The following is a 144,179-nucleotide window of genomic DNA, read 5'->3' on the forward strand; positions in this document are numbered from 1 at the left end:
CGTCCCCTTCTCCTCCTGCCCCCAATCCCTCCCAGCATCAGAGTCTTTTCCAATGAGTCAGCTCTTTGCATGAGGTGGCCAAAGTACTGGAGTTTCAGCTTCAGCATCATTCCCTCCAAAGAAATCCCAGGGCTAATCTCCTTCAGAATGGACGGGTTGGATCTCCTTGCAGTCCAAGGGACTCTCAAGAGTCTTCTCCAACACTACAGTTCAAAAACATCAATTCTTCAGCGCTCAGCCTTCTTCACAGTCCAACTCTCACATCCATACATGACCACAGGAAAAACCATAGCCTTGACTAGACGGACCTTTGTTGACAAAGTAATGTCTCTGCTTTTCAATATGCTATCTAGGTTGGTCATAACAGGGACAGCTATTTAGTACTTGGCATTGGAGAAGGAAATGGCAACCCACTCCAGTGTTCTTGCCTGGAGAATTCCAGGGACAGGGGAGCCTGGTGGGCTTCCCTCTATGGGGTCGCACAGAGTCGGACACAACGAAGCAACTTAGTAACAGCAGCGTTGCAATTCCATGGCTGCCTTGTCTGCTCTTTTTGTAGGGCACACCCATAAGGTTTTGCATCTTAACCAGTGGTCACATTTTGTGTGTGACATAATATTCCAGAGTCCATAAAATCTTCAGAAATTTATTCTTTAAATCACAGCATTCTTGGACAATTGCTACCAGTCCATCTTTTAAGAAGATACTAAAACTGTTGCCATTTTTCATAGGGGAAAACTGAGGCTTTGAAATCAAATGATTTTCAGGCGATACACAACTCGCAAGCTGTTGATCTAGAATTGAATCAAATTTATAAACTCCATCTTTGTTCATTATATTCAAATATTGTTCTGTTACATCATATCTCATTAAGACTGTTTTGTTAGTTAGAAAATTAGAGAATTAAATGAGGAAAACCTAATAGAAAATAGAGTTTTTACTTGAGAAAGTGATGACAAGATATTTGATATGATAATATGCTTTTTGAGCTGAGGAGTATTTTGAGATAATAAGACCCAATTTCTCTGATTAAGTGGAGAAGGCAATGGCACCCACTCCAGTACTCTTGCCTGGAAAATCCCATGGACAGTGGAGCCTGGTAGACTGCAGACCATGGGGTCACAAAGAGTTGGACATGACTGAACGACTTCACTTTTACTTTTCCCTTTTACTTTTCCCTTTCATGCATTAGAGAAGGAAATGGCAACCCACTCCAGTGTTCTTGCCTGGAGAGAAAGAGAAACATAGAATGAGAGCATGACTTTCTCACAGTCACACAATACACATATATTAGAACTGGTAAATAATTAGAACTGATATCAGCTGACCTCTACAGCCATGGAATAAAGAGATACTATTCTCTTCTTAGATGTATAGTCACTCAGTATTTTACCTTCTCTATTAGAGTGTTGGCAACTTTTGTGGTGAAAAGGCCATAAGCAGTGCTTTGAATCTGGCTTCTAATACAATTTGTGAAGATATTTAATAAAAGTTAAAGGGTACAAGAGGATAAGAATCAAGAGTGAAGCAATATGTGTAGATAATCAAAGGGCTTCCCTGGTGGCTCAGAGGTAAAAAAATGTGCCTGCAGTGCTGGGACACAGGAGACAGGGTTCGATTCCTGGATCAGGAAGATGCCCTGGAGGAGGGCATGGCAACCCACTCCAGTATTCTTGCCTGGATATTCCCATGGACCAAGGAGCCTGGTGGGCGATAGTCCATGGGATCGCAAAGAATCAGACATGACTTAAGTGACTGAGGATACACGTAGGCAGAGAATCAAAGACCAACTTCTTCCATGTAATTTTATGGAAGCTTGACCTGTTTGTTGACTAAAGCAGTGTGTATTATAGAATATGGTCACACTGCTTAATGGTCCACAGATTTATTTATAAGTACTTTTCATTGTGACTGGTTTCTTTGTTGGAAACTGATAGTAGAGCTGACTTTTGTTTCCTAATGAAGCCCTTTCTGTATCTTTCATATGCAGAGGAGTACGTTAAAATGTATTCCCCATATTTTCCATAGTAAGAATTTGACATGACACATGATTAAATGAAAAATAAAGTCTTTCGAATGTGAGAAAAGAATTTAGGACAGACACTAATAAATTTTATCAGCAGAAATGCATTATTTAATAACATAGACAAAAGGATAAATCAGATGAAAAAGAAAATAATACACGAGAGGACATGCTTAGGTAGTGCATTGATTCTAGACTAAGCTTACACATTCTGTGTTTTCACTCAGAAGAAATAAAGAACCTTCTCAGAATGATATGGGTGTGTGCTCAGTTATTGAGTTGTGTTCAACTGTTTGAGACTCTTTGGGCTGTGGCCCACCAGGCTCCTCTGTCCATGGGATTATCCAGGTAAAGAATACTGGAGTGGGTTGCCATTTCCTCCTCCAGGGAATCTTCCCAACCCAGGGATTGAACCTGTGTCTCTTATGTCTTCCACATCGCAGGCAGATTCTTTACCATTGAGTCATTAGGGAAGTCCAAGAACAGTGAAGGGCAGTGTAAGTCTCCTACATCATTCTTCAGGTTCTCTCTTCCTCTTGCATAACAAACTGGAGTAGTAACAAGGTGTAAAAACCAGGAGGCTGCATGTTGGCATGTTGAAGCTTTCTGGAGTCATTGATTTACTTCATGAATCAGAATAGCTCTTAAATATTGCAACATCCTTGAATAGATCTATAGAAGCTGGAAACAGAATTCTGTGGTGTTAAATGGATAAGAACAGGGTTCTTTGTTTATCAGATGCTAACATGGTGAACTTAGCCAAACCTTTTAACTGCCTAACAAAAGTTTATGAAAATCAATAAGAAGCTCTTCTAGACATGGACAAATAGTGTCTTTCAGAGGGAGTTTGCCTCATGGTTGAATGTAGAAGGAAACTCAACACTGCATAGGTTTATGGGTGCCCTATCTGGTACTAGATTATACCTCCTGGGTAGGACAAAGCAGAAACTGAGTTTTGTTGAAATAACTCCGTTCTGAAAAGAGTAATAAAATTCTGAATCCAATTCCCAATACCCTGAAGGAGCTGATCTGAAACTGATCCCTGTATCTTCCAAAGAAAATTAAAACCACTGCCTAGATTAAGAAGGATACCCAGAAGATCTAGAGTTAATTATTTAAGTCAGGATTCTACATAAACATTCCAAGGAAAAAAATATTTTGTAAAATGCCTCAAATAAGACTTTTATGGGCAAATATGTATGGGAGACCCTTCATTGTATCATAGAAATTTGGAAAGCACATTAGCACATTAAAGACTCTTAGAAGTTCTGAATTTAAGAAAGTTGTTTAACTTTGCTGAATATAACAGGGTTTCTTTTTTTTCCCCTAAATTTATTAGTTCATTAAATGTTTTGTCCCTTTAATCTTACTTAGCTAGTTTCTGGCATTTTCAGAACTTTCAGGAAGAAAATAATGTAGAGAAATCCCAAAGTGATGCAGTTGTAATCATAGCTGGAGCACTGCATTGTGGAAAAGGAAGTGTATCAAAAAGAACAGGGGAGTCCCTGGTGGGCCAGTGGTTAGAATCTGACACTGTCACTGCCTTGGGACCAGGTTTGATCCCTGTCAGGGAATTGAGATCCAAGCTGTGTGACATGGCCAAAAAAAAAAAAAAAAAAAAGCAGCAAAACAAAAGCAGAATCTAGAACAGTAGAGTCATGTCTAACAATCACCAAATTGTGTGAGCCCAGCACAGAGAGCTGACCTAACTCTGACAGCAGTGACAACCTCAGTAGTCAATGTTTGATCTCATTGTGGCCTACATACCAGTAATCTCCTTCAGACACAGCAAATGACGTGAAATCTCTGGTCATTGCGAGACTTTGGTGGCTTTTAGAATTTAACTTTTATTTTGTTTTGTATAATGAGTATCTCATTTTGATGTTTTTGCCTTTTGTTCAAACTTTCATTTGAAATATTGAAGTCAACTCACTTTTTAATTAGGAAATAGGAATGAACCATTTTGAAAATTCACAGGTTAACTTTAATGGGGTTGCAAGAAAATAGCAAGATAAATTTCCTGAATATGGATGTTTACCAGCATGTGGATCCTTCAATCAAAGATTAAAATGTATATGCCAAAAAGGGAGAGAAACAGCGCAGTGAAATATAATCATACATCCCTCTAGGTTTAATTGCTGATTGTATTTCCAAAAATATGATTCTTTGTAAGAAGACAAGCTACACCTGTCTAAGAAGACAATGCTACAGAGAGTTTTCTGAGTTATTTATAGACAATGAAATGCTTTCTCAAAAAGGAGAGGCATACAACACAGACAAGATACTTGGGAAAGCTCAGAGAGAAATGATGAGATAGTCTTTCTGCCAATAATAATGGTAAAGCAGTTGTCATCATTAAAGATAATGGCTAAAATAGAAAAAGTTTACTTTCCCAGATGGCTCAGTGGTAAAGAATCTGCCTGCCAAGCAGGAGATGCAGGTTAATCCTGGATTGGGAAGATCCCCTGGAGAAGGAAATAGCAGCAGTCTCCAGTATTCTTGCCTGGGAAATCTCATGGACAGAGAAGCCTAGTGGCCTACAGCCCATGGGGCTGCAAAAGAGTCGGACACAACTTAGCAAATAAATAGCAACAGCAGCAGCATATTCCATTTAATCACCCAAATAGATAGCAAATAAAGTTTGGAATAAAATCCTAAAATATCAATAATGATTATCAGAAAGAAGACTTTGAGTAGTTTATCTTCTGAATTTTTGCACTCTCTTTTATCCCTCTTTTTAAGTGTGTATTTATTACTTTATCAATCATATAAAGTAGAATAAAATTTTTTTATAAAATTAATTTAAAGAAAAAAGACAACAGGACTGAAAAAATACAAAGTGCTTAAACAAGTTTAGACACCAATAAAGTCAGAACAGATGAATCTAGACAATTAATGTCATCATATTTTTTGTTTGTTTTATGGTATTTATCACTTGAGAATAAATGGTGAGATATCCAGCTATGCCTATTATCTTGACTATCTGCCTTCATTTACCTTCTCCTGCATAAGTCTGTATTTTCAGGTTACCATACAAAGTGTTTTAAACTTAGTCCCTACTGATGACCGGGCCACCTGCTATGTTCTTGACTAGTTTGTAATGTTTTCAGTTCTTTTTAAACCTCCTTCAGCTGCCTATGTTGTTGCCAAATTCCTAAGACATTTCCTCAAGGATCACCGAGCAGTAATGGGCATTAGTAAATGCACAGCTTTAGGGATGCTTTAGGTTAGCATTCTGCCTTGAAGATATTCTAGGTCATATAATATCCTCCATCACAGCAGTCCCCAACTATTTTGGCACCAGAGACTGATTTCATGGAAGACAATTTCCCCATGGCCTGAGGATAGGGGAATGGTTACAGGATGATGTAAGGGCATTGCATTTATTGTGCCTTTTATTTCTAATCTAATGCCACTGCAGAGTTGGGGAAGTATCAGTTCAAGGTCTTGGAGGCTGGAGACCCCAGCTCTTATGAGGAAGATCCAATACCAATTAAGATGGGGAACTGAAAACTCTCAGCTAAAATTGATCATGGAAGTGTATTAGTTGAGCAAAATGCCAATCAAGTGATGTGCTCCAAGATGAAGTCTGAGAGGCTAATGAGGCAAGCGAGCTCATCTTTGGCACGCTAACAGACAGCATATTGTCCCATGGCTTCCAGTTCATATTTTCTACTTAAAATTAAATACTCAAACAATTCTTCGGTTGTGATCCACTGAGAGACCAGTGGCAAGGGAGCCACTCTGATTACAATCCAGCTTTATGGGGCTAGTCTGCAAGACAGGGTGACTGACAGGAAGCCAAACCACATACCAACTGATGAGCTAAAGCAGGGTGATCCAAACAAGTCAGGCAGAGAAAACATCACAAGACCCCATTATTTGGCAAGCTGAAGCACTGTGAAACATTGCTGATGGCTGAGAAGTGACAGCAGGGAAGGAGAAACAAACTAAAAAAAAAAAAAAAACAAAAAACCCTAGAGAAGCACGAATGCTATTGAATAGGCAGAGCTCGATTTGTGCAAAAATGTCATGTAGTCCTTGAGGCAGAGGCAAAACTGCACAGTGACAGGTCTTGTAGGCAGCGGCCATAGCTGGAGACTAACAAACAGTTCGTAAATATTCTCCACGGCTTGCAGTGCAAGTAAGAAGTTTGTGTTCAACCAAGCTTACAGGAAAACATTGACATCGAGTCTTTTGAAAGGTAGCTCTCCAATGGTATTATTATCTTTTTGCTGAGTCTCAAAGCTTAGCAATGAATTACGGAGTAATCACTTAAATTGTAAATTATAGTTTGCTTAGTATAATCACTAAATTGTAATTATGCACAATTAGTGAGATTTAGCGCTGTTAATTGTTGAAATATGTAAATAGCATTCATTCTTTCTTTTGTCCAGGTGTACTGCCATGAGATTTCCAAACGTAAAATGTCATCGTTGTATAATTGTTGACAGTAAAATGAAAATAAGGAGAAGAGAACCTTTCACATACCTGTGGTGACATCACTTCTCTGTTTTGCCCTTGCTGAGATCCACCCACAGATTCAGACAACACATCTCTGTCCCTGAAAACATTTTAATTGCTTTCCCCAAGTAGCCACAATGACCAGGAGGACACCCTTGATTCACTGACACATTTAGGAAGCAGAAAGGGCAGGGCTAACCATATAGCCAGAGCTCGAGCAAGGGAAAAGGAGGATGTTAGAAAAATTTTAAGATTTGGTGCTTGGGCAAATGTTTAGATGGTGAATCCACACATAGATACAGGGCAACTGTAATCTACTATTTCAAACCGACAGTAACAATAGCTTCTACCTTCCCAATGCCAGCCTGCTGCTGCTTTGAATTGCATTTCAAAACAATCTTTGGTAGAATGCTGTAAGAAGTATAACAGCTACAGGATGCTACAATGTGTTACATAAAAATCTCTTTCAACAGTCTGAAATTATTATGAAAACACAAGTTATACACATTTAAGCACTTTATATAGGGTATCTCAAAGACTTCATGTGTTAATGTGTATTATATATTGCCAAGGAATGAATATATGGGATGCAACATCTTGACATGTCCAAAACTTATTTGGTTGCATATCTCCTCTATGGCATTTTTTACAAACTAAAATTTCAGTGAAATAGGCTTCAATCAATCACTTTCTGTTTTATAATTTAGAATTTGCATTAATCTGAATGGGCTTCCCTGATAGCTCAGTTGGTAAAGAATCTACCTGCAATGCAGCAGACCCCAGTTCAATTCTTGGGTCAGGAAGATCCATTAGAGAAGGGACAGGCTACCCACTCCAGTAATGTTGGGCTTCCCTTGTGGCTCACATGGTAAAGAACCCATCCCCTGGAGAAGGGAATGGCTATCCACTCCAGTATTCTGGCCTGGAGAATTGCATGGACTGTATAGTTCATGGGGTCATAAAAAATCGCACACTACTGAGCGACTTTCACTTTCACTTTGATCTGAATATGTATGTGTCTCTTTTTCTAGACTATATTTTCTTTTAGGAGATGAGTGGGATATTGCCTCTCTCTCTATTGCTGGGATATAACACAATTCTTCCCCATAGTGGGAACTCAATAAATGTTTATTAAATGATGATAATTGCATTAGGGTAATTATAAAGCTATGCCAGGTGGCCCAATGGTAAAGAATCCATCTGCCAAGGCAGGAGATGCAGGAGATGTGAGTTCCTTCCCTGGGTTGGGAAGATCCCCCGGAGTAGAAAATGTCAACCCACTCCAGTATTCTTGCCTGGAAAGTTCCATGGACAAAAGAGTGGGGCAGGCATGACTGAGCATGCACACATAATTCTAAAGCTACTAGCAAATACGGAATAGATCCAATGCTGATTTTTGCGAATCTCTGTTAATTGGGCATAATATGATAAACCTTGAGAACAACAGCAACATAGAGACAATTAGTAGAAAGTTATATATCTCCTAAAATCCTTGACTATTGTGCTTTCCTCTACATACGCCACTTAAGGAAAGGTATCTAGATTTGCTGTCTCTAAATACGGTTGTCCATACATTGTCAAAAGACACATGCTGTCCTCTATAAGATTGCTAAATAAACCACATACTATTCTGGTGTGGTAGATGTCCATGGGGTCACAAAGAGCTGGACACGACTATGCGGCTGAACTGAACTAAACTGAGATACCCATAGAATGACCTCAAAGGAGACAAATCCCTGTGTATTCCCCTCCTTTTGAATTTGGGACAAACCTGTGAGCTGTTTCTCCCCAGTAGAATATAGTGATGATGATGAGCTTTCATTATGTAACACAGTAGGAACTTTGACCTAAAGAAGTTACAGGATGATAAATAACTATTCTGTAAGATTCTAAATGTGTGATAATTTACTACATACCATGGACAATTGATACACCTATTTAAATTTAATTTTCAGAAAAAGTGAATTAAAAATGCAAGTATGCACACATTATATTGGGTGGATACTTATATTAAAATAAGCATCTGTTTCTTCTCTGAAATTTGAATTTACTATGTTTGCTCTATGTTTTTATATATTTATTGCTAATTCTGACAACCATACTCCTGGAAAATTCTTCTCACAAATTTTACCTGTTCCCTCAACCTCTCCATGAGTCACTATTACTTTCCATAAAAAAAAAGTTTAGTCTGAAAAGCATAAGTCTCACAAAAATGATTCTAAGAGGAAAATTGCAGCCCCCAGATAAGGAATGCTTAAATTTTATAGTGTAGAAAGCCTATTTTTGCTTAATAACTTCTGTCATAGCCTCACCGACACATATAAATAATTCAGAGAATGTTGTCACCTTTAAACACATACATATAGGCACATGCATTGACGACCCATAAAATATGTTCCTGAAGCCACATGCTATTTAATTGCTTAATTTTATCTGTTTATAAAATATTTTATTGAACTTTCATAGTAATCAATACCAAAACAATAAAAGTTTTTTTTTTAATGTTCACAAGAATCTAGTTGTAATCAATACCAGATTTTTTTGTATAATCATAACTTCTCTAAACATGGTATCTGCTATTTTAAATCTTTAGAAGTTGTGAGAATTTTCCCATAATGAGGCTATTGTGTTTGAATTTAGATGGCCTTTAAATAATATAGTGTTTTAAAAAAATATATCGTGTTTTAAATGAAAAGAGTGTAGGTTTTGATGTAAGCAGAATTCTGGTTTTAATCTCGTTCAACCACCCATTAACTCTGCCTCTGGGAAAGATATTTCTGAGATCTCAAATTTCTCATCTGATGTGTACTTGGTAGAGTTAAAGTTACACTTAATGAAAATTAAAATTTAATAATAAGCATCTTAAATATATTGATGTATTTGTTACCTCAACCACATTTTACAAATGAGGAAAATGAGTCTCCATGTTATTAATTAATTTGCTCCAAATCATACAATAAATGTGTCCACATCAGTGTTCAAACCCAGGTTTACAATTCAATCTCATATTCTACAACTTTTGCTAAATAAGTTTACATATATTCACTTCAAGAATGTATATTAATTTTCTTTCTGTAGAACTTATTATTAGAAAGAAAAAAAACACAATACAAAAATCAAATAGAGCAAAGAATAGTAGCCATGAAAAATATCCATGATCACATACTCTATGTCAGAAGCTTTCACCTATATCACCTATTCTTACTTTCACAAAGTGCTGTGAGTCAAATAGGAGAGAGATTAATAGCCCTACTTTAAGAAGAAATTGAAACTTGGAAAGCTTACAGCACTTGTGAGTTCAACTGGTTCTTGAACCTACAGCTTCGTACAAGTTCTTTTATCTGCTTTATTTCATCTCAGCTGTATATGCTTAAAGCATCTCAACTGAGGGACCCTTATCATTTTAATTTTCCTTTCTTTGTGTGAGGCAACCTGAGAGGAAGAAAGTGAAAAGCAATAATTACATACACGCCAATTCTGGTCCGTAAATTTTACTGATGAATAAGAATTCAAGGGCAGAGTAGAAAGGGCTGGTTTTCCTTCTCTACAGCCTTACCCCAAATAACACAGCAACTATCGTTTTTCCTCTTCTGCATTCAAGTGTTGAGAGGGGAAGGAACTTCAAGAAACAAAGTAGCTTATCTCCTGTACTTCACCAGGGAATGGGTTCTGATCTGGGTTTGTTTTGTTCATTCCTTCTTGATAGCATGAGTAAGAGATCTTAGATATCCACTGTTACAGAGGAAGTGAAAAGGGAGCCAGGGAAGGATTTTCATTTTATGAACATCAAGTCATTGGCTCAATGTGAAGGTGTGTGTCTAGAGAAGCAGTATCTATTTTGTTTTCAGGTATGTGAGAGTATTATACATATTCTCACTCATAAGGATCCCTATTTATATCCCACTTTTACTGTTTTCAAAAAGTATGATAAAATTAGTTTATTCTTTCAGGCAGAGTTCGATTATTTTCCAGATCAGACTAGAGTTCACATCTGTTTTGAGGATTGGATCACTTCTTCCTTAATAAAGGTTTATTGAAAAGCTCTAATCTATTTGGGTAGCTGACTCTTTGATGTGTAAATTGTTCCTCAGTTACTCAGACTGCAAAGAGGTTTGCTTTAAGGAGTGTAACCTTTCCATTCACACACAGTAATGAATGCGAATGGACTCCCATTTAAATGTCATTGTCACCTGGATATTCTCATGAGATAGACAGAGGTAGCTCACAATAAGTGAAACCACTGCAGCCAATAAATAACACTAATTCCATGTTACTCTGGACGGTGAGTTTTTGCTTTGTTTTGTTTTATTTTTATGCTTTGAGTTTTTTTTAATGTATTATATCCCTAGTCATACACATTTGAAAAAAGTGAAGTTATATATTTCAAACGTCATAAAATTCATTTAAAATGCACAACAAAACTTCTCCCCAGATTATTATTATGATTAATTTAAATGGAGAGATGCTTCAATTAAATCCTGATTAATTAAATACAAAGATGTGTCTTGATTTTGGACCTGCCCAGAAATAATTAGAAAGATATTTTAAAATGTTTGTGTGCGCGCATGCTCAGTTGCTTCAGTCGTGTCCAACTCTTTGCAACCCTATAAACTGTAGCCCACCAGCCTCCTCTGTCCATGGGATTCTCCAGGCAAGAATACGAAAGTACTTTGCAGTCCCCTCCTCCAGGGGATCTTTCCCACTCTGGATGGAACCCACCCATGTCTCATGTCTCCTGCATTGCCAAGCAGGTGTTTTATCACTAGCACCGCCACCTGTGAAGGCTTTTAAAATGTTTATCCCAGCTGAATATAAGAATATGAACGAATTTTTTTTTATCATAAGGCATTGCATTTCAGCATTCAACTTTTTAAGACATTATTAATAATCTTTAGTTTCTGGAGAGATGACCTAATTTGGCAACATAAAATTTACTTTCAGTTCAGTTCAGTTCAGTTGCTCAGTCGTGTCCGACTCTTTGCGACTCCATGGACTGGAGCACGCCAGGCCTCCCTGTCCATCACCAACTCCTGGAGTTTACTCAAACTCATGTCCATTGAATCGGTAAAGCCATCCAACTATTTCATCGTCTGTGGTCCCCTTGTCCTCCTGCCTTCAATCTTTCCCGGCATAAGAGTCTTTTCCAATGAGTCAGTTCTTCACATCAGGTGGCCAAAGTATTAGAGTTTCAGCTTCAGCATCAGTCCTTCCAATGTATATTCAGGACTAATTTCCTTTAGGATGGATTGGTTGTATCTCCGTGCAGTCCAAGGGACTTTCAAGAGTCTTGCTGACTTTAATTCATATGAATTTCAGTGCCGTTTTTATTTTTGACATCCATCTTCACAGAGATTTAATTTATATTTCTTTTAGTACTTAAGACTTCCTTCAAACTTTTATATAATTCAATTACCTCCTAGAAAGGAGTTCAGTTCAGTTCAGTTCAGTCGCTCAGTCATGTCCGACTCTTTGCGACCCCATGAATAGCAGCACGCCGGGCCTCCCTGTCCATCTCCAACTCCTGGAGTTCACTCAAACTCATGTCCATCGAGTCGGTGATGCCATCCAGCCATCTCATCCTCTGTTGTCCCCTTTTCCTCCTGCCCTCAATCCCTCCCAGCATCAGGGTCTTTTCCAATGAGTCAACTCTTCGCATGAGGTGGCCAAAGTACTGGAGATTTTCAGCTTTAACATCATTCCTTCCAAAGAACACCCAGAACTAATCTCCTTTAGAATAGAAAAGAGTGATGATATTATATTCCATAGGGGGACAAACAACCATTTTAATTGTTATTTATAAGGGACAAGGATACTATAGAATAGTTTATTATTAATGTAACTTATTAAATAAATTATTCCTGAAATCATGTTAGTCTATTTTACAAATAGAATGTAAACTGCATGATAATCATGTATTTTGCCAGTGCAGGAGTTAGTCATCTAATCAATGGCTATGAGAATTTCAACTTTTTCTTTAATTTTGAGGATTTGTCTAATATAAGTAATTTAACTCTTTTATTTCTGACATGATTAAGAATACAGTTAGAAAATTCTACCAAAACTTTAAAGCAAGCAAAAATCAGGTCACTTGCTTCTCTAGGAAATAAGCAAATTTCCTAAATCTTCTGAAAATAGCTTTGTATTTCCCTTTATTTTAGTCCTTTTTAAAAAAGAGCATGTAAATGACTTCTCTGGCAGTCCAGTGGTTAGTACTCTGTGCTTCCACTGCAGAGAGTATTGGTTGGCGAACTAGGATCCAGCATGCCATGTGGTGTGGCAAAAATAAATAAATAAATAAAATAAAAAATAAAAGGATGTGTTATATTATTATATGCTGCATATTATGCAGCATTTAGACATTTTAGAAATATTAACGTTTCATTTTACAAATAAAATGATTTTAGAAATATTAACATGTTTTAGAAATATTAATATGTTTAATACTAGAAATATTAACATGTTTCAGTCATTTTTGAAATAACATGTTTCGTCCAAATAACAGTGCTGAGTAAGTATCATGAGTAACCTATTTTGCAACTAAGATAAATTGCATCACAGAAATATTAGGTAACTTGCTGTCAAGAGGTGCATATACAACTTTAAATAGAACCCAGTGGGATGTTAATTGGAAAAGAAGATTATTCTCTTTTCTAGAATACTCCAGTATTTCTGAAATTTTCTTGTAGATTACTAAGAGGTTTGAAGATGCATGTGTGAGCACATGCACAAACACATATACACACACTTAAAAGCTGCTGCTAAGTCACCTCAGTCATGTCCGACTCTGTGTGACCCCATAGACGGCAGCCCACTAGGCTCCTCTGTCCCTGGGATTCTCCAGGCAAGAATACTGGAGTGGGTTGCCATTTCCTTCTCCAATGCATGAAAATGAAAAGTGAAAGTGAAGTCACTCAGTCGTGTCCGCCTCTTAGCGACCCCATGGACTGCAGCCCACCAGGCTCCTACTTCCATGGGATTTTCCAGGGAAGAGTACTGGAATGGGTTGCCATTGCAGCAATGCTTAATGTGACACTGATATTCACTTCAGTGGAGTGTGGCTGAAGCAATGTTACTAAGCACCATCGTCCTGGAATCCACATACCATACAATGGTCTTGATTCACAAATGACCATCCAGTTTGTAAATGGAATCCCAAAACTGTACTTGTGGATAGCAAGTTTATACTAGGTGGGATTAAAACTCTTCTATCCCTGCCTCTGAAACAACCTTGCTTAGGCACACTTCTAGGGGGAATTAAGCTGATACCATTCTAGATATCCTATCATCTATTGTCTGCAGCTATACCACCAGGTTTTCACTGTTTGTCCAAATAAAATCAGAAGATAACTTTTTGAAATTTTATTTATTCTTCAATCAGCAAATATACAAAAATGTCAAAAGAGATCATTTAAATATAAAAAAGCCTGTTTACTCTGGAGCATATCTCTAAAACACAACCCTATACCATTAGAGATGAAGGGTATTCCCAGTACAGGGGCAGTGGCCTTATTTAATAAAGAAATGAGTGTCTGCCTGAATTCTACAATTGGACTGTATTTCATAGTATTTTGATTACATGCCCCAAACTTTCTTTGTTTATGCTGCATATGTTTTTTCCACAGAGTATAAAATATTGTTCACCAATCAAGAGTAAATGAAGTTTGAATATTTTTTTTTTGTAATGGAGGAGTTTGCTTCAGAATTTATCATGTGATATTTACATATAAGAAATGACTTTGCAGGACAAACAGAATTTGTACCAAAACCATCACAACCACCAAAATGGCAATATTACAGAATTGCATTTTGTATACTAGTTTGAATGTGGGTAGCTCACTGCATTTTATTAGTGATGACACTCCTTAACAGTCATTTTGTTTAATGAGACCATCTGCCAATTCCTTGCTAAGCATTCACTACTGTGCTAAGTTTAAAAAAAAAAAAAAAGTACTTAAAATGCCATTTCCTTTCTGCTGTGCACAGCTTGTTCCATTAAAGCTAGGGAATTTCAGAGGTTTGACCTATTTCAGAAAATTATTCTCTATCCTAAGCTCTTTGATTGTATCGCCCTTCAGATTCACATCAGGCTAATTCTGGGTAGTGATCTTTGACATCAACTAAATAATCTTTGGTGTGATGAAATAAAGTTCTGTTGACTAAATTACAGCCAGTTATATCCAGACCTTTGACCTAGTTAATGACCTTGAGATCAAGCAAGGCAATCAAGTCAGTAGAACTTCCTCCTGATCTTATCAAACATTTCTCTATGAACTGAAAATTTTACAGTGGACTAATTGGTGGTATCTTAACTTATTCCCAAAAGTGAGAAGTAAAAGTATGTGGAAGTATTTTACAAATATGTTATCATTAAAAAGTGGAGAATAAAAATGTATAACATATAAGCTATATATATGAATTTTATGGAAAGACATTAAAATAACCATGTACTTTATATTATTTAGTTGGCTGTTTTTATATTTGTTGAGTTTCAAATTCCTTTTATCTCCTGAGTAATTTATGTCCTATAACTAGACAAGAGATTTAAATATGTATTATAAAAATCATACTTATTATAAAGTTCTTATTATTTTTATAGTAAATAAGTCATTTGCAGAAGGCTTGTAGCAAAACTAGTTTTTTCCTCAGTGCTGTTCTCCTTTTTTACCAACTTGAGAAGAGAGGACAAAATTAGAGTTTAGATCAAAGTAATAGATTATTACCAAACAAAAAGTATTTTCTTATTTACCATAGGAGAAAATACAATCTAAGACAAAACAAATCAATAATTTGAAATGGAGCTATCATTGTGAATATGAAGATATTAGTACCAAATTAATGTACATTTTAAAAATGTTTATCTCCTTTTAGGTATGGTGAAAAGTCTTTTCTATACCAGAATAAAATTTCTGTCCAACTCTTTATTTGTTCCATTCATGGTAATTACTACTGAAAAGTATTTCATTCACTCAAGCAACTATATCTGTAAGCTGTGAGCAATAAAGGTTGCCAAGGATTTTAGGCTAAGATCCAATATATATTTAACTGGAATTTTTAGAAACTCCTGGAAACTAGGCCATTCTCATGTTATGTGTATTAACAATTGTTTCCCATAGAGGATCCTAGAATAAGATTTTTCCCATGAGTTACACTTAGAAATGTTTCCCACATAGCTTAGCAAACAGCAGCAACAACTAAAAAAGAGAAGAAACACAGATAGCATCATTCTGAAAGGAACTTTGGTAAATGTTCTTACTTTGGTAAATGTTTGGTAAATGTGGATGTATCTGTTTTATTGTATTCATTTCTGATATAGGCAACTTAGATAAAATTGTTAGAAATATTAGCAATAAGATTGGAATCATATTCTCTTAGTAATCTACTTTACAAAGAAGAGCTTGCAAGTAACCACAATTATGAAATGTTTAATATATGAACTCTATAGATATTTAGGAACAGTCTTTGCTAGTTTAGCTTCTCTGTGCTGGTGCTAAGTCGCTTCAGTTGTGTCTGACTCTGTGTGATCCCATAGACGGCAGCCCACCAGGCTCCCCCGTCCCTGGGACTCTCCAGGCAAGAACACTGGAGTGAGTTGCCATTTCCTTCTCCAATGCATGAAAGTGAAAAGTGAAAGTGAAGTCGATTAGTGGTGTCTGACTCTTAGCCATCCCATGGTCTGCAGCCTACCAGGCTCCCTCGTCCATGGGATTTTCCAGGCAAGAGTACTGGAGTGGGGTGCCATTGCCTTCTCTGAGCTTCTCTATAGATTTATCTAATAGTTTGTTACTGAGATCCAACATAAAATTGGTTAGTATAATTTCTATTGTTATTTATTTATCTATATATTTAGTTTATATTTACATATACAGTTATTGTATTAGTCTTATAATTTTGTTTTTATAATGTCTATCCTTTTGTGCCATTTAGATCTCATTTTTCAGTGTTTTTTTGTGAGTGTGTGTGTGTTTATGTTTCCACTTTTTAAGCTAGAGTGCTCACTTAACTCCTCCAATATCTGTATTATGTACACCTATATCAATACCTCTGTTATTTGGAGACTATCATGCAATTTATTTAATAAAAACATTCTATTTTTATCTAAGTCTTTCTTACCTAGTGGTACTTTTAAATACAAAGAATTAACTCAAGTACAAGGTCAATTACCAAAACAAAACAAACAAAAAAATTAAGCCTTCAGACTTGTGAGAAGAGGACTTTTTGGAAACATTAATATTTGTAAATAATTATGTGCCGGTCACTATATAATCATTGTTATTTATTGTTAATTTATTTTTCAAAAATAATTATTGAGTTCCTTTATTTTTCAAATAGTAAATGTATTTAACAGTGCACAAATATACAAAGCCTAGGGGCTCACAGGATTCTTATTCAAATGAGGAATCCAGAAAAACCATTTAATCTCACTAGGCCTGTGTTTCCAAACTTTGTGATAACGATGTATATCAATTCACTGGATTGTTCTATTATGATTAAATTAAATATGTACCCACTATCTTTATTAATGTTTATTTTCATTAAGCAGATTTTATTGAACAAATATAATATTCCTAGCACTCTTAGAGGTACTAGCAACATAACAGAAAGAGAAATGCAGTGATGGTGCGATAATTGAAGGAAAGATCTGTTACTAGGAGGGTGAAGAGCAGGAACAACTATTAATTTCATCTGAAGAAGGATAGGATGCTGGTAATGCCATGGAAGCGCTTCCACAAGAGCTGATATCTGAACTGACAGCTGAATTATGACTAATAGGAGTCAGCCAGAGAAGTGAGGTGAGGTAAAGGAGGCAGGTTCCAGGTAGTTACCTCATTTACTGTGAAAAATAGCCCAATGAGTCTTAGGTTAATTTCTGTCTTTGTTATCAGACCACCTTTTATCATATGATAAATCTAAAGCTCAAAGGATATACAATATATAGTAGTTTAGGTTCAGTTAGCTATTGAGAGAGCCTAAATTGAACCTGTTCTGACTCTAGAATGGAAAATATTCTTTGAATATGCCACAGTGATGGAATATATAATATAGACTAAATACAGATTGGATATTTGAAAACTTAGAATAGTGAACCAACTGTAGAACATTAAAATATCTTATACATATTTACAGTAAGTTAAAATGCTATATATTCCAATCATATTTATACTTCTGGAAGTGAAATGACAGACATGACTGTTTCAAGGTTTGTGTGTTTTACAGCTTCACTCAGAAACATCCCATCACTTACTCCTATCTGATCAATGTAATTCCATAAATATAAAGTCCATGTCAACAGGTAACTGGCCAGCTAACTAAGCAATTTCATACAAATTGCCCTTAGAAGAAATCACTTTTGTTACTATTTTTTCCACCCTGGAAGGAATCTCTAAGTTTCTTACCTTCAAAAAGTTAAGACCCACAGAAGAATTTTAATATGACCAAAGATCATAAACACCTCCAAAATTCACAAAAATATATCAATACAAATAACTTGTATTGATGCAATTTTCAAAGAAGAATGTTTCTGTTTTGCCTTAAGCTGCTATTCTATGATAGCAGAGAAAGTAATTAAAAGCATTGATAAATTATCAGGTAGTAAAACCTTATTTTGAATACAGAAATGCTAAATGTTCTTATTGTACATTCAGCTTTAGTCTTTAAAAATATCATAGGACACTCATTTATTTTATTAAACATTTTTATTTAAAATGAATGACTGTAGTTCATAATACATAAAGCTTCAAGATTACATGGAACAATTTTCATACCAATAACTTAATTTCTGTATTAAACTTTGCCTTAGGCCTTAAATAAACTTTTCATCAAACCACATATAAAAAAAGAGAGAAAGGAAAACAACAGTCATTTTTTTCCCAAGAGCATTTGTTTTTGCTCTTTTTGATTATTTTGCTGTTGAAAAAGGGGCAAAATCTAATTATTATTAATAAGACAGATCTTCTGAAAGGACTTTAATTTTTTTCTGTAAGGGTACTAGTTTTCCTATCAGTATGATAAATTTTGGTGTTTCTCTATGATATCTAATTCACTTATTTCTCTAAAATTCTATGATTATAATTTCTAGCCAGAATGTCTATGTTAGATTATAATATATGGCTATGTAGAATCAGAACAAAAAACACTATAGAACTCCAATTGTAATTACTATTAAAAATCATATATGTATATTTAATGAAATAATTTTATGCATGTGGGTTAGAGTACTTGAACATATTATTATGCATGGAAAATTGATTTAAGTAGTCATTGAATAACATGAATCTGGGGAATGAGGATAACAAATAATTATCAGCAACTGTGTTAATAAAATATCACATTTTCAGATCACCTAAACTCCACTGTGATGGGGAGAATTCTAAGGTGAACCCCAGGATTCCTGACTTTTAGTGTTCTATTCATCTTGTATAATACCCGCTCCTTGAGTTTGAGTAGGACATGTAAATATAATGAGATGCCACTCTGATGTTAACATTAGAAAGCAAAAGTGAAGGCAGATACAATTCATGTCCCTAATTGCTGCTAAGTCGCTTCAGTTGTGTTCGACTCTGTGCAACCCCAGAGACGGCAGCCCACCCGTCCCTGGGATTCTCCAGGCAAGAACACTGGAGTGGGTTGCCATTTCCTTCTCTAAAGCATGAAAGTGAAAAGTGAAAGTGAAGTCGCGCAGTCGTGTCCGACTCATAGCGACCCGATGGACTGCAGCCTACCAGGCTCCTCCATCCATGGGATTTTCCAGGCAGGAGTACTGGAGTAGGGTGCCATTGCCTTCTCCAAGTCCCTAATTAACTCTGGATTAACAAAGAAATATTAGAATGAGTGAACCCAGCCTAACGAGGTAAACAGTTTAAATAAGTCAGAGAGGCTTCATGTGACAGAGATTCTCCTGTTGGCCTTGTGAGCTGAAGTAGCTACATGACAAGAAGATCGAGGCAGTCTCTATGATATGAGAGTGATATCCTGCTCACAGCCAGCAAGGAAACAGTGACCTGAGTCCTACAACTACAAAAGCATAGAATCAAAGTCTACAGTCTCCAAATCCATAATGTCTTTATCCATCCTCCTTTTTATAAATGGCATTATTTCATTTTTTGTTATGACTGATATCCCTCTGTGTATGTATATACCACATCTTCTTTATCCATTCATCCGTCATGGACCTTTAGGTTGCTTTCACATCTTGGCCGTTGCAAATAGTGCTGGTGTGAACGTTGGGGTGCAAGTATCTTTTTGAATTATGGCTTTCTCTGTATATATGTCCAGGAGTGGAGTTGCAGAATCATATGACAACTCTACTTTTAGAATATTTTTGAGGAAACTCCATACTATTTTTCATAATGGCTATACCAATTTACATTCCCACCAACAGTGTAGGAGGGCTCCCTTTTATCCACACCCTCTCTAGCATTTATTATTTGTAGACTTTTTAATGATGGCCAATCTAAATGGTGTGAGGTAATAAGTCATTGTAAGTTTTTATCTCCATTTCTCTAATAATTAGCAATGTTGAGTATCTTTTCATGTGTTTTTTTTAGCCATCTGGATGTCTGTTTTGGAGAAATGTCTATTTATATATTCTGCCCAAATTCTGATTTGATTGTTTGTTTGATACTGAGCTGTATAAGCTATTTTTATATTTTGGAGATTAATCTCTTGTCAGTTGTATTATTTGCAAACATTTCCTCCTATTCTGTAGGTTGCATTTTGTGTTATAAGCAGTCACATCTGTGGTACTTTATTATACAGCAATAGGAAACTGATACATCATTAAGGAATATCAGCTACATTATATATACATTGTGGTTCCCATCAAAAGAGTGAATGTTAAAAGAATTGCTTGAAATGTAATTATCAAGATTAACTTCTCAGGCTAAATCTGAAATTTTATAAGAAAAATTTTATTTCCAATCACATGAGAACATAATTAAATATATATATGTATATATCAATATATATTAATATCAATATATCTCTCTCTATATATACACATTTACTTTTCTTTTCCACCTTGGTACATTTATTTACTCTACGAAGTTTTCTGTATCAGTCAGTTATCCAAGTGATAAAAAAATCACAAAAACCTCTCTAGGATTTTTAAGCACAGAAGCATTAATTTCAGGGAATTAGGTGCTTATAAAATCATCAGGTGGCCTCACCATGCTTTAAAATTGGCCTCCCAGATTAGGTTGTAATAAGATCTATTTATATGAATTTTGGATCACAAGAGGAAGTGTAGAAGAAGAAAATTAGCCAGATTAGTTTTCCTGGTTTTCTCAAGGCTTGGTTTGCATTTACTTCCATGATATGTATCTCTAGGTATCTCTAGGTTTCTGTGTTTTCCCTAGCATAACACTCATCATCCTCTATTGTAACAATTTACTACTTTCTAGAATTCTGTTTGTTTATATTTTTGTGTCAGCATTTCTTTGTATTTCTCATTAAAGTGAAAGTGAACATGAAGTCACTAAGTCCTGTCTGACTCTGTGACCCTGTGGACTGTACCCTACCAGTCTCCTCTGTCCATGGGATTTTTCAGGCAAGAATACTGGAGTGGGTTGCCATTTCTCATTAATATAATTGCTAAATATACATACAATTTATTTTAGTAATAACCAAACCAAAAGCTTCTGGTTCTTCTATAATGGCTATCAGGTGTGTTATAAAGTTTGATTATCCTTCCTAGATTTCCTTAATTTCCTTAATTAAGGAATTAAGAAGTTCAAGCATATTTCCATATTAAATGATTTAATACATTTAATCAAATGTACTCAAATTCAGGTACTGAATAGCAGTATGGCTCATGTTTTAATTGTGTATGTATGTGTATAGTCTCATAGAACTTAAATTATAACTTTTATTTCTCTTACTTCCTAAGTGCATGTGTGAGGGTTTAAATACAAAACAATACAATTTCAAAGCGTTTTTCCTGCTATAATGCACTGTTTCTTATCTCTGAAAAAAACACCAATTGAAAACAAAAACATGTATTACTCTTCTTAATGACTTTATCTGAACACTAAAGGGTTGTTTAGAGATAGCAAACATGCCAATATTGGTTTTATGATATATATTTAGAGCCTGTTAAATCTTCAAATTGTAACATTTGGAGAATATGGAGCTAACATCTATCTTTGAGAATTTATATTAATATATGTACACTATCTAAAACACAATTCATATTCACTGATTTCAGACTCATAAAAGAGATCAAATTTAGCCAGTATGCTTCAATGTTACTCACAACTAATGATAAATTCTTTAGATAGTTTTTATGTTGACACCTTTCTCCTTCTACACTGGTCATATAAGCCTCTTCCAGGAAATGCCCTCTTTCTCTTTGTCTTCTAGCAAATAAGAGCTGGCCTAGGAGGAAGCCCACAGGACCCTGTAAAAAATGGCCCAAATACTACCTGACTGACCTGATTGTTCCTCTAATTATGCTCATTTTACAGTGTGGAAACTGAGGTACTGAGAGATTATGCAATTTGGCCAAGAATAACTGGAATTTACAGCCAAGCAGGTTGACTGAGAACTAAACTCTGTAAAGCAATACTATATAGTCCTAGGTATTGTCGCTCAGTTGCTAAGTCATCTCTGACTCTTTGTGAACCCATGAACTGCAGCACACCAGACTTCACTGTCCTTCACCATCTTCTGGAGTTTGCTCAAACTCATGTCCATTGAGTTGGTGATGCCATCCAACCATTTTGTAATCCTAGGTATTACAATAAGTTAAAAAGGAAGGTGTTACTTTTACACTCATATTTTGATGAACAAAATTATAGGGAACCATAGTGGACTGATACAGACATTATATTTGTATTACATTCTACACTTATGCAAATATACCTGTACATGTTTTAAAATTATATATATTGTTCATGTGTCATTTAAAAATAACATCTTTCATTCAGGCATATATATATATTTCCGGTGCTTTGAATTTGTTTTCCAGAGGAAAAAAACCTATAGTGGGGTTGAGGCCCCAGCCCTCTACCCCAGCTGGCCTGGTCACTTGTGAGTTTAGGGCCTGAGCTTCTTTGTGGAGAGGCAGGTTAGTGGTCACTGAGCTGATATAAGTAGGACTGTTACAGAGGTGACCTTTTCAGTCTCCTACAATTTATATCATTTGCTGGCAATTGGGAAAGTGGCTACAATAACATCAGCTGCCTGAGAGGCTAGTCATTCTGCCGGACCTCCTGGCCAGACAACAGACATCTCTGGAGATCCTGTGCCAAGAAAAAGCATGCAAGTAGACATGGAAAAGCATAAAAACAAAATGTCCTGACAAAGCTCTTACCTGTGTAATCAAAAGTAAAAGGACTCTTCAAATCTGTTGGTATAAAGCATTGCATAAGGTTAATACATTTATATGAGGTTCAGCCAAAAGTAGGGAACTAGAAAAAAAAAATAAAGGAACAGGGATTCCTTTATCTTTTTTATTTCAAAACTCGTGTAAACAATACTAACAATCTTTTATTCCTGAGCCAGAAGAACAAGGGCATGAATGAATCAGTTGGTCAATATCTCCTTGTACAAAATAAGGTACCTTTCTCTGAAACTCTAAGTAGGTATTGCCTTTGTGATTGAACACCTCCTTCTGAGAGTAAAATTGATAAGCTTATTTTATTTTAACATGACATCTATCAGGAAATATACAAAGCAATCCTGGATATAAGAAAATCCCCCATGTCCTTTACAGGAGAAACTTGAAGTATATGGTCAAATTTCTATTTGCTTTTAATTTAGTATTCAGTAATTCAGCTTTAACTATTCTATGAAAAAATGTATTTTATGTTTAGAAATAGAGCTATTTTCTATTGTTACATTTTAAGGAAAAAAAAAAAGTCATCCAAGGTAGTGACATAAATATTTTGTTTCACCATCTTCATCATGAATGAGGCCACTTTACAAATGACTTAACAACTTTTCTGGAGGGCATCAGTTCAATTTCATCTATGTTGTCTTAAGTAAAATGCCTGCTTAAAATCCATGTGTGTGATTTCCGTCACTGCCAACTTCTTCCCATGCAACAGATGCCCATTTTCATGGCTACAGCTATCTGCTGTGTATCTGTAAACAGCACTTTCCAAGGTACTTTACAGAGTGAGTTTTGTTCACCATGACAGCCAACACAACTATGAAGACTTACCCTCAGGAAGTATTAACCTTGGGTCAAATACCTTTGCCTTCTGTTTACTCACTTTATTCTGTGAGCTCTTTTATTCTCCAAAACTAACACTGACTGAGATTACTTTCTGTACTACAGTACTATGTGGGACAGTACTGTGTGGCTCAATATAAAGCAATGGAATGGGTTCAGTTCAGCTCAGCTCACTCAGTCATGTCTGATTCTTTGTGAACCCATGGAGTGCAGCACGCCAGGCTTCCCTGTCCATCACCAACTCCTGGAGCTTACTCAGACTCCTGTTCATCGAGTCAGTGATGCCATCTAACCATCTCATCCACTGTCATCCCCTTCTCCTCCCACCTTCAATCATTTCCAGCATCAAGGTCTTTTCCAGTGAGTCAGTTCCTTGCATCAGCTGGCCAAAGTATTGGAGTATTACTCTGTTAGACTTTGATCTGCTTCGTTTTGTACACCAAGACCACATTTGCCTGTTACTCCATGTCTCTCTTGACTTTCTACTTTTGCATTCCAGTTCCCTGTAATGAAAAGGACATCTTTTGGGGTGTTAGTTCTAGAAGGTCTTGTAGGTCTTCATAGAACTGTTCAATTTCAGCTTCTTCAGCATTACTGGTCGGGGCATTGGCTTGAATTACTGTGATATTGATTGGTTTGCCTTAGAAATGAACAGAGATCATTCTGTCGTTTTTGAGATTGCATCCAAGTACTGCATTTTGGCATGCTGTGATTCAAGGGGTTGCAAAGAGTCAGACAAGACTGAGCAACTGAACTGAACTGAACTGCATTTTGGACTCTTGATTCCTACGGTGGCTATGCTATTTCTTCTATGGAATTCTTGCCCACAGTAGTAGATATAATGGTCATCTGAGTTAAATTCACCCATTCCAGTCCATTTTAGTTCACTGATTCCTAAAATGTCAATGTTCACTCTTGCCATCTCCTGTTTGACCACTTCCAATTTGCCTTGGTTCATGGACCTGACATTCCAGGTTCCTATGCAATATTGCTCTTTACAGCATCAGACTTTACTTCCACCACCAGTTACATCCACAATTGAATATTGTTTTTGCTTTGGCTCTGTCTCTTCATTCTTTCTGGGGTTATTTCTCCACTAATCTCCAGTAGCATATTGGGCACCTACTGACCTGGAGAGTTCATCTTTCAGTGTCCTATCTTTTTGCCTTTTTATGCTGTTCATGGGGTTGCAGCCATGAAATTAAAAGATGCTTAATCCTTGGAAAGAAAGTTATGACCTACCTAGATAGCATACTGAAAAGCAAAGATATTACTTTGTCAACAAAGGTACATCTAGTCAAGGCTATGGTCATGTATGGATGTGAGAGTTGGACTATGAAGAAGGCTGAGCGCCAAAGAATTGATGCTTTTCAACAGTGGTGTTGGAGAAGACTCTTGAGGGTCCCTTGGACTGCAAGGAGATCCAACCAGTCCATTCTAAAGGAGATCACTCTTGGGTGTTCATTGGAAGGACTGATGTTGAGGATGAAATGCCAATACTTTGGCCACCCCATGTGAAGAGTTGACTCATTGGAAAAGACCCTGATGCTGGGAGGGATTGGGGGCAGGAGGAGAAGGGGACAACAGAGGATGAGATGGCTGGATGGCATCACTGACTTGATGGACATCAGTCTGAGTGAACTCCGGGAGTTGGTGATGGACAGGGAGGCCTGGCGTGCTGTATTCATGGGGTTGCACAGAGTCGGACACGACTGAGTGACTGAACTGTACTGAACTGAACTGAATTAGGGCTAATAATGGTTCTGACATGCTTGGACTGATATAGATTTGTAAGAACTTGACAGTATGCTTCTTAGTGATATGACTCTTAGTGTCAGAAAAAATATTTGGCAACCAATTTTCAAAGCAAATGGACATAATATTTTGTTTTTAATATTCTATCCATAAAAAGCAGAATTGGAATTTTACAAGTAAAAAATGAACAGAATAAGCCAGTAAAAATTTATGTAAAATTTTCAATTTTGGATCTGCATATATATGTATGAAATGAAGTGAAGTGTAGTCGCTCAGTTGTGTCCGACTCTTTGCGACACCATGGACTGTAGCCTACCAGGCTCCTCCATCCATGGGATTTTCCAGGCAAAAATACTGGAGTGGGTTGCCATTTCCTTCTCCAGGGGAATTTCCCGACCCAGGGATTGAACCTGGGTCTCCTGCATTGTAGGCATCTTATTTACATGCAAATATCTGTTCATGAAATGCACATCATATATAAATATATTTATATGATATTCCATTCTTCTCCCTTCTTTTCTTATATATTTATGAAATATAGATAAATAAGAAAGATTTTGATTTTAAATACTTCCTATGTAAAGATTTCCTATTTATATAAATGAAAGAAAAGGGAAACACTATATGGAGTCATATAGGATGAATTTACTTTTGCTATCATTGAGCTTTAAATATGACTGTAGTTTTCCACACAAAGTGAAAATGCCAAGATTATTTGGCATCCTATGTTCTTATGTACTTCCATGGTACACATAAATAACATGGTTCATCTTTTTAAAGACCTTATAGTTTAACTTGTATATTTTAGAAATACTTAAGCAAATTTCAATTGCCCACAACTTATTTATGGTAGTATGTTTTTCCACACAGAAAACTGCTAAGATGCTCAAGAGATTCTTTTCCTTTTCCTATGGTACAAAATTATTGGTCACATGTGAATAATAACAAACTTCAGTTTTTCAGGGTTAGTGAACATTAGCAATACTTCTTACCCACTCCATAGAGATATCTTAAGAACATGAGTTACTCTATAAGTCTTTATTACCTTTCAACCACAAAGAACATTGGTGAGGAGTCTGACTCCAGGCCAAATTCTAGGTTGATCTTTCAGGCCAGACCATAAGCAACTACACAGGCTCTACCTGGCAGGTTCCACACCATTCCTGGTTCACAGGCAGTGCACTGGACCCCTGGCTGTCTATGCTCTCATGCATATGTTAATTGCAACTGAGACACCCCTGTCTGGGGGCCTCTCTTAAGCACCTCTTCCAAGACCCATGTTTAAGGGTTGGCCTTCGAGACACTGACTCATTCTCAGTATTTTTGCCCTCCTAAGCCTTACCCCCACCCCCTACCCCCTCCCTTTCCTGGGCCCCAGAGTCAATGAAATGGCAAGAACCTTTTGTCTGGAGCTCCTTCAGCAGTAAGAAAACACCCACATCTGTAACTGATCCACCAGACCCTCACCCAGTGCTGTTCCCTATGGAAAAGTGGAACACTGGGGGAGCCAGTGCTTCCTCCTGTTTATTGTGCTGATGTTTCACAATAAGCGGCTAAAGACTTGACTGTTACTTTCATATTGACTTGTCATAATTGACCACTTGACATCTGGCAGTTTAGCAGCTCTTCAGCTCAGCTGAACTGCTGACAATTGGTGAGGAATGAGGAGGAGAAAGAGATGCTATTCAAAGACGACAGATCAAAGAATAAGAAAAATTGAATGTAATTTCTTAAAATAAAAAAGTCAAAAGAAATATGGTATTTCTGATACCCAACAGTATTTTCTTAATTTAACTGTATACATACAAGAAAGAAACCTGGGTTTGGAAATTCAGAGGTATTTCCTACCATTTGGTTACCATGAAATTATGCAAACTGATGGTTTGATTCTGATATGCTTGTATTTCAATTAAACACAGTAAAGTGCAAAGCAAAGACTTCTTACATAATCTGTGTCATTTTAGGACTCATCAGATAGGAAAATATTAACAGGAAAAATAATAGAAAAAAGACTCAAGCAATAGTATGGTTAATGCTTATTTTTCTATCACTCATTCTGTTATTTAAACACAGTGTATTCTACATATACAGTGCTGTGTTCTATCACTTCAGTCATGCCTGATACTTTGCAACCCTATGGACTGTAGCCCGCCAGGCTCCTCTGTCCATGAGATTCTCCAGGCAAGAATACTTGAATGGGTTGCATGCCCTCCCCCAGGGGATCTTCCTGACCAAGGGATTGAACCCTCGTCTCTTGCATTGCAGGTGGATTCTTTACTGCTGAGCCACTAGGGAAGCCCACTCTACATATGACACCACCAAAATTTGCAGCACTTAAATAATAAGATATCTCCAGTGAGTGAAGACATAATTTTGGCACAACTCTACAGAATATGTGAAGTAGATGATAGAAAACAGAAGACAGGCTTTGTTAGCCTTTTAATTCCTTGGTTATGTTCACCAAAATTGATGGTATTAGACATAGTAAATAGGGAGTAAGAGCTTTGACCCCTCAAGGTTCTTTTAAATCCAGAAGGCATTCCACAACTTTGATGGGCTTGGATTCACAGCAATTTGACAACATGTTCCTTCTCTGATTAAAATTGCTGTAGTTAGCTTGAGAGCAGCAGAGAAAGCTGTCAAATTAATAAGCAAGAAAATGCTGCTTAAAGCAAGATTTTAGAAGCTGCTTCTCACCTCATTTGCCAGCACTACCTCAGAGACCACTTATTTGAACAGTTCTTACATTGAAACACTGTACTGTGTTAATTTTAATTATGAACAGCCCTTACACTAGGCTGAATTCCTAGTATTTATCATGATACCTATCACACCTTTAAGTTGTTTCTGTTATCTCAAATATAGGACAAACCTACTTCTTATTTGAAAGGCTAAGATATTTTAAAACCAAATCTCCCCTGCACCCCACTCCAAAAAAGAATTCATTAACCTTTGCGGGACTGGAAGGTTTTTTTTTGGAAATAAGTATACCGTGATTCTACTTTGAAGTATGAAACTAAATAATTGAATAAGTATTTAACAGTTCTTAAATGTTAGCCTGGAGAAGGCAATGGCACCCCACTCCAGTACTTTTGCCTGGAAAATCCCATGGACGGAGGAGCCTGGCTGCAGTCCATTGGGTCGCTAGAGTCGGACACGACTGAGCGACTTCACTTTCACTTTTCACTTTCATGCATTGGAGAAGGAAATGGCAACCCACTCCAGTGTTCTTGCCTGGAGAATCCCAGGGAGGGGGGAGCCTGGTGGGCTGCCATCTCTGGGTTCGCACAGAGTCGGACTAAGCGACTAAGTAGTAGCGACTACTATTAAGCGACTTAGTAGTAGCAGCAGTAAATGCTAGCCGCCACCATCAACAATATTTAATGGTACCTGAAATCCAACAAAGATAATTTAATGAATGCAGAAGCATGGCAAAAGTCCTGAGATGCTGAACAGCCTCAACCAATTCACACACACCGCCAGGTACCTTCTGTTCTACCTGAACCTGGCTGACTTCCGCAGCCCATATGTTCTGTTGACCACAGGCACGGTCCCTGGATGTTTGCTGAGCATGCGCAGTTACACTTGGTACCGGAAGTCAGAAAGAGTTTCCTTATTTGTGAAAAATACGGAATTCAGTTAAAATAAAACTGCAAGACACATTAAAAAGGAAGTGAGGTAGGAGGAAGGAAATAGCAAGATATAAAGATTTTTTGTGGGGCAGTGAACTTGCTGTTACTTAAACTTTCTTTCAGTTTACTAATCTGAAAATGGCATTATGAATAAAAATCACTTTATCAGCTATTGCAACATTTGAGAAAAAGCTCCTTATAGCAGGTAGCACAGAAATTTACACAGTATAAGCTTAATGTATGCTAACTATTACCACTATTAGGTAAAGAAACATAAATCTTGCAAGCTGAGAAGCAAAGTAACAGCCACAGTAACTATGGTAATAACAGTAAAACAAATCAGGTTACATAAATAAACTTAATCACCTCAAGTATCTTAGCATATTAGTAATATTATCCATATTTAGTGGTAGAGAAAATTATTCGTTTAATAACTCTCCACCACTAAGTGACAGAGGGCCAAAGGGCTGGTCCTTCTGGGTCATTTGACCTGTGCATATACTGTGCGCATACTAACTGTGCTCACGCGACTGTAATGCAAGTGCATGTGCGCTGCCTAGTCACTATGCATTTTCTGTAGAGAGTAAGAGAAGATGCTTCTTTGTGACATTAAAAACTAAGCGGAACCCAGATGTTAGGTCCAGGTGAAATGGCTTGCTGAAAACATAGGTTTTTTGTGTTTTTTTTGAAAAGATACTTTTTACATTCATAGAGAGTAATTATGTTGGAATTTTGCAGTGCTGGGCTGGCAGTTCTCAGGGGTATGCTCAGAACTCCCTGCAGCTTGGCAGGGACTCCCCTGAACATGACTAAAACCATTAGCACCCAATACCTGTGCTTCCAGCATGAGTGAGTCCTGAGGTTTGCTGACTGTTCACTCACAGCCTGGCACATTCTGCCCTGACATTACTTCCTTTAAGCTTATTGCAAAAAAAAAAACCAAAAAACAAAAAAAAATTCCCCACCAAAAATGGAGAGGGCTCATTTTTCATCCGCCTCAATCCCTGTGTTCTACTTTATTAGGCACAGAACATATGTATTAGTAAAAATGACCTCCTGCCTTACGTCTTAAAAGGCTAATGGGGAATAAGCCTTCTCTATACACAATGGCTGGCAATCTATTACTCCTGTCTGCAGCCAAGCATGGAGTCCTGTGAGAGTCCCCACTTCTGCAGTCTGATGAAGAGCTGGTCTAGGGCATAGCTTGCACCAGCCAAGAAGTACAAGACACAAGAAAGAAGGAGATTTCTTGGAAGAAATATGCCACCTTTTATTTCAATTCACTGGACAGGTGGGGGCAGAGATAACTTAATTGAAAGCAGAAGGAGAGAAGCTGCCTGAGGCAGCTTGCACATTCTGAAAGCACTTGGAATCATAGCAGAAGAAGACTTGATTGATTTAATTACTACTCAAGTGTACAGAGGTTGGAGCCCACAGGCATACTCCAAGCATGCACAAGTTCTTCTGTTAGATGAAATGTATGCTATTGAGAAAGAACAAAGCTGGAAGGGTGAGAGAGAATCTGGCAAGCAGTGTCCCTTAGGGAGGAAATCCCTATTTTTCTGTGAAAATACTGAATGCTATGATGGTACCAGAGCCTGCTTTACTTACTCCCTTTTAACTGCCAGCAGGTGGGGCAAGGAGTTACATCAATAGGAGATGCCTGGTGACTGTGTTTTCCCAGATAAGCATAAGTAACTGTTCACATTGTATGGTACTTACTCTGTCCCAGACACTATTCTAAATGCATGCTAACACTAGAACCCCATGTTTAAGGTGGATACTGTTTTCATCCATATTTTTGAGAATTACATACACCTGGAGAGAGTAGTAGATGCAGGATTTGAACCCAGGCAGACTGGCTATAAAGTCCATGTTCCTTGGTACTTGGATGATATACTACTGTTCCTAATTGAAGCATGACTTGTAGTGAAGAAAAAAGATGTGTGTTGAATACTAATGACCACGAGGTAGCACATCTTCAAAAACCTCTATTCACTGGAGGTATATCTATGGTGGTTCGCAACCCTTTTGGCATCACAGACTGGTTTTGTGGAAGACAATTTTTCCATGGATGAGGACGGGGGAGGGTGGTTTGGGGTTGATTCAAGCACATTACATATATTGTGCACTTTTTATTTGTGCACATTTATTTGTGCATTTATTGTGCACATTTCTAAACTAATGCCACCACTGATCTGACTGTAGGTACCAGTCTGTGGTCTGGGGTTTGGGGACCCCTGCTTTAGAATGACAGCAATTAAGGAGAATATTATCAAAACTAAGGAATGGTGGGTCACAACTGATTTGATTAAGTGAAGTCAAATTCCACCAGATTGTATCTCTGGCAGGATTCACCCTCAGCATATGGGGATGGCACCTGGGGGCTTACAAAATATGGCTAAATAAGGAAATACCCTCTCCCCTTGCTGTGAAGCACAAGAATCCCAAGCAAGCAGTAATCATCATTAAGTAAAGATGCCTGAGAAAATATGTAATCCAAATGGATTTGCTGCTAGACAGGGTGCATCTCTTGGGGGGGAGAGTTACATTTTCTGGCCCTAGATATTTTTAGAAGTGATCAGTTAACTTAATGAGGATTTATTATTGGTATTGGTAGAGGAAATTATTCCAATTTCTCATTGGAAATTCTGGGTATACATAGTATGGAAATTCCAGCCATTGTGACAGAATGAGTTAGCATCATATTAAACATTGCTGCCTGGGGCAGTGAGGCAGTTTGGTTGCAAGGAGAGAAATTTCACTATAGCTCAAAAGATGTCAATAATGCCTAAATTGACATATAGCCAATGATGGCTATAGACATGCTTAGAAAGTATAGGGAAGAAATAGCTGATGTCATATGTTGGTGATACTGTTTCATTACAAAATGAAAAGGTGAACAAAACTTAGAGGTTTACTAGATACTAGGAAAAATTGACAATATTATTTAGTATTAACTAATTTTCTGGTGAAAAAATCCCAAATGGATAAAGCAAAAAATATTCCTAGAAACATCTGTGACAAACTGTGTTCCCTAGAAAGAAGACTCCAACTGGAGATTAGAGTGTAGGGATTTTATTGGGAAGAAAGCAGATTTGGGAAGAGGGAAATACTGGGCTGTGTCAAGGTCACAATAAGGATTCGACTGATCATATGGACAGCTGTGAAGCTGGCATGGCCCTTCAGAGTTGTCCTAAGTCGAAGAGAGGCAAATGGGGCTTGGGAACCTTATAATAATGATCTAGTAATAGTGGTCCATTACTGGATGTGAGCTCTCCTAGGAAGGGGACATGCCACTGGTGAAATAACTCTCTTAAGCTGAGGCAGTTCCCTTCAGTTCTCAGCAGACGTCTGAACAACATACACAGCATCCATGGCAACATCATAATTCTGAATGAGTCATGACAGGAGTGCAAGTCAAGGCTCAAATATATATAGCTGGAGTCCTTCATTGGTTTCCAGACAGTGTTGGCTGATCAGTCTCTGCATGTGTGTTTGTGGATGTGTGTTAAGAATAAATGTTTCTCCACAAAAGGGAAGACAGTTACCAGGGAAACATGTCCCAACCTTTGAGAAAGACCCAGTGGAGTCTCCTGGAGCTGCCAAGTTCTGACAAATAGTTTCAAGCAGTATCATATACTAGATGTGTGTTAAACAGACTTCAGGTTTTACCTAAATAAATGTATGCAATGCCCTACAATAAATCTTCATATAATAATCCCTTGATGACACATGATGAATTATTACCATTAAAGTATTTGCTGCCATCATCAATTCAGCTCTAGATCTGACTAACAATGGCAGTAAAAAGTTCCCAACCTCTTGTGAACTGTAAGGAGTAACTAAGCTAGAGAATCAGCATTCTCTTGGTAAATGCATATTGCCAGGAACAATTTGCACAGACAGAGGAAAGATCACAATGTGCCTCGCTATATGTCTCCACAAGTGCCTCAAATTGCATAAGTATTTGTTAAACTGTGTGGTGTGTGTTGGATGAGAAAGGTATTGAGAGAATGCCACAGTGCCTTATGACCTATCATATTTTTTGCAATGATGACATTCTACTGTGGGTGTCACTAAAGGCGAGGAAGTAAAGCAAATTTTAGTCTATAACATGGGGTTCTCTGAAGAAGGAATAGTGCTGAATATCGAAGGACCCATTTCTGCAACATTGTGATAGAAAAATTAAATCCAAGAAGCAAGCTCTGGGAAATCAATATGGAGAAAATTCAGAGTCTACTCAAAAATGGTAAAATATATTTATTAAACTTACTAAAAGTTGTTGAAATCACCTCATTGGCATGAAATAAAGGAATCAAACATTCCAGCAGTCCATAATAGAGATCATATTCTTCATATTGGGATATTCCTGTTGAACCTCTATAAAGTTATTGTAAATGCCACTAAGGAAACAGTCGAAATCCTGGAATGCACTAGAGAAGGCTGGGCAATAGAATAGTGGGTTGGCCAAATGTTGTTTAGATTTTTCCCTAACATCTTACCAAAAAACCTGAAAGAACTTTCTGACCAACCTGATACTGAACTGAAAATATTATTGTGCTAGCTCGTCCCATGATTGCAGCCATGAAATTAAAAGACGCTTACTCCTTGAAAGGAAAGTTATGACCAACCTAGATAGCATATTCAAAAGCAGAGACATTACTTTGCCAAAAAAGGTCCGTCTAATCAAGGCTATGGTTTTTCCAGTGGTCATGTATGGATGTGAGAGTTGGACTGTGAAGAAGGCTGAGCGCCGAAGAATCGATGCTTTTGAACTGTGGTGTTGGAGAAGACTCTTGAGAGTCCCTTGGACTGTAAGGAGATCCAACAGTCCATTCTAAAGGAGATCAGCCCAGGGATTTCTTTGGAAGGACTGATGCTAAAGCTGAAACTCCTCATGCAAAGAGTTGATGCGAAAAGACCCTGATGCTAGGAGAGATTGGGGGCAGGAGGAGAAGGGGACGACAGAGGATGAGATGGCTGGATGGCATCACTGACTCGATGGACGTGAGTCTGGGTGAACTCCGGGAATTGGTGATGGACAGGGAGGCCTGGCGTGCTGCGATTCACGGGGTCGAGAAGAGTTGGACACAACTGAGCAACTGAACTGAGCTGAACTGAACTGAGTCCCATCCAAATTGAAGAGAGCTTGTGCAGACTTTAATTAAGGGAGCCAACAGCAGCCTCTTTTGATTCTAATCCATATTCTCTTAAATTCACCAGTGATATAGAATATTTGAAGAAAAACAGCACAACTATTTACATCCTATTGTATCCTAGAGGCCACTGAAATACACATGAGGGAACATGATCTCATATAGAAGCCAGAACTACACACAAAGGATACCTTAGAGGTATTGCAAGTTTAGTGCCAGACTGCTGCAAACAAAACAAAGAGTGCAATAAAGTGAGTCACACATAGTTTTTGGTTTCCCAGTGCACATAAAAGTTAGGTTTACATTATGCTGGAATTCCAAAATGAAGGTAGAAAACTGCCCCTTGATAACTGTGTCATTTTACAGGTTAGGAGACTTATTCTATTTCTGTCTAAAGCCCCTGGCTTCACAGTACACATTCATAAATGAGTCACTTTTTGATGGAACATTCTGCCAAGCCCATTACAATTCCCATAAGTAAAATTTGTATAAATAATATATAAAGTGACCAGTAACCCAAATGACTACCAGTGACCAAAGACATAATTTTACAGCAAAAGTCATGAGGGGTTAGGCAAAGGAAGGAATCTTAATCCAAAATTTGGATTGAAGTTGGTAAGACTTGCTCATGGTAGATGCACCATGATATAAGTGGGGTGGAGGAGATTTTGTAATACCCTTCATAGGGTTTGGGCTTGCTGGAGGATGTCCTAAAAGAATATGAAAATGAAAGTGAAGTAGCTCAGTCCTGTCTGACTCTTGGGGACCCCATGTGCTTTAGACTGCCAGGCTCCTCCGTCCATGGGATTTTCCAGGCAAGAATACTGGAGTGGTTTGCCATTTCCTTCTCCAGGGGATCTTCCTGACCCAGGAATGGAAGCCAAGTCTCCCACGCTGCAGGCAGACTCTTTACCAAATGAGCCACCAGGGAAGCTTTAGAGAATGTGGGGAAATTCAAAGTGATTCTCTCAGTAAATAAACCTGGCAAGGTGTATAGTGGATTCCTTTGTAATAAGTTATCTTTTTAGCTATTGAAGCAAAGTTTTATTTTTATAAGATTTATGTGTCCAAAAAGCTCATTTTCTCCAAGCTTGCAGACAAAGATTTGCATGTAAACTTTAAGAAGTTAAAAACCTTGTCACATTTCTATTATAGACTCCAGTGCATTTCATTGCATATATTTGTTTCCTCAAAGTCTTTGAAGAAAGATTTTGAACTTTCAACTATTTTAGTTTACTGCTTCAGATACCTCAAGTTAAATATTTCATAATTATATTACTTAAGCAGTCACAAAACATGTTTCTTCCAATATGTTTTTTCCAAGTTTAAATGATGCCACTTTTTACCAAAGCTATTAGTAACCTGAATACATTTCAGCGTTGATTGTGTCCTGTCTCTTCACCAAATTAATTGAGGATTATATCCCATTAATTATACCTCATAATAATACTTGAATCTGTTTTTCTTCTAGAGGCCACTTCTACTAATAATTTACTCACACCCTACTTTGACTGGGAGCCTTATATAAATAATTTGCCTGCGTATAGTATTGCCCTTCAAAATTAATCCTTGGCATTGTGATCATAAAGTCTTTCTGGAACAATACTGTGGTCACTTTACTTTCCCTTACCGTGGTTTACCACAGCTGAAATGGTAATCGACAAATCCTCTAGTTAGTACACAAGATCATTTATGAATTCTTCTCTACTTTTCAAGGTTATGTCCAGACTATCCATATCACACTCCTACCCAGGTAGTACAAACTATTTACAATTGCTAACATTAGCCACACTATTTTATTCTGTCATGCCTTTGTTATTATTCTGTCAGTCCATACTAGTTTCCTGCTTATTAACAGACACCCATCTTTCAAAATATTCTATATTTCCCCCCTACATTGACTTCCAGTTATCATTCTTTTTGATTAAGCTCTGAAATCTCAGGAACAAATGAACATAATTACTTTTTGTTTTTAGAAGAAACTCAATACATATTTATAAATATTTATAGAGTAAACAAATAGAAGGATGGATGATGAAACGTATCCATATTTAACTCAGGTGTCATATATAGCTGTATGTTGGGGGCACCCTCTAATTTGGCTCCAATGAGATCCCCACTTTGTGATGTTCATGGATAGAATATGGCAGAAATGACAATATCACTTCTAAGATTAGGTTTGAGAATGACTTGGATTACTGCCTTAGGTGCTGTCATTTGCTCTCTTTGGGATCACTTGATCTTAGGGAAACCAGTTGCCATGTTTCGAAGTAGCCTACGGACATGCAGCCTGCATGGCAAGCCAGGTCAGTGACCACACAAACTGAGCCTTTAGGTGAGAACAAGGGTCTGGCTGAAGTTATAATGCAACTTTATGAAAAAACTTGAACTAGAAATATTCAGTTAAGCTGCAACTGGGTTCCTAATTCACAGAAACTGGGAAATAATAAAAGTTTGCTATTTTAAGATGCTACAATTCAGGATAATTCAGTATATAGCAAACAGTAAATACCATCTTATAGTTCAGATATTTGTGTTAAATATAATTTAGATGTTAAACGGAGAAAAACCTCATGTAAGAATATTAGTGAACTAACATTTTGTTGTTAAGTTTTTAAATTTGAAATATTCATGAAGTGAAACCACATAGATTTGTAGCTTTATTTTTTACATTAAGGGAGTCTTAATGTTAGAAAATAATAGGGGAATATGATATATGAACAACCTAAGTAAGTATAGAACTGTGAAGAAGTTGATGATCCATGTAAAATAATGTTGCTTCTTAATTTTTTCAAAAATATTTTCACCATCTAAAGAAGTAATTGTGAACTTAAAGCCTATCATCTAAATCTTAATCTCAAATTTATATTGCTTAACTGGCTCAACCTTTTTTTAAAAAAAGAGAACAGCTGAATTTGTATGTCTCTTAGTTCTGCATATACCATCAAAGGGAACAGCTGAATTTGTATGTCTCTTAGTTCTGCATATACCATCTGGTGTCAGACAGATCTGCTATTTGTTTAACCACATGCCTTTGTCTCTAAAACAAACATTTTGTTACATTATAACAATTCTGAAATGTGATGGGTCTTAAGATTAAAGGCATTTTTCCAGTGCTACTGGGCAACAGCCATTTTGACATGGCTGTACAGACTGGTAGAATCCCAAGTGGCCTAATGGGACAGATGCAACTCCTCAATGTTTCACTCAACAAAATTGCGTATGGATGCTTGAGGAAATAATAGGAGCCTGGCTGTCCTGTGAAAACCTGCTTAAACTTTCTAGAAATGTCAATGATATAATGGCATCAAAATTTGCAGAACTGGAGGCAGTGGCTTGGGTGAAATCTGAGACTATTTTAAGAAATTCTCCATTAACAGTATTCTTAATTTATAGGAGGTGTTGTGCTAAAAATTGTAGATATGGACAACTCCAAGCTGAGAAAAAATTGAAAGACCCTAAGTGGGAAGATATTTAAGAAATTCTTATCTACTATCTATTATTTAATATTTTCTTGCATACTTTGGACATATTGTTGGTTTGGTTATATACCACCACAATAAAGTGAATATTATAAGAATGTGAGTCACACAAATGTTTTGGTTCCTAGTACATGTAAAAGTCATGTTTACACTGTAAGTGTGCCACAGAATCATATATAAAAAAGTAATGCACACTACCTTAATTAAAAATGTTTTATTGTTAAAAAAAATAACAATTATCTGAAGCCTTTAATGAATTGTAATATATTTAATGGTGGAGTGTCTGGCCTTGACGCTGATGGCTGCTGACTGATCAGGGGGGTGTTGCTGAAGGTTGGGGTGGCTGTAGCTATTCCTTAAACTAAGAAAACTGTGTTTGCTGTATCAATTGAATGTTCCTTTCATGAAAGACTTCTCTATAGCATGCCATACTGTTTGACAGCATTTTACCCACAGTATAACTTCCTTCAAAAGTGAAGTCAGTCCTCTCAAACCCTGCTGATGCTTTAACAACTAAGTGTATGGAATATTATAATTCATTTGTTTTAATTTTGACAATCTTCACAGCATCTTCACCAGGAATAGTTCTGTTTCAAGAAACCATTTTTATTGCTCATCCACAAGAAACAACACCTCATCTGTGAAAGTTTTATCGTGAGATTGTAGCAACACACGCACATCTTTAGGCTCCACTTCTAGTTCTTTTGCTATTTTTATCACACTACAGTTACTTTCTCTACTGAACGCTTGAACCCTTCAAAGTCACCCATGAGAATCGCAATAAATGTCTTCCAATCTCCTGTTAATGTTGACATTTTGACCTCTTCTTATGAATTAGGAATGTGCTTAGTGGCATCTAGAGTCATGAATACTTTTCAGAAGGTTTTCAATCGACTTTGCTCAGATTCATCAAAGGAATCTTTATTTATGGCAGTGTTAGCTATACAAATGTATTTCCTAGATAAGACTTGATATTACCCTGATCCATGGGCTACAGAATTGATGCTGTGTTAGCAGGCATGAAAACATTAATCTCGTTGTACATTTCTGTCAGAGGTCTTAGGTTACCAGGTGTATTGTCAATGAACAATAAACTTATGAAAGGGATTTTTTTTTTCTGAGAAGTAAATTTCAACAGTGGGCTTAAAATATTCAGTAAAGGTTTTAAAAATTCTTTGTAAACAAAATGTACTGTCATTAAGGCTATGTTGTCTCATTTATAGAGCAAGGACAGAATAATAGATTTAGCATGTTTGTTAATGGATTTTCTAAATCAGCACTAGTTTCAACTTCAAGTCTCCAACTGCATTAGCCCCAAACAATAGAGCTAGCCTGTCCTTTGAAGACAGGTATTGACTTCTCCTCTCTAAGTATGAAAGTCCTAGATGACATCTTCTTTCAATAAAACATATCCTTTTGCTTACATTGAAAATCTGTTAATTTGTGGAACCACCTTCTTTAATTATCTTTACTAGACCTTCTGGATAATTTGCTGTACCTTCTACATCAGCATTTGCTGCTTCAATTTGTATTTTTATGTTACAGCAATGACTTCACTCCATAAACCTCATGACCTATTCTCTGCTAGCTTCAAAATTTTCTTCTGCAGCTTCCGTACCTCTCTCAACTTTCATAGAACTGAAGAGAGTTAGGGCCTTGCTCTGAATTAGGCTTTGGCTTAAGGGAAGGTTGTGGCTGGTTTGATCTTCTATCCAGACTGCTAACACTTTCTCCGTATCAGCAATAAAGATGTTTGCTTTCTTAGCATTTGTGAGCTCACTGAAGTAACACTTTAAATTTCAAAACCTTTAGTTTACATTCACAGCTTGGCTAACAGTTTTGTGCAAGAAGCCTGACTTTTGTTCTACCTTGGTTTTTGACATGCCTTCCTCACTAAGAATTATCCTTTCTAACTTTTGATTTAAAGTAAGAGATGAGCTCTTTCTTTCACTTGAACATATATATATATGTGTGTGTGTGTAAACACACACATATGTATTTTTAAAAGCAATATAGCAAATTATCTAAGAGCTATATATGTATTTACAAATTACTTAGTAAAAATTATGTATGCATCTTTAACAGTGATGTGGAACAAAAATAAATATTACACATTTCCTTGTAAGATTATCTTCTGAATCTTTCTATAGCATTTGTGATAATGAGCAGTCTCTCATGGAGAGGAGAGAGGCTACATTTAAAGGTTCTATTCTTTCATGCTTCAGTATTACCTAGGGAGCTAATTTAGGTCTATTTAACGTAGGTAGGATGGATGGAGTCTCCTTGATTGGCAAAGAAAACATTTTGAGTACTCCTGAGTTTAACCAAGGGAAAATAATCTATTTCATGTTTACTCATGAACAAACCACTCTGTTAATAGCTTTGAGAAGAATGAATTTAAACTAGGATATAAATAAACACCTGCTGAACAAAATGAAATTAAGATAAATAAAAATAAGCTGAGGTCACATAACTGCAGTGAGGGTGGTAGATGGAAGAAACTGAATACCGGCATTTGGCGTTTGTATTGCGATAAAAAGCTGTGGTTGTATTTCAGGGTTGTGGTCTTTTTTGAACTCCTGACTTTTAAAGTTCCCAGAAGACACATGATATTAGTCAATAACAAGGGAACACAAATAAGTTAGAACTACTGTTTAGAAACATTCATTATCTGAGGTTTCCCACATTGAGACAGATTTAAAAAAAAATAGTTGTTTTAAATTACTTTTGTGTGTATATGCTCCCCAGTACATCTGTTTTTGTATAAAAATCCTAAGTTCTGCTGGATACTATTGGAAAATGTAAAATATAGTTTTGGAATTTGCTTGGGAAAAATATGGAACCCAGCACAAATAAATAGATTAAATATTACCATAACTTTCCTCAAAACAGTAGGGATTTTGTAATCATTATAGTTTCTGCTACTGCTTTGGCCTCCAAGGATTGAAGATCCAAATACTAACTGTCAGTGAACTCTGTTAGTTCTGGAAAGAACTTTGGAAAGAGAGTTTCACGACCACGAAGGGGGTGGAAGTGGTGAGTGAAGAGTGACAGGGGAGGATTGTATGTGATTTAGTGACTTCTATGAAGGTTTGACTGCTAATTGTAGGGATTAGCTGGTATTCTAGGCTCTTAGTTGGAGAAGGCAATGGCAACCCACTCCAGTACTCTTGCCTGGAGAATCCCAGGGACGGCAGAGCCTGGTGGGCTTCAGTCCATGGGGTCACTAAGAGTCGGACACGACTGAGCGACTTCCCCTTTCCCTTTAGGCTTTTAGTAATGACTAGACACCCTAGAATATTAAAAAAAAAAAATCAAGCAGAATTATAAAAGCACCATGGCTGGTTAGGATATAAATACAACAATGAAATGTTTACCTATCATTGGTTGAAATTTAAAAATAGAATGTCTATCATTAATTGATTTTTAAACCTTGTTAAGGAATGAACACAGTAACAAATCAAAACCTTAGAACTCCTTATATTGAACCTCTTATGTTGTGTCCTGTTTCTTTCTTCTCCATCCTTAATCCCTCTCAGATTTTTTTTTCAAGATTTTTATTTCTAGATTTTTTAAATATATTTAGATTTAATATTCTGAACATTATGTTTATGGTTCTATTTTTGGGTTAACAAATATAGATTATGTTTCGTTACCCCTAAGAAATGTGAAAATTTAACTAGATTTTACCACCTTCTCTTCCAAGTCTCCTTTCCCAGCATCTGGGATATATATTGTTTTTAGGTCTTTCATTGACTACTTTTCTAAACTGATCTACTATATGTAAACCTGTTAAGTTTTCCATCTCTTTACTCCCCAGAATGTAAGATGAGGATAGTAACCTATCAATATTTTTCATTCTTCCCCTATTCCATGCCCTTCCTCCTCTAAGCTCTATCTTTGATTTCACAATTACTAACATCTAGTTACATTATTAAGAGTTATATTCTATAACACAACAAAATATTTTGTACTTTGCTTATAGTTTGATTTAAAAGTTAAAAAATATTAAACTGTCTTTGGGTTATCATTACCATATAAATATTTTTTTTAATACTTAGCTAAATTTTGTGACATATTAATTCCCTTCTTTGTAAGTCAAACATAAGATCTCTTGGTTTATAGTAAGCACTAAAGTTTAATTATCTCTCCTACATCCACTCACTTTAAATATTGACATATTTTCATTCATTTCATAGTGTAATCATACCTTTCTTATTCTTTTTTTCCTCTGCATTTTCTGATGTCATTCTTTCTATTATATCCTGCTTGCATGCTAAATCATTTCAGTCCTGTCCAACTCTTTGCCCTCTTTGCAACTGCATGGACTATAGCCCACCAGGCTCCTCTGTCCATGGGGTTCTCCAGGCAAGAATACCGGAGTGGGCTGCATGACCTCCTCAAGGAGATCTTCTCAACCCAGGGATCAAACCCATGTCTCCTGCTGCTCCTGCATTGCAGGTGGATTCTTTATTGCTCCGCCACTGGGGAAGTCTTATTATAACCTACTTTCTTCTTTTCCCATACTTCCATTCATACTCTCTTTTCTACCAAGTCTCTTTCCTTCATGGAAAGATCCTTTCCTCAAAGGCTGGATCTCCATTTGTTACTCCTCTGGATTTGTTAACAACTATCCTAGATCTCCTGGCTTCTCTTCCTTACTTTCCCGATGTGTACAGAAAATTCTTAAGATAATTCTATAGGAGGTAAACATTCTGAACCATGCCTATCTGAACAGTCTTTATTCTGCATGCACAGAGTAAAATTTACTACAATCTACTTTGCTCTAAATCATCCTCTTCAGAAGATCCAAGGAGGTGCTGAATTGTCTCTTTCATCTGATTGCTGACATCAAGTCCAATGTTGGTCTAATTCTTATTTTTTTGCATTTGTTTCTATCTCTAGAAGTGTTCAAGTAGTGGGTAGGTCATTTTTCATCAGTTCTTGTCACCGAGCCATTTTAAGAAGATTTCATTTTTCTCCCATTCTAGAAAAATTACCAACCTTATTTCTTTAATTATTTTCTCTATCCCACATTTTTACCTCCCTTTTGGACTTGTATTACATAAATCTTAGACTTCTTCAATTATTGTTTACATCTTTTCTCTCATTTTTTTCTATTTATCTTTTTTGTTCTGTAATCTTAGAAATGTTTTTTCATTGTATGATTTTCATTTTGTTTCGCTGTTATTATATCTCAATATATTTAGTGCTTTACCATCTAAGACTTTAGTCTGATTATTTAATTTCTGTAGCACTTCCTTTGTTTCCTAGATAAAGTTCTTCATAAATTCCTTTTGATATATTAATTATAATTTTTTAAAATCTTGTTTTGTTAAACATATTACAATTAGCTTGCTATCCTCCTGGTTCTTAATTTTTTTTTTCCCATTTTGTTTTTTTTTTTTTTTCCTCCATGTTGCTTGCTTCCTGTAAATGCGTGGTGGTCCTTTATTGACTTGGGACACATAATAGGTAGTGCAAGTCACATAACATCTGTAGCTTGGATTGGTTTCATCTGCTAAAAGGGAGGGTTATTTTATCAGTGGGAAATTTGACTACGGGCTTTGGGGAAGAAGAGAGAGAAAAATCTGGCAGTGAGGTCTTCTGTTTTAATCTGTAACAGAATCATCTGGAGGAAAATAAGTTTTCTGAATACTGTGAATGTATTCCCCAAAGAGAAAAATATGAAGTCTGTCTTGGGAGTAGGTTATAGCTGATAGCTTTTCTGGCATCGACAGACTGGAATTGACCAAACAAAGTTTTATTTCACTTTTGCTTTTCACTTTGTTTTCTTTTTAAAAGTTTCAATGAGGTATTATTGATATGTCATATATGGTAAATGGCTTCCCAGATGGTGCTAGTGGTAAAGAACTTGCCTGCCAATGTAGGAGACTTGAGAAATGCAGATTCGATCCTTGGGTTGGGAAGGAGCACATGGCAATGACTCCAGTATTCTTGCCTGGAGAATCCCATGTACAGGGCAGCTTCAATGGCTACAGTCTATAGGGTTGCAAAGAATTGGACACAGCTGAAGCGACCGAGCACAGTACATAGCACATGAGGCACATATTTAAAGTTAATATATGCTTTTTGGTAAGTTTTTACACATGTAAACACACCACAATCAAGGTACTGAATCTATTCCTCACTTCTAAAAGTTTTCTGCAAAAATTACCCTGTGACAGCTTATGTAATCATTCCTGCTCCTCCTTACCAAGCAACCAAGGACTTGATTCTATCACTAGATATTAATTTGGGTTTTCTACAATTTTACATATATTGGAATCACACTTTTTTATTTTATTTTATTGGATTGGGCTTCTTTCACTCAAATTAATTAATTTGAGAGTTCTGCATAGGATATAATCTTTTATCAGGTATATGCTTTGACAAAATATTCTCCTGATTGGTGGCTTAATGTGCTTGAAACAATTATCATGTTTTAAAATTTATGACTATGCTTTTGCAAACCAAAGCTTGTAAACAACCCCATCTTTTGAACTTCAGGTTTTAGCTCTGTCCGTGGCAATGCCTTTCGTCAAAGAGGTAGGCCATCTCCTATACCAATTAATAAATAGATCAGTTTCTATCTTTTGTTCAGATTTCTCCAAATATATTAAGAGGGTTGTGGCTTCTTCACAGTGATGCTACATCCATAGTTTTCAAATTTCTGAAACTTACTGAAGCATTCTATTTACTGGTATAAGCTCTGTTTTGTTTATTTCCCATCCTCACCCCATATAGTTGATTTTAAGAAGGTGTACAGTTTTGTTCTCCCATTTCATACATTCGATTTGTATTCCTTTGCATTTGTAGTCTGTTTTCTACTCCTGTGTTAGTAATATCTCAGAGGTATAAAAATAATGCCTTTAATACTACTTTGAACTTTTATATAACACTGAAAATATGTGTGGGCTTCCCTCAGGGCTCAGTAGTAAAGAAATCAGCCTGCCGATGCAGGAGATATAGTGTCAATCCCTGGGTCATGAAGAACCTTGGAGAAGGAAATGACAATCTACTTGAGTGTTACTACCTGGGAAATCCCAAAGACAGAGGATCCTGGTGGACTACAGTCCATGGTGTCTCAGAGTCTGATACAACTTAGCACATACACATACACACAAATATGTGTATGTGTCTATATTTGGTGTAAACTTATTCCCCAGGCCCTGACTAACAAATTCTCTGTGAACCATTCACAATAAGAGCTCTTTTGAGAATGTTAATGTTTTATACCATAAGTTTTCAGCAAAATTATTACTCCTAATATCATTTATTAAAAAGAGATACCTATCACAAATATTACTTAAAACTCATCCAAAACAGAAGAACTGTGAGTACTTAAATAAACAAATGAACAGATAATAGTATCTACATACAGCACGCCACCATTACTTCCCTATATAATATTTCTGCTGTGCCTTAATTATTTATAACTGATATTAAATGTGACGTTCTATAATATAACATTATAGAACATTTATAACAACTGTTTGATATGAATTCAAAACATATTCAGTGAAAGCTTCCTAGATGCCAGGGACTAGTCTCCATCTTTGAGTATGAAAATTGGAAAGTGAAAGTTGCTCAGTCATATCTAACTCTTTACAAATCCATGAACTGGTTCCCACCAGGCTCCTCTGTCCATGGAATTATCTAGGCAAGAATACTGGAGTGGGTTACCTTGCTCTTCTCCAGGGGATCTTCCCAACCCAGGGATTGAATCCAGATCTCCTGCATTGCAGGTAGGTTCTTTACCATTTGAGCTATCCAGGAGTATAGTAGAGGGCAAATAATTCACTGCTCTCGTGGAATTTGCATTCTATTGACTATGGAAAGAAAAGGGAATTTTAATATAGATAATGGGTGTCATTTAAAATAGCTCTGAGTTAGGAAAACATAAAGAATATAGAAAGTGAGAAGATCTGAAGTTATCAGACTTTACAAAGTGTGTAGAATCTAGGCCCCAGGGAGGTGTTGAGTTCATTATTTGGGGAGTTAAAGTAAAATAATACCAAAAAGAGTGTAAGAGGTAAGGAGGAGTTGGTATCACATGATGTTGGAAATAGGCAAAGGCCAGATTATGTAAAAGCTTGTAAACTGTTTAACAATTTAGTTTATAAATGGAAAGTAAATGTAGAATATCAAGCAGCAAGTAATGATTCACATTTTAAAAATTCTTTCCAGAGAATTGATTTTATAGAGGCAAATGTAGAAGCTGGGATACCAATGGAGGATACTATTGAAATAATTTAGAAGGAAAAAACAGCTGGAAATAAGTTGGTAGAGGTGAAAATAGGGAGAGATGTTGTAAAGTTAGAATTGAGAAGATTTGATGATGGTTAGAAGTGGGTGGTAAATAAAGAGAGGAATAAGAGATGACTCCTAGTTTTTTGGCTTGAAGAACTTGGTGCATGTGATTTTCTTATGTGAGGGAGATTAGGACTTGGGAGAAAGTTTGGGGGTTTTATTGGTGGGAAATCATGAGTTCTGTTTTTCATATGTCAGTGATGAAATCTATAACTCAAAGGAGAATTGGGGCAACTTCAGTTTGGTTTTAGTCTAAATGACAAGAAATAGAGATAGTGTTAAACTATCCCTGATTGCTAAGTTTCATATCTACACATATACAGATGTAGACCCACAAGAGATACAGACAGTTGCACAGAAACATAAAAGCATTCATGTATTCTTCTTTATTGTTTATTCATGGTCACATGCCAGTAAATCTTGAATCAATTAGAAAAATACAATTTGGCATCTGCAATTGCAGTTTCAATGGGATTTAATTTGGTTGGTTATTGACTAATTTTAATTTAGAAAGACATATGAAATATTTCCTTTTTCATATTTCCATATGGTCCTCAGATGCATGGGTGGTATTTCCTAAGTGCTTGGCTAGTTATATTCTACAGTGTAATTTTTCTTATTTGTAAAATGATGCAAACATAAAGTATTTTAATTCCTTTTAAAATAAATATTTCTATTTCTGTATTTCTCTCCTGGATCCCACAACTTTTATTAATGTACCAAAATTAAAAACAACGGGGCAGCTTGAAATGTTTCTCTGCTAAAGTAATGGAATCCAGCTCCTTCCATCCTTCATGAACATTTTATATGGTCTAGAACAGCAAGGCAAATGTCTTTTTGTATATTGATTGTATCATTTGCATTTTAAGATTTTACTGTTTTTTAATTTATTTTAATGAAGTCAGTCATGGAACAATGTTATTGGGAAGTGATGATGGGGATTCAGGGAAAGATTTTAAAGAGTGCAAAAAATACCAGTATCATAAATGATAGTTTAAGTCAAGAGAAGTTTTACAATACTAACATATTTTCCTAAAGTTTTTAATACATGAATTACATCTAACTTTATCTTTTGTAAAGAATTTCACATTTGTGTGTGTGTGTGTGTGTGTGTGTGTGTGTGTGTGTTAGTCGCTCAGCTATGTCCGACTTTCTCTAGAGGATATTCTTGACCCAGAGATTGAACTAGGATCTTCTGTACTGCAGGCAGATTCTTTACCATCTGAGCCACTGGGGAACCTGTGTGTGTGTGTGTGTGTGTGTGTGTGTGTGTGTGCGTGTGTGTGTATATAAAGAGAGAGAGAGTAGTCATATTGCCACTTTTCATTTATTCTATATTTGCACATTACAGAGAATATATTTGTATATCGGCATCATCAGGTATAGAGCTGTTGACTATAAGTTCATTGTTAATGAGTCAGTAATATATGAAAAGCTTTCCCTGATCTGATTCCTGCCTACCTCCCCATCTCTTTAATTCACACTATTTAATTCATATTTGTATTCCTCAATGTTAACTGCTTACATTTCTCTGTACCTTATGGACTTTCTCACCTCATTGCTTTTGCTTATGGTGTCCCTTGGTTTACAATATTTTTCTCCCAATACTGTTAACTGGTTTGAAAAGGCCATCCCCGTCGTACTGTTTCTTTTTAAATAATACATATCTCTCCTTTTTCTAGAACTCTTTGCCACTTCCCACCAAGTTCACCTAGGAGCTCCCCTATGTATTTTTATCTGCTTGTAAAATTATCATCCATTGCAGCTGTCACAGCACCATATAAATTTCCGTCACAAGTCTCAGCAATTAAATTACGAGCTTTGTAAAAATAAGGACCATAAACGTCTTGTGGTAGCACAACAGAAGCTCAATGCGTGAGGGAACAAATACATGACTATTTTGGGGGGATATATTCCATCTGTTTGAAGCAATGCATTTGATATGCCCTATGTATTTTATTAGAGATTTTATTTGTATTTTCTGGCTGCTTTATGCTCTACCTAAAAATAATAAAATCAGTAAAAAAAATGGGGATGCATTTAATTAAATAATACATTCCTTTAATGGACATTCATTATAATGACTTTCACCCATGCAAATTCCTGTATGAAAATACACATGGGCATATGAAGCTTTACGTCTGGATCCCTATTACTATCATGAGGATTGAGTTATCTGTAGTCCAGACTTGGTCATCAAGCAATTTCTCAGAAGCGTGACTATAAAAAATGCTGGCTAAAAGTCTCAGGAAAATAGGTCATTGTAAACATGTGTTTTAGTTAAAAACAATATTCAGGAAAACTAATCGGGTTAATAAAAATGTTATAAAATTTCTCACAGAAATGAGAAAGAATTCACATTTGAGACAGAGACCAGTATTATTACCCAAATCTATATATTCCAGTTCATTCCATATCAACAAAATATATTAGCTTTTAACATATAAACATAGTCGGTCACACTTTAAAAATTAAAATACATGTGGATAAGCTTTTCACTTGCCAATTACAAATTTTCATGAGTTTTTTCACTCATTTTATACATATCATTTATGTTGTCATTATTAAATCTAGAAAAATGAGGTTATATATTGTTTATATAGGGAAATAATATTTTTCTGATGTTTCTATGTTTATAAGATGTCCCGAGTTTTTGCATGCTATGTTTGGTCACTTTCTTTTTCTAAAATAGGCAATGAAAATTTTTGAAAATCAAAATTTAATTGTTGACTTTGTAGTCACATACCTTCACAGAGCCAATAAAACCATTTCTGATGAGCTTTATCAGTACATGCTTGTTTTCTTTTCCCTAAGAAAAAAAAAAGTCCCCACTAGTTACCATTTCTATAGTATGCTGAATTTTCTTAATATTTGTGAATAATTGTCTATTATTATAGACCTATGCATCTGAATGAATTGTATTTATATTTAATATATTGAAAGGCAGCTTTCCTGTTAATAATTTCAAATGTAAATAAAAACATGTATTTTAATATTTTAACAAAAGTGTGTATTTATTTTATTAATAAATTATTTAATATGCAAATATTGTAAAGAAATGTATTTTCTAAAATCAATCTTACATTAACTTTTTAAAAACTTTAGTTACACTGTGAATATTGAAGAAAATTTTCAGAGAAACTTTAGAATGTCTATGTGTTTGTACAAGTGCTATCACACTTATGTTTCAGCAGGTTTTTTCTTATTCTGTTAAAATATAAAGTCATTTAATTTAATAAAAATGTCTTTAAAGAGATACTAATCACTAGATTCACAAGACACTTTTTGGAGAGAAACAAGTTCTTCAACTTGGGTAAATATTATTAAGAATGTTTACACAGTGAAATTAATGAGCTTTAAATAACTTTCTAAAAGGAATGGGAAAGAAATAATAGGTGAGCGTGACAATGCAAAGAAAAACAGTACATGAAAACAAAGAAAACAGAGGATGAAAACTAATTAGATACTGAAATAGTTCAAATAAAACTGAATTTTATAATCTACAACATTTGGAGGATTAGTAATTGAAATAGAATTAGAAGGAGAAAAATGTTAATATGTTAATAGGTTCTATGTTTGGTTTTACTTATATTCGTTTTCATGTACAAATGTCAGTATTAACCTGGAGATGCTTAGCTCCATTTTACTAATGCAGAATATAACCCTCCCCTCCCCAGTGGTTAGGTCACTTTCCCAAAGTTACAAAAATATTAAGCCTAAAAGTTTATAATTAAAACCAAATCTGTCTCCAGCATTTATTATTTGTAGAGTACTTGATGATGACCATTCTGGCCAGTGTGAGGTAATATCTCATTTTGATTTGCTTATAATGAGTGATTTTGAGCATTTTTTCTTGTGATTGTTGGCCATCAGTAGGAAATGGCAACCCACTCCAGTACTCTTGCCTGAAAACATCCTATGGACAGAGGAGCCTGGCAGTCATGGGATGACAGACAGAGCTGGACATGACTGAGCAACCAAGCAAGAATATCTTCTTTGGAGAAATGTCTGTTTAGGTCTTCTGCCCATTTTTTGACTGGATTGTTTGTTCAATATTGAGCTTCATGAATCACTTGTATATTTTGGAGATTAATCCTTTGTCAATTGTTTCCTTGGCAAATATTTTTCTCTCATTCTGAGGGTTGTCTTGTTGATGGTTTCCTTTAATTAGGTCCCATTTGTTTGCTTTGGTTTTCATTACTCTAGGAGATAGGTCAAAAAGGATCTTGCTGCAATTTATGTCAAAGAGTGTTCTGCCTATGTTTTCCTCTGAGAGTTTTAGAGTGTCTAGTCTTACTTTTAGGTCTTTAATCCATTTTGTGTTTATTTTTGTGTGTGGTGTTATAAGGTATTCTGACTTCATTCTTTCACATGTAGCTGTCCAGTTTTTCCAGCACCACTTACTGAAAAGGCTGTCTTTTCTCCATTGTATATTCTTATCTCCTTTGTCAAAGATAAGGTTCCATAGGTGTATGGGTTTATCACTGGGCTTTCTATACTGTTCCATTGATCAAGCCACTGAATAGCACAGGAAGCTCAGCCCAGTGCTCTGTAATGACCTAGAGAGGTGAGACATGGGATGAGAGGAAAGCTCAAAAAAGAGGGGGTATATGTATACATATAGCTGATTCATGATGTTGTAGAGCAGAAGCTAACACAACACTGCAGAGCAATTATTGTGGTGATGGTTTAGTCGCCAAGTCATGTCCGACTCTTGCAACCCCAGACTGTAGTCTGCCAGGCTCCTCTGTCCATGGGAATTCTCCAGACAAGAATACTGGAGTGGGTTGTTATTACCTTCTCCAAAGCAATTATACTCCAATTTAAAAAACAAACAACAAACAAACAAAAACATGTCTATCTTACTCCAAAGGTTATGCTTTCGACCACTCTGCAAATGTAGTGAATAGTGTTACAGTTAAAAGTTAAGGAAAGAGACAGCAGGAATAAGGAATAGAGCTTGGGAATTCCCACCCAAACTGCAGAAAAGGAAAAGAAATTCGTGGGACTCACTGGAAAGAGATTCTGGAATGTGAGAAGAAATCAGAAGAGAACAATGTGCCAAAAAAAAGAATTGTTAGAATGAGACAATGATCAGCAGTATGAAGTGCAGCAATGTTCAGTTGAAAACAAACTAAGTCAAGGAAACTGAAGAGAGGATTTGAACTTCATGGGAAATAGGTGGGGAAACAGTGGAAACAGTGTCAGACTTTATTTTTCTGGGCTCCAAACTCACTGCAGATGGTGACTGCAGCCATGAAATTAAAAGAGGCTTACTCCTTGGAAGGAAATTTATGACCAACCTAGATAGCATATTCAAAAGCAGAGACATTACTTTGCCAACAAAGGTTCGTCTAGTCAAGGCTATGATTTTTCCTGTGGTCATGTATGGATGTGAGAGTTGGACTGTGAAGAAGGCTGAATGCTGAAGAATTGATGCTTTTGAACTGTGGTGTTAGAGAAGACTCTTGAGAGTCCCTTGGACTGCAAGGAGATCCAACCAGTCCATTCTGAAGGAGATCAGCCCTGGGATTTCTTTAGAAGGAATGATGCTAAAGCTGAAACTCCAGTACTTTGGCCACCTCATGCAAAGAGTTGACTCATTGGAAAAGACTCTGATGCTGGGAGGGATTGGGGGCAGGAGGAGAAGGGGACGACAGAGGATGAGATGGCTGGATGGCATCACTGACTCGATGGACGTGAGTCTCAGTGAACTCCGGGAGTTGGTGATGGACAGGGAGGCCTGGCGTGCTGAGATTCTTGGGGTCGCAAAGAGTCAGACACAACTGAGCGACTGATCTGATCTGATCTGATATGATTAATTTGGAGTCATTAATTACAATAGACTACTATACTGTAGGTAAAACAAAGAACCAAGAGGCTAGTGGTGAGGAAATATGGTAGATAACCATGGACCTCACCATACCCTTTTCTGTGCCCTTGATCCCATAATAGCCACTTTAGTTAAATTTTGCTGTATTAAGAAAATTTTCTCTGACTAGATTAATTTTTCTTTTTCCTTTCTTTCTTCTTTTATTTTTAAAAATACTTTATCTCTTCTATTTACATGCATCTTCATGGCAACAAAAATTGAATGAAAAAAATATATCCCTTTCTTTTTAGATTATTGCCATCATTCAAATTCTAAGGCAATTCTTTGTTCATTGGCTGTGTATAAAACAGAGGGGAAATAAATAAATCATTTATTTAAAGAGTTATATTTAAAAACTCAAATCTGCAGGAGAATGTAGGAGGGGGAGAAGATATCATCCAAGCAAAGATTCTCTGCCTTACTAAAAGGAAAATCAAACAAAATACTTCCAGAAATGAAGAAGAAGAGTGGCCATTGTAAACAGTCCTTCAATGAACATTGGGGTACATTTATGCTTTTGGATCATGTTTTTCTCCAAATATATGCCCAGGAGTGGGATTGCAGCATCATATGCTAACTCTAGTTTTCAGTTTTTCATGGAACCTCCATACACTCCTACTAGTGTTTGAACCAGTTTATAGCCCACTAACAGTGAAGGCAAATACCCTGCATTTACTGTCTGTGGATTTTTTTATGATAGCCATTCTGGCTGGTGCTCAGATGGTGAAGGATCTGCCTGCAGTGCAGGAGAGCCGGGTTCAATCCCCGGGTGGGGAAGAACCCCTGGAGAAGTTGTAAATTTTGGAGACTAATCTCTTGTCGGTCATATCATTTGCAAATATTTTCTCCCAATCTGTGGGTTGTCTTTTCACTTTTTTAATTGTTTCCTTTGCTGTGCAAAAGGCTTTCAGGTTACATAGGTCCCATTTGTTTGTTTTTGTTTCCATTATTCTGGGAGATGGATAAAAAAGATATTGCTGCAATTTATGTCAGAGAGTGTTCCGCCTGTTTTCCTCTAGGAGTTTTACAGTGTCTGGTCTCACATTTAGGTCTTTAATCCATCTTGACCTTATTTTTCTGAATGATGTTTGATAATGAATAGTCAAGACATGGAAGCAACCTAAATGTCCATCAACAGACAAACGAATAAGGAAGATGTGGAATATATATATACAGTGGAATATTAGCCATCAAAAAGAATGAAATAGTACCATTTGCAGCAACATGAATGGACCTAGAGATTGTCATACTGAGTGAAGGAAGTCAGACAGAGAAGGAGAAATATTGTATGACATCCCTTGTATGTGGAATCTAAAAAGAAATTATACAAATGAACTTAGAAACAGACTCACAGATTTAGAGTATGAACTTATGGTTGCCAGGCAGAAGGATGGAGAGAAGGATAGTTAGGGAGTTTGGGATGGACAGGCATTTTGTTGTTGTTAGTCTCTAAGTCATATCTACAGGCCACAACACCATAGATTGTAGCCTGCCAGTCTCCTCTGTCCATGGGATTTCTCAGGCAAGAATACTCGAATGGATGCCCATTTCCTTCTCCAGTGGATCTTTCTGACGTAGGGACCAAATTCAGGTCTCCTACATTGTAGGCAGGTTCTTTAGCACTCAGCTACCAAGAAAGACAGACATGTATAGACTGCTGTATTTAAAGTGAATTAGCCACAAGAACCTACTATATATAGTACATGGAATTCTGCTCAATATTATGTGGCAACCTGGATGGGAGGGGAGTTTGGCGGAGAACAAACACATGTATATTTATGGCTGAGTCCCTTCATTGTTCACCTGAAAGTATCACACCATTGTTTGTTAATTGGCTATACCCCAAAATAAAAGAAAAAGTTAAAAAAAATTCTAAAGAATAGTTTAAGATGACAAAATATTCTATCAATTCTCATACTTAAAAAAAGTGGCACAAAAGGAGAAATGTATGTTTTTGAGCTGGGGATTATAGTTGCTGGGGAAATTATAGTTGCTGGGGAAATTACTGGGGGCATCAGTATTCAGTAAACAGAACTGAGGTTCTATCTCCTAATCTATAGGTATATTGGGAAGAGATTGGCTTCAGTAAGCCCAGTTGCTGAAATAGGGAATTGTGCCTGAACAGGTTGTGTTTAGTACAGAATGGAAATTCTGAAGCGTGTGGTGGAAAGGTTTAGAGAGAGAAGGATGGTGAGAGAAGTGCTGAAGCACTTCTGTGAAGTCATGCCTGTGCTCAGTGATCAAGAGTATAGATTTGAGAAGTATGACAGATGAAGCTTATCCCAAGATTTCTGGAGAAGCATTAAGCCTATGCTGTACTTGACAACCTTGGATTGGCACCACAGGGCCCAAATACATTACAAGTCCCTGGCAAATGGAAGGAAATACAGCTATCTGGAACTATTTAGCTAGGGTCCCATTCAAGAATGAATGCCCAAGAAAGCAACTCAGGGAGGATTTGCAAGGAATGCACCCTTCAGGAAGGATAGAGCAAAGTAACACATTCTTCACTGAGATTCAGAAACAAGTTGTGCTTGTTAACCAACCTCTGGAGCAATCTGGGATTCAAGAAGCCCTGGTAGGATGGTGGTAGAAGAGGCAAGCATTTTCTCTTGACTCTGGACTCATGCCAACTTGTGTGGCTTCAGAAAATAACAGTTGTGAGCTGTTAGGCTATTTTATATCTAAATTCCGGAATGTGTTAGAGAAAAGGAACATTATGTCTATATCTGAGTTGAAAGTCAGTGTCAAACTCTTTATAAGGGAAATATCTCTAAGAGGTATGTGTATTTTCTCTGATGAGCATCTGGAATTTGTACAGAATAGAGGGGATGTTTCTGATCATATTTCAACTGGGAATCATGAAGTTCTGAATTTTGTTTTCTGTATCAGTATTTTAAGCTTTCTAGTACAGAAATAACTATGCTTTTTAATAAAATAAACTCAGGAAAACAGCTAATGTCAGTTTATTTAGTTTAAACTAATCTAAAAACATTTTCTGAATTTAGGTAACATTTAACTTTTAAACAGTTGTCACAATCCTAAACTAAAACCCAAGATAAATACTGACTGTTTAGGCTATATCTATATATCTCTCTATGTATTTACAGATATATTTACATCTATATATGTATAGTATAGTATACCTATTGAATCTCCCCTACACTACACTCACGTATTTTGTATGAAAGAAGGGGGGCCATGAAGATATTTATGAATTAATCAGAAAAGCAAATTATACTTCAGGCTAGTGGTTGTTTACCTTTGTTTGAAGGCTAGTTATTTGATCCAAATATAGATTATTAGTTATGCAAATACCTTCCCTGGTTCTACTCAACTGAACTCTTGTAAAAATAACAAGAACATTGGGCTGGTTCCAGATTTTAAGTTGTAAGATTCAATGTTATGAAATTTAAGAATATAAACAAAAAAATGTGGTGTTTGTACATCAAAGTTTACATGTATGATGTCAAACTAATCAAGATGTGCCCAAAAGGAGGATAAAAATTTGAATCCATTTTAAGTTTAGCTGTCTAAAATGAGTCTTATTCTGGAAATCAAGAGCTTTTGTCAGGAGACAGAGGAACTATTGGATTTTAGTGGTTTTAATATTGTCTGTTTCTTTTGTTGTCTTCTTTTCCTGGTGGTGTTTCATTTCCATATGTGGTGTTACCTAACTCTCTTTGCATACCATCTGGTGGGTCTGATAATCAAAGTACTCTTTCCTCCATGGTACTTGAACAATAAACCTAATGATAAACAGACAAGAGTAGAAGTATGTGTGTGTATACACACACACACACACACACACACACACACATATTCAGCAAATGGCAACAATGGAATGAAACTCTTGAGAATTTGTCTCCAAAAAGGAATTGTGAAACTGTGGTTTATATGTTTTCTGAACCAATTTTCTCTTCTTCACTATAGATCCTGTATTTCCCATATATTCCCCTTTTCTTTAAGTTAGTTAAAGGAAATCTAGGACTTGTAAAGAACAAAACTTCTACAATAATTGGTTTCAAAACTTGTTTTTAGATAGCAGATCTTAAAGAAATTTAATAAGAAATGTTGTGTATTTGTGATATCTAGAGAAGAAGAACCAGAAGGCAATACAATTCATTGCTCATTACTGGAACTAGAACCTAGAAACCTTGTTACCTATTGATAAAGGAATGAATTGAGTATTGCTTGTGGTCCTCGGAAAAAGGTACTGCTTGTGGGCATGGCTGTATACAGCTACATAGCTCTGTCATAAAAACTCAGGCCACAGGGAAGAACGGCTTGTTCTGAAGGCATTATTTAAATAAAGCCAGACAAAATATAGACTAATTGCTTAAATCTCAACTCAAAGTAAATATTTAAAACTCGAGGCTTTTCAGTGACTTTGATGAAACTCCCTCATTTAATTGTAAGACTAATAGTTCCAGAAACCAATTCTGATGTGAGAAACATTGAATTAAAATGTAGTGAATTTTTTTTATGCCTTACGAGGTCTTGAAATCTTTGTCATTGATAGAAAATAGCTAGTTCTTGACCATGAAATGCGGCAGCACTCAAGACTGAGGTCTTAGAAGCTTGATGTATTTTGAAGTGCTTTCCATTTCAAATGGAAAGCTGTCTGCCCTTGTAATAACAATACAGAATTTTCCTCATGACACACCTCTCACTTGGTTTCACTGCCCTTCTTTGGAATGCAAATCTAGAACTAGAGAAGTAAATTTTAATAATCAAATTTCAGAGGACATTTGTGAAAACACATTCTAAGTATGTTTAACCAAGGAATGCAAACATAATTGTGATGTTTTCTAAATTTTTGGATGTGGCTTATATTTTCTCTAAAATCAGTCATATATGCTCTGTCCTCTTGAAATTTCAGATTAGATGTATCATGGTCATCTCAAACTTATCATGTCCAAACCTTCTGATTTCTTGAACACAGTATATTGTATTTCTCAAATGTGCCTTGAGATTTGAGAATACATGTACATAACCCATTTCATACTGATATATAGGATCATTTCACACACTCTTAAAGTAATACCTACTTCCCATCATCAAGAGTTGGAGACTAGGTGTATTTATTGTTCCTCTCGAATCTCTGTAGAGCTTTGTGACAGCCAAAGTGGTAAAATGTGGCAAAAGTGACAAAGCTGGATTATAATCTAAATCAAGACTAGATTATAAAAGGTAACATGCCCCTGCATGTCTTTTCTTGGCACAACAAACTTTGAGACCTCACCAGCACATTGAAAGGAAACAGAAGCCATATGGAGTCTCTGACTAAAGGTAAATAATCTGGCAATTCCAGCTAAAGTCTTATCCAATAGTTAGCAATAATTACTAGGTATGAGTGAGTCTTCAAATCATTCCAGCCCCTACTCGGTTGACACCCAGTCTAACAGATAAAAGCAATTGCTACTGTATCCTGCTGGAATTGCAGTTTTGTGAGCATTTTTTGTTTGTTTTGTTTGAAACTACTAATTTTAGGGTAATTTGTTATGCAGCCATAATATTTTAAGGCTGCTGCTGCTAAGTCGCTTCAGTCGTGTCCGACTCTGTGCAACCCCATAGATGGCGGCCCACCAGGCTCCGCCATCCCTGGGATTCTCCAGGCAAGAACACTGGAGTGCGTTGCCATTTCCTTCTCCAATGCATGAAAGTGAAAAGTGAAAGTGAAGTCACTCAGTCGTGTCGGACCCCCAGGGACACCATGGACTGCAGCCTTCAGGGCTCCTCCGTCCATGGGATTTTCCAGGCACGTTTTAAGGCTACTCTCTCCTCAAAAGCAGTTTCTTTTTCATTGTTTCCAGTATCAGTTAATAGCTCCTATTCTGTCAGTTTCAGTTGCTGGGTTTGTCTGACTTTTTGTGATCCCATAGACTGTAGCTGCCAGTCTCCTCTGTCCAGGGGATTCTCGAGGCAAGAACGCTGGAGTGGGTTGTCATATTCCTCTCAGGGGATCTTCCCAACCCAGGGATTGAACCCTAGTCTCCTGCTCTGCAGGCAGATTCTTTACCATCTGAGCCACCAGAGAAGCCCCATTCTGTCATTTGTTGAAGCTAAAACTAAGGATTCATATCTTAATTCTTGTTTGTTGCTTGTTGTTTTTTTTTTTTTTCCCCGCATGACATAATTAGTAAATCCTTTTGGCTCAAATTTAAAAATAAATCTAAAATGCTTTCAATTCTTTTGAAACCTTCCTTCCTCTATTGCCAGCACCACTTTCCATTGTTATACTATTTCCTACTGTATCATGGAAAACCCCTCTAACTGTTCATTTGCTTAGTTATGCTTTTTCCTTTCACCTTTCTTACATAAAACTTCATAGAACCAGAGGCTGAAACATTAATTCTTTTGCCAGATATATATCAGCAGAATGCATTCAGGAGAAAGTGGTAAGGAAACGCAACAGTGTAGAGAAGAAAATCAGGCAAAAATGTAGTGTTGGAAAAGTCTAGCCACAGTTGGACCCCACAGGGGCCCTGGAATGTTATTGATACTTCAGAGGTTGTCCTAAGGCAAAGTCCATTATCTCATCATTTATCAGTGATTGAGGAAAAGGATGCTATGAAAGTGCTTCACTCAATATGTCAGCAAATTTGGAAAACTCAGCAGTGGCCAAAGGACTGGAAAAGTCAGTTTTCATTCCAATCCCAAAGAAAGGCAATGCCAAAGAATGCTCAAACTACCGCACATTTGCACTCATCTCACACACTAGTAAAGTACTGCTCAAAATTCTCCAAGCCAGGCTTCAGCAATACACGAACCATGAACTTCCAGATGTTCAAGCTAGTTCTAGAAAAGGCGTAGGAACCAGAGATCAAATTGCCAAAATCCGCTGGATCATGGAAAAAGCAAGAGAGTTCCAGAAAAACATCTATTTCTGCTTTATTGTCTATGCCAAAGCCTTTGAGTGTGTGGATAACAATAAACTGTGGAAAATTCTGAAAGAGATGGAAATACCAGAGTACCTGACCTGCCGCTTGAGAAACCTGTATGCAGGTCAGGAAGCAACAGTTAGAACTGGACATAGAACAACAGACTGGTTTCAAATAGGAAAAGGAGTACATCAAGGCTGTATATTGTCACCCTGCTTATTTAACTTATATACAGAATACATCATGAGAAATGCTGGGCTGGAGGAAGCACAAGCTGGAGTTAAGATTGCTTGGAAAAATATTTATAACCTCAGATATGCAGATGACACCACCCTTATGGCAAAATATGAAGAAGAACTAAAGAGCCTCTTGATCAAAGTGAAAGTGGAGAGTGAAAAAGTTGCCTTAAAACTCAACATTCAGAAAACTAAGATCATGGCATCCGGTCCCATCACTTCATGGCAAATAGATGGGGAAGCAGTGGAAACTGTGGCTGACTTTATTTTTCTGGCCTCCAAAATCACTGCAGATGGTGATTGCAGCCATGAAATTAAACGACACTTACTCCTTTGAATGAAAGTTATGACCAACCTAGACAGCATATTAAAAAGCAAAGACATTACTTTGTCAACAAAGATCCGTCTAGTCAAGGCTATGGTTTTTCCAGTGGTCATGTATGGATGTGAGAGTTGAACTATAGAGAAAGCTGAGCGCTGAAGAATTGATGCTTTTTGAACTACGGTGTTGGAGAAGACTCTTGAGAGTCCCTTGTACTGCAAGGAGATCCAACCAGTCCATCCTAAAGGAGATCAGTCCTGGGTGTTCATTGGAAGGACTGACATTGAAGCTGAAACTCCAATACTTTGGCCACTTCATGGGAAGAGTTGATTCATTTGACAAAACCCTGATGCTTGAAAAGAGTGATGGAAGGAAGAGAAGGGAACGGCAGAGGTTAGATGGTTGGATGGCATCACCAACTCAATGGACATGAGTTTGGGTGGACTCCAGGAGTTGGCGATGGACAGGGAGGCCTGGCTTGCTGTGGTTCATGAGGTTACAAAGAGTTGGACATGCCGAGTGACTGAACTGAACTGAACTGAGGAAGAGGAGTTCATGACCCCAGGCCTATGAGGTTGGAGTGCTCCTGTTAGCCAAGGGCAGTCTTATGGCAAGGATATAAATTGCCACCACTGATCATTAACTCCTGTTGTAGCTGGAGGAAAATGCTGTTGGGAGATAACTTTTCATGTCAACAGGATGTGAGCAGCCATCTGCAGTACTGTCATGAGTGTTAGTCGCTCAGTCATGTCAGACGTTTTGTGACCCCATGGGCTGTAGCCTGTCAGGTTCCTCTTTCCATGGAATTTTCCAGGCAAGAATACTGGAGTGGGTTGCCATTTCCTTCTTCAAATACTGTCATAGTAAACCTTCAATCACTTTTCATATTTCACATCCTCTTTGATAACTTTAGTTATGTTTCCTCTGTAAAGATTATTTCTAACTCAACATTGTAGATAGGTTACTGATATTTTATGATTATGTATTTATTCATTATTTTCCTTCTATTTCCTTTTGAATGAAGCTCTACTATGCAAAGTGTTTTAATTGTGTATATATGTGTGCGTGTTTTCCATTATGCAGTCCTAGAATAATGCTTTGAATTCAAGAACTCTTTGTTGAATGAACCAAAGATTGAATTACTTAACATATAGTGACTAAAAAAGGGTCTACACTCAGTAAATGTTAGTTCTTAGTGCTGGGGCAAACCAAGCTGTTGATTAGAACTGAAATCATCAATACCAGGGGTCACAAGCTTTTTGTGTAAAAGGCCAGTTTCTAAATACTTTATAATTTGGGGGACAAAGACTCTCTGTTATAACTATCCAATTCTATTTTGGTAGCAGAAAAAATAGCCAATGATATAAATAAACCCATATGGGTGTGGCTCTGTTTTAATAAAATTTTATTTACAAAAATAAGGGAAGGCCCATTGTGGTGGGGGGTCCAGGAACTTGCAAAAGACCCCTGAACTCTCAAATAGGAAATATTAAAGACATATTGCCTCCTAAGAGTCAATGAACCTCTTGCATAAGCAGAAATTTTGATTATTATGAGGAGCAAGTATTTGATGTTTCTTTTGCCTTCTACTAACTTATCCCTTACTTAGGTTATGCTTGCTTTCTTCTAGAATGCATGCTTTCCTTATCTCTTTGTGATACCATACATCCTTCAAGATGTCATTCAAATGCTCTTTCATCATGATTGTGTTCCTTCCACTTTTTGATGAAAAGTCATTTCTCCATGACTTGGGATACCATGATAGATAAATAAATAGATGATAGATAGATAGATAAACAGATGGATCTAACAAATAACTAGATGTATCAGATAAATTCCATGTGTGAAAATATAAGTGGAATTTTAAGTCAGGAAGATCTGGGTTTGAATGTTGAATGCTTCTTCTTATCTTCTTTCATCCACCTTCCCTCTTTTATAAAATTACATCATTACAAACCACTTTAAATGATTGTTTTAAGAACTAAATGATTTAGTGACGTTAACTAAATTTGGCCTTTTACATATAATGTTTCAACTGTTGTGAGAGAAAATTTCAAGACAATTTGTTTACATCTCTAAAGTTTACCTTTTTGCAGGTGCTAAACGCATATGAAGAGAAGGCAATGGCACCCCACTCCAGTACTCTTGCCTGGAAAATCCCATGGATGGAGGAGCCTGGTAGGCTGCAGTCCATGGGGTCGGTAAGAGTTGGGTACGACTGAGCAACTTCACTTTCACTTTTCACTTTCATGCATTGGAGAAGGAAATGGCAACCCACTCCAGTGTTCTTGCCTGGAGAATCCCAGGGACGGGGGAACCTGATGGGCTGTGGTCTATGGGGTCGTACAGAGTCGGACATGACTGAAGTGACTTAGCAGCAGCAGCAGCAGCAAACGCATATGAGGTATTTCTCCAAAAAAATTATTATATTTAATCCTAATTTACTGTATTATTATATTTAATTTTGGATCCTCTATTTCCCATTATACTTCATACCCTAGTGTTATTGAATCCAAGAGAGTAGTCACTGATCATACTCAGTAAATATATTTAAATAGCTAATGTATGGAAGGATGGAGAAAGAACTTCTAATTTCATCAACTCTAGTTTTTATTTTTGAAGAGAATGTCTCTAAAATCAATATATTCAACAACTTTAAACTATTTTAAATGGACCTATTCCATGAACCAGCTTTGTATTATGCACATCCTCTATTCAGTGTAATAACACTTACAAACAGGAAAATATCTTAATTACTTAACAAAATAAGTTTTATAAGCCTAGAGGGTAACTGATGACAAAAATGCAAGCATGTACAAAGTATAAAGATTCACCATTTAAAACTGTTCTCTGTCTCATACATTTGCAAACTTAAGCCCAAGTCTTTCAAAGGGACATAAACAAGATATTTTCTGAACCATAGTAAGAAAGGATATCCAGGAAAAAATCTATCGACAAGCGTATTTAGATTTATCATGTTCTTTTGCTATAGACTTTAATGTTAACAAAATCAAGTAAAAGTTTGGGGTGGGACATAGCAACTTTTCAAATCTTTTAGCTTGCAATTTATTTGTGTCACCATTGAATTCATTCACTTTATCCATTTGCAGTGCTTGAATCAAATATTATCATGGCTCAAGCACATAAACAGTGATAGTGTTTAGCTGATATTGTTTAGTCCATCTACAGTTCTGGAGGTTAATAGATGGATCCTCAAGAGACAAGAAGAAAAATAAAACAGATTACAAAGTATAAGGGCCAAAACTTGTGTGTACACTCTTATGGGAACTTAATTTCTCTGAGTGCAGATTGGGAATTTCTTTCCAAATTACCTTTTCTGTAACAAATATCATTTTTACCAGGAAAAGAAATGTTTAGTTCTGATGACCTGAAAACAACACATGTGTCTAATTATAAGTTCAGAAAGCAGAGAAAAAGATGAGATTCAAGTGTAGAAGTCAAGTCTATTTCTGTGCTTAAGTCCTAATAGTACTCAGGAGTAGAGCTCTTTCTTTTATGATACAATAAAGAGACTTGTTTTGTTTTAATAATTTATACTTTCTATTTAGCATTTCAGAGTATCTATTTTTTCTGTGCAATTGTCTCCCCAGCTCTGCATCTTCTCAAGGTTAATGATGTTGTTACAGAGCACCGTACTCCAGGATCATCTTACTTCTTATCATTCACCTTTCAAGTGTTTATATCCTTCATAATAAATGTGATTCTTCTCTTTCCATTATCAAGAAAACCATTGAATCTGAAGTTAAATCTAAAAGATAAACTTATCATATAAATTTCATGTGTTTATATCCTTTTTGGTATATCTCCCTCCTTTCTATTAGGGAAGAAGGGTACAGAATAATGCAGTTGAAGAATTACAGACTTAAGAAACTTGATGTTAAAAATTACAGTGGGTACTGACCAAGGGATACTTAATGTTCTCTCATTATGGAGAGGGAAAAAAGAAGGGAGGGGCTTGGAGTGAGGGGGAGAGACAAAGAGAGAGAACTGCTATGTCAAATGAATTAAGTGAAAACACACTATAAATTACATACATTTTAAATTTGCTTTTTCTCCCTATGGTGAATGCATTGAATCTCCCAATGTTTAATACACTGTCTTGATTTGGATATATCTTTTTTAGTGAATAGAGAGAGAAGCACAAATTATTGAACCAGGAAAACTGATTGGAGAGACAAGATTGGCAGAGATAAATGGGGAAGATAGATTGTGATTTCAACTTGGAATTTATTTTCCTCTGTAACATTTATAAGTAAAAAAAAAAAAAGTTGTTATAAGTAAAATCCCAACATTTTATTGAGTACTTTCACAAGTGGTCCTATGTATTTTAGCTGTGTCTTAAATACCATGGGTAAAAATCAGGAGCAGCAGCATCGCTATCATCAGATATTCCTTTTAGTATAGCCTAAGGAAAAACTGATTTGCACAATTGTAGGTTAAAAGTTTAAATAAGGAAATAGCAACCCACTCCAGTATTCTTGCCTAGAAAATCCCATGGACTGTCCATGGGGTCGCAAAGACTCAGACACGACTGAGCGACTTCACTTCACTTCAGAGTTAAACTAATTGTTTTGAAATGTACACTTTTACTATAACATTTTGAGACATAAGATTTGATATTTATTCTCTTCTGGTGAGTCAGAATATTATAAAACAGAAAGCTAGGCTAATCAAACTTCAAACACAAAATGAGACATCAAGACAAGAATGGACAAGAGAGATGGTTTCTTGCTCAATAGCCAACCAAAACAAGCAGAAGCCTGCAATTTAACTAAGACAACAATGGGAAAACAGCTTCCCTAAGGGTAGGATCTAAAACAATGCAGGTGAGAAATAAGTATTGAGTTACCCAAAAAGTTCATTCGAATTTTTTCCCTAACCTGCTGCTGCTGCTGCTAAGTCGCTTCAGTCATGTCCAACTCTGTGCAACCCCATAGACGGCAGTCCACCAGGCTCCCCTGTCCCTGGGATTCTCCAGGCAAGAACACTGGAGTGGGTTGCCATTTCCTTCTCCAATGCATGAAAGTGAAAAGTGAAAGTGAAGTCACTCAGTTGTATCTGACTCTTACCAACCCCATGGACTGCAGCCTACCAGGTTCCTCGTCCCTGGGATTCTCCAGGCAAGAGTATTGGAGTGGGTTGTCATTGCCTTCTCCGTTTCCTTAACCTAACATCTTACAAAAAAAAAAAAAAAAATCCAAATGAACTCTTTGGCCAACCCAATACTAAAAGTTTGAAAACTGGAAGCCTCTTATTTACATATTTTATGTTAGTTGGAATTCAAAGACTTTACAGAAATCTGCCTATATCATGGAATCAGGGATTTTGATCTAAGTTTCCATCATTATTTATATACTGAAAGATGTTTTTCACTTATTATAAAATTACATACAAATTTTATATATGTAAATTAAGCACTATATGTCCCTCCATATTAAATAAATGTTGGAAAAACAACCTTTCTAGAAATGGAATGGTGGCTATTGAATACTTAACAATTAAGAACTTTGTTCTTTCATTTAATCCATTTAATTACTGGATACCTTTCCCTTTAGCAACAAGGAAGGAGTAGAATAGAACCTTATATTTTAAAATTTAAACTTTTAAAAATGCTGTTCCCATAGATCTAGCTAAACAAAACTTGTGAACTGCTACTTAAAAATAAAGTTCTAATAGAAAGAAATTATGAGAATTTTTTTAAAAAGATATGAAACAAAATAGCTTTAACTTTATTGACAAATGACATAAAAAGGAAAGTTTAGGAGAAACTTTGATACTCTAAAATATATTTAATCTTAATGATTTTTCATAGTAAGATTTATTTAATTTTTCAAGAAAAAAACCACATAATATGTTACTGTATGGAAAATGTTGCATTTTTATCCCTACAACACAGTTTTTCATATAATGAACTTAATAATATTATGCCTAAGCCTAATAAGAAACTGAAAAAAATAGTTGAGTCTAGGAATTCTATTTTGCTTTGTTGATTTCTTGTTAGACTATATTTGCTCATGTGTTAAATTGACTAAATTCACAATTACTAAGACTGGGATATCAAAACTCTGCTTAATATCTTCAGGAGTACAGTACTGTTGAGAATATCACATAAGTAAACAGATACTTCTATTCTGAGAGCTTTAAGTAGCAAATTACCTGTTTGGTCAATCTTACCTTAATATCTGATACTAATCTTTTATTTTTCTATAAAATTGTACTGAAGCATATTTGTTAAAACTTAAAATGTATAAAAAAATTTCAATAGTTCTGATGTTTTTTCCAGTACAATATGAGCTCAGCTCTGATTTTCCTATCTCTGTGAGCATCAGCTTACATAACTTTTAAAGACATTTAAGAATTTCTTATAATGAAAAAAAGTGGTAACAGGTTTTGCACATTGAGAATTTTTTTTTTTTTAATTTGACTCAATTCCTCGGTTTATTTAAAGGGTTTCCTAAGAGTTTGGAAATCAAGAAACTTATTAAGACAGTACCAAAATAGTGAATGATATAAGACAGTTTATTCATGCCTGAGTGGATGCTAAGTTGGGTCTCACTCTTTGCGACCTCATGTACTATAGACAGACAGGCTCCTCTGTCCATGAAATTTCCCAGGCAAGAATGCTGCAGTGGGTTGCCATTGCCTTCTCTAGGAGATCTTCCAGACCTAGGGATTGAACCTGAGTCTGTTGCATCTCCTGCATTGGCAGGCAGGTTCTTTGCCAGCTGAGCCACCATTTATACTTGTATTCATTTATGTTATTATGGACCAGTCCTTTGGAGACTTTAATGTGCATGTAAATCACCTGTGAATCTTGTTTAGATACAGGTTTTGATTCAGAAGTTCTAGGATAAGGCCTGAGGTTGTATGTTTCTAGCAATCTCCCAAATAGCACATATAGAAGTAGATTTCTGGGTATTCTGTTTAGCTTAATCATCTGCATTATGTGACTCCATAGGGTATATTATATTAACTGTCTTTGAGATCCTTTACAACACTACAAGTCATAGATAATTGCCAACAATGCAAAATACCTTCTGATGAAGAATATTGACTTTGTATTGTTCCCTGTGGCTCAGATGGTAAGGAATCTACCTGTAATACAGGAGTTCAGTTCAGTCACTCAGTCGTGTCCGACTCTTTGAGACTCCATGAATTGCAGGATGCCAGGCCTCCCTGTCCAACACCAACTCCCGGAGTTTACCCAAACTCATGTCCATTGAGTCGGTGATGTCATCCAGCCATCTCATCCTTTGTCGTCCCCTTTTCCTCCTGCCCCCAATCCCTCCCAGCATCAGAGTCTTTTCCAATGAGTCAACTCATCGCATGAAGTGGCGAAAGTATTGGAGTTTTAGCTTTAGCATCAGTCCTTCCAAAGAACACCCAGGACTGATCTCCTTTAGAATGGACTAGTTGGATCTTCTTGTAGTCCAAGGGACTCTCAAGAGTCTTCTCCAACACCACAGTTCAAAAACATCAATTCTTCAGCCCTCAGCTTTCTTCACAGTCCAACTCTTGCATCCATACATGACCACTGGAAAAACCATAGCCTTGACTAGACGGACCTTTGTTGGCAAAGTAATGTCTCTGCTTTTGAATATGCTATCTAGGTTGGTCATAACTTTCCTTCCAAGGAGTAAGCGTCTTTTAATTTCATGGCTGCAATCACCATTCAGGTTCAATTCCTGAGTCAAGAAGATCTCCTGAAGAAGGAAATGGCTACCCACTCCAGTATTCTTGCCTTTAGAATTCCATGAATAGAGGAGCCTGGCAGGCTACAGTCCATGGGGTTGCAGAGAATCGGACATGACTGAGCAACTAACACTTTCAATTTCACTTTGTGAATTTGTATTAACAAATTCATTTTAGCATATCCATCGTGTTTATATATTTGCTCTTTAAATTCTACTTTAAATAGTTGTGTATCTCACTGGTTCAAACATGACATAATAAATATATGAAGTCTTTTGTTCTGTAGTCACTGTACCTTTGAATGAGAGTCATAATCTTTCCTCTTAAAAATTATCTTTGAATTTAATGACAGGCTTCACTGAAGTGTTAGAATTCAAGCTAAGCTTGATTGTATAGGTAAGGAACATTTAGGTCAAAAGGATGTTAGGAAGAACGTATTGTAGGAGAAGGGAAAATTTGAGAGAAATGAAGGGAAATGATATAATGCATTTATGAGCAGGAAGTTAAATGTGGTTGGCAGTGGGGGCTAGTGCATGTGAAGACCTAGAGATTCAAATTGGCATCTCAACCTGGATGCAGTGTTGAAAGAGAATTCCTCTGACATGTAGAAGTAAAAAGAAGAGATTAAAATGAGGTAAAACATCAGAAATTCCTAGTAATTGGAATAATTTGTGGAATAATGATGGACATGTTAGTCCCAAATTGACAGTATCTAATGACTGACTATAGAAAAGAACTAGAGGAAAACTAGCCAAAATGACCACACAGTTATTTTTACAATTTTTTTATGCTAAAAACAGTTGAAATTTATGGAAAAGCAGCATGATTAGTAGAGACAGCTCTCATGTGACCCCATTCACCACTTTTTTGTTGTATATTTTGCCACATTTGGGTGTTTTTCTGTCTCCCCCTCTTTTGTGTCTTTGTACCTATGTGTGTGTAGATGTTTATGTGTGTCTGGATATTTATCATGTCTCTGTCTCTTTCTTTATCACTCTTTCTCTTGTCTATTTTCTTAACCTCTTGAGAATTAGTTTTCTTGTCATAATTCTTATAGTTTTGAAGTAGACTTTTAAAATAATACAATGTCATTATAAGATAATGTTATTCTCTAAGAAGAAGTAAAAAATATTTTAAAAATTAAATTGAAAAGACTAAACACTTGCAAGAGAGGCTGTTTCCATAATCATGGTCTTAGTTAGCAAATGCAACATAGCACTTAACTTAAAATTAACCCTTGACACCATGTGTACCTGAATTTTTGGACAAAACACTGGTGAGACATCTCTTTTCTTTCCTGGGTATTCTAACAGGTAGATATTTTTGTAAGCATATTAATTTAGGAGAAGGCAATGGCACCCCACTCCAGTACTCTTGCCTGGAAAATCCCATGGATGGAGGAGCCTGGTAGGCTGCTGTCTATGGGGTCGCACAGAGTCGGACACGACTGAAGTGACAGCAGCAGCAGCACTCTGCTTTTCTGTTTAATGGAAATACGTGATATATAGAGAGAACCACAACAATTTTTCATTGATCGACTCACACAGAGTAACATTCTTATTTATCCATCAAACTAGACATTAAGATATTTTTTCCCTTGCTTGTCTAATCAGAGAAATGACAATGAATAATTCTTAATATCCAAATGGTTAAGATGAGGGGACACCCTTTTCACTTATGGTCTAATTTTAATTGGAGAATGATGTATTTTTCAGTAATTGTTACAAATATTTTATCCCAGGGATGGGCGAGCCTGGTGGGCTGCCGTCTATGGGGTCACACAGAATCGGACATGACTGAAGTGATTTAGCAGCAGCAGCAGCATCAAAACACAGATTGTTTTGCCCACAAAGTTTAAAATCTCATTTTTTATTGAAGGTAAGATATCACCAAAATGACTCAAGGAACATACCTGGCTGATTGTCTATTTTTGTAAAACTATGTCAGAGATTAAAGAATGTTATCTCTCCTTTTAAAATCATTTAAAAATTTAAGAATAATATTCTGTGACATGTTAAAAATATCTAAAATTCAAGTATAAATGTCCATAAATAAATTTTTACTGGAAACCAACCATATGATCACTTATATACCACCCATAGCTGCTTTGCTTTACAATGACAGAGTTGAATAATTGTCAAAGGAAAGGTTTATCCCCACAAAGACTAAGATACTTAGCATCTAATATTTTAAAGAAAAAAAAATTCAACACTTACTCATGGTCATAGGAGGTGATCTGCCTTTTTCTTTAGCTGTGAAGCAGTCAACAGTGGTGGGGTGTGTTTGCTCAGTCGTGTCCGACACTCTGTGGCCCCATGGACTACAGTCCACCAGGTTCCTCTGTCCATGGAATTGAACAGGCAAGAATACTGGAGTGTGTTGTCATTTCTTTCTCCAGGGGATCTTCCCATGCCAGGGATTGAACACATGTCTCCTGCATCTCCCATGTTGGCAGGCGATTCTTTAACACAGATCTACCTGGGAAGCCCCTGATGGTGGTGGTGGTGATTCCCAAATACAATTGTCTGTTCTAGTTCCAGGTATGGCGAGGCTGCTTCCCTATGGTCTCCAGTGAGGTACTACGTGTTGTATGACAAGTTATAAAGTGTGGCAAAGAGCTGCTCCTCGTAACATTTCTTCCTCTTTCTTTGGGAATTGAATGGCCTATGACTTCTGTTCAATTCTCTCAATTATATTTTTTTCAAGCCCAAATTTTCCAAGATGAACAAAAAATATTCAGATAGAAAAATGGCCAAAACATGTTAACTATGAGACTGAGTTCTCTGAGTCTGGGTTCTCAGGGTCACATGGCTCATTTCACTCCACAAATTTTTCACTCATTGGAAACAGATGGGCACAAGCCTTGGTAAAGAAAGTCTCAGTCCTCCTGGGGGCATTTGGAACTGTTTGAAGGCATTTTTTTTTTCCTTAAAAACTGAAAACCAGCTACCAATTAATGGGTAGATAACAGGAGTGTGAAACATCACACAATGCACATGTGATGATACAAAAATTATCCTTTCAAAGACTTTAAGACACACTCACTGAGAAATACTGCTTTGAAACATTAAAAAGCAAAACCACAAAAACTTTCATTGTCTGTCTTTCAAAATACAATTGAAAAGGATTTGGTGCCCATCTGGCTTGGCAACAACATACCACTAGTAAACTAGGAACACTCAACCAGATGATGACAAGGGACCAAGTCTTCCAAGCATGTGCACGTTTATGGCTACCATTTGGAGACAAGTGTTAGCTGGCTTACTACTTTTTTCATGAGTAAGTTTAATTTCACCTAAAATGTATATACTCTCTCTCATGTAATATTGTAGAAAAGATTTCCAGACAAAATTGTTTTATTTTAATTTAATGCAGATTAAAATGGTTTCCATATATGTCATAGTTGAAAACCAGGACCATTTAGGTTTTACTCTTATTTCTATATGCTCTTTCTGGGATGAACCAGTTTTTCTTTAGCCAGTGGTTGGAAGGTTCATAACTTCAGAGATTTTAGCCCTCACAAGGTACTGAAAATACTGTTAGTGGACTTAATTAAATTGATAGATGTAATCACTTTTATTCAACATTAGAATTGACTAATCACTTTTTATTCCCAGCACAGAAGTCTAATGTTAGATCTATTGATCCACTAAAGTCAAGTCAGATATTTTAATAGAATTTGTAGTGAAAAAATGTCAGTATTCTTAAGCTGAATTGCTAAAATAAACCCATAATAGATTAAGGGTAGTCATGATTTTAGTACAGTTGATAATCTTCTGGTTTTGCACTACAAAATATTACCATAGCAGTGGAGACACAATTTTGTCTTGAATCTCTAATTCATCATACCTATTACTAATTTTTCCTCCATATTTATGTGACATATGTCATGACTTATTTTGAAATATAACCTTACAAAACCTGTAATAGTAAGTTTCATTATTCTTCTTATAATTTTTTTTAACCCAAAAGAGGATTGCAAGTTTTGGGGTCGCAGATTGTGGGGAAGCCTGACCAAGTAGAAAAGCAAAATTCTGATTGGTTTAGGCATCTTGAGTCAGAGTGGAAGGGTAGCAGGTGGATCTCTGGGTGCCTGATTTACCAATGGGGCACAGCTGACTGTTTCCATAGGAACTGACCAGATTTGAGCCATCCAACCCTTCTCAATGTATATCTATATGATGTAACATTATTTTTTGGATGGTTTCCAAGAAATGTGTTCATTCTTCATACAAAAACCAAATTCTGTTAAAAGTGTAAACTTAGTCCTGATGATTAATTAGAGTGTGGCCTAGGGTCTTTTAATCACCTAGAAAAAATGAATTATAAAGACTTGGCTCTGTGGCCTTCCTGGCACTGGGATTGTGGGGAACGGCACCCCACTCCAATACTCTTGTCTGGGAAATCCCACAGACAGAGGAGCCTGGTGGGCTACAGTCCATGGAGTCTCAAAGAGTCAGACACGACTCAGTGACTAACACTTTGACACTCTGACATACAAATTCACATGCATTTTAGTTATCTAGTGAAAACACTGTAACATAATACTCAGTGCATGATAACCGATCTTTAGAAAGAAGCCGTGCTCAAGTTTTTTATATACCTCTGAAGAATAATTCTACGCCCAAGGAGTATTTTGTGAGAGAACTTCTGATATTTCTAACTTGTTGAATGACTCATTCTTTTTCAAGAATTAAATAAATAAGAGATATTGGAGCTTCAATTATAATTTGTTTTAATCTCTCTGTTCATCATGCCTTCTAGACAATAGATTACATCAGTTTTACATTACGTTAGGCCATATTACATTGAGTCCTGATATTAAGATTTTGATAAAATACCTAATGATTTAAATATCCTTGTAGCAGGACAAACACATAAATGACTGTCTCGAATAAGTGAGTTAAACTCTACTGATGGTTAAAAATATTGTCATAAATGGAATGATTTGTAAAGTACTATCAATATTAAAGAAACAAGCAAACAAACAAACAACAAAAAACCCACTGAATTCATAGAACTAGTACCATCTCATTTTATTTTCTATAATAATCAGGTTGGCCAGAACTATTCTTCTTTTTCAAAGTCTATGATGTGGAGGTAAAAATAGAAACTATTAGGACATGGTATTCCAAGTTCCTCTGCTCTAAAATCATAGTTGTAACTTGACTTGGGCTTCTTTCAAAGTAAATAGGTTCAAATAAAGGATTTTTTGGAGCAGGCACTCCTGATATTCCTTCTACTTGTGTGGCCTTGTCATTTCACTTATGTTCTTACCACTGAAGGAAGATCTTTCCTCAAGATTAACAAAAATTCATACTTGAAAGACATACTTAGGGTAAATTAAAATTACCTCTGGACATTTTTATATTATCTGAGTTCAAGTTGTCATATTAGTATAAGTTATCTGCTTCCTGAATTCTCCATGTGCTACAAGCATAGTGCTTACATGATGACTTACAAACCCATGGCCTTACTGTCCCTGCTATCAGCTAGCATATAAGGACAGAGAGAAAGGAGGGCACATGTAATCTGTGTTCACTCCATTAGTGACTGTCTCCAGCCAAGGAAAATGTGAGGAGAAGGAGGAGGTGTATCTCCTGAGCCTGCACCCTCATAACTGCAGTACGCCTTGGGGGAATAAATGAATGCGTTCTCTACAAGGAAATGGAGTAGAGACAAAGACACAGAAAGAGAAAGAAAAAAAAAAATCCAAAGCTTTCCACCCTGCTACTTTTCTAAACTCTACAGTTTCTCTGGGAATTTAAGATATAGTAACTTAGAAATAAGCTAGGGAAGAAAGTTTGGGAATTCTTCCAATCATTCATTAGAGTATTATGGAGTCATAATACAATGATTGAATTTCTTAATATGTTCTGTTTAAACTATATTCTTATCACTGTATTATATTACACATTTGTTAAAAGTGTTCTGGATATCAAGCTCAGAGTTTTATCTCCTGATCCTTTATTATATTACAGAGTTTTCAGATATAAACCATAGGAATTTTAGTCCTCTGCCTGAGAGAAGAATTACTTTTCTATATGTGTATATAAATCTAATGATTTGAGAGAAGCAAATGCAGTTGGTTTTGTACCAAACTAGACTTTTAAAAAAGTCTGATGCTGTAAAGAACAATATTGCATAGGAACCTGAAATGTTAGGTCTATGAATCAAGGCAAATTGGAAGTGGTCAAACAGGAGATGACAAGAGTGAATATCAAAATTTTAGAAATCAGTGAACTAAAATGGAAGGGAATGGGTGAATTTAACTCAGATGACCATTACATCTACTACTGTGGGCAAGAATCCCTTAGAAGAAATGGAGTAGCCATCATAGGCAATAAGAGAGTCCAAAATGAAGTTCTTGGATGCAATCTCAAAAATGACAGAATGATCTCTGTTCGTTTCCAAGGCAAACCATTCAAGATCACAGCAATCCTAGTCTATTCCCCAAGTAGTAATCCTGAAGAAGTTGAAGTTGAACAGTTCTATGAAGACCTACAAGACCTTCTAGAACTAACACCCAAAAGGTGTCCTTTTCATTATAGGGGACTGGAATGCAAAAGTAGGAAGTCAAGAAACACCTGGAGTAACAGGCACATTTGGCCTTGGAGTACAGAATGAAGCAGGGCAAAGGCTAATAGAGTTTTTCCAAGAGAAGCACTGGTCATAGCAAACACCCTCTTCCAACAACACAAGAGAAGACTCTACACATGGACATCACCAGATGGTCAATACCGAAATCAGATTGATTATATTCTTTGCAGGCCAAGATGGAGAAGCTCTATACAGTCAACAAAACAGACCAGGAGCTGACTGTGGCTCCGACCATGAACTCCTTATTGCCAGATTCAGACTGAAATTGAAGAAAGCATGGAAAACCACCAGATCCTTCAGGTATGACCTATGTCAAATCCCCTATGATTATACAGTGGAAGTGACAAATAGATTTAGGGAATAGAATAGATCTGATAGACAGAGTACCTGAAGAACTATGGATGGAGGTTCATGACATTGTACAGGAGGCAGTGATCAAGACCATCCTAAGAAAAAGAAATGCAAAAAGACAAAACGGTTGTCTGAGGAGGCCTTTCAAATAGCTGAGAAAGGAAGAGAAGCTAAAGGCCAAGGAAAAAAGGAAAGATATACCAATTTGAATGCAGAGTTCCAAAGAACAGAAAGGAGAGATAAGAAAGCCAAAACCTTTGACTGTGTGGATCACAAAAACTGGAAAATCCTTCAAGAGATGGGAATACCAACCACCTGACCAGCCTCCTGATAAATCTGTATGCAGGTCAAGAAGCAATAGTTAGAACTGGACATAGTACAACAGACTGGTTTCAAATTGGGAAAGGAGTACATCAAGGCTGTATATTGTCACCCTGCTCATTTAACTTATATGCTGAGTACATCATGAAAAACACTGGACTGGATGAAGCACAAGCTGGAATCAAGATTGCCGGGAAATATCGATAACCTCAGATATGCAGATAACACCATCCTTATGGCAGAAGTAAAGTACTAAAGAGCTTCTTGATAAAAGTTAAAGAGGAGAGAGAAAAAGTTGGCTTAAAATCAACATACAGAAAACTAAGATCATGGCATCTGGTCCCATCAACTTCATGACCATTAGATGGGAAAACAGTGAAACAGTGACAGACTTCGTATTTTGGGGCACCAAAATCACTGCAAATGGTGACTGCAACCATGAAATTAAAAGACTCTTGCTCCTTGGAAGAAATGTTATGATCAACCTAGACAGTATATTAAAAAGCAGGGCATTACTTTGCCAACAAAGGTCCATCTAGTCAAAGCTATGCTTTTTCCAGTAGTTACGTATGGATGTGAGAGTCGGACTATAAAGAATGCTGAGTGCCGAAGAATTGATGCTTTTGAACTGGGTGTTGGAGAAGACTCTTAAACATCTCTTGGACCGCAAGAGATCCAACCAGTCCATCCTAAAGGAAATCAGTCCTGAATATTCATTGCAAGGATTGACGCTGAAACTCCAGTATTTTGGCCACCTGATGTGAAGAACTGACTCATTTGAAAAGACCCTTATTCTGGGAAATATTGAAGGCGTGAGGAGAAGAGGATAACAGAGGATGAGATGATTGGATGACATCACCGCCTCAATGGAAATGAGTTTGAGTAAACTCCGGGAGTTGATGGGCAGGGAAGCCTGGTGTGATGCCATCCATTGGGGTCGCAAAGAGTCAGACATGACTGAGCGACTGAACTGAACTGAGACTTTTAAAAAGTGAGAAGATTATCTACTTTACTATGTATTTTCCATTGGAAAAGATGTGATTTTTAGTGGTTGTATAAAATCTTTACTTCATTATATTGTTTGAAGGAATTTTCATTAAAGGGTGGATCCTTTCTATGTGTAGAATCAGTGTTGCAAAAAATAATTGCCTCTGTATGTTGGACTCTCTCAGAAGCAGATGCTGAGATGAATTTAGGACTCCAAAAGGTTTAGTGAAGGATAATACCTGAGAACAACGAAGAATAACATGATTGGGCAGAGGTTACTGTCAGACTGTTAAAAAGTCTTGACAAAATCTTGCAATATGAAGGAAAATTTCCACAGAAAAGATTTCCTACTAGAGGAACACCAAAGAAGACAGAGATGACTACGTTATCCAATTTGCCTTCATTTGCTGGAATCTACCCTGAGAAGAAGATGACTTTGGCTTAAAGCCCAATGTGTACTTGGAAAGAAACAAAAGCTAACTATGTTCTCTGAAGCTGGACATCAAGTTCTCACTTGTGAAAGGGTTTGGGCTGAGTGTCTGTATGTCTGATAGGAAACTTCTAAGAGTGGGGTTAATGAAAAGAACTACTCCCATCTTTGTGTTTTGTTTCAGGGCCACAAATGATACTCATCATACCCTTATCCCCTTATGCAAACTCCCTTCTAATTTATCCTCACCTCAGCTCCCATCTCTTCAAATCTCAATAGGTACCTGATGGTATTATCAGATCTCCCTTATATCTGGGGGGTCTGAATCATTGGTAGTATTTCTCTAACTTTGCACAAATTGCTCAATAAACATTTGTTAAAAGAATGAACTATTTTGTTCAATAGAGAAAAATATGTAGAATAAAATTTATGCATGGACAAGCTTGTAAATGTTTCTGTGTCTTTAAAATCCACAATAACAAAAACAAAGCAGTGTTTCGGCACTATTTATTATTGATATGGATGAGTAACAGTGTTTTAAAATGTGTTTCTTAGCCTGGTGAATGTATCCTCAAAATCAAAAATTATATTTTAAGACACAGAAGGAAGGCACAATGATTCTAATGCAGATTAAGTACCAAACTATGAGTGCTTGAGTAAATGTAAGATGTGTATATTTGCATTATGCAATAGTGAAGGTGTTTCTTTTTTATAATTATTTTTAATTAGTTAATTTATTTTTGGCTGTTCTAAGTCTTTGTTGCTGTGTGGGGTCTCTCTCTAAGTGAGATGAGCTGAATTTACTCTCTATTTTTGGTGTGCAAGCTCCTCATTGCAGTAATTTTTCTTGTTAAGCATGAGTCCTAGGGTGTATGGGCTTCAGTAGTTATAGTACAGTGGTTCCATGGTATGTGGGATCTTCCTGGACCAAGGATTGAACCTTTGTCCCCTGCACTGGTAGGTGGATTCTTAACCACTGGACCACAAGGGAAGTCCAAGAATGCTAATTTAAATAAATGGTAGAAAGCATTCTGAAGTTAAAATATTATTTATGAAGATTATATTAAGACATATTATATTTTAATGTGATAAATAGATATTTTGTAAGGAAGCTGCCATATCAAAATAAATTTTGAAAGAGAACAAACTATGCTAAGGCAAATAGTTGTGATTACAGGTTATAGTTTTACTTTATGTAACACAGCAAGTGACTACAAATGAAACGTCTGCTTATTTATCATTCAGAAATTCCTTTTGTGTTTAAAATGCTTTAGCAATAAAAATTTCTAATTATGCAAAAAATATTATGCAACATATTTCAGTATAGAATGATTGTGCAAACGTGTATTGTTTTAACAAGTAATATTTACTATCCCTGAACATTCTTCCCACAGCCTCAGTAAATGAAAAAGGAAAATTCTTAAAGCATGACCTCCATCAATTTCTATAAGTTTATTTCCTATGGGATCTTTGGTTGGTATACAGATCATAGCAAATAGTGTTAAAACTACTGGAAATGGATCTCTCTACTGCCTAATACAGGTGACTCCACATAAATTTAAAAATTCATTTCACCATAAACAAATATGTGTATTAACATTAAATATACTGATTAAGTTGTATTTCCTACAATCTAATTTCTTGGTTGAAATATTTGTTTCAACATCCATTGCTTGTCTGTTTTACCAAATTATTATTTGTGTGTCTCAGTTTTCTCACTTTCAAAGTGGTCAGTATGGTAAATACCATATGAAAAGAAGAGCTTCACATTTTAAAATGTATATATATGTGTGTGTGTGTGTGTATATAAAATTCTAAAACAGAGGGAAAGGAAGAGATTTGGAGGGGAGCATTAATCATGTTCCAGGTATCACTATCAGTTCAGTTAAGTTCAGTCGCTCAGTCATGTCCGACTCTTTGTGACCCCATGAACCCAGCACGCCAGGCCTCCCTGTCCATCACCAATTCCCAGAGTCTACCCAAACCCATGTCCATTGAGTCGGTGATGCCATCCAACCATCTCATCCTCTGTCATCCCCTTCTCCTGCCCTCAATCTTCCCAGCATCAGAGTCTTTTCAAATGAGTCAGCTCTTTGCATCAAGTGGCCATAGTATCACTATACATGTATAAAATTTTTCTATCGTTAATTCAGCAAATGTATGTGTGTGTCTATGTGTGTGTATGTGTTTGTGTGTACTAGTCACGTCTGACTCTGCAGCCCTATGGGTTGTAGCCTGCCAGGAATTTCCTCTGTCTATGGAATTTTCTCTGTCTATGGAATTTTCCAGGCAAGAATACTGGACTGGGTTGCCATTTCCTACTGCACGTATTTGCCAACTCGGATTGAATGTCTCTTGTGCTTCTTGCATTATCAGGCAGATAATTTACCACTGTACCACCTAGGAAACCCAATGTATTTCAAGAGCCAATTGTGGTCCACATTTTTTGTTATGCACTGATTAGGCAAAGATGAACATCCTATCTTATAATTAGCCCTTTTTGTAATCAAGTGGTGGATGAAATAAAAATTCAGTGCAGTACATAAAATTATTGAAATTGAGATGAAAGAAATGAAAGAAACAAAAATTGGCAGAGACAAAGAATAACAAGGAAATCTAGTTAAGTTTTTATCATCAGATAAGACTTGCCTTATAAAAAAATAAAAATAAAAAATGTGAACTTTGCCAATGGTAAAAGAGTATCAGAAATTATCTTACTGTTTTCTATAGGAAAATGATTTTCAATTTATTTTCTTTTCCAGTTTTTTTCAAGTTCTTAGGCTTCTGTTCTTGTTAGGTCTTACTTTTCTATGAAAGCACTTAAAAAGTTTATTTTTGGTGAATTTTATTTACAGTGTACTTTTTATCTAATTGCCTTTATTATAATTTTATTACATAACCAATCAGGGAACTTAAGCTTTGAATTGTGTGTTCAGCTGAGTGGTAATTAAAGTTGATCTTTCAGACCTGCAGGTTCTCATTTGGCTATTCAACCAAATTCAGATAGAAAATATTCCAAAACAAAAACTTTCCAGAAATTTCCAAAAGGCAAAACTTGAATTTCCCACTCACTGACAACTATTTACATAGCATTTGCATGGCATTCAGTTCAGTTCAGTTCAGTTTAGTCGCTCAGTCCTGTCCGACTCTTTGCGACCCCATGAATCGCAGCACGCCAGGCCTCCCTGTCCATCACCAACTCCCGGAGTGCAAACTCATGTCCATCGAGTCATTGATGCCATCCAGCCATCTCATCCTCTGTCGTCCCGTTTTCCTCCTGCCCCCAATCCCTCCCAGCATCAGAGTCTTTTCCAATAAGTCAACTCTTTGCATGAGGTGGCCAAAGTACTGGAGTTTCAGCTTTAGCATCATTCCTTCCAAAGAACACCCAGGACTGATCTCCTTTAGAATGGACTGGTTGGATCTCCTTGCAGTCCAAGGGACTCTCAAGAGTCTTCTCCAACACCACAGTTCAAAAGCATCAATTCTTCGGCAGTCAGCCTTCTTCATAGTCCAACTCTCACATCCATACATGACCACTGGAAAAACCATAGCCTTGACTAGACGGACCTTTGTTGGCAAAGTAATGGCTCTGCTTTTGAATATACTCTCTAGGTTGGTCATAACTTTCCTTCCAAGGAGTAAGCGTCTTTTAATTTCATGGCTGCAGTCACCATCTGTAGTGATTTTGGAGCCCCAAAAAATAAAGTCTGACACTGTTTCCACTGTATCCCCATCTATTTCCCATGAAGTGATGGGACCAGATGCCATGATCTTCCTTTTCTGAATGTTGAGCTTTAAGCCAACTTTTTCACTCTCCTCTTTCACTCTCATCAAGAGGCTTTTTAGTTTCTCTTCACTTTCTGCCATAAGGGTGGTGTCATTACATATTACAAATAATCTAAAGATCCTTTAAAGTGTATGACCTAATGTGCGTAGGTTATATGCAAACACTACACAATTTTATGTGATGGACTTGAGCATTCAAAGATTTTGATTTCCAATGGGTGTCCTGGAAACAGCTCTCCATGAATGAGATGACTGTACCTTGACTGAATGAAGAAAGCTTTAAACATGAATATGATCCACTTGACAAAAAAGTACTAAGGTGCAGAAAAAAAATTGTCACACTGCCTTTTGTCATATTGTGAGGTTAAAAAGGATGAAGCAAAAAGCTCTTAATGTAGTTTCTTAAATGTACAATTATACCTAAAGAGTTTTAAAATCTAAACATTTTTAAATTCTGGATACATGTAAGTTATATATTCATAGATGAAAATAAGACCACATATATTAATATAAATATGGAATATGAGTATATATATTATTATTATTTAAGATACTAATGTTGGTCAATCAGTGTGTATAACTTCTTGGTGTTTTATAATTTAAATCTAAATATTATGAAGATATCAGACTCAATATCATAGGTAAATATTTATTTGTCCAATGACATTGGTTTCCATATATATTAATTTAAAATAAAAGCTCCCAAATTCAAGAATATTGTCAAGTTAGAGTTCTAGACATTAACTGGCATAATAATAAATATGTCAGAAGTTTCCCCCCTTTTTGTTTCATTGAACAAAAGAAAATTGGAATAATTTAGGGCTAGTTTGACAAGTACAATAATTTAATGTGCCATTGTGTTCGTAATTTGTTTATAGTCTCACAATGCATTTTGATCTTATAAATGATTACTCAATTAGAAGGGAAGAATGTACGTGGGATTGCAAAATTGAACTAATTTTTAGTTACTACACTGTCTCCTGGTGTAGAAATGTTCTCGTACATTTATGAAATGTTAGGTTAGCTTGTTGGTTTTCCATGAACATGCTAATTTTAAAATACAATAGTCTATTCAATAGCCTTGACTGATATTATGGAGATTTTTAATTCATATTACCTTTTATACAGCAATACAGTTTTTTCATCACCTTTGTTTTAACTTTGGGAGTAAGGGACCATTCATTTTTTTCTTAAAGAGAGAACAATGAGGGAATTCCCAGACTGTGACTGACTTACTATTATACAAGAATCTGTCCTGTGGAATCTGTGACTCATCTAGTAGAAATGGCATTAATAGATATCCACATATCTCTTCATCCTACTTCACATTCGCTCTCACCATTCCCACCCTACCTCTATAGATTGTGAGAGGAGTAAGAGTTGCCCAAGTTCTCCAATTGGTCTCACTTCCTCAAAAAGACATTTTCCACACACACACACACACACACACCTTCCCTTATTCTAGGCAAGGTAGAAGAAACTCAAGAGTCTTTCTAAAGTCATGAAAAAAAGAGCTCCACTATGAAGTTAAAATAATAATGTTCTCTTGTTTTATGTTTATTCTTCTAAACAATATGTTTCTCTACTGTGTTCTAGGTGGTGAGTTATAAAACATGATTTATTCTATCTATAGTAGAATGAGAGTCCTCATTACTAAGTCTTTAGATGTCTTTGGGCATCTATGCACATGTATGATTTCAGGGGCAGCTGAGCAAACAACTCATCTTCCTCAATAGATCTCTTAAAAATCTCCATCTGTGTCTAAAATTAATTTTTAAAATCACATTTTGGAGTTAGGTGCTATCTGCTTTTAAAGTATGAGCAACTCTCGGACAGGTAACAACTTTGTCCCAACATCTAGACTGACACGTTGACAACAGAAATATCCTACTTTTCAGAAATTGTTTAGAAAACCCCAAATAGAGAGGAATCAAGATAGTTATGTTTTAATAGGTATCCTAAGTTTATACTGTTTGCCTTGGAAATGAACAGAAATCATTCTGTCATTTTTGAGATTGCATCCAAGTACTGCATTTTGGAATCTTTTGTTGACTGTGATGGCTACTCCATTTCTTCTAAGGGATTCTTGCCCACAGAAGTAGATATAATGGTCATCTGAGTTAAATTCATCCATTTCAGTCCATTTTAGTTCACTGATTCCTAATATGTTAATGTTCACTCTTGCCATCTCCTGGAATGCAAAAACAGGAAGTCAGGAGATAAATGGAATAATAGGCAAATTTGGCCTTGGAGTACAGAATGAAGCAGGGCAAAAGCTGACAGAGTTTTGCTAAGAGAATGCACTGGTCATAGCAAACACTCTCTTCCAAAAACACAAGAGAGGACTCTACACATTGACATCACCAGATGGTCAATACCAAAATCAGGTTGATTATATTCTTTTCAACCAAAGATTGAGAAGCTCTATACAGTCAGCAAAAACAAGACTGAGAGTGGACTGTGGCTCAGATCATGAACTCCTTATTGCCAAATTCAGACTTAAATTGGAGAAAGGGGAAAACCACCAGACCACTCAGGTATAACCTAAATCAAATCCCTTACAATTATACAGTAGAAGTTACAAATAAATTTAAGGGAATAGATCTGATAGACAGAGTGCCTGAAGAACTATGGATGGGTGTTTATGACACTGTACAGGAGACAATGATCAAGACCATTCCCAAGAAACAGAAATGCAAAAAAGCAAAATGGTTGTCTGAAGAGGTCTTACAAATAGCTGAAAAAAGAAGTGCTAAAGGCAAAGGAGAAATGGAAAGATAATACCCTTTTGAATACAGAGTTCCAAAGAAGAGCAAGAAGAGATAAGAAAGCCTTCCTCAGTGATCAGTGTTAAGAAATAGAGGAGAACAATAGAATGGGAAACACTAGAGGTCCCTTCAAGAAAATAAGAGATACCAAGGGAATACTTCATGCAAAGATGGGCACACTAAAGGACAGAAATGCTGTGGGCATAACAGAAGCAAAAGATATTAAGAAGAGGTGGCAAGAATACACAGAAGAACTATGCAAAAAAGATCTTCATGACCCAGATAAACATGATGCTGTGATCACTCACCTGGAGCCAGACATCCTGGAATGCAGTCAAGTGGGCCTTAAGAAGCATCACTATGAACAAAGCTAGAAGAGGTGATGGAATTCCAGTTGAGCTATTTCAAATCCTAAAAGATGATGCTGTGAAAGTGCTGCACTCAATATGCCAGCAAACTTGGAAAACTCAGCAGTGGCCCCAGGACTGGAAAAGGTCAGTTTTAATTCCAATCCCTAAGAAAGGCAATGCCAAAGATTGCTCAAACTACATTAGTCATATATGGATGTGAGAGTTGGACTGTGAAAAAAGCTGAGCGCCAAAGAATTGATGCTTTTGAACTGTGGTGTTGGAGAAGACTCTTGAGAGTACCTTGGATTGCAAGAAGATCCAACCAGTCCATTCTGAAGGATATCAGCCCTGGGATTTCTTTGGAAGGAATGATGCTAAAGCTGAAACTCCAGTACTTTGGCCATCTTATACGAAGAGTTGACTCATTGGAAAAGACTCTGATGTTGAGAGGTATTGGGGGCAGGGAGAGAAGGGGACAACAGAGGATGAGATGGCTGGATGGCATCACCGACTCGATGAACGTGAGTTTGAGTGAACTCTGGGAGTTGGTGATGGACAGGGAGTCCTGGCGTGCTGCAATTCATGGGGTCACAAAGAGTCGGACACGACTGAGTGACTGAAATGAACTGAACTGAACATGCCAACATATGTTGAATCATCAGAAAAGCAAGAGCGTTCCAGAGAAATATCTACTTCTGCTTTATTGACTATGCCAAAGCCTTTGATTGTGTGGATCACAACAAACTGTGGAAAATTCTTAAAGAGACAGGAATAGCAGACCACCCAAGCTACCTCCTCAGAGATCTGTATGATGGTCAGGAAGGAACAGTTAGAACTGGACATGGAACAACAGACTGGTTCCAAATCGGAAAAGGAGTACATCAAGGCTGTATATTATCACCCTGCTTATTTAACTTATATGCAGAGTACATCATGTGAAACCCTGGGCTAGATGAAGCACAAGCTAGAATCAGGATTGCTGGGAGAAAATCAATAACCTCAGATACACTCATGAAATCACCCTTATGACAGAAAATGAAGAAGAACTAAAGAGCCTCTTGATGAAGGTGAAAGAGTAGAGTGAAAAAGCTGGGTTAAAACTTAACATTTAGAAAACTGAGATCATGGCATCTGGTCCCATGACTTCATGGCAAATAGATGGGGAAACAGTGGAAACAGTGATACACTTTATTTTGGGGGCCTCCAAAAATCACTGCAGATGGTAACTGAAGACATGGAATTAAAAGATGCTTGCACCTTGAAAGAAAAGCTATGACCAACCTATACAGTGTATTAGAAAGCAGAGACATTACTTTGCCAACAAAGGTCTGTCTAATCAAAGCTATGATTTTTCTAGTACTCATGTATGGGTGTGCAATTTGGCCTTTAAAGAAAGCTGACTGCCAAAGAATTGATGCTTTTGAACTGTGGTGTTGGAGAAGACTCTTGAGGGTCCCTTGGACTGCAAGGAGAAGCAAGTAGTCCATCCTAAAGGAAATCAGTCCTGAATATTCATTGGAAGTTGAAGCCGAAACTCCAGTACTTTGGCTACCTGATGTGAAGAACTGACTCGTTTGAAAAGACCATTATGCTGGGAAAGATAGAAAGCAGGTGGAGAAGGGGATGACAGAGGGTGAGATGGTTGGATGGCATCACTGACTCGATGGACATGAGTTTGAGTAAACCCTGGGAGTTGGTGATAGACAGGGACGCCTGGCGTGCTGCAGTCCATGGGGTCACAAATAGTCAGACACGACTGAGTTACCGAACTGAACTGAAGATTATATGTACGTATTTATTTCTAGAACATATATTAAGTATGACTACTTGAACACTTTCTATTCTCAGACAGTAAGATCTGAATACATCAACTGGTTGACCCTCAGACTACCTATAAAATAGGTACCACTGTTAGATAGATGAGGTTTTAGAAAAGTTAATATGTCCAAAGTTGTATAAGCCCACAAAAATTAGACCTGGGATTAAAATCCAGGACTACCATGTCTGAAATTTTAGGTACTAATGGAAGCAAATAAAATATCTCTGGATTCCTGGATATTGCTTTAAAAGAACAAACCCAAGTAGAATAACAGAGAAATCAATTACCAAACAAATCTATTCACTAGTAGTTGTTTCTATGGACACACTGAGTTGGAGGAAGGTTAAAAAAAAAAAGACAAAGTTAATTTACTTCACAGTTTTGCATGCTGCTGCTGCTGCTAAGTCGCTTCAGTCGTGTCCGACTCTGTGCAACCCCATAGACGGCGGCCCACCAGGCTCCCCCGTCCCTGGGATTCTCCAGGCAAGAACAATGGAGTGGGTTGCCATTTCCTTCTCCAATGCATGAAAGTGAAAAGTGAAAGTGAAGTCGCTCAGTCGTGTCCGACTCTGTGCAACCCCATGGACTGCAGCCTACCAGGCTCCTCCATCCATGGGATTTTCCAGGCAAGAGTACTGGAGTGGGGTGCCGTTGCCTTCTCCGACAGTTTTGCATAGGTGGAATTTAACCTAACCTGCTGCTATCTCCAACTCTGTAAATTTAGTCATTTCTCACATTTGAAATCAATTATTAAATCACATCTTATCTTGCATCATCTACTACCTCCCCACTGATTTGTGTTTATTGCTGTCCACATATATCTTTGCTCCTTCTTAGTTCTACCATTATTTATTTAGTGGCTTTTGTTTGCCAACCACTGTGATAGATGGATCTAACACATAAATACTCAAAATAATAAGGGACAAGGCTAATGATACAGTTATGCACAGATTTCTCTGAGATATTTGATTCCTTACCCATCATGCCATGAAGATTAAGAAAATTAACACTGCTTTACTCTTTCATATTGCTTTAATAATCATGAGTATCATAGAAAATTGGAGTTTTATGTAATATACAAAATGGCTTAAAATCCAAAACTTTCAGATTATGGATGAGGTAAAAAGTCAGTTTCATGAATAAACTTAAGTGGATACACACTGAACTTATTGCAAAATATGTTCTGCTCTTTTGCAAAGTTAGATGGTTAAATTGAGGTTGCATTACAGTTTGACAGTTTCAGAATGAAAGCTAACTATACATTTTCCACTATCAATAAAATTGTATATTATTTAATTTAAAGAGAGTCATTGGAAATGAAAAACTTCTCATGAAAGCCTTTTACTCATGGAATCTCAGTTTTATGGAGTAAACAAGTGAAGGGTGTTGGTTAGCACTGTCATCATGCTTTGTGCATGGGCTCTGGAATTACAGTTAGTTGATTAGATTGAGAAGACTTCAAATGTCAGAAAGGAAAAATGAGGGAATAACAACTGGAGAGAGGCCAGACCACAAATTAAGGTGTATGTAGTTTGTTGTAGTGTGTAATTGAGGACATCTGGTCTTTGAAAAATGATAACTTTGCTAAAAGTAGAATTAGTAGTCTATGTAGCGACATATTTGATACAGCAAAACGCAACAGTGTCAAAAGAACAAGCAAATTTCTGTCTCAAACTATCTGGCTATAATCCCAGGAAAAGAATAGCTTTATCTGTTCATCCACTGACACATACTCAGGTTGTTTCCATATCTTGGCTATTCTGAATAATGTTGTGATAAACATGGAAATACAGATATCACCTTAGAGTACTAACTTTGTTTCCCTTGGATATACTCTGAAGATATACAGTATTTTGTATACTCTGAAGATATACAATAGTTTGTTGTTTTTTTTTTTTTTTTAAGAGACCGCCACACTAGTTTTTATAATGCCTATACCAATTTACATTTCCACCAACATAGCACTGGGTTCAACTTGGATGAATCTGGAGGAGTTTATGCTAAGTGAAATAAGCCAGACACAGAAAAAAATGCCACATGATCTCATTTATATGTGGAATATAAAAAATTAAAAATCATAATTGCATCCTATAGCTGGTTATCAACGATGAGAAGGTGGGGGATATGAGGAGAGATTCATCAAACAGTACGAAGTTTCAGTTATGTAGGATGAATAAATCTAGAGATATAAAGTACAGCATGGTGACTTAATTTGTTGTTTCTGTTAGTTACTAATTCATGTCCAACTTTTTGTGATCCCATGGGCTGCCACATGCCAGACTTCCCTGTCCTTCACTATCTCTCAGAGCTTGCTCAAACTCATGTCCATTGAGTTGATAATGCCATCCAACCATCCCATTAGATTTGCTAAGAAAGTAAATCTTAGTTTCTATCACCATCCCATCAAAAAACATAACTATGTGAGGAGATGGATATGTTAATTAGTTTAACTGTAGTAACCTTTTCACAAAGTATAAGTAATCAAAGCATCATTCTATATAACTAAAGTACATACAACTTGTTAAAAATAAAATAAATATTAAGTAAAATGAAAAATAACCTGAAGTTTAAATTTCTGCTTTTACATTTGACTGAATCTGTCTCCATTAGCAGTCTGCGATTTTGTTTCCATGTGATTAAATAAAGCACCTGATCCTCTGTTCCTTGATGTCTCTTTAACAAACCAAGAAGCTGCTAGTTTTTAGGGGTCTTTTGAAATAGGGATGCTCTTAATAGATCAAATTATCTAAAATAATATTTAACTTGCTGTTTTTCTAAGATAATGTTTAGATTAAATTGCAAATTTAAATTTATCATATTTATTTATTTGACCTAGTTTTAAGACTTTTACTAGTCTTTACTAAGACTTTTACTAAGGAGACAAGACTAACATTCCAAGGACAATTCATTTTTACTGTTGAATTTTTACCTGAGAGATGGGCAGAGGTCATGGACAAGCCATTTTATCTAAACTCTTTCTGTGACATGGTTTTTCAATATTTAACATTAATATTAACTGAAAAGATCATTAAAGGACTCAAATTGCCTTTTTAAAAAAATACTCACTGCACTTTTGTTGTGGTTGATAAAGTTGTTCAGTTAAAATCTGAAGCATATTCTTTTTTTTAATTAATTTGTTTTTTAATTGAAGGATATTTGCTTTACAGAATGTTGTTGTTTTCTTTCGAACCTCAACATGAATCAGGCATAGGTATACATATATCCTCTCCCTTTTAAGCCTCCCTCACATCCCTTCCCCATCCCACCCCTCTAGGATGATACAGAGCCCCTGTTTGAGTTTTCTGAGCCATTTGCAAATTCCTGTTGGCTATCTATTTTACATATGGTAATGCAAGTTTCCATGTTACTCTCTCCACACATCTCAACCTCTCCTCCCCTCTCCCGAGGTCCATAAGTCTATTCTCTATATCTGTGAAACATATTCTTTTAAAGCATTCTTTTATCCAACTTTAAATACAAAATGAGGTCATTGTAAAATGTGGCATTCATTACAGTTCATACTATTTTCAGAATTAGAACCATAAACTTATATCTGTGTCTTCCCATGTTTTCTGTATAACAATTAAAAAGCTAAAATTTCTAACATACTCTTTTCTTCTATTTTGTCAAATTCAGTTCAGTCACTCAGTTGTGTCTGACTCTTTGTGACCCTACAGCACGCCAGGCTTCCCTGTCCACCACCAACTGCCAGAACTTGCTCAAACTCATGTCCATTGAGTCAGTGATTCCATCCAACCATCTCATCCTCTGTTGTCCCCTTCTCCTCCTGCCCTCAATCTTTCCCAGCATCAGGGTCTTTTCCAAAGAGCCAGTTCTTTGCATCAGGTGGCCAAAGTACTGGAGTTTCAGCTTCAGCATCAATCCTTCCAGTGAATATTCAGGACTGATTTCCTTTAGGATGGACTGATTGGATCTCCTTGCAGTCCAAGGGACTCTCAAGAGTCTTCTCCAACACCAGTTCAAAAGCATCAATTCTTCAGTGCTCAGCTTTCTTCAGAGTCCAACTCTCACATCCATACATGACTACTGGAAAAACCATAGCTGCGACTAGATGGACTTTTGTTGGCAAAGTAATGTCTCTGCTTTTTAATATGCTGTCTAAGTTTCCTCATTACCTCTTATTAATTCACCAAATAAACTTCTTAACCATCTTCTAGTTCAAGAGTTGGAAAATTTGTTTTAAAAGCCAAATAGTAATTATTTTAGGTTTGTGGGAAACACAGTCTCTTGCAACTATTTAAAAACTGATACTGTAGCATGAAAGCCACAATAGTCAATATATAAACTGCTTTGTGCAGCTGTGCTCCAAGAAAAATTTATTTACAAAAATAGGTGAGGTATCATTTTCTTTATATACTAGAAGACATGTAATAAATGACAAAGGTGCTGATCTTGGAAAGAATATCACCCTGGTTTTCATAAACTTGTATTCTTAAGAAAAGATGCAAAATGTAAGCAACATATATTATATACACACATACATATATATATATATATAATTCTCCCTTATATATATATGTGCATTATACTTTAGTAAAATAATTTAAATATTTATGTAGAGAATGAAAATGGTGCAGTATATTAAACAACACCAGGAAGACAACTTTAGGATTGATCTTCATCAAACGTGCCTCAAAGGATGCATTCTTTTTTTTTTTTTGCTTGTTTATTTACTATGCATTTAAAATGATGTAAGTAATTCCAGCATGGGGGGAGGTAAGGATCAGGATGAGTATGCACACATTGTCAGCTGTAGGATGCATTCTTAAACGGAGATCTAAATGAACAGAAGCAACTACCTGTGAGAAGATTATGGAAGGGCTATGCAGGTAAGAAAAATACTTGTGCAAAGGCCCCGAGAAAGCAATAGTTTTGGCAAATGAAATGAACCAAAAGTATGTCAATGTGTTTGAGACATCTTCACATGATCTGCCTCCTACCTTTCTTGCCATTTTAATCTTTTATCAATATCATCTTTGTTCAATGTCTCAAGGAGGAAAACATGAGATTAGAAATGACAAGGTAGGTAGGATATGGAACAGGTACAGCTTTATGAGTCAGAGTTTTGTTTTGCCTTGATATAATTGGAAGCCATAATGTGTTTGATGTACAGAGGCTGATATGGTCTTAGTTATGATTCAATAGTTTATCTTGGGTGCTGTGAGGAGATCATCTAATTGGAAAGCAACTAAGAACTATTGTGTTGTCCAAACAAGGATGATGGAGTTTGAGCTAGGATGCTAGTAGTGGCAGTGGAAATGGTTGAAAATTTTGGATATAATTGAGAGACAGAGTCAGCAGGATTCACTAAGGAATTGAATGTCCGTGGTATGGAAATAAAGAATCACAGATCATTATTAGATTTCACTTAACCCACTCAGAGTTTACTCATGCCTACTTAGATGAAAAGTGGAGGAAAACATTTTTAGGTAGTGAGGAGGGGATTGGTTGACAGTTCTGTTTTGAACAACTTATATGTAAAATACCTGTTTTATGTTCACATAGAGCTGTCAAATAAAAACTAGAAAATGCATGTATGTGGTTCCAGGGAAATGTCTGGAATGAAGATACAGACATGGGGGTCATGCACTTATTGATTATATCAGAAGCTGTGCGATAGGATGAGGTCATCTACGGAAGGTATTTCCTTGGCAAGGAGAAGGATATTCATGTCAGAGTTTTAGAAATGACTAACACTTTGAAACTTGGTCAGATAATTTTGAGCCAGTGTTGATGAGTAGAAAGAAATGGTTTGTGAAGTAGGAGGAAAGTCAAGAGAATGTGGAGTTCCCATACACGGCTGTCTCAAGTAAGAGAAAATGATCATTTATGTCAAATGTTGCCAAGAGGTCAATGAAGAGAAGAGTCAAGAAGTGATATTTGGATTCAACCATGTGACATCTATAGTGACCTTTAACAGAAAATCTCCATAGAGTGGTAGGGACAGGAGCCTTATGGAAATAGATTGAGAAGAGAATGTGAGATGATGTTTTGAGAACAAAAATTAAAAACAGTTATTTCCAGTAGTTTTGTTAAGAAATGGGAAAATACAGTATCTAACTAGAGAAGTTTCAGAGTCCAGAGAAGTTTTCTTCTTTAAAAGAGGCAATAGAGGACTATGTTTGCACACTTAGGAAAATGATCCACAGAGGGAGTGGATAATTAATGATGCTAGGGAGAAGGATAATTATAGAGTCATGATTATAAAGACATTAGGCGAGAAAGATGTGGATCCAGAGCGTGTGTGAAGAGTTTGGTTATTGACAAGGGCAGGCTCACAATATCCATAGTAAGAGAAGGGTAGGACCTAAGTATATTGGTAGAGAGGAAGATGGGCATTGACTTATTGAGGGAAAGAGAAGAATCCCATCCACATTCAAGTTCCTTGGTGAGCAAGTGGGACACTCTAGGAGGCAGAATAAATAAGAAAATGGTTAATTTAAAGAGGGAAAGTGAATATACAGAGGAATTACAGTAATATTTTCAGGCATTGTTGAGTGTCCTTTTGAAATTTGGGACCCAGGTTTTAACTGAGATCAATCAGCACAGCAACAGTCAGTTTCTAGGTCTAGATACAGATTCACTGGGATGTGATGTCTAATTCAGTTTGTGATTTGTCAGTTGACATTGGCAGACTAAGGTTTAAGTGAAAAGATGAAAAACATTTGGCAACTATTTTATCAACTTCAATTTATCATTAAAATAATAGGGAAAGAACAATGGATCAGAGAAATTCAATTTTAAAACTGCTTCTTAAGGACCTTCCCTGGTGGTCCAATGGTTAAGACTTCATGACGGCAATGCAGGGGACAAAGCTTCAATCCCTGGTCAGGGAACAAGGATCCCACAAGCCTTGTGGCACAGCCCAAAAATAAAAAGGCAAATTAAAGAAAGAAAGACTGTTTTTTAAGATTGAAAGGAAATCCTAAAAGCTAACATTTAATTATTTTTTTAGTTGTACTTTTTATATCCAATGATCTCTTTTCTCACAAGCACATGAAACCTTATTTAAAGCTACCTGGTTTTCCATATGACATTTATATGTCATATAACATTGTCATATTATATTGTACATCCCTTAGGACTTATAACGAATTTTGTGCCTTTTGACCACATTCTTCTAATACCCTACCCCACCTCTGCCTCTGATAACTACAAGCCTGATTTCATTTTCTGTGAGCTTGTGTTTTGTTTTGTGTGACTTTTGTTTTGTTTTTAAGGTACTGTGTACAAGTTAGGTCATACAATATTTGTCTATCTCTGACTTTTTTTCACTTAAGCATAATACCTTCAAGTGTTGATCATTCTGACTCTTTGCAACCCCATGTGCTAGCCTGTCATGCTTCTCTGCCCATGTAATTCTCCAGGCAAGAATAGTGAAGTGGGTTGCCATTCCCTTCTCCAAGGGATCTTTCTTACCCAGGGATTGAACTTGGGTCTCCTGCATTGCAGGCAGATTCTTTACTGTCTAAGCCATCAGGGAAGCCCCAGTACCTTCAAAGTCTACCAGTATTGTTGCAAATGGTAGGACTTTCCTCTTTTTAGTGGCTGAATAATATTCCATATAATTTCAGAGTTGTATATCTTACAACTCTGAAAGCTATCTTTGACTTCAAGTTGTGAAAAATGGATCTAAAGTAATGTTCAAAACATTAGTTTTGGGTAATTGGGTAAAACGGACATTGGTTTGAGTTGTGGTACCACTTTTTAGTTATATTCTCTTAGACAAATTTAAATCTTTACATAACTTACCAGCATACATAATAATCAAATGATATCACACGTATAATTTCCTGTGTGTGTGTGTATATGTGTGTATATGTGTGTGTGAGCTAGTTGCTCAGTCATTTCAGACTCTTTTTGACTACATGGACTGTAGCCCACCGGGCTCCTCTATCTATGGAATTCTCTAGGCAAGAGTACTGGAGTGGGTTGCCATGACCTTCTCCAGGGGATCTTCCCAACCCAGGTATCAAATGTGGGTCTCCCACATTGTAGGCAGGTTCTTTACCATTTGAGCTACCTGGCAAGCCCCATATAATATCCTACATCTTATATGAAAGATTTTAGTAAATACTAGCAATAATGCTAGAAGGCCATGGCACCCCACTCCAGTACTCTTGCCATGGGAAAAAATTGAGGCCATCAGTTGCGTACTTAACATGAGATTCCCTTTTATACCCATAAAACTATATCATGATAAAATCTACACTAATGAACTTCTTACATGCCTCCCATTCCTTATTTTTCCCTCAGTCCAGAATTTTACCCCAATGACTGCATTGAAACATACAGTCTATTATTTCAGAGATTACAAATCCTTTAGCCTATGAGTAATTCTCACAATTCTTGGACTCTCTGCAAAATATAATATTTTTACCCTTCTCATTCCTGAAATTTTTGACATTCTTATTTTTATGGGATTCCATTCATCCATATACTTTTTCTCCCAACTGATTGCTCTTCCCAGTCTGCTGGTTCCACATTATTCAGTCACCCACTTACGTACTGATTATTCAGTCACCCACTTACGTACTGATTATTCAGTCATCCACTTAAGTACTGATGTTTTGCAATGGACATGAATTTGACTAAACTCCAGGAGACAGGGAAGGACAGGGAAACCTGGCCTGCTGAAGTTCATGGGGTTGCAAAGAATCAGACACAACTTAGCAAGAGAACAACAGAAGAGTACTAATTTCTTTTTTTGTTTGTTTGTTTTTCTTTATTCAGTAAACCTTAACATTTGCTGAAAATGTTATCTTCTCTAAAATGTTTCAAATAACTTGCTTGACCCTCCTTCTGAGAGATGGTTTATTTACTAACCCTTGAATGGAGCTTCAGGAAGTATAGTTCCAAAAGCTTCAGAAGACTGACATGCAACCAAATTTAAGAACTGCCATCCACACATTTTCTATGAATTTTTTTTCCCCCTAATAGTTGAAACATAGAAAGTTCCTAATGGACTTGTGATGAATGAAAGAAGGAATAGATGACAATAAACTGTTTTCCTGACATTATTATTACCAACTTAATTTCAAATAGGAAGAAGGAAATATTAGGAAAGACTATTAAAAAAATGATTTTCAATGTCATCATTTCAACTTGCTGTTCACTACTTATGAACACCCTGAAATATTAATAGCAAGCTTCTGGCTTCAAATTATGTTTTTAAAGTTGACAGCAAAATTTTTGAATAAACAGTAAAATATGATTCCATGCTCTTGTATTTACTAAATTGCAGATAACCAGTTTCTTTGTGAAACCAAAAGAATGTCAAAGTGCTGCTGTATGTCACAAACTCTGGCATCCAATTCTCAAGATGTTTAATTTTCTAATGTACTCTTAGTAAACAAAAGGAGTTGAGAAATTTGGCATAAAGATAAACTGCCTACAGATGCACACAATCATTTTCTAGAAGACTTTAGTAGTGTTGATTCTTCTTTGGCTGTAATGTGACAGTCTATCTCTGCTAGTTTTGGGATCTATAGTCTTCATGTATAATACACTTTTCCATTTATACAAACTTTGCATTGAATTCCATTCAAAAGTAAAAAAAAGTGCTGCAAATGGATTTTATCAAATTTGTTATAAACATTGTCAAGATGATTGTTATTTTAACAAATTTTCACTTGCTGATATATAACTTTATTCTTTAAGCATGTTGAATATAATTAAATTATATATTCTACAAAAGAAAATTTTGTTTGCCATTATGACATACTATGTATCAAATATAGAAAAATAGATGAATTATGAAATCTGAAAAGATTTCTCCTGTTTAATAATCATGCCATCTTGGGCAAATTACTTAACTTACAATGTTTTCTTGAGTTTATATAAAATGTGTCTAATGGAGTAGCTGACAGATAGAAGATAATCAGTTAGTGGAAACAATTATTACTAAGCAACTTAGGCTGCAGAAAAATGCAGTATTATTAGCTTAGTTTATAGGTGGAATCCTAGATGACTCTGGTATATAAGAAACATTTACACAATCTTCTGTGATCCAGAGACATTACTTTGCCAACAAAGGTCCATCTAGTCAAAGCTATGGTTTTTCCGGTAGTCATTTATGGATGTGAGAGTTGGACTATAAAGAAAGCTAAGCACAGAAGAATTGCTTTTGAAATGTGGTGTTGGAGAAGACTCTTGAGAGTCCTTTGGACTGCAAGAAGATCCAACCAGTCCATCCTAAAGGAGATCAGTCCTGGGTGTTCATTGGAAGGACTGATGCTGAAGCTGAAACTCCTATACTTTGGCCACCTGATGAGAAGAGCTGATTCATTTGAAAAGACCCTGATGCTGGGAAAGATTGAGGGCAGGAAGAGAAGGGAATGACAGAGGATGGGATGGTTGGATGGCATCACCAACTCAATGGACATGGGTTTGGGTGGAATCTGGAGTTGGTGCTGGATAGGGAGGCCTCACGTGCTGTGGTCCATGGGGTCGCAAAGAGTCAGACAGGACTGACTGAACTAAACTAAACTGAGAGAAAAATGTCTATTTATGTAAACCTCCTTTATACTGTGTCACTATGATTTATTGTTAGTTATACGGATTTTCTAGGGTTTGAATAGACACATGAGTGCTTTCTATAAAAGCACTAAACCAAGAATAGAAGTCTTGAAGTGAGAACTAAGTTTTTTTTTTTTTCTTCTTCTTTCATACAATGCAAAGATGAATGGTAAAATGGAACCAGAAAAATATGAAACAAGTTTTGGATTTACGGTTCAGTGTACTGTCTTTTATTTTCTGGCATCGCATAGATCATTTTTACAAAATTATTATTGTCATACTTGAAAACTAAAAAAATATGAAATCATGAATGTAGAATTCAGAGGTTATTGAGGTTGCTGAGTTGGGCAGTGATACTGAGCTGAATTTAGCATAAAAGAATGTGGTTGCATGGAATTGGCAGATTGATATTCAGAGATAGTTAAAAAATAATTGAGTGACTTATGAAAGTATTTCTGTCTTTAGGTTCTTGGTAAGTTCTTTTGAAGCTCTTTGTTTTGTGTATGTAACCCATGTGCTAATAATGTATGAATATTATAACCTTGGTTGCATACCCAGTAGATACAAGTGATGAACTAGAGTATAAAGCAAATAATAAGGATTTGTTTGCACAGTGACCCAAGACTGGTGGCATATTGATTTTCTATCATTGTCATAACAACTTACTACAATTTAATGGTTTAAAATAACATAAGTGTATTATCTTACAGCTCTGGATATCAGGAATCTGACAGATCTCTAGACTAAAATCAAGGGGTCCACATGGATGAACTTTCTTCTGGAAGTTCTAGGGGAAGATTTATTCCCTTGCTCTTCCAACTTATAGAAAATACAAGTTTCCCTGCTCATGGTTCCCTTCTGTCACCTCCAAAGCCTAGAAGTCATTCAAGATAATTTCCCTATTTCAAGGTCCTTAACTTGATTCCATCTGTGTAGTTTTAATGCTGACTCAGGGACAATTAAGTTTTAGATGAGTATATATTTACACCATCCATCTTGAGAGATATTTTTGATAGCAATATAAGATATTCTTATAAAGTTAACTAAAAAGTAACTTTAATAAAGAAGTCTTAAACACTGTGCAAGTTCTGGAGATAACAATAGAATACTCAGAGAAAAGGAGGCTTTTGTCTAGCAAGGAGAATTATCAATAAATATAAATTATGGAGCTCTAAGAATTAGAATAGTCTTCCCAGATGGCTCAGTAGTAAAGGATCTGCCTGCCAATGCAGGAGACCCAGGAGACACGAGTTTGATCCCTGGGTTGGGACAAACCCCTGGAGGAGGAAATGGCAACCCATTCCAGTATTCTTGCCTGGACAGTCCCATGGACAGAGGTGCCTGGCAGGCTACAGTCTATGAGGTTGCAAAGAGTTGGACAAAACTGATCACAAGAGTTAGGATATGTATATATGTTATTTTTATATTCCACTTTTATTTTTAAATCATTGCACACACACGCTGATATATGATTATCTATATATGAATATATATATGTAAATTTATCATATTTTATTTCTTTTTGAAATTATTTTATTATAAAGATTGAAAATATGGCTATTTATGTTTTTAAAATTTAGAATTTTAATTTCTTTGGCTTATATACTAGAGGCATATTTTGGATTTTTATTATTAGAACAGAAAAATTTGAAAGTGTTATTCACTCAGTTGTATACTACTGTTTTTAGCCCACTAGGCTCCTCTGTCTATGGAATTTTCCAGGCAAGAATACTAGAGTGGGTAGCCATTCCCTTCTCCAAAGAATCTTCCAATCCAAGGATCAAAGCCAGGTCTCCTGCATTGCAGACGGATTTTTTACCATCTGAGCCACCAGAGAAGCCCAATTATTGGCATAAACATATGATTATATTTTAGAATATTTACTCATCTGTGACAAGGCAGAGTTATATAATAGAAATGGTATCAATGTAAAATAAACGTTTTATAGATTTGTCATTTATATCATAGGCACTAATGCAATACAATCTAATGCAGCTAAAGTTTTTATTTCAACTTATTGCACAATTTCATCAAGGAATCAGTTTATATTCACTATACGATTAACGAAGATTCTAAAAGAAAGAAAAAAATCATATGGTTCCATATGTCTGTGGGTTCAAATGTTTGCTTTTGTACACATTTCACAGAGATGCTGTATTTATTGACCTTGGGTTCACTCTCCAGTTCCTCACACTCATCTTTTTACCAAATGTTATAAACACTTTCAAATTGTTTTTGCTATCATCTCAAACTTTGATTATATATGTGATTTATATTGATGAGAAGAGTAAAGGAGTGGAAAATGTACACAATGTTTATGTTTTTCAGTTTAATGTAAAATATCTTTCTTAAGTCAACTAAAAATGTCTGTCCATCCATGTAGGAATTGTACCTACAGCTACATGGCCTTTTGCCCTTTTTGGTGACCACTTTGTTTATGCAAATCTTTAATCTAATCAAACAAACCCCATCAGTCTCTCTGTTGGAATTAAATTGTGTTATTTCATAACCCACAAAGCTCTTTTCCTAAACAATGCATGAATAGATTTAAGGGTTCTGTCTGAATATGTACTGGCTTAGGTTTCTTTATTTATCTTTTTTCTTTTGCACAGAAAACATCACAGAGACTTCAATGATAATCCTCCTAATGTTTCCATTTCTGTTTCTGGATTTGATATAATTTGTCTTTGCTAAGATAATGGTTGAAATATCTTAACGATAATTTTTACCACATTTGGCCTTTCATCATAAGTAATATGGGCTTGATACATTTTTAAGAAGCTGTTAGTTTTATGATACAGCATCAAATTTTACCCTTTCCATGTTAGATGTAGCTATTTACATAACCCTGATACACAATCCCAGCTGTATTTGTGTGTGTTCATGTCATTCAGTCAAGTCTGACTCTTTGTGACCCCATAGACTGTAGTCTGCCAGGCTACTCTGCCCACAGAATTTTCCAGGCAAGAATATTGGAGTGAGTTGCCATTTCCTCCTCCAGGGTATCTTCCTGATCCAGGGATGGAACTTGCATCACATCAATCCTGCATTGCAGGCAGATCATAAATACTAAATAACTGTATAAATCAGTATGATTCTCATGTAGGGTTAGATGCATAAACTTTATTTTTCACGCTGTACATTTTTCATGAAATGTATATTACTAAATATCATCTACTGATTAATTAACCTGAATTCATCTTTTAAAATACATCCAAAGAAAATAATCATTCTTTCTTTTTATCAATTAGAGTTTTCTGCTTATTAAAATATAGATTTTATATAGGGAGGCCAGAAGAATGATTTCTTTCAGAGAGACAGAGGTACATTCTTGATTGCTGGATCATTTTTTGTAACTTTACAGTTTTTTTTTAAAAATCCATTTATTTTTACAGGAAGCAATGAAAATGTTATTTCTGTCACAAGTTGCTTTCTGTACTCATAGCATGTTTAAAGTGATACTTGTAAAGCTCTTAAAATATAGCTCTCAGGGGCAAATTATTTCAAAAGGAGGGGTCTGTGTGTGTTTAAGCACATACAATGAGCTAATGTGGGTAGTTCAGGAATCTTGAGAAAAGAGGGGTAACAGCATACTCCCTGTGTTTCAAGTGTGTTTTATGACCTGATGTACTAATTAATCTTAAAGTGTCATCAAGAATGACAACAGGGCCAAGATGGTAGATTCAGAAATAGCATATTATTAGATTACTAAAAGATAACTGAAAACCAATATTATTTCTGTATGTATTTCTGCATGCATGTATGCTTGCATATTTATTTTTGCCCTATGTACTATTTTGATGGGCTTCCCAAGGGGCTCAGTGGTGAAGAATCTGCCTATCAATGCAGGAGATGTGGATTTGATCCCTAGGTAAGGAAGATCTCCTGGAGGAGGAAATGGCAACCCACTCCAGTATTCTGGGCTGAAAAATCACATGGACAGAGGACCCTGGTGGGCTACGGTCCATGGGGTGGCCAAGAGTTGTGTATGACATTTGATTCACCTAATGTTTTAATCACTGCCTTTGGAAAAATTTATTATCCATTCAATGACCTGGTGAAACAGTTTGTTGTGTTTTATTGATTCCTGTGCCTTAGGAAAGGGGACAATCATGTCCCTTTGAACATAGAAAAAAGTGAAAAAAGTGAAAGTATTAGTCTCCCAGTCATGTCTAACTTCTTGCAGCCCCACAGACTGTAGCCTGTGGAATTCTTCAGGCAAGAACATTGGAATGGGTAGCCACTCTTTTCTGCAGGGGATCCTCTTAGCCCAGGGATCAAACCCTGATCTCCTGCATAGCAGGCAGATTCTTTACTATTAGAGCCACTTAGGGAAGCCCATCCAGCTCCATTTAAATGGTGGATATAATTCAATCAGTGTGAGCATGATTCAGTCAAAGCCAAAAAATGCATATTCTGATATTTTACAAGTTGAAGAGGGAAATATAACTCTCCATTGGCTTTAAAATTGAAATTATAAGAATTTTGCAGTTTTATTGACAAATGAATAGTCTGCATCATAATAAAGTGAAAGCAACCTGCAGAGGGAAGCAAAAACAACAAAAAAAGAGAAACAAAGTGCAGAGAACCCTAGTGTCCTTGTTTAGGTTCTACCCATGTGTTTCTTGTCAAATAGCTAATACATTTCCCTTTTAAAAATTAGGTGGTTATATGCTGTCATCACAAGCCCAACAGACCTTTCGTAATATAAAACTTTCTATTAGGATTGAGATTTTTGATTGCTATACTATAATTTGTGGCCTTGGATGAATTAAATTATGGTGCATTGTAAGGGTTACACTATCCCTTTCTGAGAAATTGCAATTATTGCAAAACAGCTGGTTAAACTGTCAGTTATGCTTGGGAATTTGGACTGCATGCCTACCAAATGTGGAGTTCTAGACATTCAGTAGAAAAAAATGTCAAAATTCTAATTTTTGTGGCTTTGTCTAAGAACCTTCAGTCAGTTCAAACAAGCATAAGAAAGAAAAAAAAAAGATTTACATTGATCTATCTGAAGCAAAAAAGACAAAGCACATAATTTTGTTTTGAGAATTCATTACTTTTTACAGTTAGTGTTTCAGAACAGCTAGTGTACAGAGAACTAGGTGCATTGTTGAGTGATTAAAAACTTAGTAATCTTAAATGGATGTTGAATTTTGTCAAAGGCTTTCTCTGCATCTATTGAGATAATCATATGGTTTTTGTTTTTCAATTTGTTAATTTGGGAACTGGAGGAATCAACCTGCCTGACTTCAGGCTCTACTACAAAGCCACAGTCATCCAGACAGTATGGTACTGGCACAAAGACAGAAATATAGATCAATGGAACAAAATAGAAAGCCCAGAGATAAATCCACGCACATATGGACACCTTATCTTTAACAAAGGAGGCAAGAATATACAATGGAGAAAAGACAATCTCTTTAACAAGTGGTGCTGGGAAAACAGGTCAACCACTTGCAAAAGAATGAAACTAGACCACTTTCTAACACCATACACAAAAATAAACTCAAAATGGATTAAAGATCTAAACTTAAGACCAGAAACTATAAAACTCCTAGAGGAGAACATAGGCAAAACACTCTCTGACATACATCACAGCAGGATCCTCTATGACCCACCTCCCAGAATATTGGAAATAAAAGCAAAAATAAACAAATGGGACCTAATTAAACTTAAAAGCTTCTGCACAACAAAGGAAACTGTAAGCAAGGTGAAAAGGCAGCCTTCAGAATGGGAGAAAATAATAGCAAATGAAGCAACTGACAAACAACTAAGCTCAAAAATATACAAGCAACTCCTACAGCTCAATTCCAGAAAAATAAATGACCCAATCAAAAAATGGGCCAAAGAACTAAATAGACATTTCTCCAAAGAAGACATACAGATGGCTAACAAACACATGAAAAGATGCTCAACATCACTCATTATCAGAGAAATGCAAATCAAAACCACTATGAGGTACCATTTCACGCCAGTCAGAATGGCTGCGATCCAAAAGTCTACAAGTAATAAATGCTGGAGAGGGTGTGGAGAAAAGGGAACCCTCTTACACTGTTGGTGGGAATGCAAACTAGTACAACCACTATGGAGAACAGTGTGGAGATTCCTTAAAAAACTGGAAATAGAACTGCCTTATGATCCACAATCCCATTGCTGGGCATACACACTGAGGAAACCAGAATTGAAAGAGACACGTGTACCCCAATGTTCATTGCAGCACTGTTTATAATAGCCAGGACATGGAAGCAACCTAGATGTCCATCAGCAGATGAATGGATAAGAAAGCTATGGTACATATACACAATGGAGTATTACTCAGTCATTACAAAGAATACATTTGAATCAGTTCTAATGAGGTGGATGAAACTGGAGCCTATTATACAGAGTGAAGGAAGCCAGAAAGAAAAACACCAATACAGTATACTAACGCATATATATGGAATTTATAAAGATGGTAACAATAACCCTGTGTACGAGACAGCAAAAGAGACACTAATGTATAGAACAGTCTTGTGGACTCTGTGGGAAAGGGAGAGGGTGAGACGATTTGGGAGAATGGCATTGAAATATGTATAATATCATATATGAAATGAGTCACCAGTCCAGGTTCGATGCATGATACTGGATGCTTGGGGCTGGTGCACTGGGACGACCCACAGGGATGGTATGGGGAGGGAGAAGGGAGGAAGGTTCAGGATGGGGAACACGTGTATGCCTGTGGCGGATTCATTTCAATATATGGCAGAACCAATACAATATTTTAAAGTTTAAAAATAAAATAAAATTTAAAAAAGAAAATAAAAAAATAAATAAAAAATAAAAACTTAGTAATCTGGTTTAAGTTGGAGAAGATGTGTGTGACAGCTACTCTTAAGAATCTAAAGATAAAGTTGCGACCCAGACATTTTCAGGGTGATACATATTTTGTCACTTGAGAACACAGATGAAACACTTTTCTTTCTCCCTGAAGGAAGCAATAAATATAAACTCTACGGTAAGTTGTAACTCAGTGGGATGCACCTTTGTCTCACAAGGAAGGTTAGCTTAACTGTAAAGCCACTCAAGACAAAGATGGGGGTCTTGAAAGATTAGAAGCATAAGGGAGGACAGAGCATCAAGGCCTGTTGGTCACAGACATAAACCACAAGGATGGGCCCCAGTTTAAAGGATTATGAATTGTAAGAAATCTCTTGTGTTGGTTACTACCCAATAAAGTACTAAAGAGTTAAAGACACTGTCAGTTATCTTGGATTTTGATAGGTGTTAATGATTAGTTAAATCACCAAACCAGAAACTGAGGTCCCATGATTTTTAAATTTTTAATAAAAACAAGTGGCTTCCATTTCTACATTTCTAGGTACTGGCCTGCTTAAAAATAGCATCTTGCTATAAAGAGAAATTTCTCTTCACATCCCATTTAGATAGGTTCATAATGGTTACAGAGATCCTCCCACAGAATGTATTGATACAATTAGAAGCAACTTCTTGAGATTATCTCAAGCTCCAGTCACATAATCATGAACTGTTATTCATGACAGTCCTATACTTCTACCACAACTAGAACAGAGAGGCAAGAATGGCATGTTTCATAGGAACTTTTGGAACAAAGACCAGGTAGTTGGAACATCAAAAGATTACCCCTAATTAAAGAAAGCCATGTGATGTATATCTCATCACAGACGATGAGATGGTTGGTTGGCATCACCAACTCAATGGACATGAGTTTTAGCAAACTCTAGGAGATGGTGATGAACAGGGAAGCCTGGCATGCTGCAGTCTATGGGGTGGCAAAGAGTCAGACACAACGGAGCAACTGAACTGATAGAAAACCAGGCATCTCAAGTCAATGAATTACTTCTCTGTGTATCGACAGATACTAGAGTCTGGGCTTATTGAAATTATTCCTTTGTTATGCACTTCAGCTATTCAGGGCCAATATCCTGAACTTTTCCATTCCATATGCTGTTAGGGGTGGTTGCAGTAGTTGAGGGCTGAAATATGCTTTGTTTAAGGGTGTGGTGTGGCAGCAATGTATATCTTTCATATATACACCCATATATATACCTTCATATATATACCCTTATAATTTCTAGTTTCAGTAAATATAGTTTTTGATGCATAAAATCAAATTAGCAATGTTTTAGAATATGAAATCTTTTAGTTTTAGTTTGACCACATAAGAAATATTCTCAAGATAAAGAAGTGTTGGAAGATTTTCAGCAGCTCTATGATGGCAGGTCTAGCACATGTAATTTTATCCCTGTTGGTCATGTTTTAACACTACAAAGTCAGCAGATATTGAGTCAATTGGAATGAAAAGATTATCTAAGTTTTAAAAATTGTAATTAGGAAAAAGAAATATTAAAAAAAATAAAAACTGTGTTTTCTAAGTCATGTTTGTCAACATCTCAGTTTTACATTTACTCTTTTTTTTTTTAACAAACTAAATATACCCTTGAATAGTGAGAATAGATATGAAAATATAAACTAACAACTCCTTTGAAATGTTGGCTTTATTTAAAATAATCATACTTCTTTCATAACTAATAAGAAACATATATCATCAGCATATACCTTTGTATTCTGTATTCTCCTTACTTTGCAACAGACATCAGGTAGCAGGAGTAAATCAATAATAAAAAATTAAGGCTGTTAGGTGAAAAGCCTAGAAAATTACTTTTCAAATTCAAATTCACACTTGCCTAAGTTTACTTATTACTAAGGCTGATCAAAATCAAGATTATTTTCTTGTATAATTAATAAACTTAAAACTTTGTTTATTTTCCAATTAACTTAGGGATTTTCCAAAAATTAAAAAATATTTGGAGAACTGTAGAAGGCAGTTGTAAGTTTTGAGGAAACAAATTTTAAAAAGAAAACCTTTTCCCAAACTAGAAAAGGTAGTCAGAAAAAGAAAGCAGTTTTGACATTGTATCAGCATTGAACAAGAGCATGATGTTTATTAAAGGCAATCAGGTAAGAGACTGTGGAGACAGTAAGAAATCTCTCCCTTTTGTAGAGCCAAGCATATGCAATCCGTTGCATATGTTCTCAAGATAAACAATGACTAGTCCACAAGTAAAATGTCTTGACATCACCATTTGCCACACACAACGTCTATCCCAAATTCAACTGTTACTTGAATTGAGCATCTTTGTTAGATGATTGCATTTAACCAGAAGAAAAACAAACTTTTTCATAACTTTATGACCAAGGTAGTTTTATAACTTGGAACAAGAAACCCTCCATAGTTAGACTTCTCCCTTCCCTCAGACTGGCAGGTTATCAACAAAGAGACTTAAACCTCTTATTTTTTATTTGTATTTATGCTTACACAATAAATAATACAGATGCCATATACCTAATTTCTCCCAATGGTAATATCTTACAAAAGTAATAAATTTATAGAAGAATATTATCATAACCAGAACACTGACATTGATAAAATCAAGATACTAAGGCTATAATGTGCATTTGTTGATATTTGTTTTATGTTATAGTTGCACTTTGCAAGAGAAATAGGGGAAATATAGCCACTTCTTCCTCCTGAGAGTGAAAGATTGATCCTTATCACTTATAAGCCTCTTTTTTAATAGTCAATATATAGACATTGACTGGGGTCTATGGTTTATCAGCTAATGCCTCTAAATATACTATAAAATAAAATTTAGATTATGAGTTTTACTCGTTATTTTAAACTGAACTGAACTGAACTTCTCTTCTTGGTAAGTGTCAAACAAGGATGGGTAATACATGTCAGTACGTTACAGCTTTTTTGCTATATAAATCATTAAAATTTGAAGAAATATATTAGAGGTTACCAATATATCCTTGCCATCCTCTTATCAAAAAGTATGCAATAACAAGATTAATATAAACATCTATCCACTCTTCTCTTCATGATTTATTTCTAAACAAAGAATATCTGTTTTATTCCAAAATATGTTCTGACTAAGTAATGTATATTCATGATTTTGGACAGTTTAAAACTGCATGCAGAAAAAAACATTCCTGTATGTGATATATTCAACGTCTAAAAGAAAAATCTTAATGTAAAATTTTATGACAGTATATTGAAAAAACACAGAATAAAAATTTATTTTATGATGAAGCATTGATGCAGTAGCTATCTTGACCCAAGTTGTTAAATAAGATGATCTGTTTATCACAGCATAAATAAAGCACAACATCCAAGTTGTTTGTATATTTTGCTTTTATGGGCATTATAACATTCAATTTTATATAGATATCTTGACAAATTGGATGTGCTCTTTTGAAATGTTTTCATCAATTCAGAATATTCCAGGAAAACTAAGATAATGTAGGTTTCATTACTCCCCAGGCTGTTCATGCCACCAGTTGATGACACTGAGCCATCAGAGTTGAGCTAATGATGAGGTCAAGCTAATGAGGGCTATGGGCAAGGGGATTCAGTGTGTAGTCTAACAGGTGGTAACTTACACTTTGGCTGGAAAACACAGGGCTGTGACTGCTTCATAGAATCGACAATTTAGCTGAATCATAGAACTGTGAGAGTTGCCCTAAAAATGAGTGAAAATGAATATTTATTCATAATATTGAACAGAATCCCCTGTGTTATACAGTAGATTCTTGCTGGTTATCCATTTTAAATACAGCAGTTTGTTTATATATATATATGTATGTATTATAATTTACTATTATATATATTATACATATATTTATATATGTGAATCACTTTGCTGTATACCTGAAACTAATGAAACATTGTTGATAAACTAAACACCATTATAAAATAAAAAGGTAAAAAATAAATTTAAAAGATTGGGTATTGATTCAAGAATGTGCAATAGTGAATCTATGGCTAAATGGAAGGCTAAACCGAGTTCAAGTGCACTTGATCTGGTAGTTTCCTTCTATCTGGGAATGGAGATGAAGTGAGGGAGGTGGCAATGATCTCTGAAGACTTGGAATTTGGGCTCTCAAGGCAATTTGGATGTTAAATTTTCTCAGCAGCAGAACATTTGGCATCCCTATGAATGGACAAACCAATATTATAACTACCAAAATAATCACAGCTTTAGGGGGAAAAAATAGCTAGATAACAAATGGTAGTAGAACTTTTGAGGACTTATAAAAATAAGAGGTTGCAGTTGAAAAGACAGTAAAGAGAAAAGTGTGACAAAAAAACAAGGGGACCATAGAAAAATTCTAAACTGTTTCTAGGCTATTTCTTTCTTTAAAATAGAAAGACTTTTACAATCACATAATTGCCATATTTGCTATAGAAGCTTAGGGAAATCTGGAAAAATACAGGAGAAAAATATCAAATCATCTATAGTTTTCTACCTTAAGGATAACTTCTGTGAAATTGTTTCTGTTTTCATTTTAGGAGAATAATATCAAATGAAATTGGAGATTCTTAGATTTATTTCATATAAAAGGCATATACTAGCCCAGAGTAAGAGAGCTTGGGTCATGCTGGACATGACCCAAGAAGTGGTGACATACAAATCAGAAATGAGAAATAAAAGAGATTGGCATATAATAGAACCTGAAATATATTAGTGATTACTGTTAGAGGTATATATAATTGGACTATTATTCAATTAAATATAATTCTTTTTGAAGATTTGCTTACCCTTAGCAAATACTATTATGAAAATATTTATCTATGAAGCCAATGGAGAAAGCAATGGCAACCCACTCCAGTACTCTTGCCTGGAAAATCCCATGGACAGAGGAGCCCGGTAGGCTGCAGTCCATGGGGTCACGAAGAGCCGGACAGGACTGAGCGACTTCACTTTCACTTTTCACTTTCATGCATTGGAGAAGGAAATAGCAACCCACTCCATTGTTCTTGCCTGGAGAATCCCAGGGAAGGTGGAGCCTGGTGGGCTGCCGTCTGTGGGGTTGCAGAGTCGGACAAGACTGAAGCGACTTAGTAGTAGTAGTATGAAGCCAATAATATGTTTAAATATCATGCATTATAGGTGGGATCCTTTACCCTCTGAACCACCAGAGTAGAAAACATGATGCTTACCACTTTAGCTGTGAACTATTCTAAACTTGATAATAGAGCAAAAGTGAATATACAAGATTGGACAGAGCTGTTTAAATTTCAGGCATTTCTCAGCTATTGTGGGAAAAGTATAAGGACACAATTAGCACTGACATTTTTCTCAAGACATTACTTCAAAACATTATATTGGTGTAACAGAATGTTCAGAAATCTTGAATAACTTTTTGTTATTGAAATACAATGATACTTCCCAAATTTCTTAACAAATTTCAAATTTGATTCAATATGGTAGCCACCATATTTGAACAGGGGCTAATGAACAGTCCCCAGACAGAAGAATTCATCCTTTTAATAAAAGTCATGGCAACCCACTCCAGTACTCTTGCCTGGAAAATCCCATGGACGGAGGATCCTGGTAGGCTGCAGTCCATGGGGTCGCTAAGAGTCGGGCACGACTGAGTGACTTCACTTTCACTTTTTACTTTCATGCACTGGAGAGGAAAATGGCAACCCACTCCAGTATTCTTGCCTGGAAAATCCCAGGGACAGAGGAGCGTACAGGGTTGCCGTCTATGGGGTCGCACAGAGTCGGACACGACTGAAGCAACTTAGCAGCAGCAGCAGTAACAGTGTTCTTGCCTGGAGAATCCCAGGGACGGGGGAGCCTGGTGGGCTGCTGTCTATGGGGTCTCACAATAGGACACGACTAAGGCAATGGCACCCCACTCCAGTACTCTTGCCTGGAAAATCCCATGGACCGAGGAGCCTGGTAGGCTGCAGTCCATGGGGTCTCTGGGAGTCGGACGCGACTGAGCGACTTCACTTTCACTTTTCACTTTCATGCATTGGAGAAGGAAATGGCAACCCACTCCATTGTTCTTGCCTGGAGAATCCCAGGGACGGGGGAGCCTGGTGGGCTGCCATCTATGGGGTCGCACAGAGTCGGACACGACTGAAGCGACTTAGCAGCAGCAGCAGCAAAGCGACTTAGCAGTAGCAGCAGCAATGCATATAAAAGGGTGCTATTTGTGAATTAGAAGCCTGAAAACAGTTTTATAAGAGTAGAAATTGGGCTGATAAAATTCATGGCAATAGATGTTAAGGTTTCCAAGGTTATAAACTCAAATTCTCTACTTAGAGATTTTCTCATAATTTCTAACCAGAGATATGTTTCTTCTCTTGAAATTTCTATCTAACTTAATGTTCATAATACATATTTTTTACTTAATCATGTACTTTGTTACATATAGGGCATTTTAGCTCACAAAATTCATTGAAAGCACTCCTAAGAACAAGAGTCATTCTATATACATTTTTTACTTCTAGTCTCAATCACCACAAATATTTAACATGAATTTCTGAGTTATTTGTGAAGGATGAATTAAAAACCAATGGATATGATAGTATAAATAAACTATTCAAGTATTTTTATGAAATGGTATTAAGAAATACATTTTGATAAACTTTGATTTTAATAGTAACAATTTACCTACAATATCTTGTCTTCTATCACATGTGAATCTTTGTTAAAGTAATATGATAATTGATGAATTTATTAATTTATAGTTTTCCACATTCATTACAATTGCTATAAACATTCATTTTTTATATTGTCACACTCATAAATATTGGTGTTTCATTGTATATTATACATGTATGCACACATGTATATATATATGTGTATCTGCACATATATATATATATCTATACGCATGCATGTATGTATATATTTCTTAAAATTCTAGCAGCTACTGCCAGTTTTCTTAATATGATATACTAAAGAGAAAAAAATTTTTTTTTTCAATAAGACTTTTCCCTAATACAATGCAAAATGATTGGTTTGGGGAACCTGAGAGACTTCTCGTGTGAGTGTATTGCTCAATTTTGCAGTAGAACTGAGAATATGACAAATGTCATGGGCATACAGCAGCAGACCCATTTCTCATTCATGAGACTACAGATTGGCTGGGTAGCCTGCTTCATGTTTCAGGCCTGCTTTACCCTTCTCTCATTTTGATCCAATGACTCTCTTCCTAAGACAGGCTGGAGAAGTATAAGAACCCAACACAAATTTCTTGTCTTGTTTAAATTCTCTGTTTGTACTACATAAACTAAAATTCCAATGGCAAAAATAAGTCTCATGGCCAAAGTGAGTATCAGTGGAACAGGGACATATATTCATGGAAACTACAAAAAATAGTCTCAAGATAAAATGCTTATGCATAAATGAAAGCAAGAGGGACAGAAGAGTAAGGGACAGTTATTATTAATATATCCACTGTGGAGAAGACTCTTGTGAGCTCCTTGGCCATCAAGGAAATCAAACCAGTCAATCCTAAAGGAAATCAATCCTGAATATGCATTGGAGTGACTGATGCTAAAGCTAAAGCTTCAATATTTTGGCCATCTGAGGCAAAAAGCCAATTCATTGGAAAAGACCCTGATGCTTGGAAAGATTGAGGGCAAGAGGAGAAAGGGGTGACAGAGAAGATGGTTGGGTGGCATCAATGACTCAATGGACATGAGTTTGAGCAAACTCTGGTAGATAGTGAAAGACAGGGAAGCCTTCTTGCTGTAGTCCATGGCGTCCCAGAGTTGGACATGACTGAGTGACTGAAAAAAAACTGCAATAAACTACAAACACTCTTTTTGCCCCTGTGATTTAAAAAGAAAGCTACAATCAACCCCCTCTCATCCCCTGATCTATTTTTAAACCACAAATTTCACCAGTCCAAAAAAAGAAAAAGTCATCTCTATTGACTCAGTTGAGGAAATTGGTTTGCATTCTATCAAATGTTGAACATCATTAATCTACTCAGCTTCATGTTTAATCCTTAACCCCAAGTTGTCAGCAACTTGCTTGGTCATTGACACTTACTAATTCCCTAGTTTTCCAGGCTTATTACTGATTCCCAGTTTGTAGACACCATCACCACCTTCCACTGTGTTACTGTATGTAGTGTAAACACTGGCCGTATTCCCTCCTGGAGTTCTAAAACGCTGAACTGCTCCTCTCTGATCCTTCATAACCCTGCCAAAGTGATTATTCAATAAAGCAAATGCAAGCATTCCATATTTGCATACAATTCAGAACACTGTATACAATATGCAAAGCTCTTCCTTGTCTTGCTTTTTTCTCCAACTTCATTTCTCACACCTACTAATGCATATAATCATTCATAATTGGATAGACTATAAAAGTTTTATTCTATAATATTTCTCAAACCTTCACATATATAATTTATTTTTTACCTATTTATAGAATTTCATTATACTTATTTTTTACTTAACTAAATTCTATGTATCCTTCATTTCTTTCAAGTCCTAGCTCAGGTATGATTCTTTCTAGAAAGCATTTCTAACTACTGTACTCAAATCTAACTATTGCACTATAAATTTGAAAAAACTTCCTATTTCCTTCATTTGTTTGAAATCCTGCTGACCAACATTGTGTTTTCTAACTTGATTCCTGGAATATGATAGACAGTAAATGTTAATAGGATAAATTAACTGTTAAGTTTTAAAATTCTTCGATCTCCTATTTTTAGATATACCTAAATTTTCCTAAAAGTAATTAATCAAATCAGATCAGTGGCTCAGTTGTGTCCGACTCTTTGCGACCCCAGGAATCATAGCACGCCAGGCCTCCCTGTCCATCACCAACTCCCGGGGTTCACTCAGACTCATGTCCATCGAGTCAGTGATGCCATCCAGCCATCTCATCCTCTGTCGTCCCCTTCTCCTCTTGCCCCCAATCCCTCCCAGCATCAGAGTCTTTTCCAATGAGTTAACTCTTCACATGAGGTGGCCAAAGTATTGGAGTTTCAGCTTTAGCATCATTCCTTCCAAAGAAATCCCAGGGCTGATCTCCTTTAGAATGGACTGGTTGGATCTCCTTGCAGTCCAAGGGACTCTCATGAGTCTTCTCCAACCCCACAGTTCAAAAACATCAATTCTTCGGCACTCAGCCTTCTTCACAGTCCAACTCTCACATCCATACATGACCACAGGAAAAACCATAGCCTTGACTAGATGAACCTTTGTTGGCAAAGTAATGTCTCTGCTTTTGAATATGCTATCTAGGTTGGTCATAACTTTCCTTTCAAGGAGTAAGCATCTTTTAATTTCATGGCTGCAGTCACCATCTTTAGTGATTTTGGAGCCCAGAAAAATAAAGTCTGACACTGTTTCCACTGTTTCCCCATCTATTTCCCATGAAGTGATGGGACCGGATGCCATGATCTTCGTTTTCTGAATGTTGAGCTTTAAGCCAACTTTTTCACTCTCCACTTTCACCTTCATCAAGAAGCTTTTTAGTTCCTCTTCACTTTCTGCCATAAGGGTGGTGTCATCTGCATATCTGAGGTTATTGATATTTCTCCCAGCAATCTTGATTCCAGCTTGTGTTTCTTCCAGTCCAGGGTTTCTCATGATGTACTCTGCATATAAGTTACATAAACAGGGTGACAATATACAGCCTTGATGAACTCCTTTTCCTATATGGAACCAGTCTGTTGTTCCATGTCCAGATCTAACTGTTGCTTCCTGACCTGCTTACAAATTTCTCAAGAGGCAGATCAGGTGGTCTGGTATTCCCATCTCTTTCAGAATTTTCCACGGTTTCTTGTGATCCACACAGTCAAAGGCTTTGGCATAGTCAATAAAGCAGAAATAGATGTTTTTCTGGAACTCTTTTGGTTCTTCCATGATCCAGCAGATGTTGGCAATTTGATCTCTTGTTCCTCTGCCTTTTCTAAAACCAGCTTGAACATCAGGAAGTTCACGGTTCATATATTGCTGAAGCCTGGCTTGGAGAATTTTGAGCATTACTTTACTAGCGTGTGAGATGAGTGCAATTGTGCAGTAGTTTGAGCATTCTTTGGCATTGCCTTTCTTTGGGATTGGAATGAAAATTGACCTTTTCCAGTCCTGTGGCCACTGCAGAGTTTTCCAAATTTGCTGGCATATTGACTGCAGCACTTTCACAGCATCATCTTTCAGGATTTGGAATAGCTCCACTGGAATTCCATCACCTCCACTAGCTTTGTTCGTAGTGATGCTTTCTAAGGCCCACTTGACTTCACATTCCAGGATGTCTGGCTCTAGGTCAGTGATCACACCATCGTGATTATCTGAGTCGTGAAGATCTTTTTTGTACAGTTCTTGTGTATTCTTGCCATCTCTTCTTTATTTCTTCTGCTTCTGTTAGGTCCATACGATTTCTGTCCTTTATCGAGCCCATCTTCGCATGAAATGTTCCTTTGGTATCTCTGATTTTCTTGAAGAGATTAATGGGGTATCATAAAAGTTGAAGTCTATACTGGTCCATACTGAGAAATTACTATTTTCTGGGAGTTAGGCAGAAATTATTTACTCAAAATGAAAACAAGCAATATAAATATAGATCTGTTTCTTTTTGATTTCTAGAAATAAATAGGCTTGCTAAATAAGGCAAATTCATTTTTTTAAGTTTCAGATACCCTACTTGATCTACAGAAAGTGCAATATAGAAATTATGAGTAAATAGATCTTTATGCACAGTGTTCAGAACAGATTTGAAGGACACCTAATAAGCCTATACACCTAAAACAGAGTCAACAGTAAAATCACATAAGTAATAAAAATCCTAGGAATTATATGAAAATCCTTTCTATTTGAGGACAACATTGAACACTAACTATATTCTTCTCCATATGATCTCATATATGTACAGATACACAATATAAAATAAATTCTGAAGTCTCTTTTGTAATTAGCATTGTGGAATTAGTAAAATAAACTGTCTGACTGTTTTTCAGGAAATTACATACAGAGTATTTTTATCTTTTAAATAATATTGAACATTTTAAAATTTAAGATAATTTACATTTTTTGGCTTAAGTTTGGCCATGGATAGTATTGTCTTTGTCAGTGTAACCTAGCCTAAAGAATGTTTTAATTTATTCCAAACTTGCTAGGATATACTGTGGAGCCACTTTTCAATAGAAAATTAGACATTCTTCTGTCCAAGATTTAGAAACCAGTATTCCAATAAAAGATAAAGTCCTGATCCTGATGAAATAACTTCGAGAGAAGAAAGAATGATTAATATTTGTTTTAGGAGCCTGGATATACACAGGCTGGGTTGGGAGTCTAGGACCTGGCTCAATGTTGAACCAGCTTCCCCAAACCCAATAATGCCCTTTTTCCAGGTGCCTTGGCAAGAGGAAAGCCCGGCTGGCTCATAATCTTGAAAGAGTAACTAAAGAGCCATAATCTAGAAAGATACATTACATTGCAACTGCCACAAACTACTCCAATCTCAGGGGAAACAACTGCTTAAAATAACCCTGTAGTCCCAAGTAAGCAAATGGGAGGCTGAGGTTGACATCTGATACTGCATTTTCTTGTTATATTTATCACAGTCATAAAGGGAGTGCTCTTTCTCTTTCCTTCCTTCTCTCTCTGTCTGCCTAGTTTTAAAAAAAGGTAAAATTTTATTCAAACTTAAAGCAGATTATAAAGAAGTGAATACTGTCCTTAAAATTTGCATCAAGAACAAAAACCATTCTGCAACGTGCACATACACACAAAGGCATTAACTATTTCCCCTCTCTTTTTTGTGATTAACACCTGTATTTTTTACTTCTCCAGTTTAAACATTCTAAGGAAAATGTGGAAACATTCCTTAATACATCAAAATCATCTTAAAGGAACAGCAAAACTTTATAAGCTAGACATCTCACAAAATCCTATATAGTGAATATATTTAAGCCAAGTAAAAATTCATATACAATGTGTATGTGTGCTCAGCCATGTCCAACATTTTGTGATCCACAATGAAGAAAATTAAATTTAAATAGTTTATCATGGAAGAAAGAAAAATAGTGGTAGAAAAGGCATAATTTTAAAATAGTTTGGTACATACAAAATACCTTTTGCAGACAAATCAGATGATCAAAATGATAAATTAACTTTTTAGATTATTCACTTAGTGGCCTGAAAATATAAATGAAAGATTGCTGGAAAACTGAACAGTATTCACAGGCATAAAGTAGATGTGAAGTTTACTAAATGAGAGTATTTTAATATTTAGTAATTTACTTTTCTCCTCAGGAAGCAGTAACAGCTTACAAAGATATTGCCATTTAACTCATTTCAATTCATTCAGTTCAGTACTCAGTTGTGTCCAGCTCTTTGCAACCCCATTAACTGCAGCACGCCAGGCCTCTCTGTCCAGCACCAACTCCTAGAGTCCACCCAAACCTATGTCCATTGAGATGGTGATGCCATCCAACCATCTCATCCTCTGTCATCCCCTTCTCCTCCTGCCCTCAATCTTTCCCAGCATCAGGGTCTTTTCAAATGAATCGGCTCTTCGCATCAGGTGGCCAAAGTATTGGAGTCAGCTTCAATATCAGTCCTTCCAATGAAGACCCAGGAATGATCTCCTTTAGGATGGACTGGTTGGATCTCCTTGCAATCCAAGGGACTCTCAACAGTCTTCTCCAACACCACAGGTCAAAAGCATCAATTCTTCTGTTCTCATCTTTATAGTCCAACTCTCACATCCATACATGACCACTGGAAAAACCATAGCCTTGACTAGATGGACCTTTGTTGGCAAAGTAATGTCTCTGCTTTTGAATATGCTATCTAGGTTGGTCATAACTTTCCTTCCAAGGAGTAAGTATCTTTTAATTTCATGGCTGCAATCACCATCTGCAGTGATTTTGGAGCCCAGAAAAATAAAGTCAGCCACTGTTTCCACTGTTTCCCCATCTATTTGCCATGAAGTGATGGGATATGATGCCATGATCTTACTTTTCCGAATGTTGAGCTTTAGGCCAACTTTTTCACTCTCCTTTTTCACTTTCGTAAAGTGGCTCTTTAGTTCTTCTTCACTTTCTGCCATAAGGGTGGTGTCATGTACATATCTGAGGTTATTGATATTTCTCCTGGCAATGTTGATTCCAGCTTGTGTTTCTGCCAGCCCAGCATTTCTCATGATGTATTCTGTATATAAGTTAAATAAGCAGGGTGACAATATACAGCCTTGAGGTACTCCTTTTTCTATTTGGAACCAGTCTGTTGTTCCATGTCCAGTTCTAACTGTTGCTTCCTGTCCTGCATACAGATTTCTCAAGAGGCAGGTCAGGTGGTCTGGTATTTCCATCTCTTTCAGAATTTTCCACAGTTTATCATGATCCACAGAGTCAAAGGCTTTGGCATAATCAATAAAGCAGAAATAGATATTTTCCTGGAACTCTCTTGCTTTTTTGATGATCCAGTGCATGTTGGCAATTTGATCTCTGGTTCCTCTGCCTTTTCTAGAACCAGCTTGAACATCTGGAAGTTCATGGTTCACGTATTGCTGAAGCCTGGCTTGGAGAATTTTAAGCATTACTTTATTAGCCTGTGAGATGAGTGCAATTGTGCAGTAGTTTGAGCACTCTTTGGCATTGCCTTTCTTTGTGATTGGAATGAAAACTGACCTTTTCCAGTCCTTTGGCCACTGCTGAGTTTTCCAAATTTGCTGGCATATTGAGTGCAGCACTTTCACAGCATCATCTTTCAGGATTTGAAATAGCTCAACTGGAATCCCATCACCTCCACTAGCTTTGTTTGTAGTGATGCTTCCTAAGGCCCACTTGAGTTCACATTCCAAGATGTCTGGTTCTACATGAGTGAATCAAGGCAAATTGGAAGTGGTCAAACAGGAGATGACAAGATTGAACATCCACCTTCTAGGAATCAGCGAACTAAGATGGACTGGAATGAGTAAATTTAACTCAGATTACCATTATATCTACTACTGTGGACAGGAAGCACTTAGAAGAAATGAAATAGCCATCAAAATCGACAAAAGATTCTGAAATGCAGTACTTGAATTCAGTCTCAAAAATGACAGAATGATATCTGTTTGTTTCCAAGGCAAAGCATTCAATATCACAATAATCCAAGTCTATACCCCGACCAGTAATGCTGAAGAACTGAAGTTGAACAGTTCTATGAAGACCTGCAAGACCTTCTAGAACTAACACCCCAAAAAGATGTCCTTTTCATTATAGGGGCCTGGAATGCAAAAGTAGGAAGTCAAGAAACACCTGGAGTAACAGGCACATTGGAGTGCCTGTTGGAGTACAGAATGAAGCAGGGCAAAGGCTAATAGAGTTCTGCAAAGAGAACTGATTTCAATAAAAAAGTGAATATTTATCTTTTATATTACTGCATCAAGTATGGTTTAAAATGTGTAGCACAGAAGTTAAAGATGTATTAAATTAATCTAAATCTTTTCAGAAAACACAATAATTTTTGCTGAAGTAATATTTTTATTATTGTATCTGCTAAGTCGCTTCAGTCGTGTCCAACTCTGTATGACCCCAGAGACGGCGGCCCACCAGGCTTCCCCGTCCCTGGGATTCTTCAGGCAAGAACACTGGAGTGGGTTGCCATTTCCTTCTCCAATGCATGAAAGTGAAAAGTGAAAGTGAAGTCGCTCAGTCGTGTCCGACTCTTAGCGACCCCATGGACAGCAGCCTACCAGGCTCCTCTGTCCATGGATTTTCCAGGCAAAAGTACTGGAGTGGGTAGAAGTGTTAAAATCTGGGGAACTCGCTGGTAGTCTAATGGTTAGCACTTGGCACCTTCTCTGCCAGGGTTTGGGTTTTGTTCCTGGTGAGAGAAATAAGATCCTCAAGCCAAGCTATGAGGCAAAAAAAAAAAAGTAAAATCTCTAAAGTTCAGCAAAAGTTTTATACACCATTATCTAGCATACACACTATTTCAAGTTCTGATGAGGTGGACAAAACTGGAGCCTATTATACAGAGTGAAGTAAGCCAGAAAGAAAAACACCAATACAGTATACTAATGCATATATATGGAATTTAGAAAGATGGTAACAATAACTCTGTATACGAGACAGCTAAAGAGACACTGATGTATAGAACAGTCTTGTGGACTCTGTGGGAGAGGGAGAGGGTGGGATGATTTGGGAGAATGGCATTGAAACATGTATAATATCATATATGAAACAAGTCGCCAGTCCAGGTTCGATGCACGATACTGGATGCTTGGGGCTGGTGCACTGGGGCGACCCAGAGGGATGGTATGGGGAGGGAGGAGGGCGGAGGGTTCAGAATGGGGAACACATGTATACCTATGGCAGATTCATTTTGATATATGGCAAAACCAATACAATATTGTAAAGTTAAAAAATAAAATAAAATTAAATTAAATTAAAAAAAAGAAAATCACATAAGAAAACATGATTGACATTTTTTAATTTTTCTGCATTAAATTCCTTAGAAAAATGTCCACAAAATATTGTAACATCAGAAATGTGTACTTCTGTTATAATAATGAACTCAACAAATTAAGAACAGAGCAATGATGAAAAGTAGTTTTTTTATGAAAGTCAGTGGACAAAGTAAAAGTGCTCAGGAAATCTTAAAGGACAGTATTACTTTCTCCTTCACATGAATTTTAAAGTACGGTATAAATTGTTCATGTCAAAGTATACAGAAATCACATTTTGAAAAACTTCATTATAAGATCATTGATTTTCTTTGTCATAAAGGAATTGATTAATGAAAAACACTTCCGGATTTCTTCTTACTATCTTGAGACTTTCCATTTCAATATATTTAATAAATGCTGACCACGGAGGCTAACACTGAAGTTAAATCACTAAACCTTTTAAAATCTAATCACTAAGAAGCCTTAAAGATTTGCCCCAAATAGTTTCTTGTGCTATAGATTTTACTAAATGCACTGGTAATTCAAAACCTAAGTGTCAATTTTAAAGACAGTCTGATTTTTTTGCATTTTGATTAATGACTTGTATTATCTCATACTATTAAGTCAAATGCTTATGCTTTAATTTCTTAACATAGTTAGTTATATATTTTAAATAAATTAACCAAAATTTTTACTTATGATAAACCCCTGGACATTGACTGTAACCTGGTTATAATTCTGCAAGCATTACCTATTGTTTATGTTTATCATAGAGCAAACATAATTTAAATACACTGGAATTCCATTTCTCACATAGCAGATCAGCAAAAATCCTAAATTTGGCAATACAGACTAAAGAGCCCTGACTAATACAATTTTGAGACAAGATTGTGAATAATTCACTATAATTCGACTATAATGTTTCTAACATTTTCAAAAACTGTGATAGTTGAAGGGTCTAGACTTTGTAACTATGTTCCAGGTATCTCCTGCTGGTGGAGCACTGGTGATTGCACTAAACTGACTTTAGATTCAAGACATGAAATTCCAAGTATCTAATAACTAAAAAATTTTTTTTTTCCAGGATGATTTCTGCCCAGCCTATTCCCTGGTTTGAGGGGATGGAGAACCAAAGTATCATGAACACTGTGCTTCATAAAAATCTGTGGGAAAAATGGCTGCTGTTTAAAAAATTATATAGGATTTAGTTTAAAAACCATATTAATGTCAAAAGACACATTTTCAAATGTAGTAGAATGTAAGTATTTCTAGTATTCTAAGGTGTAAATGTATCAATATATTTTTGCCAGAAAATGATTCAGCAAGTGTATAAAATTTGCTTACAGCTACATTTTATTCAAGGCTACAACACAAAATAATTTAATAAGCATTCTTGGTAAATTTGGCCAAAATTAAGCATCAGAGAATCTGGGTGTTGAAAACAGATACCAAGAAGAAATAGAAGGGCAGTAGGTTTAATGGTGAACTTACCTATAAAAAGATAAAAATGAGAGCAGGAGTACGCTGGGAAAGCCTTCATAAATCATCCAAGTCTGTCAGTGTTTGCACCGAAAGGGGAAAGGAGGACAAATTGGGAAGCTAAGCAGATGAGCATCAGACTTCAACACAGCTCTGAGGAAGTCTCAGCCAGACCAACTGGGATGCAGATGCAGTTTGCCCATGGAAGACTCACAAATTGGGCACAAATGTTAGTCACAGACTGAGGGCACCTTGGAAAGCTTGGCCTCTGATCAAATGTATTGGGAAATCCTGAAGACATAGCAGCTGAGTAGCTGTTGGATATGTGTAGTCTTCAGAGTTTATTGGCAATTTCTTGTAGAGAACTGAATTGCATTCTACTATGGCTGTGAAACGTTTACTTATTAGTATGTAGAAACATAAAGCATCTGGTAGAGATGTGTAATGAGTGCCATGTCTCACCTTAACGGCAGCTGAGTTGGTTAAAAAATGTGTAACTATTTGATTTTTTCACATTCCTATTATACAAAGCAAGGGTTCTCAAGTTTTTTTTTAGTTGTTTCTTTGTTTTTAATTTTATAGACCACCTTTGAGAGGCAATTGATTCCATGAACAACCACAGATGTATTTATTTTTACAATATTAATCACATGACCACTATCTTAGTTTTAACAGTTCAAAAAATGCCTTTTGTGAGGAAACAACTGATTGAGTATGGTCTGTTTTATATTAAATATCTTAAATGTATTATCAACTCCTTCAGTATACTAAAATATGAAAAATTATGTGTATTAACATAACTTTGCATTATGCATAACTAGCATTAACGTAACTTTGCTAATCATCTTGTGAATCTTTGTCTTGATAATTATCTTGCTTACATAGATATGATCATTATTGTACCTAATGAAACATTATATTTTTTTTAGCTTAAGGAAAAATATCTAAATTACAGCTAGTATTATAGTCATCATGTGATAACTGTAGGTTTTCCAAATACTTAGTAGTAAGCCAATGAATATTTCAGTGTATTTTCAAGCATTAAGTTTTATGATAATTTTGTTTACTTTTTAAAAATATGTCTCTAAATATAGAATAATGAAACCATTTCATTTTGCCTGCTTGAAAGGTTAAGGGTGCATTTCTGGCATAATCTAGATGATCAAGTTAGTTCAGAATACTCAGTATTTGCTTAATGCTGAACTAGTTTTTCTTTAAATTTCAGTTTGCATTCTGTAATTCTATAGATCAAAAAAGTAGATGTTCTTAGAATGTAAAATATTAAAATCATCTTTTCTTTTTTTGATACCTAAATGTTTTTTTTAGTTGCTATTATTCATAGTTAAATAGCAAATTGAATAGTTGCTTTACAGTGTTGTATTAGTTTCTACTGTATAACAAACTGAATCAGCTAAATGTTTACATATGTATGGGCTTCCCAGGTGGCACTAGTGGTAAAAAACCTGCCTACCAATACAGGAGACGTATGAGATGCGGTTTGATCCCTAGGTTGGGAAGATTCCCTGGAGGGGCACATGGTAACCCACTCCAGTATTCCCACCTGGAGAATCCCCATGGACAGAGAAACCTGGTAGGCTACAGTCCATAGGGTTGCAGAGTCAGACACGACTGAAATGACTTTAGCACACACACACACACACACACACACACACACACACACATACACACTCCCTCTTGGGCCTCCCTCCTACCCCCCCATCCCACCCATCTAGGTCATCACAGAGCACCAAGATGAGCTTCCTATGCTTTATAGCTGGTTCCAGCTAGCTATGTATTTTATACATGGTGGTATATATATATTGATCCTAATCTCCCAAGTTGTCCTTCTCTCCCTTCCCCCAGCCCCTGTTCACATATCTGTTCTCTAAGTCTGCATCTCTATTCCTGGAAATAGGTCCATTTGTACCATTTTTCTAAAGTCTACATATATACATTAAATTACCCTTTTAAGAATAAATTGGACTTTGCTTATGTCATATCAGTTACTGTACTTTTGATACTTCCTAATATCCACTTTGGTCTATTAATGTTTAAAATCTAATTAATAGCATTTTGGTTTTTTGTAATTATGAAGAAATAGTAATTTTATCCGTAATGTGTGACTCATAATTAAAATACTACCTCAACAGGAATGAGCCATAGATTTATCCAAGTCCCATCCCACTTGAACTTTCATGTTAATGTCAATAAAAACCAATGCAATACTGTAAAGCAATTATCCTTCAATTAAAAATAAACAAATAAATAAAATGTTACCTCAATCCAGTAGAAACTTGATATGGAGCACTTAGTATCATAGGTGATATAAATGAATTACATAGGTATGTAATTAGTATATATTATAATTATAATTACAAAATAAAATTTGATTGTAATTATTACTGGTATAATATATATATGTATGCATTTATTCCCTGTATATGGATCTATGAGATATACATGGATCCATACCTAAGACATATCATCTCCTCACGTAGTTATAATCTTTTTTGTTTGGTGAGAGAACCAGAAATCTAACCTCATAGGAAATGTCCAGTATACAATATGGTACTATTGACTGCAGCCTTCATGTTGTACATTGGATCTCTAGACTCACTCATCCTGTATAACTGCGGTTTCACACCCTTTGACCATGCCCCCATTTGCCCACCTCCTAACTGCTGGAGAAGGCAATGGCACCCCACTCCAGTACTCTTGCCTGGGAAATCCCATGGACGGAGAAGCCTGGTAGGCTACAGTCCATGGGGTCGTGAAGCGTTGGACTCAACTGAGCAACTTCACTTTCACTTTTCACTTTCATGCACTGGAGAAGAAAATGGAAACCCACTCCAGTATTATTGCCTGGAGAATCCCAGGGACGGGAGCCTGGTGGGCTGTCATCTATGATGTCTCACAGAGTCAGACACGACTGACGTGACTTAGCAGCAGCAGCAACCACTGGTAACCACCATTCTATACTCTACTTACTTAACTTTTTAAGATTCCACATATATGGCTTATTTCACTTCACCTAATATCTTCCAGGTTGTTTAAACAAACAACCTAAATTCTGAATATAGTATGATTATTATATAGATTGACTTCAAAGCTTAGTAGGACATTATTGGACACATAACATTAACTCTTCTGATGGGACCACCTTTGATTTGTGTGTGTGTGTGTGTGTGTGTGTGTGTGTATAAATTTTTTTTTTAGGATAATGGTTCCCAAATCAAAACAGACATTGTCAAATTAAGTAGGCAAGGCTTAACCAGACATTTTATCCACTTCTTCCCTAAAATAAGTTATTTTAATGCAAGAAAGAAGAAATGTTTTTCACTTTTAAAGATATGAATGTTACTTGGAAAGAATATTATTATTCCTTAGGAAGTGACCTTATTAAAAAAATCCCACTTTCCTTTCAGACTTAAGTACTCCATGTTGTCACTTTTTTGTGTGGGGATGAAGAAACGGGGGAGGTATTGTCTTTAGCAGTGTACATGTGGTCTTAGTTAGAATGCAAATCTTGTCGACCATTGTCTCATATGTTGATGCTGTAAAACTGAGAGTTCTGAGTTTAGTAACAAAATCTGTCCATGAAGGAAAAAACAAAATATGGGCACTATTATTAAGCACTCACTCTGGCATAGTCCAAGCTTTGTTTCTATTTTGTTGATAGATTTGAAAACATCACAGGCTGCAAAAACAATAGGACTAACATTTTCATCATGCATATTATATTAGCCGCATTGTTTAAAACAACAAAAAGTACTGCTTGGAGGCCAATTATGGAGATCACAGTCCATACAAACTAACTAATTGCAGCATACTCTTTAGATCTCACTATTTCCAGAATATGCTGAGAGCAAATAGAAAATATAAATGATCAAAAGAAAAAGATAAAAATAATAACCCCAAATCCTCATCAGACATCTAAAATTTTCTCCTGGAAAAGTGCAGTTTGTATATAATTGTATATCCAAAACCTAATAACCAAAAGAGATTGGAAATGTATTCTTTTGTTTTAAAGTTCAGTTCAGTTCAGTCGCTCAGTTGTGTCTGATTCTTTGCGACCCCATGAACTGCAGAACGCCAGCCCTCCCTGTCCATCACCAACTCCCGGAGTCAACCCAAACCCATGTCCATCGAGTCGGTGATGCCATCCAACCATCTCATCCTCTGTTGTCCCCTGCTCCTCCTGCCCTCAATCTTTTCCAGCATTGGGGTCTTTTCCAATGAGTCAGCTCTTTGCATCAGGTGGCCAAAGTATTGGAGTTTCAGCTTCAACATCAGTCCTTCCAATGAACACCCAGGGCTAATCTCCTTTAGGATGGACTGGTTGGATCTCCTTGCAGTCCAAGGGACTGTGAGATGGATTAATTTTGATATTTGGCAAAACTAATACAATTATGTAAAGTTTAAAAATAAAATAAAATTAAAAAAAAAAAGAGTCTTCTCCAACACCACAGTTCAAAAGCATCAATTCTTCAGCGCTCAGCTTTCTTCACAGTCCAACTCTCACATCCATACATGACCACTGAAAAAGCCATAGCCTTGACTAGATGGACCTTTGTTGGCAAAGTAATGTCTCTGCTTTTTAATATGCTGTCTAGGTTGGTCATAACTTTTCTTCCAAGGGGTAAGCGTCTTTTAATTTCATGGCTGCAATCACCATTTGCAATAATTTTGGAGCCCAGAAAAATAAAGTCAGCCACTGTTTCCACTTTTTGCCCATTTGCCATGAAGTGATGGGACTGGATACCATGATCTTCGTTTTCTGAATGTTGAGCTTTAAGCCAATTTTTCACTCTCCTCTTTCACTTTCATCAAGAGGCTCCTTAGTTCTTCTTCACATTCTGCCATAAGGGTGGTGTCATCTGCATATCTGAGGTTATTGATATTTCTCCCAGCAATCTTGATTCCAGCTTGTGCTTCTTCCAGTTTTAAAGTAGCCAATGCCAAAACTCATTTTTTTTTTTTGCTGTCTGGTTTTGACCCATTACATTCTTCATTTTTATTGCTAAGCATTTTACTGGCTGCTTTTGTGTTCGTTTTTGGAGTATTTCAAACATATGGGGTTAGATTGTGTGTTTATTATTATTAAAAAACAGTGTTATCTGTTAATATTCTTGAAGTATTCATTTATATCTTTGCAAAAGGATTTTTATCCAATAAATTTTTCATATTTGAAAATATTAAATAGGCTGATCATTTCAGAATCGTTGCTTCATTGTTTATTAACCAAATTGCTTTTGTGTGTTGTTGTTGTTGCTAAGTCATGTCTGACTCTTTGCGACTCCATGAAGGTTAGCATGCCAGGCTTCCCTGCCCTTCACCATATCCCCAAATTTTTTCAAACTCATGTCCATTGAGTGCTGATGCCATCCAACAATCTCCATCCCTGTCTCCCCCTTCTTCTGCAGCCCTCATTCTTTCCAGCATCAGGGTCTTTTCCAGTGAATCAGTTGTTCCCATCAGGTGGCCAAAGTATTGGAGCTTTAGCTTCAGTATCATTCCTTCCAATAAATATTCAGGGTTCATTGTCTTTAGGATTGACTAATTTGATTTTTTTTGGTGTCCCAAGGGGCTCTTAAGAGTCTTCTCCAGTACCACAATTTGAAAGCATCAGTTTCTCAGTGCTCAGCCTTCTTTATGGTCCAACTGTCAAATCTGTACGTGACTACAGGAAAAACCATAGCTTTAACTATACAGACCTTTGTCAGCAAAGTGATGTCTGTGTTTCTTAATACGCTGTCTAGGTTTGTCATAGTTTTTATTCCAAGAAGCAAGTGTCTTTTAATTTCATGGCTGCACTTTTAATTTAATGGCTGCAGTCACCATCTGCAGTGATTTTGAAGACCATGAAAATAAAATCTGCCTCTTTTTCCACTTTTCCCCCATCTATTTGCCATGAAGCGATGGAAGAGATTCCAAGATCTTAGTTTTTTGAACGTTGGGTTTTAAGCCAGCTTTTCTCTCTCGTCTTTCACCCTCATTACTGAATTTTCATCAGCTAGTGGGGACTTTCTGAGGCTCCCTCTATCAGCCTTGTGGCCTTACCCACAAGGTAAGATCTTTCTTATATCTGAAATCTCCACCAGGCCACTGTCTTCACTCCTATCCTTATCTTCAGATAACACTCCATTTTCCCCTTTTTATTTTGTGTAAACTCCTGTTTATTTTGTGAGACTCATTGTTAATATCTGGTTACTGAAAATTTTTCATCCTTTTTGGTCTAGTCAACTGTTATTTCTTCATATAATCACTGAGATATGTTCACTCTTCAATTTTATCATTATTACACTGTATGTGTATTTGATCTGCTCTTCATAGGAACATGAAAATATCCTAAGTGCAGGAATCATATTATTATTCTGAAATCTCAGGGCTTAGCACAATTCATTCCTTGAATACAAGAAACTGAATAATAGAGCATATCAATAAATAGAACTTTTACATAGCTTCAAAGTGGTTGTCTCATAAATAATATCAATAAGAGTTTCCAAGATTAGCCATAGAGATGCCATTTCCCACCAGCTTCATTGTAGGAACAGTATCTCATTGTAGATGAAACCTTTTACTTCTAACCACACATGGTGGTCAATAACCATTGACAATGAAAGTGCCCCTTGTCATCTGGGGGTATCAGTCTGAGCACAGTGGTTAATTATAATGTCACTGAATAATCAGAAGTATGTCCTTGATCTTGGGCAAGAGCTCTTCTCATTATTCTTGGAGCCATGTTGAAAAAGAGAGTAGAATATGATTACCCTCTCACATCCAGGATTAAACTATCTCTATGACATAGTTCAGATAGTCCACAAGTTTATACCATTATAAAAGCCTCCACTTGGTCACCCTGATACCATCCCTCTATTGCATTTTGTTTTTATGTATGATGAAACAAGTGGTATTGGATCACTGGTATATCCTGAGAGAGAGATATCCTGATGTTTCTAAGAATGCTTCATCCAATATTTTTGCTGTTGGAGTGATAGGTTAACTAAGGAATATTAGATTCAGACAGAGTTTAAGAGATAACTGTAAAATAGTCAAATCCCTTCATACTCATTTTGGAAACAGGTGAAATAGACTATTCTATTTGGTTTCTATGCCAGAAAGTTACCACAGCAATGTAGAACTGATGGAAATACATTTCTCTAAAAAAGTGTGTTTTATGCTGAGATGGGAGTTACTATGACAAGTAATAATTTATTTTCTAATTATCATTTATTTACATATAACATATATCTTTAAAACACAGAATTTTTAATGTATAAAACAAAACTGAAACACTGTCATCTAAAATACATTTTAATAAGTGTATACTAGTAAATAATAATAGCTAAACATTGTTGCATGCTAGTATGGGTCAGGAATAGATGTTTTAGATAGAGTCTCACAATTAAAGTAACAAGGATGCCATGAACTGGATTTTACTTTAATTTCCACTGTGTTTAAGGCCATTATATCACTTTTCATTTCTACAAGTATAATTATAACATTACCCTCACTCCATTTTTCCCTTTGTAGAATAATACAAATAATATGACTTATTAAAATTTTCTAAAGTGACTGGTGCAAATACTAAAATCAATTTCTTTGGAGAATTGAAAATAATTTAATGCACCTCACACTATATTAGTCTTTCCACCATATCGGAGCTAAGTTGTAAAAGGAACATCATGGGGAAAGTAGGATTTGGGGTGTGGTCAGAACAAAATTGGAGCTGTTTGCAAAGGAAAAATCCCAAAGAGTATTTGGGGTTATTTTGGGTGCTTGATACCATTAGTATTAATAATATTATTATTTAAAATGTATTAATAATAGTTATATTAACAGCAAGTAATTTTTGAAGTTGTTCAAATAAATTCAGTTTTTACAGAGGAATTAAAATCAAAAGAATATGAAGTCAGGAGTGAGTCATCTCTTCTTAATACTCAGACATTTTGGCATATCTGGAATGGCTATTGGGAGAGTATTGATGCCTCTGGCAATACTTTGATACATATTCTCACTTTATTACAGTGGATACACAGCATTTAATCAGATAATAAACTAGCTTTCTTCTGTCACCCTGCCAGCCACTCTCTGCCTCAGTTTTGTTCTTCTTTACAGAATTTAGAATTCTCTGGAAATATTTCATTGTAACATTTTGTTTGTTGTTGATGTCTCCTCAAATATATGTAAGGTACATGGGCATTAGAATTATTCTGCTCTTGTTTACTACTCTATCCTTGGTGCCATGGCCTGACATGTACTTGGTGCTTCATATTGAGATGTTACAAACATGTTCAGTGTCACACAGCTGTTAGTGGCCACCAGGATTTTAATAGCCGACCTTCGCCTAGGGTTACTGGATCATTGGTTCAGGACACTAATCTGTATCTCATTCTATGTTGAGAGAGTTTGAGGATATGTCACATCTCAATTTAGGCCTGCTTATGTTATAACTTCTCTTATTTTGAAATCTATATATTTCATTTTCTTCTCTCCCTCTCTCCACTTCATATTTCACTGAGCTCTTCAAAGAATTCAAGACAGCTATGTCTGCATTTTCCATTTCTGGCAGGGCTTTACTCTGATGTGTCTATCACATGCTTCTAACAAGTACTCTATTTTCTATTCATGAAATTGGGTGACAATGTATTTACTTGAGTCTAGACAGGGTTGTTACTCGGTTTTGAGTTATTATTGGTTTCCCAAAGAGTTTCTCTAAGGGTAGTTTGATTTGAATGCAGAGCAAGTAGCAGATATTAAACAATTTTCAGTCTTAGTACATAATATAAATATGTAATCCTTGGTCACTGAATTATTTGAACTCATGTTTATGAAGAAAATATAATACACTTAAAGACATAATTTCTGTGTTAGGCCATGTTTATGTGATCTCTGAAACTTCCCACTTCAAAGACTCAAAGGGTCCTTTGTGAGTAGAGGCAGGCAGATCATTTCATTACCAGGCAATTACATCAACACATCAGGATGCCTTCTGAATGCAGACTGTTCATGTCCTTCTGTCTACTTTCCAGCTGGCATTTTTGGACACTCCACTGAATTTTTCAGTTTTTCATCACTTCAACAATACAGTCTATTTACCATCTCACATTTTTGAAATCTTTCCTGTATTACAGGCTCAAATGGCATAGATACAAATTCTCTCAATTTTGTACTCCAATAATACTGTTGGCTTTTCATTGAAGACAATTAAACATGTCATATTATCATTGTAATGTCATTGTACCAGTGTACTTTCCCTTGAAAAGGCATTTTTTCTCTTAGGTAAAGAAAATGGATTATTGTTAATATTTAGTTTGATATACAGGCAAGGCTGCACACAGAGGATATTTCCTCTTTGACTATAGATATATTATCGATGAAATAAATAAGGTTATTTTTAGATATTATAATAAAAAGATATTTGTTTCAGCTATATTTAATACTTTATTACAAAATAAAAGGCATTGGAAAGACAAAAAAATGGTGTTCTAAGCTTCTACTTTGGATGATAATATGATTCCCTATTTTTGTTTTATCTTGTCGTGTTTGCATTTTGTTTATCTTGTTTGGAAGAGGAAAGGATTGTTTCTAGAAGTCAGAGATCAACACATATTATAATGTATTGTATCTCACTGAAACCAAAAGTTATATGTCACCTATACATGTAATACAGAGAAGGCAATGGCACTCCACTCCAGTACTCTTGCCTGGCAAATCCCATGGATGGAGGAGCCTGGTGGGCTGCAGTCCATGGGGTCGCTAAGAGTCGGACACCACTAATTGACTTCACTTTCACTTTTCACTTTCATGCATTGGAGAAGGAAATGGCAACCCACTCCAGTGTTCTTGCCTGGAGAACCCCAGGGACGGGGGAGCCTGGTGGCCTGCCATCTCTGGGGTTGTACAGCGTAGGACACGACTGAAGTAATTTAGCAGCAGCAGCAGCATACATGTAACAGCAAAGAGGTGTCAAATAAAGGTCAATAAGTAGTCTGAATTTAGTGTAGACTACAATTAATTGCCTTTTTGAATGCCACTCCTAAAATAATTTTATTAAGATGGAAATTATACTTTGAATGGAATCACCAGATATTTTTTAAAGTGCCAATAATTAGAAAGTATCATATAAAGTGTTTAACTAATATATTTTTTCATATAATATAGAAGAGCTATCCTTGTCCTTTCAAGATGACATTACTGTCATCTTGAAAACAAAACTGAAAAAAGCTATTCAGTGGTAAAATCTGGAGCACCTTTTATCATTTTATAAGGGTAATTTCCTAAAGGATAAACTCAAATGGGTACATTGTTCCTAAATATTGAACTGAGTGAAAGAAATAACTGAATGTTAATCTTAGTACTGCTGCTGCTGCTGCTAAGTCGCTTCAGTCGTGTCTGACTCTGTGCGACCCCAGAGACGGCAGTCCACCAGGATCTTCTGTCCCTGGGATTCTCCAGGCAAGAACACTGGAGTGGGTTGCCATTTCCTTCTCCAATGCATGAGAGTGAAAAGTGAAAGTGAAGTCGCTCAGTCGTGTCCCACTCTTTGTGATCCCATGGACTGCAGCCCACCAGGCTTCTCCATACATGGGATTTTCCAGGCAAGAGTACTGGAGTGGGGTGCCATTGCCTTCTCTGCAAATCTTAGTACTAGGGTTCATTAAAAGCCCATTGTTTATTGATTATCAGTATTTAACATCATTTTCTGGAAAATTAAATAAGACTTATTGGACAATCCAGTCATTAAAACATGGTTGTTTCTCATTCTTGTTCCATAGCCACAGCCTTACCACAACCATACCGAGTGTTCTATTTACTTGATTATCCATTTATTTGTTTTATAATTCATTTAGTATTTCTGGTAAAAATCACCCACATCTTTCTCAGGAATTCACTAGAAAGAGTAGTATAGAAGCCACACATACATCTCTTTGTTGTGTTAACATGGCTGTCATTTTCCTGTGGTTAAAGACTATTGTGTCATGGTCATAACACATAGTTACTGTTCAACATATAATTGTACATTTGGATTTATATGAAATTAGCTATGTTTAGAGTACATCTAGATGTGGTGGTTAATTGCTAATCTATGGCCATGTTAAGAGGGATTCATGATAGCCATTGTCTACATAAAATGAAAAGAAGAATGTCAGAAATGCCATTGTGATTCTCAGGAAACAGGCCCAATGGGGTAGGAGCGGTCATTTCTTTGTTCTTCTGGGAGTAGGGACAGCGTGGGGTAGGGACGAGCAGTTTCTTCCCCACATGGTTCTGATTTCCTTCTATATAGTGCCATCAATAATTTAGTTACTGAAAATTTCTCCTGGATTCTGTCATGGGAATACTAGTCAGTAGTCTCAGTTTCCAGAATTACTACCTCTATCCATTCCTTTCTGTGATTCTAAAATATTTTCAGTGAAAGAGAAGCCATCAGATATGCTAAACTGCTGATACCTACAATGAGGACTTGCATTATTTTATAAGATATCCTCTCAGTCATCTAATTCTAAACAAGCTGTACTGCAATAAAGTGTTTATATAATGTTGAACTACCCCAACATCCTATTTATATATTAATATTAATTTCCTTTTAAAATCAATATTTATAAAAATCAGTACTTAAATCTGTAAGTCCAAGAATGGTAATAAATGTACAGCTTGCATAAAAATAAAAACTATGCCCAAGGCTGGAGATGAAATTATTTTTGTTTCTAAATAGAAAAGCTCAATATAAAAATATATAATCCAAGTTTTGACTTCCAGTTTGAATAATTCAACAATATCAGAGTGCATAATTCCTGTGGAGAATAGTGTATTAAAGTTTGATGTCTTTGAGTTAAAAATCATGCTCTCAAACCATTAAGTGCAACAATGTTCCATATATATATATTTAATATAAGAATACAATGTTTAAAGGTGATTTTTTTTTTCTTTTCCAATAGAATATTTGCAACTCTTCATAGTTTCACTCTCAATTTTCCCTTTTTGCCTATTTATTCAAATATGTCTTTAGTATATACCTTACTGCTATGATGTATTAGTTATCGGATATATAGTAGTGAAACAAAAATATCCTGTCCACATTGAACTTACATTCCTTCATTGAACAATTTTTGAAAAGACTATTTAATGGGACTTCTAATCAGGTATGTTTTGAGTTAATAAGTCATAATTGTTGAAAAAATTTATTTTACTGCTCTGAACTCATATGACATTAAATAATCCTTAGGTATTTGTATAGATTTGAATCTCAGACTTTATGTGTATCTGGTACTTTAATAACAGTTTCTGAATATGAATTTCATGAATGTATAAAATGAAGAAAGTAATTAGGAATAGTACTCTAAAGTTCAGACCTACAGTAAACATTTGAATCATTATAAAATACATTATTTGAGATTAAATCCTAGTAGTATTTACTTTGATATATCTATTTCTTGGAAGAAAGATTATTTATAAGTATATTAAGTATGATATTATTCTTTCCATTTTAGAATTTCTGGAATCTTATAGCCCTGGATTTTACACATTCTCTGACCAGTGAGCTTAATTTATAATTAATATCTAATAATGATTCAATTTCTTGATAATCTCTGCCCACTGATATTGACTCTATCCACTGTAACAACTGAATTCATAACTATGGTCAAGTGTTCAATACTGGATGATTTTTTAATATATATTTCCATTATTTTTGAACAGTGCTTTATCTATCTTCTTATAGAGGGCAAGAAAAGTCACTTGATATATTTTCTGAATAAATTTATTTTAAATATGCTAAAACCCTGGAACATATTTTATTATCTGAATGAAAATGAAATAAAATAGTTTTAAACAAGATGACATATATTATTTTATCAAAGTATAAAAATATATATGGCGTGAAAGTTTTACAAATACCTCTCATGTTATCAGACAGGTTTAGCATGTAAAAGTTAAGGCTAAAATTGGAAATTCAGTAACATTCCTAAGAATGGCATGTAAACAAAATCTAATTAAAGGTTTGAAAGTTCTACTGATAAATACATGCCAGATTAAGATTGAGAAAAGATGTTAGAATAAGAGATCGAAACTACATCAACTTCATACGAGTATAATAACACTTCAAGAATCCGAACAAATATAATAAAACAAAAATTTTTGTTAAAAATTAATGTTATTCAAATTAAATCTAAGGATTAGGCTAAGGTAGTTTTGAGTGAAAATGATATTAAAATTGGTGATTATGTTCAAATTAATTTCTTAGATGATCAAACCACCAGTTCTTTGGTAGGTACATGTTGTACATAATAAACTGAGTGTAGTAATTTCTAGAATGGATGTTGTTCAGATGCTAAGAAGAATGCAAAGCAATTGTATCATCCACATTTCTAAGATGTAGATCTGATGTGAAGCGTTGTGATTACAAACTAATAATAAGTGAGGGATGGTATGGGGAGGGAGGAGGGAGGAGGGTTCAGGATGGGGAACACATGTATACCTGTGGTGGATTCATTTTGATATTTGGCAAAACTAATACAATTATGTAAAGTTTAAAAATAAAATAAAATTTTAAAAAAAAGAGTGTGGGAGGAAATTTTGGAATTGATGGATATGTTTATGGTGTAGATTATGGTGACGATTTTATCTCCAAACTTATCAAGTTGTACATATTAAATATGTACAACTTTTTGTATATCAGTCATACTTAATATAGAGGTTAAAACAATTGGCTCTAAAGGAATGAAAAAAGTGTGCATAAGGATGAAGAATATGCTTTGGATTTCTGTAGTTACTTTTTAAATGGTGGAATATATTTGTATGATGATGGAAGAGTAAGCAAAAATTAAGACATGATAGCTTAATGTTAGGTAGTTCAAATAAAATTATAAGTGCTAGGTTTTATAAATCACTATAGAAGGTTACCAGACCACCTGACCTGCCTCTTGAGTAACCTGTATATACGCAGGTCAGGAAGGAGCAGTTAGAACTGGACATGGAACAACAGACTGGTTCCAAATAGGAAAAGGAGTACGTCAAGGCTGTATATTGTCACCCTGCTTATTTAACTAATATGCAGAGTACATCATGAGAAACGCTGGGCTGGAGGAAGAAAAAGCTGGAATCAAGATTGCCAGGAGAAATATCAATAACCTCAGATATGCAGATGACACCACCCTTATGACAGAAAGTGAAGAAGTACTACAGAGCCGCTTTATGAAAGTGAAAGAGGAGAGTGAAAAAGTTGCCTTAAGGTTCAACACTTAGAAAACTAAGATCATGGCATCTAGTCCCATCACTTCATGCCAAATAGATGGGGAAACAGTGGAAACAGTGGCTGACTTTATTTTTCTGGGCAACAAAATAACTGCAGATGATGATTGCAGCCATAAAATTAAAAGACGCTTACTCCTTGGAAGGAAAGTTATGACCGAACTAGACAGCATATTAAAAAGCAGAGACATTACTTTGCCAACAAAGGTCCATCTAGTCAAGGCTATGGTTTTTCCCATGATCATGTATGGATGTGAGAACTGGACTGTAAAGAAAGCTGAGCACAGAAGAATTGATGCTTTTGAACTGTGGTATTGGAGAAGACTCATGAGAGTCACTTGGACTGCAAGGAGATCCACCTAGTCCATCCTAAAGGAGATCACTCCTGGATGTTCATTAGAGGGACTGATGTTGAAGCTGAAAATCCAACATTTTGGTCACCTGATGCAGAGAGCTGACTCATTTGAAAAGATCCTGATGATTTGAAAGATTGAGGGCAAGAGGAGAAGGGGACGACAGAGGATGAGTTGGTTGGATGGCATCACTGACACAATGGACATGGGTTTGGGTCGACTCTGGGAATTGGTGCTGGACAGGGAGGCCTGGCATACTGCAGTTCATGGGGTCGTAAAGAGTTGGACACGACTGAGCAACTGAACTGAACTGAAGTTAACTGATGGTAGGTTAATTCATGGATAAGAAAATTGAGAACTTTTATATTTATGCGATTTAGAAAGTGCCAAAAATACCATATTTTGGTTGACAAAATAGATCCAATAATCTCACAAAGGAAGTCCAGAACACAGTGATGACTATGTATATAAATAAATAGATGAATCTTGCTGCTGCTGCTGCTGCTAAGTTGCTTCAGTCGTGTCCGACTCTCTTTGACCCCATAGACGGCAGCCCACCAGGCTCCTCTATCCCTGGGATTCTCCAGGCAAGAATACTGCAGTGGGTTGCCAGTTCCTTCTCCAATGCATGCATGCATGCATGCTAAGTCGCTTCAGTCGTGTCCGACTCTGTGCAACCCTATGGACAGCAGCCCACCAGGTTCCTCTGTCCACGGGATTCTCTAAGGCAAGAATACTGGAGTGGGTTGCCATTTCCTTCTCCAAAATAGATGAATAAAGGTGAACAAATCTCAGAGCTGTGTAGCTTATATTTGAGTAATATTTTGAGCATAGAGCAACAATACATAACAAGGATTTAAGTGTAAGCAAAGTTTGGATGAATCATTTCTCTGGAGCCATCAGTTTAGTTCATCAGTCGCTCAGTCGTGTCCGACTCTTTGCAACCCCATGAATCTCAGCACGCCAGGCATCCCTGTCCATCACCAACTCCCGGAGTTCACTCAGACTCACGTCCATCGAGTCAGTGATGCCATCCAGCCATCTCATCCTCCGTAGTCCCCTTCTCCTCCTGCCCCCAATCCCTCCCAGCATCAGAGTCTTTTCCAATGAGTCAACTCTTCACATGAGGTGGCCAAAGTACTGGAGTTTTAGCTTCAGCATCATTCCTTCCAAAGAAATCCCAGGGCTGATCTCCTTCAGAATGGACTGGTTGGATCTCCTTGCAGTCCCAGGGACTCTCTTCTCCAACACCACAGTTCAAAAGCATCAATTCTTCGGCAGTCAGCCTTCTTCACAGTCCAACTCTCACATCCATACATGACCACAGGAAAAACCATAGCCTTGACTAGACAAACCTTTGTTGGCAAAGTAATGTTTCTGCTTTTGAATATGCTATCTAGGTTGGTCATAACTTTCCTTCCAAGGAATAAACATCTTTTAGTTTCATGGCTGCAGTCACCATCTGCAGTAATTTTGGAGCCCCCAAAAATAAAGTTTGACATTGTTTCCACTGTTTCCCCATCTATTTCCCATGAAATGGTGGGACCAGATTCCATGATCTTCGTTTTCTGAAACTTGAGCTTTAAGCCAACTTTTTCACTCTCCTCTTTCACTTTCATCAAGAGGCTTTTTAGTTCCTTTTCACTTTCTGCCATAAGGGTGGTGCCATCTGCATATCTGAGGTTATCGATATTTCTCCCGACAATCTTGATTCCAGCTTGTGCTTCTTCCAGTCCAGCGTTTATATGCTTTAACTGCATGTAAGTTAAATAAACAGGGTGACAATATACAGCCTTGAGGTACTCCTTTTCCTATTTGGAACCAGTCTGTTGTTCCAGTTCTAACTGTTGCTTCCTGACCTGCATACAGGTTTCTCAAGAGGCAGGTAAGGTGGTCTGGTATTCCCATCTCTTTCAGAATTTTCCAGTTTATTGTGATCCACACAGTCAAAGGCTTTGGCATAGTCAATAAAACAGAAATAGATGTTTTTCTGGAACTCTCTTGCTTTTTCCATGATCCAGAGGATGTTGGCAATTTGATCTCTGGTTCCTCTGCCTTTTCTAAAACCAGCTTGAACATCAGGAAGTTCACAGTTCACATATTGCTGAAGCCTGGCTTGGAGAATTTTGAGCATTACTTTACTAGCGTGTGAGATGAGTGCAATTGTGTGGTAGTTTGAGCATTCTTTGGCATTGCCTTTCTTTGGGATTGGAATGAAAACTGACCTTTTCCAGTCCTGTGGCCACTGCTGAGTTTTCCAAATTTGCTGGCGTATTGAGTGCAGCACTTTCACAGCATCATCTTTCAGGATTTGAAATAGCTCCACTGGAATTCCATCACCTCCTCTAGCTTTGTTCGTAGTGATACTTTCTAAGGCCCACTTGACTTTACATTCCAGGATGTTTGGCTCTAGGTCAGTGATCACACCATCGTGATTATCTGGGTTGTGGAGATCTTTTTTGTACAGTTCTTCTGTGTATTCTTGCCACCTCTTCTTAATATCTTCTGCTTCTGTTAGGTCCATACCATTTCTGTCCTTTATCGAGCCCATCTTTGCCTGAAATGTTCCCTTGGTATCTCTAATTTTCTTGAAGAGATCTCTAGTCTTTCCCATTCTGTTGTTTCCCTCTATTTCTTTGCATTGATTGCTGAAGAAGGCCTTTTTATCTCTTCTTGCTATTCTTTGGAACTCTGCATTCAGATGCTTTTATCTTTCCTTTTCTCCTTTGCTTTTCACTTCTCTTCTTTTCACAGCTATTTGTAAGGCCTCCCCAGACAGCCATTTTGCATTTTTGCATTTCTTTTCCATGAGGATGGTCTTGATCCCTGTCTCCTGTACAATGTCATGAACCTCATTCCATAGTTCATCAGGCACTCTATCTATCAGATCTAAGCCCTTATATCTATTTCTCACTTCCACTGTATAATCATAAGGGATTTGATTTAGGTCATACCTGAATGTGTAGTGGTTTGGAGATAAGTGGAGAAATAACTCCAGAAAGAATGAAGGGATGGAGCCAAAGCAAAAACAATACCCAGCTGTGGATGTGACTAGTGATAGAAGCAAGGTCCGATGCTGTAAAGAGCAATATTGCATAGGAACCTGGAATGTCAGGTCCATGAATCAAGGCAAATTGGAAGTGGTCAAACAAGAGATGGCAAGAGTGAATGTCGACATTCTAGGAATCAGCGAACTAAAATGGACTGGAATGGGTGAATTTAACTCAGATGACCATTATATCTACTACTGCGGGCAGGAATCCCTCAGAAGAAATGGAGGAGCCATCATGTTCAACAAAAGAGTCTGAAATGCAGTACTTGGATGCAATCTCAAAAATGACAGAATGATATCTGTTCGTTTCCAAGGCAAACCATTCAATATCACAGTAATCCAAGTCTATGCCCCAATCAGTAGCGCTGAAGAAGCGTTCTATGAAGAACGGTTCTATGAAGACCTACAAGACCTTTTAGAACTAACAGCCAAAAAAGATGTCCTTTTCATTATAGGGGACTGGAATGCAAAAGTAGGTAGTCAAGAAACACCTGGAGTAACAGGGAAATTTGGCCTTGGAATACTAAATGAAGCAGGGCAAAGACTAATAGTTTTGCCAAGAAAATGCACTGGTCATAACAAACACCCTCTTCCAACAACACAAGAGAAGACTCTATACATGGACATTACCAGATGGTCAACACTGACATCAGATTGATTATATTCTTTGCAGCCAAAGATGGAGAAGCCCTATACAGTCAGCAAAAACAAGACCAGGAACTGACTGTGGCTCAGATCATGAACTCCTTATTGCCGAATTCAGACTTAAATTGAAGAAAGTAGGGAAAACCACTAGACCATTCAGGTATGACCTAAATCTGTAGCCATATTTGGGTTTTAATCTCACTGTTTTATAATGGGTAAGTTACTTAAATTTTAGTATCTACTTTCTTCTGTTTAAAATGCAAATAATAATTGTGCGTATATTGCAGATCATTGTAAAATATAAATGACATTGGACCTTGTACATTGTGCGTCCTTAGTCGATCAGTCGTGTTTGCCTCTTTGCGACCCCATGGACAGGAGCCCTCCACTCTCCTCTATCCATGGGTATTCTCCAGGCAGGAATACTGGAGAGGGTTGCCATGCCATCTTCCAGGGCATCTTCCCAACCCAGGCAGGGATCAAATCCCAGTCTCCTGCATTGTAGGTGGATTCTTTACCAGCTGAGTTATCAGGGAAGCCCTTGTACAAATTAAGATCTCAATATATGCTAGTTGTTTGTCATTACATACTTTTCATACCTGCTTTAATCTTTATATATATATATATATATATATATATACACCATCTTTATTGGTTTTCATAAAATGTCTGCTGTCTTCCTAACAGACTCCATGTTCCCAGTACTTCTATTGCTACTTATGTGAGAAAAATTATATTTTACAGCTATATCATGCTACCAAACAATTTGTTATGTTAGGCTTTTTGATAAGGTGTTGCAAAGTTTTATTGTCTCCTCTCTCTTTCTTCCTAAGTTCACAAATGATGGGAAATTCCACTTATTGTGAAATGTCTAGTTTCCCTCTTGGGGATCTTTACGGCAAAGAAAATAGAAACACAAACCATGACCTGTCTAATACTATGAAGAATCTTCCAACTATATCAGCTTCAAGCATCTCATCAATGCAGTCTAAATATCTAGCAATTAGATTTTAGAACTGATATTTCTCTCTTTTCAACTCTGGGTTTACAACTCCACAGTCTTAATGCGAAGCATTTGGAAGTTCGGCTCCATGATTTTTCTTCAAATTAACTTTCTATAACAATGCTGTCCAATGAAACTGTCTGGAAATGTTCTATAGTTCTGCCTTTCTATATGACAGCCACTAGTTATATGAAAATATTGAACATTGAAATGACTAGTGTGACTGAAGAATTAACTTTTAAATATTATTTAATAGGGAAATGGATGGGGAAACAGTGGAAACAGTGTCAGACTTTATTCTTTTGGGTTCCAAAATCACTGCAGATGGTGACTGCAGCCATGAAATTAAAAGATGCTTACTCCTTGGAAGAAAAGTTATGACCAACCTAGATAGCATATTCAAAAGCAGAGACATTACTTTGCCAACAAAGGTCCGTCTAGTCAAGGCTATGGTTTTTCCTGTGGTCATGTGTGGATATGAGAGTTGGACTGTGAAGAAAGCTGAACGCTGAAGAATTGATGCTTTTGAACTGTGGTGTTGGAGAAGACTCTTGAGTCCTTCGGACTGCAAGGAGATCAAACCAGTCCATTCTGAAGGAGATCAGCCCTGGGATTTCTTTGGAAGGAATGATGCTAAAGCTGAAACTCCAGTACTTTGGCCACCTCATGCAAAGAGTTGACTCATTGGAAAAGACTCTGATGCTGGGAGGGATTGGGGGCAGGAGGAGAAGGGGATGAGATGGCTGGATGGTATCACTGACTCGATGGACGTGAGTCTGAGTGAACTCCGGGAGTTGGTGATGGACAGGGAGGCCTGGTGTGCTGTGATTCATGGGGTCACAAAGAGTCGGACACGACTGAGCTACTGAACTGAACTGAACTGAACTGAATATTGTTTAAAAGATAAGTTTAAAGCAACACACATGCCTAGTGACTACTGGATTGGACTTAAAAGTTCTAAAGTTATGGTCTTCAACTTTTAAAATGGTACTTCTAATATATCTTTTTTTAAGCTTGACTGAAATAGAGGGTTATTCTCTAAATTGAGAATCTTTCTACTTGACCGTCATGGTTATTGATTCTATACAAAATAACTGATATGACTGCTAATCTTTTCCCACCCTTAGCAAACACTTGGAATTTTATTGATGATATTAGCTTATGCATAAGCCCAACTGTATTACAAGAGACTCTCAATTTCTGTATCTATGCTTGATGTTTTGAATGATTTTAGCCATTTTGAAGTGTGTGTGTTTGTGTGTGCATGTATGTGTATACATGTTCAAGACATGTTGAGGGGCTAGTGATGATGACAGACGAGGAACAGAGCTAGTCTTAAGACTGAATTTACCTGCAGAGATTTCACAGACTATTAAGCAGAGATTCTGAGGAAATTGACAAGGAAATTATCCAGGCTAAGGACATCCAGGCTAACATATACATGACAGGGATATCCAGGCTAAGAGAACATCAATTTCATGTGCTTTTCACATTTCAGTGCTTATTTAGTAATGCCTTTGTTCTTTGCTAAATCAAAGTTTCTGAACATTTCTGAGGGAAAATAAATAATACAGCTCGTTAAAGTTATCTTTTATTGTTACATATTTTTGTTTTTGTTTCTTTTTTAGAAATGTGAGATGTATATTTATGTGTTAACTTCCTAAGACTTAAACAATCCAACTCTTTTGCCTGTTTTTAGGTCATTTCCTCTATTGCAGTTGCTATTGCCTGCACTTTAGACCATAGCCAACTTCTCATGTGTATCACACGTTGCAGAAAGAGGTACACTTATGCTATAGCTGAGGATGGTAGATTTACAAGTTTTGTGAGAGAGTTGCCCACGGTCAGCATAGAAAAAAGACAGTAAGAGTGGAAACCCTAGCACTTTGCTCTTTAAGATCAATTTAGATAATAGTGTGAACCAGCCTGGGCTTCCCAGGTGGTTTCTGCCAATGCAGGAGAAGCCAGAGAGGCCAGTTCAATCCCCTGGGTGACGAAGATCCCCTGGAGGAGGGCATGACAACCCACTCCAGTATTCTCGCCTGGAGAATCCCCATGGACAGAGGACCTTGGTGGGCTACAGTCCAAAGTTTAGCTAAGAGTCAGACATGACTGAAGCTACTCAGCAGGCAGGCACACATGACCCAGCCTTATTTATTTAGTGGGTGTCCCAACCTAGTTTATATCCAAGGCAGTGAGTCCCTAGTTATTGTATCTGATTTATAATTATTTTGGAAAGTTATCATTTAAACAAACTAGATAGTCACTTGGCCTGTTAACTGAGAATCTGGACAATAAAAATGAGTTTACAAGGAATTATTTAAGGTGATTCCTCCAAGGAGGCCTTTACCATTTCTTTGGTTCATAGAACTGGACTTCACAGAATGATAGTAGAAAAAAATAAGTGATTAAAGCATAAAATGCAAAGTGATGAGACTGCTGCATAGAATAAAATAGGTTCACAAATGGGGAGTTACAAATCACTGATTCTCTGCATCCCTGAGGATGAATTGAAAAGTACTATGAACACTTGTCAGAATATAGATTAGCTCTTAGAATAATTTTGTATTTATATTCTACACTTCCAACTTTTAGCAGACCATAGTAGCAAAAGCTGAATAATAAAGACAATAATGAAGTACATTTGTTTTGTAGGTAACTAGAATATGTCAAATATAAGTGGAATTAGATTCAGGAGCACTAATACATGCTGTACTGTGATGTATTTTATGGAGACCTGTAGAGTGGCAGATCCTCATCAAGGAACAGAGGCCAATTCATTCTCAACATCGTGGGCCTGCAGGAAGCGTCCATTAAACCAATATTGAGTTTGCCTGAATAAAAATGAGTAAATTTGCCTGTTTTAAAATGTGATAGACAGACTTCTTTTTTTTCTTTGGTCTAATTTCAACATGGTTGCTTTTACAGTATATTTCAAATAAACCTCTGATATTCTTAGGTATATTTGTTCACAGATATTCCACATATATCCACTGCAAATGTAAAATATGCTAAAGAAACTGCATCGTTTGGCATTTTTGTCTTTTACTCTCTATCATCTCCCTTCTCATCCTAAGTTTGGTTTTTACCTATTACAATTCTCCATAACATAAAATTATAGAAAATGATTGTAAAGATTATCATTCGTCTATAGTGAAGAATGATTCTTTATATACATTTGTAATATTCCATAATATACAGGATAGAAATAAAATACAGTATGCTCTTTGCAACCATAAAAGTCAAACAGGAGGGATATCATCCATCCTGCTCCCTGTGTATGTAACAGGATAATGCCTTTTGTGCAGGATTATCTGATAATTATTTTTTCAAAGATGCTCTTGCTTTCTCTCCTTATTGTCTAATTCTGAAATATGAACATATTTTTCCCAGAAACAAGTTGCCAAGTAAAGGAGGATATTTACATTTGAAAATCCTTTTAAACTTTTTGTGAGTTGCTGAAATTCAGGAAAGTCTGAAGCCTGTTAAGTAGCAGCAGGAGGTGAACCAATTAGGATTAATATATTGAGTGATGCCTAATTCAGGCATGTTACTAAAGACCATACTTTTCTCTGTCATGTCAAACCAATTATTTCAGACATAGTGGGATCTTTTACTTTATAAATGTCTTTGCTAGCCAAAATAAAATGTTAACAGATACCTATAATTAATGTTTTAATTCACTGTGTGCAGTAAGAAAATAGAACCTATAAGAAAACATTAAGAAGAAAGTTATCTAACAGAAAAGCACTTTGCAATTTCTCATTTCTCCGTGAATTATGCCCATTGATCTGGAATATTTCTACACAAAGAAGTGGAAGATATTATGTAAAATAGCTGGTAACTTTTCATAGAGGGAAATGATAGCAAAGAGAATTTTATGATACCATTCATTTGTAGTTGAATATTTAAGTTGCTGTATAATTTATTTCACATGCTTTCCCTTTCTCCTCTACACTTATTCAAAGCTTTAGAAAGCGTCAACACTATTAGAGAATAAAACAAAAGTGACTTTAACTTGAGGATTCCTTTATTGATTTCTCATACTCTTCCCCCTCAGTTCCATCTACCTATTCAATTTCATAATTTTAGGGTTCTGGGATAATATCCACCCACAGCCTCACTTTCCCAATATATCACAAAAGTTCAGAGATACAAAATGAAGCACACAGACATACCCAAAGCGATCATTATCCCTGTTTTAACTCTTCTTTATGAAATAAAATTAATAAATATGAATATTTATAGTCACATCACTTTACTAAGATGTAAGGGATAAAAGTAAGAGGATAAAAGAGTTTGTGTACATCACAAACTGCCCGTTCAGGCAGAAATAAAACCTCTTAAGATTGGGTGCTGGGAGCAAGGGCATGAGGGTTTGTTTACTTGTCTATAAATTATCTTTCCCTAATATTTACCTGGGCTTCTCCCATTTCTTTGATTAGCAGATTTATATAGTAAGCTCTATATTAAATTTCCAGAGTATCAACAGCCTCCTCAAATTTAACATGTTGCAAATATTTCATATTCCACTGCACTTGACAGCCACATGGTACAAATAGTCTGTATTGATTATCACAGCTTCATGCAATCATTTTATTTTTCTAGATGGGAAAGTGAGAAGCTCCAGATTGTCAGGCCTCTGAGTATAAAACAGATTTTGATAATTCAGGCCATCTTTTAATCCTTGTTGGCTGCTTCTGTTTCCACTGAGTGTTATTAAAGTATAATATTCTTGACTGCAATATGCCCTTCTTCAGCTTCATGAGTGTGGAAGAGCAAGGGCAGGTCAACAGCATTGGCGATGGCTTCTCCATCTGGCTTCCTAATCACTGTTTTGCATCTAAGCATGTCTGTACTTCAGCTTCTAGAAACCAAAACAGTTGTGCTGGTCAAAACAGGGGCAGAATTTTTTATTCCAGCAATGATTGAAAAAAGAATATTTCCTCACAACAGCTGTAAATAGGTAATATCCTAATAGTTTTAGGAGTCATTCCTAGAGGCTCAATCTAGCACTTAAATTTAAGCCCTTCCGATACACTCTGGCCTGTTAAGTCCCTTTCTGCCTGAAGTTCTATAGTGTAATTTCCATGTGCTGCTTGCTGTTGTTCAGTTGCTCAGTCGTGTCCGAGATTTGCAATGCCCATGGACTGCAGCACACCAGGCTTCCCTGTCCTTCACTATCTGCCAGAGTTTGCTCTAACTCGTGTCCATTGAGTCAATGATGCCATCCATCCATCTCATCCTTTGTCTTCTTCTCCTCCTGCACTCAGTCTTTCCCAGCATCAGGGTCTTTTCCAATGAGCTGGCTCTTCACATTAGGTGGGCAAAGTAGTGAAGCTTCAATTTCAGCATCAGTCCTTCCAATAAATATTCAGGGTTGACTTCCTTTTGGATTGACTAGTTTGATCTCCTTGCTGCCCAAGTAACTTTCAAGAGTCTTCCCCAGCACCACAACTCGAAAGCATCATTCTTCAGTGCTCAGCCTTCGTTATGGTCCAACTCTCACTTCCATGTGCTGCACTAGACTTTCCCTTCCTCAACCCAGACTTCAATGCAATTCAACTGTTTCAGTTGCTTAGGTATAATTCTTAGAGTCATACTTGACTCCCTTTTTCTCTTCCTCATATACATATAGCTATCCATCATATTGGCCAACATCCCTCTGAAATCAGTCCTGAATCCCACCATATTTTGCCATCTCTACCTTCACTTCCAGTATTAAAACCAAACTCAGCTCTTTCCTTCATTATTGTAATGACTATCTAACTGGTTTCTTTGCTTCTAATCATGCCTCCCTAAAGTCTCCCTTCTATTCATCATGTGCTGCTGCTACTGTTGCTAAGTCGCTTCAGTTGTGTCCGACTCTGTGTGACCCCATAGATGGCAGCCCATCAGGCTCCCCCATCCCTGGGATTCTCCAGGCAAGAACACTGGAGTGGGTTGCCATTTCCTTATCTGATGCATGAAAGTGAAAAGTGAAAGTGAAGTCGCTCAGTCGTGTCCGACTCTTAGCGACCCCATGGACTGCAGCCTACCAGGCTCCTCCTTCCATGGGATTTTCCAGGCAAGAGTACTGGAGTGGGGTGCCATTGCCTTCTCCGATTCATCATGTAGAGTGGTACAAAAATACCAGTCACATGCCACAAATGTACATAAAACAACACCCCCTCACCACAGAATTAA

Source organism: Bos indicus, chromosome 12 (assembly GCF_029378745.1).
Source record: "Bos indicus isolate NIAB-ARS_2022 breed Sahiwal x Tharparkar chromosome 12, NIAB-ARS_B.indTharparkar_mat_pri_1.0, whole genome shotgun sequence".
NCBI lineage: Eukaryota > Metazoa > Chordata > Mammalia > Artiodactyla > Bovidae > Bos > Bos indicus.